A 102,239-nucleotide genomic window follows, 5' to 3' on the forward strand; every position below is an offset into this window, starting at 1 on the left:
GTTATGGACTTTGCATCCCAAGGAGGACCCTTGTATGTTCTACATATAATACAGGAAGGATTGTTACATCAGGACTGCAATTTGAAACTGTTGCTTGTTGGCATAGGTTTCTTCACGTTCCTGTTCACTGCTGCAGTAGATGCAAGTCCCACAGGTCTTAGCCATAGGAGGAAACAGAAAGCGTTTTTAGAAAGTATAGTACTTGAGGGAAAATAAAAAATGCTGGCAAGTACCATCTGATATTGCACAGTACAAGGAAACTGATGAAAAGAACAATGTCATCTTGCAAGGTTTCTGAACAAGTTGTTTGAAATTCTGAGAAATCGTATATATATGTTTGTAACACTGAATTTCTACCAAATGTCTCATTTGAATAAAAATGAGTGCAAGTGTGTAAGCCTATGTGACTGCAGTCTAAAAATTAAGGTACTTTACATTTACCAGTCATGATAATTTTAATCAAGCCTGCTGCAATTTCACTGAAATGAATAGTTATATCAGAGACTGATTTCACCCACAGATTTGAATCTCAGCCATACTGACTCTTCTGTATTATTAGTAATACTCAAGCAAAGGAAGAATCCTTGATTCCCTTCCCCATGCTGCAGTACAGCAGCTCAAATGTGAGATATGTAAACTGTGGGCCTGCTTTCTTTTTACAAGGTCCTCTTGATGCCCAGGTGAGTTAGGTACCTGCATGTGGAAGGGAGCCTATAAAAAAGATAGGAGAGGGACTTTTTACAAGAGCATGTAGTCACAGGACAACAAGGAATGGCTTCAAACTGAAAGAGAGTAGATTTAGGTTAGATAATACAGAAAAACAGTCCTTACTATATAAGAGTAGTGAGGCACTGGAACAAGTTGCCCAGAGAAGTTGTGGGTGCCCCATCCATGGAAGTGTTGAATGACAAGTTGCATGGAGTACTGAATAACGTGGTCTAGTGAAATGTGTCCCTGCCCATACCAGGGGGGTTTGAACTACACTATCTTTAATACCCCTTTCAGTGATATCTTATAGATTTGATTCCCAGTCCTTTAGAAAAAAATTTAGCCTTCCAGTGTAATATGAAATGAGTACACAGGATGCAAACAGTGGATAAAAAAAAATCCACTATTCACTCTTATTCACAAGCTGCTATAGACAACATCTTTTTATTATCACTGTTTACTTTTGGATTGCTATTCTACTTCTGCATGGATTTCACAATAGTAGTTCATAACAAATACTATTTATTTTCAGAATGTATCAGAAACAAAGAGTTGCTTCAGTATTTTTTGTGAACTTGTTTTTTTTAAAACTTGTCCAACTCTTCCAGGTGAAATAACATTTTAAGTAAATAGGTCTGGTGCTTATTTGCATGGGAAGGTTTGGCTCCACAGCTTTGCATGGATAAATTTCACATATCTCTCCAGGTTTTGTCACAACAAAGAGATTGCTTGAAGATACAAAACCTCAGACTATTCCTTTCGCATTTGAACAAAACAGCAACCATGTAAGCAGGTGTGTGCGTTCCTCTGCTTGTAGGTACCTCTTGGACAATACATTCTACTAGATAACATCTACAATTTGGTAACTACTGGGCTGGAATAAAATGCTAATAAGCAGTAAGATTAGCAGAAGAATACAAAAAGTGTAGCAGGACTAAACTGAGTCAATAATCCCATAAGCATTCCTATCCAAAAACTGTTAGTAAGAACAGTAAGGTCCAGTAGATGAGTAGTAAGAGGAAAAACAGGTAGCTGAAGAAAATGTTAGTGTAGATAACTACATTACTGCCACAGCCTAGCAACAAACATGTATGCATTAAAGTAGGTTTACTGTAAGAACATAAAGAATTTTTCAGTCATGGGAATCATGAAATTATCTTTTACTGACTAAAAAAAATTATTCTCTAGGATGCATATTAACATAACATTTTGGTTTTATTATTTTTAAAGCAATTATATACACTTCAGCTTGCATAAATTATTTGATATATAGGAGATCAACTAGGTTAGTAGCAAGTCTAGCTGCTGCTCCCAGCCAATGTTTTTCACTTTTGGAAGACATTAAACAGCCCCTCTCTTCACCAGGACATGCCTAACCCTGGGAAGCCCTGCAGGCTCCCAGAGACCAGAGCCCTCAGCAGTTGATAAAGCAAACCTATAATTCTGATAAGGCACAGCATGAGATTCCTTTTACAAGCCCCTGAGCAATGAGTGATAGATCTGATGACATACTGCCACACTTGTTCCTCAATAATAAAAGGCTATTTGGTCTGGGGAAAACCTGACTCTTCACTGGAAACAACACCGTTGATGACAGCAGCTGGCAAACTTGGTGATGACTTGGGTACACAACAAAGAAAACACCCCACTGTTCCCAAAAACACAGCACAGGCCAGAACTTCAACCACTCCCTGCATTCAGGATAAGCAACTTTTAGCTTCTCTCACCCTGCTACTACCACAGGCACTTCAGACATGGCTCTGAGACCTCAGGGACTTTATGTTCCTCTTTAACCATACACCAGACCCTCTGCTTCATCCAGACAAGGGGACAGGTGTCAACTGCCTCTCCCCAGGCTGCTGACAGCTCTTGATTGCTATTTCACTGACTAGGGCAGTTCAAGTTTCTAAAGCAAGAGTTTTCAAGTGTTCTACATCCAGAGCTGAGGCCAGCATGGTGAAAACAGTGTTGGGAGCAGCTCCCACAGCAGTGGCTTACACACAGTTGCCACTTCCTTTGGAAACCTGGCCCCAATTATAAATGCTAAGCTTTCCTGGAAACCTGGCCCTTAGAGCCTGTGTCTGTTTCCACTGCAATCAGAAGTGACTGAATCAGTTCTGATTGATTTAATGGGGGCAGGCACAGAGACTTAATTAGAAAATTAGTAACTGCAAGGAAAGGAGAGAATGCACAACAGCCTGCCAGATCTCTGGAAGGAAGCAAGCAAAGGAACCAGTTGTTGACCAAGATTTTAGCCTCTCACCAAAAAGAACAAAAAAAAAAAAAAAAGGATAATAAAAGAGATTGGCAAAATGGCCTCAAAGCTGTTTTAAACATTTTGTGTAATATATAATTGCTTTTCAGCTCTACTTTTAGATCTGTCCCCTGGGAAGAAAATATGAAACACACTGAAATGCACAGCCCTTAAGAGTAATCAGCATTTTCAACTTTCCTTTGTGCTGGAAGTAATTAAAACTTTGCTTAAAACTCCTTGCTATTTGACAGATACAAAGACAGATCAAGTCTAAGGTGTGTTTTTCATGTTAGTCCAGCTGAGTGCCAGAGAGGTATTTTTCACCAACTCTTGTGTTTTAAGAAAATTGAGCTTCTCAACTCATTACTCCATGAAAAATCCTGATGTCTGGAGGCTCACAGCCACAACACTCCAGAATTTTTATGTGCTTGGAGGATTACCTGCAGTCATGGAGGGTTTGCATAGCAGGCCTAGGGGCTATTTGTACACTGGTAAATGCACGCACCAGAATGCAGGACCACCAGTGCCAAGCCAAGCTGTGCAGTGTTAACCCTGGTGCACTTTCATCTGAGGTGTTTGAGAACAAATTACCCTTTGAGCAAACTATTCCCCTGATGATATTTGAGCTTGTTTTGGACAGAATTATCTGCTTAGTATCTACTGTGACCTGGGCATCAACAATCATTTGCCTATGGGCAGTAAGAGGATCAGGGCCTGGGAATATGCAGTGGAGTATTTGATAGCATAGACATAGGGGAATAATTAACTTGGATATGTTTTATCAGGGATAAACACTGAGTTGTGTTCATTAGCTTGGATGAAGCCATTTTGTTCTGTGCTCAATTAAGGGAAATATTGGGAGCTCAAGAGACTCTGGCTCTTACACTTTGAGCAATATATAACACAAATATACCAGTTGCTGGCTGTGACAGGGATCTGAGATATAGGATGCCAGTCCATGAGAAGAATTCTTTGTCTAAAGAAATCCCTCATGTTTAGAGCAGTGTCCTGTTGGAGTAAATTGCTAAGCTACTACCAGTCAAGAAGGAAAACAGAAGCTATAACTTTTCAAATCTTCAAAGCTCTAGAATAGGTTCTAATTCAGCTAACAAGATGTATCAGCCTAGAATTCAGTACAGAAGGCAAGACATGTGGCAAAACTTTTGAAGTGGGCAGGAATTGTGCCATTAAGAATACCGAGATGCAGGCCCTTCATTAGCAGCACCCAGCTCTTGGCAAAAGTACATCTTGCCTTTCTCCAGCACAACCCTTCATCACCGTGATGGCTGGGTTAGCAGAGAGCACTTACACAATTTCCACAGCCTCCTGCCTCTGGAACAACAGTGCAGAAGCAAAACACCACAAGGGATGAAATGAGGCAACAGAAACATCTAGATGGTGTTAGGGCAGCATGCAACAGCTTGCTTTTGATGTGAAGGTTGGACTCTATGATCTTGGAGGTCTTTTCCAACCTTAATGATTGATTCTATGAAGCTGCTCAGACAGAGTGCTGTGACAGTTCATTTCTAGGTGCAAGCTTAGCCCCTCAGGACAGAAAAAGCAAATATTTCTGAGCAGAAATGTCTCAGCTGAATGTGCTCAGGAACTGGTGCATTCTGGCAAGGGCATAATTTCTGGGCATCTACAAAATCTCCTTAAAATGCCATTTATTAGAAGCATACAACTAGCATCACAGTAGGGGTGTTTAAGCATTTATATAATATTCTCTGAGAAAATTGTGTGTGTACCAGGATGACACTGATAGCCAACATAACATTCAAACATCTTCTGTAATCTCAATATGAGTAATATGCTGTAATTGCCCATTACTGCTTAACCCCCAAAATATTATGAGCAGCTCCCATTCTCTGCCTGCCATAATCTCTTTTTGTGTCTGACTCATGGACAGCTTGTGCCAGGCATACTCACATTGGTTAGCACCTCAGGGCTGCATCATTCAGCATCATGCTGATTACAGTCCAAATGGTTCAGCCCGTGAGGAATTCTGTGTACTGCATGCACCCCATTTACTTTCAGAGGTTGGCAGACTGTAGGGATGAACTTCCCAATTTATGAGAACACAGACTGAAACTACAAACAAAAAACATCTGATCCATCATCCCGTTTTGCTTGTACTAAGCCACAGTTCTTAAGAAATAAATAGGGTAAACACAGAAATGACAAGGGAATAAAGTACAGTGTCTTACCACATTTACATTTTTTAAGAGTCTTTCAACTGTTTTAAGAACAAGCATTTTTGGATTTCATGGAAAGGTACATGTATCTGGATGGCCTCGGCAAGTGAAAGTGTGTCTCTTTGCCCTCTAGAAACTGTTACTTCACGTGTAATGTACAGTACAAGCTGACGGGACTGAGTTCAAAAGTTGTAGCTTCATGGTGGGAACTGCCTTTTGTATGAGCCTAATACTCACATATCGTGCTGAGAAAGTGGAAGACTTTAGTACAAAGCCTTTGCCAGAGCAAAGAGATTTAGAAAAAGAAGCATCAGGCTATAATACAGGATCAAAAAAGAGAGAATATTCCCATTTCTCCACTAACTGTGCTATTGAAATCAGGTAACTTAAGCTCTTGAAAACTTAAGAGAGGGATCCCAAACCAGCTTCTCTGTGGCCCTGCATATTCCCATAAAATACACTAATTTATCCAACTTGCACACTGAACTTTCCAAGCACATAGACCTTTTGTGCAATTAAAAGTATAATTATACCTATAATGACAATTTCCTTATGGCTAATATAGGCTGGCCAGATGTGCAACTCCAAGTGATTCTCTTGGGCTTCATAGGTCCACAGAGCATAAAACTGAAAACATCTTGAATTTTACTCCCATTACTGCAACAGTCACTCTGGTGCCCTTTCCTTACTGGAATATTTCACTCCATCAGTAGGAGCTAGGTATTTAATAGATTTGTTACAGAAAATGCTACTTCATGTGGTGGGACATAATTTTTTATGTTTCTCTGGGAGCATCACTTTGACAGTTTTCCACGGCAGAGGATGCAGGAACTGCTCCCTGTTCCCAAAGCGCAACATCCCATCTGCAATCCCGGCTGAGCTGGCAACAGCGTCTGCCCCAGGCTGGAGCCCTGGGAAATTCTCCATCCTTCATCCGCCGCCACCACCTTCGCCAGGCACAGCCGTCTGCAGCGAGGTAGGGGCCGGCTACAGCTGTATTCCACGGCTAATTGAGAAAGGGAGGAAACAGAAGGGATAAGGATACCCAGCCCACGAAGCGCTGCTAAGGAGGAAGGTGACAGCACCTGTGGCGCCCATGCTCACACTCGCTGCGCTGCCTCGCATCCTCCCCCTGGCGCGGCCGGGCCGTGCCCCCCCTCAGCCCTTACCTAACACAGCCGGCCCGGCCGGGCGCCTTATGTAAGGGCAGGGGCGGGGCCGGCAGCAGCGCCATGTCCTGGTACCGCAACACCGTGTGGTTCGTGAAGGGGCTGCGGGAGTACACGAGGTACGGGAGGCGGCGTGGGGAGAGCGCAACGCCCGGGCTGGGGCGTTCCTGCTTACCCGCGGTGAGGCCGTGTTCCTTTGGGATTTTTATGGACGGCTGCCCGCCCCCGCCAAGGCGGACTGATCCAGCCCCGCTCGGTGAGGCTGCCCGGCCCTGCCCGCCCCGTCCTGGGGCTCGGGCCCCGCCGCCCTTCCCCAGGGGTCCGGGCCAGGCCGGGGCTGGGCTGGGTGGTTTGGGGCGGCCAAACGCCACCCCGAGTTGTCGCTTTCATTGCAGACCACTGGAACAGAGTGCCTAGGGAAATGGTGCAGACGCCATCCCTGGGAGCACAAAAGAAAAAAAAAAATGCTTTTGAAAAAATCATCTGGATACCGCACTTGACATGGCTGAACGTGGTGGTTGGACTTGATGATGTTAAAAGACCTTTTTACCAACCTTAATGATTCTATGACACATTGCTGATCGCTGTGTCACTGGTATTCGTGGCCTGTCCCATGGGTACAGAGAGCAAACAAGGCGATTACTGGATGCTGAGCTGTGAGAGGGAAGTGCTTTTCAACCCACACGTGTGTTTGTTTTGGAAGGGCTCTCTTCTAGCTTCTCACAGGTGTCTTTTGATTTGTTCAGAGGTGGTTACGAGTCTGCTTCCAAGCACTTCAACCCAGCTGATGTGGAGGTGGATGTGGCTGGAAGATCCTTCCTGGTCACTGGTGCAAACAGTGGCATTGGCAAGGCCACGGCCAAGGAGATAGCGAGAAGAGGTGAGCAGGGCTGCCGTGGAGCTCCCAGGAGGCTTACAGAGAAGATGGAAGGACGTGGGTTTGGCCTTCCAGCACTTACACACAAACACAGATCCCTGTGATGCAGGGTCATTTCACGGGGGCTCTTAGTGTGGGTTAGAGGTTTAAGTACAATCAGTGCAGTGAAAACTGGGATGAGGAAGCCAAATTAGCAGAGAATCTGCAAATTGTTTTTCAATTGCATGTTTATCAAAACTATCTGTGTTATAGTGGCATCTAAGGAAGCTGGTGACAATCATTGTCTGTTTAAGGCTAATTTGGTACAAGTAGCAGCCTGGCTGAATTTGAGTTGAATAATCTGCAAATGTATTATACGATGAAAGAAAACAGTTGTCTTTACAGAAACGAGAGAAATGGGAGAGCATAAAAAAAAGCAATGTTGCTGTTCTTGATCTTAATGATAATACCCTGGAGTTTGTCTCAGCCCTTTGACGGATTTAATGTAATTAATTTTTTATGTTGCTCTTTGTATGCAAGGGCGTGGTATGAACTGGGCCTAGCTGCTGCTGAAGGATAAACCTAATCCCTTACGGAGTTGACAAAATAATTCCTGTTGTGCAAGAGTGACAAGAGTTTTGGCACGTAGAATGAGGGGAGGAGCTTGTGGGCCCTTTTGTGTGCTTAGGTTTCATAACTATCTTATGAAGGAAAGCGGCGACTCAGTTAAATGACACTAATTCAAAAGTGTTAGCATCAAAGAGTCTTTGGGTTAAAGATCTACATCAGTGCCAGCATGTTGCTTATTTCAGGTTCCCACTACTGCTGTTGTACATAACCACTTGAACTAAGTATTGCTTTGTCAGGTGACTGTTTTGCTCACAAATGGCTATCTGTACCAGGTTTTGCAAGCTGGAAAGCTGGCTGATCTGTATGGGATTTGGTCACCATGTTTAGCAGAACAACCTTGGGCTCAGACTGCATGTCTGATATGTGGTATGGGCATTGCTATTGCTATGAAGTTAAAATTATTTCCTGGTCCCATCCTCAAATGTTTCACTTTGAAACTCAGTGTCAGCTGTTGGGGTTCAGGCTTCTAGTTGAATCTCTTCAAGTACGCTACAACAAAAAAATAAGGAATTCCAACTCAGCAGAAGAATAATCAACCTGTGTTGGCTTTACCTTCAAGCACTCAGCTGTTTCTAATTAATGATGATCTTGCTGACAATTTCTGTAGTCTGATTTCAGCTTTTCTCTGAATTGGTGTCTTATGGATCTGGGCTTTCCTCTGTATCTTGTGAACTGCACTTCTAGCTTGATACAAGCTACTTTTACTTGGACTACTACTTGGACTTTTCTCATGTTTCAAGTTCAAATAGTTTCAATCTTTACCAAAGAAAATACATTTAAATTCCTCTCCTGGTGTATTGCTCACGCCTAAACTTCCCCCTGTCCGGGTGCTCAGTGGAAAAACCTCTCTTGTAGACAAAAGGTTTCATTATCAGACCCCAGACTGGGTTGTGCAGTGTCTGACTGTATCATCCCAAGGTAGACTTGGTGTTTTGCATTTGGGTTCTGGGCACTGAAAGTGTGACCCAGCACAGTTGTTTCTATTATGGATTAATTATGTTTCTCTTAATTCCTTGAGCTTTCTCGAGGTGGACTGCTAGCAATCCCTAAAACACCTTTAAAAACAGGCAAAGGTAAAGAGTGTAGGTATTCCTATGACTGAAATGAACATATGACTTGTAACAATCAGAGAATATGAACCAAAAAAAAAAAAAAAAGAAGAATCGCCTAGCTGTACTTTAGTTTTGTGTTTGAAGGCTTTCTTTAGTATGGCTAAGTGGTGAGGTTGTGTTAAGTATCCAGGTCTCTGAGAAGAGCCTTGGCTTGTGTCTTCCTTTCATACAAAAGTTGGTTGTAAGAGACCTCTAGAGATCACCTTGTCCAGCATCTCACTTGAAGCAGGACTGTTGGCAGCAGTAGATCAAACCAGTCATTGCTGTGTCTCACTGCTTGATACCCACAAGGATGCAAATTGTGCATTCTCTTGAGGCAGCCAGGTCTATTGAGAAGAAAGCCACTGAAAATTATTTTTCTGTTAAAAAGTAATTCAGATAACCTAAGCCTCCCAAGCTTCAGTTGAGGCCACAGTCCTTTTCATATCTCCCACTGCTGAGAGTTCTGATATCTGGCACTTTTGTTTCCTTTTCAGAGAGCAATTCTAATCACTTGTGTTGTTCAAGCCCTTTACTGAACTTAAGGCATGTATCAGAAAGACCATCTATGATACAGATGCCTTAGCTTAATTTCCTGTTTAGCGCTGGTATTTTACCCATTAAACATGATGTACATAGTTGACAGAAATTATTTGAGCACAGTGCTAAGAGTGCAATAGCCTTTTCCATATGTGTAGCCTTGTGTGATGACCCTGCCTGCCTTCACAGGAACCAGAGCCAAGCAGAAATATTCCAGATTTTTTTCTTATATCCAGTATCTCACCTAATTAAAATGCTGATGTCTCCCCCAAATGCAGTAATTCATTATCATATGCTTTTCTTGTTGCAATCCACCAGGTGGCACGGTTCATCTGGTTTGCCGAAATAAAGAACGGGCTGAAGTTGCCAAAGAGGAAATAGTGACAGAAACGGGCAATCAGGTGAGTTGGTTTTCAGTCTTCTGTTTACTCTCAGAAAGGTTGTTAGTACTGAAGACCCCAGATGCCTTGAGGTATTCTTGCAACATCTTGCTGTTGTGTTTTTTAATAGTATTTTCATACAGATGTGGAAACATCTAGCAGTCTATAATTCAAATTATTTGGAGTGATTAGCTTCAAACCATTTGAATCACCTAACTTCATTAGGTGATCTCTTCTATGATTAGTAACATCAGCAGCAGCAAGCTGTTTTATTTAATGTTTGTTGTTGATCTGCTTTTTGATGTCCTACTTACTATTCCTGTCTATGTGGCTGAAGCTTTTAAAAGTTAATGCATTGCAACACTCTTGCAACAACATTTGAGTCCTCAGCATTGGAGCTGAAGGTTTTATGTGCCTGAATAACATGGTCTTGATTTGCTAAGGTTGGTTGCGCTGTGAAGTCCTGTGTGTGATCCTAATTCTGTACTCTACCTGCCTTTTCATCTCCTTTTCTTATAATGTCTCTTCCTTCCCTCTTCTTTCCTGACAGTACACCCCTGTATCTGCCACTGTTGCTTTTGTTAATTGTTTAGGAGGGTGTGCTTATGGAGAAGTTCACTAGCCATTATCTTTCTATCTTGGTGCCCTGGTTTTGGCTGGGATGGAGTTAATTTCCTTTCTAGCCATTCCACTGGTGCTATGCTTTGGATTTATGACCAAACCAGTGTTGAAAACCCACATTTTAGTTATTGCTGAACAGTGCTCACGCAGTATCAAAACCTATTCTCATTCTCACACTGTCCCACCAAGAGAGCAGGCTGAGATGCACAAGAAGATGGGAGGGGACGCGCTGGGACAGCTGACTGCAGCTGACCAAAGGGACACCCCAGACCATATGACACCTTGCTCAGCAGTAAAAGCTGGGAGGAAGAAGGAGCAAAAGGAGGCATTCACAGATATGATACTTGGCTTTCCAAATCGCTGTTGCATAGGATGAAGTCCTGCTTTCCTGGGAATTGCTAGATGCCTGCCTGACAATGGGAAATAGTGAATTAATTCCTTGTTTTACTATGTTTGCACATGCAGTTCTACTTCACTTAATAATGTCTTTATCTCAGCCCATAAGTTTTGCCTGTTTTGTCCTTGTGATTGTCTTCCCCATTCCCACTGGGAATGGAGTGAGTAAGTAGGGTTGTATAGGGCTGAACTACTGACCAGGGTTAACTCACAGCATTTGGATGGAGACCTGTCGTCATCTTAAATAATGACTTGTCTCTTGTACACAGTATTTTGATTCCAGTAATAGATTTTAAGCTGGATCAGAAATTCTGAAGACTTTTTTATGGTTAGAGATGTCATCCTTACTAAATTTCTGCTCTTTGATTTCAGCTCCCTAGTGTGGACACAACCAGCATTCCTGTTCAGTTCTTTAATGGAGGTGAATTAGATCAGTCTTTATGTAGAAATACTTTCCAGCTGTCTATAGCTGTCCAATCCCATAGCTATAGTAAGGCTGGTGATTATCTGTGTTACCTCCTCTGACTGCAGTCAGGCTTCCTGGGAAGAGAAGTGAGTTTGACCTCTGAAGGTTCCTTCATGTTCTGCTTTCTGTCACCTGGTAAAAAAAACTTGAGGCAAATAATAATTCTTCCTCTGAAGGCAGCATAATTACTGCATTCCCACTTTTTGCTAGGCTGTGGATCCATAATTTCTTTTGTCATGAAAGAGTGTGAGGGCACTGCAGAACTTTTTTGTGACCCTGGGGACAGGGCACTTGTGCAGAGAGCAGCTCTCAGTGAAGTGTTAGATGAGCTGTACAAGAGGCCCTGTGGGACACGTGACTGCACTGGGAAGAGCATTTTAATAAGGAGTCCACAAGAACATCCTTCTTTATAAGTGCTCATTCAGAAGCAATCCAGAGAGATAATAAAATGCTTTGTCTGCAACTTGACAAGCTGTATCCAGACTGAACTTGCTCTTCCTGATAATTTAGATGGAGATCCTGTTATAATATATACCAAAGGCTTTTTCCATCTTCCATAATACATACTGGAGTGCAGTGCTGAAATGGAGTTATTTGACAGTCACCTGCCCCTAGATCTGGGTACTGGAAAGTTCTCCTAATCTGTTACAATAGATCAAGTCACGGAGATGAGGTTTGCTTTGACAATGGCTTTGCTACCATTGAGAACTTTTATAGGGAACAGGCCTGCATATCCCTTTCCTGCATCAATGTGACAATCTTCAGCAGATAAGGGTAGATTTAGATCTTTTTCAGTCTCTGAAATCCCTTGTAATGCTTATCTGCCCAAAAAAAAAACTTTACCTCTTCTGTACCAGTAGATAATGATATTGGTTTTAGAAGTAGAAAGTTTTAAAAAGGAATCCGTCTTGAACCAGTAGAGCAGTGTCAAGTTTTTGGTCAGAAATGATTTGCAAAATGGATACATTTGGAAGGGACAATAGTGGGTCATCTGGTCCAATCTCCTTGATTAAGCATGGTCATCCTAGAGCACATCATTTCAATGAGAAAATTCTCACCCAAACTCAACTAAGGAGCTGAAATCAAATGGCTAGAGAGAAAGTCATGCGCTTTTTATCTTCAGGGAAGCAAAATTACAGGCAGGGAATAGTGCCATATCGTTTCTTCAGCTTCTTCACTTTTCTCATTTGCTTGTATAATGAGTATTTAAAGAAACAACTTGGAAAAAGAGGAGGCCCTTTAATGATTATTTGTTGTTTTGCAGGAGAACACATCCTCTGCATAATTATTTTAAAACTGTCTTTTCATGGCATACGTCATAAGACTATCTGTGGTGTGTCTTTGAGAGTAAGTGCTATCTAGGAGAAGAGTAGGAGTTGATGTGCCTTTGTACGCTGGTAAATGCCACTCTTCTTGTACTATGTAGAACACAAATCTGCAAGAAGCAAAAGAGCTGTCTGTACTAACAGCAAAAAGTTTTTGATGTACTGGAAGGAGGAATTATTTCTAGCTTTAGTGGTTTAGAAAGTTATAACTTTGTTCTATGTCAAGCCTTTTTTTTTTTCTTTCTTTCTTTCTTCTTTCTATTGCATCCACATTGCTGGCCATGGTATTGAAAAACATTGCAAGATTGTTGTGATATGGAGTGACTGACAAGGGTTTAGCAGTTAGTGCAGCACTTAGCGTGCAAGGGGATGCAGAAAGCACCCAGCACTCTGAGACAGCTGAGTGGTGCAGTGATGTTCCTCAAAGCATCCTTTACCACCCTGTGATAAAGCAGCTGTGCCTGGCACATGGGACACTAGCCTAGACAGAGCTCCAGAGGGATAATGTGGCATGTGTTGGATTGCAGGGAGTGACTGGTACTTTTCCCTGAGCTTAGGGCAGCACATGGTGGTGGCTTCATCTGTTGGGTTCTGCTGTGCTCAGGGTGCTGCGCTGCCAGGTGATGCAACAGCAGGAGGTGAGCAGGCTGCAGAACCATAGGGAGTAGAAACAGGTGATTGACAGGGTCTCTACAGGGCATAGGAGAGCACATTGGATGGAAGTAGGGACAGCTGGAAGATGCATTTGAATAAGTGGCAGATAGAGACTTCTAGGATGGGGAGGAATGGAAGCTTGTGAATGCTGGCAACAGAAGGCAGCTCCTTCTCTGTCTGCAGATGTGGATTTATAGGATAGGTATAGTGCCATGGTAACAGATGAGGGGAGAGCAAGCTCTGTCAGGGGAGGTGTTGGAGACAGATGATCCTAAACAGTGGTTGACAGTGGGAGGAAGTTGTGGGTGATGATGGCTGAAGGCTCCTTCCTGTGGGGGATGGAGGCACCCATCTGCAGTCTTGGCTTGATGACTTGAGAGGTTTGTTACTTGCTGGGGACTGAGATGTAAGGTATTGCAGAGAGTCTGCTGAGGCTGATCTGGACCTTTGCCTAATACCTCTTGTTGCCTAACCACATGGGCACATTGTGAGGGGTGACCTGGAGTTCTTCAAGAGTGTTTACAGAGGGTCAAGGGCATGGAAGCCCTAGCAGTGGTCTCCCAGATCCATACAATGAAAGGGAAGGGCTTGGTTAGGAGCATATATGCCCTGGTGGTCAGCACTGGAATGTTCAGCTGGTGTCACTTTGGACTTAGACTTTATGGCCTCTTGGACCCTCTCTGTTAAATGCTGTTTGCTGAGCAGCAATGACAATTTGGAGCAAGAGTGTCTTTGCCAATAGGCTTGCTAAGCCTAGTGAGGAAGCTTTGAAATGATTTCGTTGGTTTGTAGTGAACAAAACCAGAAGAGTAGTAGAGTCATGGGAGCAGTGAGTATGTGTCTAGGGGAACAGCAAAATGGAGGAAGCTCTCACAGTTTTCAAGGAAAAGCAGCATGTCTGGGAGCCCATTTCAGATGCCTGTTCATGAGTACACATAGCATAGGAAACACAGGAATCCATGCATGACTGCAGGGCTGTGATCTCACTGGGATTAGACAGAAATAGTTGGTATGACTGGAGTGCTGGAGTGAATGTATTCCCTAGCTTGTTGTATACTGGTTTTGGCTGGAGCAGGGTTAATTTTCTTCACAGTGGCTGCTATGGGGCTGTGTTTTGAATTTGTTCTGAACACAAGGTTGATAATACAGAGATGCTTTTGCAATTCCTGAACAGGGCTTACATAGACCCAAGGTCTTTTCTACTTTTTGTACTGACACACTGGAGAAGAATTTGGGGTTGCATAGGAGGTTATGAAGAGACAGCCAGGACAGTCTGACTAACTGACCAAAGGGATATTTCAGACTACATGATGTCACACGCAGTGTATTAACCTGGGGGAAAGAAAAAAGAATGGGAAGAGGTTTGGGATGGTGGCTTCCCAAGTAATTATTATGTGTGATGGAGCCTTACTCTCCTGGAGATGGCTGAACACCTGCCTGCCCATGGGAGGCAGTCAATTAATTCTTTGTAAAAAGCCTAAAAGCACCTGGTATTCCCAGGCAGTTTCCCATCTTAGTACTAACCAGGCCCACCCCTGATGAGTTTCTGAGATCAGACAAGATTGGGTGTTCTCAGAGTGGTATGCTCATAGGCTTGGGGGTTTTTTGCTTTTGTTTGTCCTTTTGTTTTCCCTGTTAATCTGTCTTTATCTCAACCCACGAGTTCTCTGTCTTTTACCTCTTCCTGATTCCTTTGGTGAGATGACTCTGTGGACAAGAGGGGGCAGTGCTCTCCTTAACTTTGACAAGGTCTTTTACATGGTTTGCCATGATATCCTTGTAGCCATTTTGAAGAGATGTGGCTTGAACTGGTAGATGAAAAGGTGGGTGAAAAACTGTCCAGAAGATGTGGCTTCAAAAGTAACAATCAACAGAACAGAGCTATCTGTTAATGATTTTTAGTGGCATCCCACATGAATCAATACAGGGGCAAAACCTGATGAATTTTTTTTTTTAAGAGCATAGGTGACAGAATGAATGGCAGTCTTTGCCTATCTGCCTGGAGAGCAGATGGCAGTGACAGGTTGTCCCTCTGAGTAGTGTCCTGGGGCAAGGGAGGCCAACCATATCCCAGGCTGTACGAACATGAGTCTAACCAGCAATCTGAGGGAAGTGCATCTTCCTCCCTATAAACCTTTTGTGAAACCACGGCAGGAGTCCTCTGCCTGGCTTTGGACTCCCCAGGCTGAGGAAGTCATCAGTGTCCTGGAGTGAGTCCAGCAGAGGGTGACTAGGGAGATGGGACATGTGATGTACGAAGTGACTCTGAGAAGGCTGATTTTGCTCAGTGTTGAGAAGGCTGTATTCTACAGCCATATGATGGGAGTGTGTAGGGAAGGCACTTACCGTGCTTCTCTTGGGGGTTTACAATGGGAAGACAAGAGGCGGCTGACACAGATTGGAACAGGAACAAAATTCTGAGCAGACATGAGGAAAAATGTTTATACTGTGAGGCTGATTAAATACTGGAGGCTTAGAGCAGGGGGCTCAGACAGACTGGTGAATCTTCACATTTGCCAAGCAGCCTCCAGAGGTCTCTTCCAACCTAGATTATTATCTGATGCTGTGACCTTGTACGTTTCCTTGGAAAGGTCATCCAAAGAGCTGCTAAATTGTTTAAACTGAATTTTTGCAAGCTTTGCAATATTTTTCTAGTTTTCTGCTATGCCTGACTGTCACATATTTATCTAAGTAGGACTCTCTCTTAATAACTTTGGCATTAAAAATCTGTCTCAGAAGCAGCTGAATCAATGACTAAACATGTTTTAAGGACTGGAGTTGAATTTTGCAGTTGTGCATGTTAACCTGTATTAGTTGCGTTCTGGAGACAGGTTTTTTTATTTTCACATTGCTTAAATACCTTTTTACCTAGACAGACCTAAACAGGCTTTTCCTGTTGATTGTGACTTAGTTTCTTTTCCTTTAGAATATCTTCTTGCATATTGTGGACATCTCTAATCCCAAGGAAATATGGAAGTTTGCTGAAAAATTCCAGAATGAACATAAATTAAATGTGTTGGTAAGTTTGCGTACTTTAATCATGTGTGTCTGTCTTGGGAGTGTGTAGCCTATGAATTTGTCTGACAGGTCATGTAGACTTGACAGTTTGACCCACAATTCTCTCCTTAATTTTCTCCAAATGTTTTTTTCAGGAGTCTCCATGATTTGCTTGCTCTTGTCCCTTCTCAGTTAACAGAGATGTGCTACAAAAAAAGAAAAGCAGTTAATTTTATAGCTGCATCTTTGGACACACCATACATTTTCTCTTTGACCTCTTGAAGCTAGACCTTTTGAAAGATTAAACTTTTGCAAAAACTCCAAAGGCTAAAACAGAGCCAGGAAGAGAGGAAACAGTTAATCATCATGGTTGGCAAGGAGCTCAGTGTGGTTTCCCCTTTATTTAGCAGTGAAAATTTTCTTGGGGTCTGTACTACTCCAGCTGAGGCACCTGGAGCAGCTCTTTGGTGCTTACTAGATGAGGAACATCTGATAAAAATGGGGAAGTAACTTTCGAGGAGTGGCAGTGAACACACAGGAAGGTGTGTAGGGGATCTTTTTTTGAGGAGGGAAAGAAAAGCCTGAGCTCCTTCTGGAAGGTAAGGCAGAGAGAAATGTGTCAGAGACTATGCTAGCTGCACACAGCTTTGCAGTCATGTTTTGGTGAACAGATAAAAGCTAGAGTGTGTAGCTTTGTTTTGCAGTGTCAGAAAACAGAAAATTAACATGAACTGCTCATATGTGTGGATTTCCTTGGGTATATTTGTGTAGATTGATTTTGTTTAAAGGAGCTGTTTTACAGGTCAACAACGCGGGATGTATGGTGAATAACAGAGAGTTAACTGAAGATGGACTTGAAAAAAACTTTGCAACAAACACTTTGGGTGAGTACTGAAGATTTAGTTCTGGAACATAGTTATTTTGCTTACAGAAGTGTGTTTTCATGGCTGAGTTCATAAGGCATGTATTCCTGCTTGAAGAGTGATCATAGCATTGCCATGCCAGGGAAGGAAAAGAAAAAATATTGCTGCTTGTTTGGAGTGTCATTTTTAAATTTCTCAATTTTTCATTTGTTCTGATATCAGCGTCCTTATTTATCATAGCAGAAATGGAAAATTGCAGGTTGATTCTGAAATTTGCTAGGGAACTTTGTTCTGAGCATTGCTAATGATGCTCTTTGTGATAATTGTGTTTCTGGGATTTGGATGGAGCTTGGAGCACATTCAGATGTTTAAAGAGACATTTAGATGTTTGAGTGGGCTTGCAGAGCCTTGTTCTATGTGACAGAGGTGCTGTGGAGGAAGCCTGTGCCATATGTGGTGCCCTGGATGCTCTCGAACAGATGCAATCTCTAGTGAAGGGATTGAGCAGTAATGGGCAAGTCTTGGGTGCTCCACGTGAAAGGGCATTGTGTGTGAACTGTGTGGCAGTGGTGTAAGAGGGACAAATGATAGGAAGCAAGTTGAGGGAAAGTGAAGATGTGGAAAGGCAGGGAAAATGGTGAGCCAAGTGGAAGGTTTCCCCACAGAAGTTGTGGAAAAGAGGTGAGCAAACAGCCAGCCAGCAGAGAGAAGAGCTGTCTGACACTGCTGATACCTGTAAGGCTGAAAGCTGCACCTCTTGCAGAGAGACACATGGTGCTTGCATCAACCCCACAGTCCTGACGCTCTTCCCCATCTGGCTCCATGCAGCGTAGGTGTATTTCTCAAGAGACTGTCTTTAATATAGTCAAAAGTGACGCGTTAAGGAAGAACGGTGGTGCTTTGTTTTTGTGTTTTCCTCCTGTTCATCAGTATCTGGAATGAGGAAGGGGAAACCTAGTCTATAAAGATAAGGCATTTATAGAACTAGTATAACCTGGGAACCATTGTTGGTTTTTATTCTTAGCCTTTTTCCTGTGTTGGTTCCTTAAATCCTATTTATGTTTGAAAACTAACATTTTAGTATAATTGCTTGTGCTTCACTGTTATTGTGCATACAGCTCATGTTTTCTGCAAGTCTGAATACTTTAAACTGACAATTAAATCAAGTATAAAGGCACAAATTATTTTGCTTCGGACTAATGTTCTGTTAACATTCTCCTGTTTCTCATGGTCAAAAAATTCAAAGAGTTTTATTTTGCCATCAAATTTCCCTTGGCTGCGCAAGAACTTCTACCTTGAGGGATCTATTCACCTTAAATTAGTTTTTATCCTCTTGTGGTCTTTCTGACAAAACCCAGCAATGTGCAAAACAGTTCTTGCAGAGAGAAGAAGAGTGAAACAAACACAACAATGTGGATGCAAAAGCATGTTTTGGTTTAGCTTTAGACATTAAGGATATTAAGTGCTGAGGAACCGTACTAGTGCATCCCTTGAATTATATTTTATTGCACAAGTAGAAGCAGCAAATTCTGCTTTTCCAGCTGTAAATCAGCCTTACTAGAGGTATACAGCAGCACAGAGGAAGCTGAATTATGGTTTAGCAAATAGGAAAATGCCTGTATTTTCTTTATCTATTACTTATAGATCTCCTTTATTCATTCGTGTATCACTTGCTGCATGATTGTATAAGGAGTTTAAGGAGGTAAATCATCCTCTGTTGTCCAGCTTCAGAGTTCAGACAAGGACTGGGTTGTTTGCTTAGACTGCTTCTCTCTAGACAAAAATAAGGATTGAATTTTGAATCTTGTAGAAGAGAATGGGACTTGGTTGAGCTGGAAGAAGCTGGCAGTGCAAGAGGAAGCTTCTGTGCTTGCAGGCCAGACACACATGAAGGACCAAGGCTACAAACCACAGGTTTTTTCTTGAAAGTCAGGGATAGGGCAATAAATCATAACATCACAGTAGGAGAAAGCTGTGTGGAGAAACACCTATCAGAGTAGATGCTGTGTTATATCCCAAAGTACTAGGTGCCTTTGGGTGTGTTTTACTTGGGAGAATTTATTTCTGTTTCAGTAACTATAAGTGGTTATAGGGTCCCAGAGAAAAACCTGGCTGAATTAGATATGGCTGGTATATAGGTTGGCTGTAAACTCACATGTGGTCTGAAAGAACAAAGTAAATTCCTCTCTCTGCCCCGGTAATGCTAAAGCCTGAAGGGTGACATGGGCTCAAGGCCCTTGTTTGGGAAATGTGCAGTTGTCCCTCACTTGACTAAAAAGATAGAATAATATCAATATCTTTTGCAGATCTTTACATGTAGGGTGTTCCTTCCATGTTTCTTTCACTTTTTTTTCCATACGCTGGATCTGTGGTCTAGTAAAGGAGTGTGTAGGTTGTAACTATCTAAAATGCAAGACTGAAATATAACATCCTTCAAATGCACGACACAGTTTTTGAATTCTGTATCTGATATCTGATTAACATTTCTATAAGCCGTAAAGTTGCTCATTTAGGTGTCTGAAATGCTGTGGAGCTTTTAAATCTGGTCTAGGAATGTTTTCCTCTTGACTGATCTGTTAGTCCATTTTTGAGCATATTGGATGTCAGTGTTCAGTTCTAATTGATGTTCTGACTCGTGAAACATACTTTATATCCTGATCTTTTCTTGGACATGCATAGGACAAAAATGACTGCATAAGTCCTCTTGTGTGAATACATACAAAAATAACAGTGGTTAGGATAGAAAGTAAAATTCCCTTAATGCAAAACACAGCTGACTGGCTAATTGAGGATGGTAACTGAAACAAGAGGTGCATCGTCCTCTTTGCTGCTGTCAGAATATACAGATGGCAGGAAAATGTAAAATGCAGGTTGATAAGTTAAGGCTTTGTATGGTTTGTTTAATATTCAAGTTCAAACTGTAAAGTGCGTTGAGCAGGTGGTGGCAGCTGCATCTGTGCTGGTGCCTGTAGCACCCTTAAAATGAGTCTGAGGCACAAGTACTGCATGGCTCATTGTGGTTCTGTTGTTGCTGTCATATGAAACACCTTGCCTTTTTTTCCCTGCCAAAGGCTCAAGAATTGTTGTCTGATTGCTGGAGCTCAGTGAATGTAGAGAGAAGAATGGAACACTTAGACTGTAATGTGGGAGCAATGGCCAGGCATGAATGTGGAATAGCACTTTGCTGATTGAAACACACTGTCAAATAAACCAAACTGAGTGACTTGCCTTCGGACCTGCCAATCCTGATGGGCAGATATTTTTCTGTGTCCTCTAGTTTGTGTGATGTTGCCTTTATATTTCTTCTTGTGAGCTGACCAAGTACTCGGGGCTGTATTCAGGAGCTGGGCAGCAACAAGCAGTCATTTCTTCTGATGCATCTTACAGACTTCTGAGCCAAACCTTTTTTAAAATTTAATTTTATTTTGCTTGTTTTAGTATAGACTAAACTAAAAGCAAAGACTATTAAAGCTGGTAGTATTCAGTCATTTTGGGAAAAAGCTTCAGTACTGATGAGCCAGTGAAGGCAAAAGCATGTTCTTATTGAAGCACTAGACATTTAGATGAAACAATCCTTTTTCCTCTGTTTTATCACCTGCCCCACTTTGCTTTTACTCAACGTATCTTGCTGCTTGACATGGAAAAATGGCATATATATTACTTTTTTATTGCTACTTACCAGCCAAGGGGATGTTAAAACATGGAGAGATAAATAATGCTCCCAGTATGCATCTTTTCCTCAATCTAATGTGCTCTTATGTTTTAATAATACATAGACATACACTTCCACTCTATGCAAGAAGGGTTAGAGCCAGAGCAAGTAAGATATTTATCTGTCAGAGTAACACTGTAGCCCGTCCGTGGCAAACTGCCTAACCTGGGTGGATGTTTATCAGTCTCTTCCCTACACATGAACTGTATCTAACTGGTGTTTCACAGAAGCCAGTGCAGCCTGGTATTCTGAATTACTTGGAAGTCAAACAACTTGAATATCAGCTGTCAGTCTGCCCTAAGTTCAGTGCCTGATCTTTGGCAAGACAACCTCATGTGTGACAAGGAGGCTGTGGTTCCAATTTTCTTTCTAAAGAGCTTTGAGACTTACAGATCAGAGGTGGTATGTGAAAGGATAACGTTGAATATAATTGCACATGCAGTAACTGTACTGAAGCCTGGTTCCCAGGAGACAGAGGGATCCTTATTGAGATGGGTTTTGTCATTTGAGGGAAATGTAAACCTTTGTGTTTCATGTTCATTAACTTTTCCCATACACTCTCAGTTATTCCTAGTGCAGTGGAATTGGCCCTCAGAGGTGGCACACTAAAATCTTCATTCCTGATCTCTTACTCAGGAAAAGAGACTTAGGGATGTCTATTACTGGGTACTGTATAAACTGCGGGTTTGAAAAGATAATCCAGCCAATGAAGAATTTCACTTTGTTGGGTGGTTTTGTTTGCTGGTTTCTGTGGTTTATTTTTACTTGGACTCAAGAAAAGCAAGCCAGTTTAACTGATTTCTACCAGATGAATGAACTATTGAAATATGTACAATAAAAGTTACGTTTTAAAAGTGATGGGTTTTTTTTTTTTTTTTTTTTTTTTTTTTTTTTTTTTTTGTTTAGGTTTTTTTGCTCCCACTTTTTCCACAGTTGAAATAACACTGTTCCTAATAGTACTGCAGAGCTCAGGCAGATGAAAAACTTCACTGAGTATGGTGCTGGCTGCCTGCCCTTACCCCAGTATTACCAGGGCAAAAACCTCACCGGCAGTGTGCCACTAATTGCCAGATAGAATATCAAGCAAAAAACACTCTAGAATTCACCAAGACACTTGGGTCCACAGTAATTGTATCATCAATTAATTTAATGTTATAAGCAGGCAGTAGGTTTACAATGTTACTTCTGCTGTAACCATAATTTTCTTCAAAATTGATTTATAAAGTACAGATTTTAGGGTCACGTTGAATCTTAAAGCAAATCAGAGTATGTGTTTGTGTACTTTTATGTGATACCCTGTTAATTTTCAGTCTGAAATATGGGAATCCTAAGGAGTCTCCCAGATTCTGGCAGACTGATCTGTACCACCAGCAGTTTGGAAATCTGTGTGCATGCTGTTTGTTTGTATTTTCTGTTAGGGCTATCCTGTGTTTTGATTACTTTCATGTTTTAGTACAGCAAGACTTGCATTTTTCTGTGAGAAAGACCAGTGCCTAATACACTGGAGACTGCTGTCCCATGCACTAGGATATTTAATTTTGTTCATGTCATGAGACCCACAGTGGAATAACTGTTGCAAGAACATGCAGAGCTGCATACATGCATGCGTGCATGAGTCCTGTCAGCTTCTGCATCTTGTCATGAGAAAGGTAGCATAACTTTTTTTAGGAGTTGATGAGGCAGGCTGATTTTTGTAGTTTTTGGGCCTTTTTTTAAAAAAATCAACCTACTATATGAATCAAGTGTTTATCTCCATAACAGTGCCTCATTTTCTACACATACATCATTACTATTTCACTTTGTGATTGTGAAACCATTGAATTAGTGCTTATCCAGGTTGACAGTGGAGTTCACTGTATGGAGTCAAAAATTTGGGTTTACTTGACTAAATTGAGAAGATCTCAGACCAGGTGGAGCAATTACCAGACAGGCCACAAGGGAATGCAAGGTGATTCAATATTTTTTGTGGGTTTTGTTTTTATATTTTTCAAGTAAACATGAAACTTAAATATTGATGTGCATGAGCAAAGTATGTTCTCATTAAATGCCATGCTCATTACATTTACTGGAATGACCATGTTTAGTGCATAGATTGGCAACCCACCCTGTCTACTTTACCATATGATAAAGTTGTTTTATGGTGTGTAGTTTCCTATTATGGGAGATCAGCTTCAAGTCATGAAGCCTACATAAGTTTTTCCAAAGAAAGTTACTGTTAAGAGACTGTTTATGTTTAAAATAAATTGTACATCTATTCCAGGAGCCTTTTTAACTAGAGAAAACATGGGTAGCCAGTTCTGTGTCAAACCTCATAACACAGAACAGGGCTGTAGCTTGTCCAGTAGGTTTTGCAAGTCAATGCTTCACCTTGGCAGAGTTCAGTGAGGGCAAGATGAAATCCTTTATATGGGTGTGATAGACTGGGCTCACCTTCTTCTGCATTCCTGCTGCTTCCGAGCAAACTCCCAAATTCATCTTGCTGCACTCCTTTGGGTCACAGCAAATGCTTTTCATCAGAGGGAAATGTTGTATACCATTTATTTCACTGACTTTTTTTTCCCCAGTTACAGCACTGGGTGACAAGCTTTCAGACCATGTGGATAATGTACCTTCCAGTGATAGGAAATGGTGATGCACAAATCAGGTCCCTGTCACCCAATCCTAAATGCAAATAGTATCAGCTGTATGTTCAGCATACAATAATTACTGCTTTCAGTGCAAGGCACAGCAATGTTGAGCACTGCCTTTCCTTTCATGTACTTTTGTGTTAAACCATTATAAAAAAACAAAACAATCAATCAATCCGTATGGTTTGAACATGGTGATAGTTAAGCATTAACCACATTTGGTATGCTTTACCTTTTTAAACTAAGCTCTGTGGAAGGAAGTTTCTCCTTTAACAGACAAAAATTTTTTTGCATCTAGTAAATGTGTTAGAATGTTCAGTGCTCATTTTAGAAAGGCTAATATCCAGTACATTGGTATTAAGTATTGGCAAAAGGAGATACAGTTTGGATGTTGCCTTGATTTCCTTATGTAGGGTCAGATATGTATGTAGTTTCTTCTACTGAATTAGTCTTGGTTTTCCTTGCAAAGTTTGTTTTTAACAAGAAAAATATCTTTTTTTCTTTTTTTTCTTTTTTTTTTTGTAAGGACACTGGCAGGGAAATGCCTTCATTTGCTGCTCCCCTTTTCATTCAGAAATTAATTTCTGTGTTGGTGCATGCTGGGATACAGCTGTGCTGGACAAAATACCTGCCATGAGGTGCACGGCTGAGCCAGGCCCTGCAGTGACCATACTGAGCATTCTCGCAGAGCTGTTTGAATGCCACCATCAAACTAGGGGACAGCTTTTTCACTGATAAAAATGGGGAGGTTTCAGTAGATGATGATGTATTCTAAGCAGCAATAAACCTTGTTAAAAAAGTATATATGTTCTGCTATTACTGCTCTGAATTTCTTTTTCAGGCTGTTTTGCCTGACAAACCAGCCCAGGCAAATAAGAATGTATAATATCCAAGTTTTTTTTGTCAAAGGAGCGAGGAGTTTGTGTTCAAACACTTAAAATGGGGACAGTAGTTGGTGAAATATTTAGCAGTGGGAGAAATTAAATGCTGCAACCTTAATGCCTGATGCACAGTGTATGTGTGTGTTTTCAGATACTGTTGCTTACCATTGGAAGCTGTAATCAAAACTGCTCTGTTTGTGCCCTGTCTCAAAGCAAATGAGCAAGTGGTTTTGTGGGGCAAAAAGATGGAATGCTCTGGCTCTGTGGGATTTACTGAATTCTTAATAAGCTTGAGGAAGAGAGGAGATGTGGGCTTTGCAGTTAGTTTGTGTTTCTAAATAAGCACATAAATTTCTGACAAGCTGTAGTAGCTCGAAGCAGGATTTTTGGCGTTGAACATTTCTCTTACTCGGCTAGAAAACAAAACAAAACTCGGTTGTTAATGAGGCAACATTAGTGCATTTATCTTTGCAGCTTTTTAGAATTAACAAATCAACATGAAGCCCTTGAAAAGTGTAAATTAATCTGCAGGACAGTAAAATGGAGCAGCGTCAGAGCAGCTCTGCCTTTAGGAGATGCAGCTTATTTAACCAAGACATAATGTTACTTTTTTTGAAGAATCCACAGCCAAACAACATTAAAACCAGGCTTTCAGCTTGTACTGAAGTGATTCCTTTTTAATTTTTTTTCCCTCATCGCGGCAGCCTCCCCTGGCAGTCAGCGGGAGTTCTTGTACCGATGATGTCATTGCTCAGTCTCCCCACCACTACCAGGGGACACGACCGGGCTCTCGTTATTCGCTGGCAGCTGCCTTTGGTCACATTTTCTGCTGAAGACCGGCTGCATTTACTCATCTGCGGTGCATTTGCTTTGTTTGATCTGCCAGGGTTTTAAATACACTGTGCGTGTATGGACATACCTCTGATTATATGGAGAAAGTGAAGGCTGCTGTGACTGACAGGGGAACTGAACAGTTTGTTCACCAAGCATGTAACATGTTTGATTTTGGTACCATATTTATAAGCATGCTGTATTTTAACTGGGTGATCTCATTGTCTGTGTGGAAGAGAGGTTAAAAAAACATGCTGAAATCTTCATGCCTAGTGAAAAACATGGCCTTGGTAGCTCAAGGAAAAAAAATGTGTTTATCACTGATAGAATAATTGAATTAGAGCCATTTGTAAAGACATAAGAGGAAAGTAGATGCAGAAACACTAGACTAAGTGGGGCTAGATTAACTTTTAATTAAATGGAATTTTTAAAAAATACATTTAAAAAAAAATCTCAGAAAAGATAAAACAAAAAAATATATCTGTAGTGCACTCAGTTGCGAGAAACATCACTAGGTGTGTCTGTGTGTCTGAATCAAATAACTGACTGTTGAACAGTGTTTGTAGTAACAAACTTTGCTGGTCATGGTAATGGAATATATTTGTGTGGTATGTAAAAATCCTTGCTAAATGAACATGATTAAAAACAGGGAAGGACACAATCAAGTTTCTCCAAGTAATCTTAGCTCAGCCTTGGGCAGGCAATATTAATATTTTTTCCCCCAAGGATTCCTTATCTTCCATAATGGTCATGCTAGGGATTTAAGGGGTGGGTTTTGTGTGCAACACAGAAGTCAATGTACTCTGAGTGACTTCATAGTGAGAAGGGAATTATGGACAAGTCTTAAGTGCATAGGCAGTGCCCTAAGAACTTTAAGCGTGAAGCGCAATTCCCTTTTCTTGTTCATGACCCGACTTAGATCTGTGTGTATATGCCAAACTTGCAGGGGAAATGCATTCCCCATTTCTTCACTGGCATCACCTACCCCTGCCCAAGGAATTCCATACCTGAGCCATTTTGCCCTCAGATTCTCATGGATGAATGTAGTGAGTGAGCTGTTCTCTCTATAGGTAAAACAAACATGAAAATCTGTAGAATAGTATGTGCCTTTTGCTTAGTATATGGCAACATGAACACTACAAGTTGAATTAACACACTGGAGGTGAAGCAGCAACAAAAAGTCATTGTCAAATTCAGATTGGATTTCACAGATAAAGAGACTTTGGGTTTTGGGTTCTTAAGGAGGGTGGAGAGAAGAAAGCTTTTTTTTAAAAGGAAAAGTTAATGTTGGTGCCTGTCTTTCTTCTAGGTACATACATCATGACAACTGCCCTGGTGCCCCTCCTGGAAAAAGCAGCTGATGCCAGAGTGGTGAGTCTGTGATGCTGTTTAAAAGGGGTGTTTTACTATTTTTACCTTCTGGCTTGTGACAGCAGTTCTCTGACTGTGTTAGCAATGCAGGATTACTAATAATACTGTAAGGATCTCTAAAATCCTCTTGGATTTTGCTAACAACAACCTCCTTCTCTAAGGCAAAGCTCCTGCCTGCTGCTCTCAAACCTTCATTGGAAATCAGAGTAAAACACTTCGTTTGGGAACTTACCCTCATGGATTCCCTAGGGCAAGTTAGCTCCTGCAGCAGAGTGCAAAATTGTACAACAGGAATATAGGTTTAAGAACTTTACAGATCTTGGTGTAAAATAAGACAGCAGGTACATTTTTAAAAATTAAATTTCCCAAGTTTTGTATGGTTTCTAATTAGTTTCAGTAAATGTTAAACATACAAACTGCAAATAGTGCTATTCTGCTATTTTCTTTCTCCCCATTACTTTTCAAAAGGAAGAAGTACAAAATTCCTGAAATGAATCAACATTGCTTTGAATGAAAGTTTCTTAAAAAACATACGTATCTTCCACCTCATCTCCAGGTATGCTCTACTCATGAGCAGAAGCATAATGCAAAGGGTATACAGAGGAGTCCTGCTCCACAGGGACTTCCAACTATTGCCTGAAGACTACATTGCATGCATGAGTGCATCTGTGTTTTGTTTTTCATTCATTTGTTTTTCATTCATTTGTTTTTCATTCATTTGTTTTTCATTCATTTCATTACAGATAACTGTCTCTTCTGGGGGCATGCTAGTTCAAAAATTAAACATATCTGACTTGCAGTCAGGAAATGGGCCATTTGATGGAACTATGGTGTATGCACAGAACAAGGTACAGTCCATGGGATTGAAAACAAAGCCCAGCCCTTCTTTGCTAGGTACCTCGTACCATCTGCTTTGCAAAAAACTTGTTGGTCACTGTTGTATTTCCATTGTATCCAACCCATGTGCAGATGCACAGGCAATAATCTTCAGGAGTATGATGGCATGCCCTTAGTAGTGCATACATCTTACATGGAGAAAAGCATGGCTAGACTTTCATTTGATATGAGAGAAGTCCCAAGGGGGAACACTGTCTTTCGCTGATGAACCCTGTCTGCCTGCTTAGTTCTTGCCCACAGTCTGCAGCAAGTAGACGTGGTCAATAAAAGCAGTGCAGCTGCTTTAAATCTGTGGCCAGGGTATAGATGGCAATGACTGTGGAAGTCTCTTATGAAACTATCCAATAAATCCAGTCAGGATGAGCAAGGGAATATTTCTGCTGTGCATAAATGCTCTGGTATTTATGGCACATTTGATGTAGTTTATCTCCCTGGGAACTAATTTGATGGACAAGCTGTTGAACTTGGTGCTAGTGTGGCTCTTACTGCTCTATCCTAGAGACAGCAAGTTGTCCTGACAGAACAGTGGGCAAAGGCTCACAGAAACATCCATTTCTCCGTGATGCACCCCGGCTGGGCAGACACTCCAGGTAACCTCTGCTTCACACTCTTGACAGTAATTTTTTCTTTTCAGGATTAGTCTAAAAGCAGAGAGAAATGAAACTTCTAGTATATTTTTCCAACAGGTGCAGTAATTTATATTCTCCAAACTGGTGCTTGAAGTAGTTTTATATCTCCTTGGTGGCTCTATTCTGCATGGTGTCTGCTAGCTGTGTATATCTAGAGAATAATAATGGGTAGTGAATGCTTCCAGCCCTGCACAATTGCACAAAAGAGACACAGTTCTTTAAGGTAACCTTTAAGTTACATTTGTAGTGGAACTATTAAACACACAGATGGAGCTTCTGCCTCTGTGAGTACCAGTATGCAGACACTGGGAAATCTGCAAGGGCATGTGGGAACATGCACCACTGTGCAAGCCCCTCTGCTCTTTCTCTAAACATTTACTGCTGTTGAGAAGCACTTTGGCCATTCAGCCCTTTGAGCTGCAGCTGTTCTTCAGTGACTGTGCCTGAGGTGGGCCAGCATCAGTCATGCACTATGCATGTTGCATTCCCCAATGTTTCCAGCCCCCAGTGCCCAAGCTTGGGATGCAGAATAGCAGTTACATCTCTAGGTCTTTTATAAGGATGCAGTTTTCAAAATTTGCTTCTGACAACAGAAGCATTTACCCTGTCTACCTTATGCTTGAAAATAGTCCTTTCCAACTAAATATCCCAGTATTTCTTTCTCTTTAAAATACATTTATTTATGCATTATGGATTTCAAACTTAATGAACCATAAAGTTATTCTGCCTTAAAGTTCAAACACTCCCTAACCCCCAAAAATAAACACCTGCAGTGGATGGGTCCACAGTCATCATCTCTTGGACAAAATAAAATGAAGCCAGAGTTTAGACAGGAAGTAAGCAGTTTTTAAGTACAGTGCTGTGGCTGGTTTCCTAAAACTGGTGAGAAAATAAGAGCTAAAAATCCCATTAGAATACTGTTTTTTGGAATTTGTGTTTCTCCGGTGTTTGCTGTCTTTACAGTTTAGAATGGAGCTGGCAGAGGAACCTCTTACAGATCCTGTTGTCAGTTTAGTCCCTGTAATTTGACCCAAACAAACTAGTGGTGGATTATCTGGCAGCTTAATGCTATTCTCCCACAAGCCATCCTACTCCCAGATATGGGGAAATACTAATTTTCTTCCATAAGCTCCAGAGATGCCTCCTCTCCTTACACATAAAATGGCAATTTGAAGCCGTTTTTTTGTTTGGTTTTTTTGTTGTTGTTGTTGTTTTTGTTTTTTTAATCAAAAAGCCTTGCATGGCAGGCCACCATTCTGTTATCTTTTCCAGCTGTGAGATCATCCATGCCTGATTTCTATGAGAGGATGAAGAACTCGCTGCGCACAGAGGCCCAAGGAGCTGACACCGTCCTGTGGTTGGCGGTGTCAGCTGAAGCAACAAAGCTGCCCAGTGGCTTGTTCTTCCAAGGTAAGAAGCAGTGCACAGTGCACAGACTGGAGATCTCCAGCCTGCCTGAGCTTAGGATCTCTGTCTGGCCTGGAAGGGGATGAAGGCTGCACCAGGCAGCTTGTGCGAAGGATAAAGCATTCCTCAAAGTTGTTTCAAGTCTAAATGTTTGAGTGAACATCATGTTATATTGTTATAGTCCTGCTTTTGTCCTATAAAGTAGCTGATAGAGACTTCAAAGCATTTCTTTATGGAGGATTGGGGATTTTTGTAATGAAAATGGCTGCATGTAGGACTGTGCCAAGGGAAGGTGAATCACAGCAGTCAAGCAGCATCTTTTATGATGCTAGGAAAGGAGCATCTTTCTCACAGAGCACTGGGAGTTGGCTCTGCTTTGACAGGTTCTTCCTACTGTTCCATGCTAGCTAAAATTGCCAATTCCCCCTTTTTCTAACACCAGGCAGAGACGAGCACAGTGACATTTTTGGCACTGTGATCTTAGGGAATGGAAAAGTAGGGCAGAGCCTTTCTCTTCTCCCAGGCAAATGACAGGCATCTTTGGAGGAGCAGCTGGAAGTAGGAATGCTTAATGGTGATGCAGGTCAGTCCAGAATGAGAAAGCTCAGGGTAATTTCTTACAGAAGCTCAGTGCGTCTGTTGGATGTGGCACTCAAATCCTGATTCACTGAATTTCTGTGTGGAGAATGTAGGAAGCTCAGACTTCCGCACTTGGGTTGACTTTGTCCTTTCTGTCCCACAGTCACACAGGATTGGCTGACAGATACTTAAATGGACATTTTTCATGTCAGCATGTGGAAACCCCACATCCCAGCTGGTCAGCCTTCTTTGTAGAACCAGGCTTTGCCTTTCTTTTACTCCAGTCACTTTCTTCTGGTCCTAATGCTTCTGCTCAGTTGTTCTTTCTGTTTCTTTCATAATTCCACCAGGCTCTTCCCTTTGGCCTTTGTACACCCTCAGCTTTGGTAAACAGGGAGCATGCCCTGGCTCTTTAGCTAAAGCTACTGGCTTTTGAGAGCTTTGGTCCTGGCATGGCTGCTTTTAAAGCTGGAAGAGAAGTTCTGAGTCTCTCTTGTGCTTATCAGATAGTGGTGAGGTCAGTTATTTCTTGCTCCTACAGCCTTTTGGAAACCCCAGCTTAACATGGGAACTCTTCAGGCCCTTTCGGTGAAGGGTTTGGGTGGGGTGTGGAAGCACTTTGCTGTAAGCCAAATGCTTCTGGACCTAGGCAGCCATTTTCCATATCAGGCACAGTTACACAGTTTCCCTCCATTTTCTGCATTCTGTTTTACTGTTTCCTCTGAGAACAAACCAAAGCCAGCTTGTTTTTTTTTTTCTGAGAAAAAATAATGGGAAGTGAGAACACAACTAGTTCTACCAGAATTCTCTGCATCTGCTAAAGTACATAAAAATTGTTTAACAGAGACCTGCATTCCAATGACTAGAAGCATCTTCTCTGTGATGCTGAACTTGGCTTTCATACCTAGTTCCCAAACTTTAGCACAGGCTACTGGAAGCACAATGACTAGGTGGGGAGCTGTTCATAATCAGTGATGGAGACGGGAATGTTCTCTGCATGTTTCTCTCTCCTCAGTTCTCCGTAAGCAGAAGTTATGTGGTGTGTGCAGTCAGGTAAACATTTGCTCTTAAGAGAGCAAATATCTCTGCTCTTCTGGGAAGCCCCGTGACAGCCTCATAGGTTTTCAGGGAAATCTGCTGCCAAGGGTTGCAACAGCTTGTTCTTTTTGTCTCAGCTGGCTGCTGCAGAAGCTGGGCTCGCTACACAGACTTAACAGTGCTGCACCAGTGCTCTGACTGTTGTTCCACAGACACCTGACAGCATTGTCACAAGGTTCCTGGGCTCTAGATACCATGTTTTTGGAGGGGAAAATCCCTTGGAGTGGGTGGTGGTAACAGCTGTATTTGCAGAGTGAGTGACAAGCATGAGATTTGGAAAATCAAGCAAAGCATCAAACTGAACAAACTTGGTTGGATATGTCTCACTTATGGTGATTGAGCAATAAGCTGAAGTTCCTTTGCATTTAGAATTTAACCATTGTTTCTAAGGATGAAAGCAAGCATTTTAAGATAGAAAATAATCCTAACTATAAAGTCTCAGCTGGGGATTTGTACAGTACTAGAAATGTTATCCAGGAAGGAAGGAAAAATGTTGTTTCAAGTGCAAAAGCATCCTCTGCCTGCAGCAAGAAACTCCAGCTATTGCTCTTTGCCTGCAGGTGTTGCACTAGTGACAGGCATAACCCCTCAAGGAAACCTTCCTTTTCCTAAACTGTCCCCAGCTGCAAATGGGGATGTGCTCCACACTTCCGATCATGTTGTGCTATAGAAAAAGTCACTCTAGCCCCAAAATACAAATTGAATTGGTTTAATTTTTTTGGTTTAGAAGATATGCTCAACTAGCATTATTTACAGGTATCTAGAAGGTTAAGTTTCCTGGCTTCCTGAGGTATATTTGGGCAGTAGAGAGTCCATCAGAAAAAACTCCTTTCTGCTATAAGAGAGTTAAATGTACCCATAAGTGTTGTTTATTTTCTTCTTCTTTTCTTCCAGACAGGCAACCAGTCCCTACACACTTACCCCTAGCATACACTCACAGTCCACCAGAGGATGAAGAGAAACTAATGGAGGTGCTGGAAGAATACTCCCAGAAGTTTAAATCCATTTCTCCAGGAATGTAGTGTCTCTGCTGATACAGTGTCACTGTAAATCTTGTAATTGCACAGTAACCTGCTGTTGAGGGGAAGTAGGATTCCACAGGCCTGTTAAAAACGAATTAGATTCAGGTGTTCGCATTATGAGGCAGTAGAGTGGCACCTGTATAATTTTTTCTGCTGCCAAGTCTCTCCCACTGTGAATGTGCAGCTTCTGCCTCAAGACACACTAAGGTTGTGCTCTTTGGATAGAACGAGAAATTGAAAGGCATTAAAATAAACCCTATTAAAGTTTGTAAAGTTACCTAGAATAATTTAAAACACTCAACATAGAGAAATGCAGAGGAGTGTACTTTAAGTAGTGTTTGTGAAGGACTTCAGGAAAGAAGTGGGGGTGTTTTAAACAACTTTTAACTGCTGTATTTGACAGGCTGGTGGTTTCCTTCACTGCATGAGGGTGACTGGGCTCAAACATATAACTGGGAATGCAGAAACTCTTGCAGAGCCTGCTTAGTTTAAAGGGAAGGATTCCTCACAGCCTTCTATAAATTAGTGCCGGTATGCAGAAGTGATCTGTTTCCTCATGTTTAAACAGCAAGAATTTAGGAACACTGCCAAATGCCTTCTGTATTACTTTATGGAGCCAGGGCTAAATATTATCCCATTTATGTCAAAATACCATGAAGTAGGAGGTTTCAACACAACACACCCAGACATGGCTGGATCCAGCAGAGAAATGGCTGCATGACTGTAAGCACAAAAAGAAACAACATGCTAAGCTGTACCTGCTTGCCATTTCTGTGAGAGATTAAAGGCAATTGTTCTATCATTATGAAGGGATTAAGAGGGAAAAAGAACACTGGTGGGGCACAGGTTTTAGAGGAGAATCCTCTTCTGATGAGAGACTTGTGTTTTGTCTGGATCTGTTTACTTCAGACACAGAGGACAGGATTCATCTTATCTGATCTGTGCACATTTGAATTACTTGCTGAGTTTCTCATTGTAAACTGGTAAAGGGAAAACCAGGCTTTTTCTCAGGGATCAACTGGATCTAGTTTAAGAAACACCACCTACAGTGCTGCATCTTTCTAATAGTGCTGAAGACAAGCAGCTCAGACTAAGATATTCTGGTCGGACTCATTTTGTCTTAATTATTTCAGATTTACTGCATAGCCAAGACTATTATTAACAAAGGTAACACCTTTTCTCTTGAACTGTGTTTATTAACCAACTGCCTCCAGAACCCAGCAAAATTGCTGCACTGTTTCACATGCGGCTCACACCAGTGTGGTAGGACCAAGGACCTAAACACAAATATAACACATGTGTTCTTGAGTCTCTGCAGTGAGTGGCAGCTAAAGACTGCTGGTGGACAGAGGAGAGCTCTTCATGTCTGGTTTACGTAATTTAATTTCCTCCTGGCTGACAGGACTTCCTCATTATTCAAAGATCTCCTATTAAGTATCAGTTTAAGGGAAAAAATGCTTTTTTCAGCCTACTGTCAATCTCCATAAAGACTTTACTGTCAGAGAGGCCCTAAGAAAAATTTTCCCATGATAAACAGTGCTGAGACAAGTCAGGCTGTCACAGCTCTTCCTGAAGAGGCTGGGTCAGCATTCAAACTATTGCCTCATTTATAAACTTAACTCCTCCTTGCACTACAGTGAAAGAAAACAACAGCAAGGCTTGTACAGAGGTTTATTTCCTGCAAATCTGGTACTAACATTTTCTATGCTTTCAACTGTTATATACAGTTACCTGAAACTAGATAAGGGCTGGAAGCATATATAGTAACTACATTTCTTAACCCAATAGCTGCAAGGCTAATAAAAATATTTGCATATTTACGTCGGTGTGCTTCTCAGCTATGCAGTACAGAAGAAAAATTTAATGACTGGTATTTAAATAGTTCATAAAAGTAAGAACTGTGCACTGTATATGTATGTATTTAACACAGTTTAGTACATATTCTGCACTAGTGTATTTGAATAGCCTGTATTTTCTATTTTGTGTCACGGTTTAAAAATGAAGTCAAAGTTAACAAAACTGCTTTAATCGAAGTTTGGTCACAGTGTCAAAGAGCAATATGCTATGGTTTAAGAGCACTTTTGATTTAAAAGGAACAAAACCACAGGAACAGCAACTGGAAGCAAAGTCCAGAGTGTCACACACTTTGGTATTATGTTCCTGCTGATGCTTCATTTCAGCCCAATTCCACAAGAGCAAACATGGCATGTGGCTGCGAGCCAGTGAGAGGATTTGTGTTAATGCAATCCAGAAAGACTTGCACCTTCACGTAAGTGAATGCATTCACAGACTCACAGATTATGCTGAGGCAGAAGGGACCCACAAGGATCATGGAGTCCAACTCCTGGCCCTGCACAGGACACCCCAGGACTTCCACCACGTGCCTGAGAACAATGTCCAAATGCTTCTTGAACTCTCTCAGGCTTGGTGCTGTGACCACCTTCCTGGGGAGCCCAGGGCTCAACCACTCTGAGTGAAGAACCTTTTTCTAATATCCAACCTAAACCTCCCCTGACAGCCTCAGGCCATTGCTTTGGGTCCTGTCACTGGTCACCTGAGTAAAGAAATCAGTGTCTGCTGCCTGCCCTCCCCCCCACAAGGAAGTTGTAAACTGTGATTAGGTCTCCCCTCAGTCTTCTATTCCACTTCTAAAACTTTATGAGCAAAATAAAAATAGCATTCAGTGACAGATGACCAGAAAATTAAGGTGGCACAGGTCCTTGCTAAGCAGTGCACACTGGGAGTTTGAGAGCACACCTGGTTCATGGGAGTAGAATGACAAACACAGCAGCTGTTCTTTTCTTTTGCTGTGCATGTGCAGCCCAACTCTTTTGTTGCAGTTTTGAGGCTTTTATGACTGACCTCACTCTGACGGCATCACATTTTTTCTTCGTTTCATGAAGTCACCTAATTGGGAAGTTTTTGCTCTCAGAGATCTTGCACAGGAATGTAGGACCACAGAGCACATGTGGAGTTGGTCATTTCCCTACATCCTAATGGAAAGATAGCCCATCATTAGTGCAGCAGGGCTGACTGCCCCTGTGATGCAGGGGCCACTGCAACTTCTCTTTTTGTCCTGGATGAAAATTTTTAGGAGGTCAATGTAACAGGTATCAAAACAATTTTTTAAACTGCATTTTGTCATAAGTTTAATTTCTGCACCCTCTTTATTGTTAAAAAAAACTGAACCCAATAAACTAAATCGACCTGCTATTGATTAAAGGTGTAAAAAATTGGTTTTTGTTTGCCTTTGAATGAAGGCACTCCCATACATGCCTCACAATTTTGGAGTAAGTGGCAAATACCAGTTGTTGGCATTTGCAGTAACACATGCTCCAGCTTCTGTGTTCCACTCAGTGGGAACAAGGTTTGAGCAGAGCCACCCCTTCCTGTTAAACAAGGCTCAGTTGGGATGTTGAACATGCACTTCCTGGGCTCAGAGGGAGTTCTGTTATATCCTTCATTATAAGTCATATCCTTCCTGATAAGTCAGTCCTGCAGACCTCAATGCAAATAAATTTATTTGGTGGGGCAGCCATTTCAGTTGTCAGTACAAGCACTAATTTGTATTTTTGTAATGATAGCCTTTTTAAAAGCCATGGCACTTGGAGCAGTTTATTAAGCAGTGCTGAACTTGGTGAGTGGAGAGTGCACATGGAGGTATTCGTTCAGGGAACAGCCTGATGGCACAGTGAAGAATGGCAGCTATGAAGCAGTTTAATCTGTGAGATCCTCTGTATGTTACTCTCTCACCCTCCCGGCAAAAATAAAGCACTCCATCTCATGACACTGGATCATACTTACCTAAAACTAGTGCTGGTCAACACCCACCCACTGTCATTTTAAACAGGCAGTTTCCACTCTGGCAGCACAAAGCGTCACATGCTCCCTAGCTCAGCTCACAGTATTTCCCTGTTTGTCTTAGGCTTCCATCTCTTGTAATGAGCAGCTGATTACAGCAGATAATTTTGAAATGCAACTTAGATGACTCAAAAACTCTATTCTTGCAGTCACCCAAAAAAGTATTGATCTAGACAATGAATGAGAGAAGCTTTTGAAAAGGCATCGAATCTGATAGGGAGCAAAGTGCAACAAAAACACCTCTGGGACTAAAAGTGATCAAATCCAAGAATTTCAGTTTGTGAAGTAGGTCAGTATTTATGTTCCTCTCTCTAGAGGGAGCCATCAGATAAAAGAAAAATTATGTATTTCTCTGAAGGAAGTTTGTTCTCTCTCAAAACTAATGCTAATGCTCAGCTTTACAAAGGGACACAGTGTCAGCCTGGCCAAAGGTCTTCAGCAGGACAAGTTTCTATCCTGCTGCCAGGAGAAACAACTCAAACCTTTGCTGTACTGGCATTGCCAGTGCCATTCCACAGATAAAAATATTGTCCAAACAGAGGAAAAGTGGTAAAACCTGCACCTGTGCAAACTTCAGGGAGAGAGGTCCCAGGAAGTGCTGTTTTCTTTGATGGTTAAAAATCTTAAGCATCTTCCTTTTACTTTCCAGTTCAGAATCCATAATCCACAGGGAGCCTTGGAGTGATGCACAAAATAGTGCAATTCCTCCACTGCTCGTCCACTGCCAGGCACTCAGGGCAAGAATTTGTCCTGGCAAAGGACACGTCCATACAACAGCTGTCAGTTTTATGACAATTCACAGAACAGGTAGGTGAATGGGTCCAGTGAAAACTCAATAAACCAAATTCCTCATTACACACATAGAGAAGGAAAAGGAATAGCCAAAAGCTGACAGAAATTAATTTAGTGGGGTTAAGATACTACAATTTATTCAGCTACATCAGAAACACTTATTTACATAATGGAACAGTACCTGAAAATGTTACAATGTAATTAGTAGAAAAGGTGATCAAATTGCTGAGCAGCATTCCTGCGAAACACTGACCTGAACAGAAGCAGTAAGATCTTTTTTTCATATAAAATCCCTCTAATCAAAAAGACAGCAAAGCCCACAAGATAGTGGTCAGTATGACAAACTTAACTTACTAAGTCAGAAACAAAGTTCATCCTTTGGAAAGCTACATCACAGCTAAAACTGGGGCTAATGACAAAGATGTAGCAAGGAAGTTTGTGTACTTGTTTATTTTTGAAAATTTCTTAATTACTTGGCCATGGCAACCCCACAAAATTTTCTTGGAACAGGAGAAAAATAGGGGTGGTAGCAGTGGGTCTTTCACATCTGAAGGAAGCCCTGACCTGTTACAACATCTAAGTATAAAGGTGATAAACCCTTCAACAAGTTCAGATTATTTATTGCCTAAAGAACAAATAATTGGAGAGAGGCAAAACTATCTTCATAAGGCCTGACACCTCTTGTGTACCATCTCAGTAGTGATGTGTCTCTTCCCCATCCTTTTAATGTTGAAGTGCTTATGCATTTAATACAGTTCTGAAAAAAAACTACTTGAGGTAGATAAATATTATTTGGCAATTGAACCAAAGAACAAGAAATGGAAGCCGAATCTTCATAGACTGGAAAAACTCTGTGTTCCTTGTGGCTTCTGGATCTGGACCATGGCTGCTGGCTGGCTTACAGTACTGGGATGGGGGGGATGGTTTGGCTTTATACAGTTCTGATGAATATTCATTTCTATACTGTAGGTGCTTTTTGTTTTGTGTTTGGTTTTTTAGATTTTGTTTGTATGCTGATACCATTTTCTTGGTATCCCTTCTTTGCACAGACTTTGACAGGACTGTAATCTCTTGTTTTCATTTTGGTTTGAGTTCAATGTCCCTACTTGGCAGCAGTTTCAATTGAACTCAGTCTCTTTCTCTTCTGAGCAGTACAGTGTGTCCTGCAGCAAGCAAAATTTCAGAGATGGCTAAAGACTGGTCACAAGGGAAAACCACCAAACTGGGAAAATGCAATGAGAAGTCACATTTGATCACAGGAAGTTCATCTCAAATCCCAGAACTTCAGGACTACATTTATCCTTCTGAGGAGCAAAGATTTCCTGCCAACATTCACAAGATACAATTTTGAAGAGAAAAACCTCTCTTCAATATTACATAAAAGGCCATCACAGAAGGGACTCAGCACATCAGTGCACTCTGAAAATGGATCAGGTTTGTAGTTACTGTTGCACACTATTGCCACACATAGGAAAAAAGTCTTCTAGGTCCTAACTGAAAACATCCCATGTGCTCAATGTGGTCTCCTGGAAAGGAAGTGGCCTCCTGGAAAGGAAGTGGCCTATAAAATCACACATTGTAGCCCTATTTCCTATGTGCTACAAAACAGAACTTCGGTTGCTGCTACACAGATCCTATTTGGGACAGCAAGGACAGACATAGGTAATGTTTGCCAATTTGTTAGAAACTAATTTAGTAGTAGTTTAGATTTAAGGAAAGATACTTATTTTTCTCTTTCTCTAAGCAACAGAGTAGAAACAGGCATTAAATGGATTGTGAATCACAGAATGGCTGAGGTGGGAAAGAACCATCAAAGGTTATCTGGTCCTGATCAAGCAGGGTCATCTACAGGTAGTTGCCCAGGGTCATGTCCAGTTGGGTTTTGAATATCTCCAAGGATGGAGAACCCATTAACTACCTGCCTGGCCAGTCTGTGTCCATGCTCAGTCACCCTCCTAGCAAAAACTGTTTCCTGATATTCAGAGAAAATCTGTATTTCAGTTTGTGCCCATTACCTGTGGTTCCGTCACTGGACACCAGTGCATTCTCTCTGCACCCTTCCTTCAGCCATTTATACACACTGATGAGATCCCTCTGAGCCTTCTTTAATCTCAGATGAACAGTCTCAGTTCTCCCAGATATGTTTCAGTATCTTTCACAATCTCAGTGGCCCTTTGCTGTTCTCCATGCAGTAGTAGTTTCCTTTCTCTCTAGTACTCAGAAGCACAGAACCAGACACAGGAAAAAAAAAGTCTAATATTCCTTTCTAACAATTATTTCTTCAGCAGGCATAAGGCAAAATTTTTTCCCTCTACAACTGTTTTGGATTATCCTTTTTGCACATCCAGCCATCCACCTTCTTATCAGCAACCAACCCCACTCAGAGGGAACACATCCCTCCCTTTCCCAGGACTCGAGATACTCATGCCACCCTCTCAGGCAAAGTGCAGTAACCACTACTGAGAGCCCACATGCTGACATTCAAGTAATGGCCTCAGGTTCAGGAGGACAGAGGAGAGAGGTCACCTGGGCTTGGCTGCAAAAAGCAGCTGCAGACAAGGGTGCTCACAGCTGAGCACACCTAGGCCACTGTTCAGGATCATCCTCTGTCAGACTGGCTGACTTGTAGCCCTATCACTACCATTTCAACATCTAACCATGGTGTTAAGTCTGCTGGTTGATGGGAGGACCATCAATGCTACATTGCAAGCAGATGCCTATATTCTTTTCCTGTCACTTAAATATTTTCAGCCTATAAAGACTGAAATTGATGCTCAGGTTGCCCCACCTGGGACACAAGTGACCCTAGCAAGCTGCTCAGGCACTGTGTATGTGACCAGTGCCTGCCCTATCACCTGCCTAAGCCCTACAGACACTGCTCATTTTAAAGCTGAGAATAGCAGGCAGATGCTCTGGAGAACACTGCCTCTTCCCACAAGGAAGCACCAGCTAAAGGAGAAATGAAAATCATCTTTTCTGATGTGCAGAGCAGAGGGAAGCCAGCAATGTTTGTTTGCCTCTTGTCACAGCACGAGGTATCACTAAAAACTACTGCCCTTCAGTACCCCCAGGGAAAAGGGGCTTGGCTTCATTTGAGTGTGTGTGTAAGTATGTGGCACTGCAGTTTAAAACTGTATCAAAACACACCCTCCTCCCATCCTCCAAAAATGCAATTCAAAAAGTAGCTCAAATTTGTTAGTCAGCAAGTAAAATGGAAAAAAAAGGACCAGGCAACAGAGATTCCTTTTCATATGGATCTGGAAGACAGAAGAAACAGATTACTACTCTAAAACAGCAGAAGAGGAAGGCAGTCATTTTAACTCTCCCATTGTCAAATCCTTCCTGTGTCATGTAGAAAATAAAAGAATTGTTAAGCTAGATACATCTATTTTCCCTTCATATCTCTACATTACAGCTCTTGAGGGCATTGCAAAGGGACAAATTTTCCTTCCTGCCTCAACTTCACTTGCAGTTTATATAATTTTCTAAGCACACAGCAGTTCGTCCTGAGACCGCAAGATAAGGAGATGTTAAGCTTAAATCCAGATAAACCCTGCAGGTCATTAAGTGAGAAAGAACAGCGAGGAAAATTCTGCAAAACTGTTCTGCATATCCCACATCCACACAAAAGCAAATTGAAACCATGACTCCTTGGAAGACAAGGGGGGAGTGGCCACGAGTTTATTGTAGAACAGTCCAAACAAGTCACTCTCCAATGTAGTCTCCTTTGGAATCAGTTCTTCACCTTTGTTTGCACATTACATGCTCAGGAGTAGGCGGTGACCCAGGGGCAGATCCTCAGCTTTCCAGCTCCACCACTCCATCAGTGTGAGCACAATTCATGCTGGAGTCCCAGCCTTGGTGCCACTTCTGTCTCCTCAGGAACCGAGCTCTAAACAGCAATTTAAATTCACTTCACTGCACCCTGTCACCATGAGATGCACTCCCTGCACAGCACAAGTCAGGTCTTTGGCCAAAGGCCTGGAGCCCAAGGGAACATGGAACACCATAGGCCAGCAAAGCTTTGTACATATTCTCCAGCTGGAATGAAATATGGCAGGCCACTTGTTCATCTTGCATAGCTTTGACAGCCAAGAACACTTCAGTCATCAGAAAACAAGGTGTTGAAAAGCATTCCAAGAGGAAAACAAGCATCTACTTTCCAGGAGAGAAGGTGGGAGGACCGACAACTTTCAAGCTGGAAAAATAATAGCAATGTGTGAATAATGTTTGAAAATAGGCTTTCAAATATGCTGTCTAGAGAGGAACCAACAACAGGCTGTACAACCAGGAAACCAAAGGTGGTGTTACTTCTCAGAACATGACTGCAAAATGCTTCATCACAGGTTACAGGAGGTTTTAGAAAGAGAATTTTCCTTGAAAATACATTGCAGTCCTGTGGTGTGCAGGCAGAAGTCCACTCACACTTTACTGCAGCAGCTCACTGGACAGAATTAAAGCCATGGATTGAGTTACCCTTCTTTTTTCCCCTCAAAAGTGAATTGCTGCTGGGCAAACAAAGCTTTATTTACTTTTGGCATTCTCTCTCAAGAGAGAACACAAGGCTTCTCCAGGTAGCAATGTGCTCTGTAGTGGCAAATGTCATGGACTCCCCACTACAGAGGGAAGAAGGTTGAGTCCAAAACAGGACAACACTGAGTACCACCAATGTGCCAATGTGCTGAAACAGGAGATGCAGGAAAGCCTTTGGTCTGGTCTGCAGTTTATTCTGTACACCAGTTTCTTTGAAGTACATGAGTAATACCAAGCTAAAAAGTAACGTGGATTGATGGAATGGAGAGTTGGCTCTTCAGAGAAGGTCCCTTTGGAAAAAAGGGCTTTTTTAGTTTAGTCACCTTGACAATGTCATTCTAAAAAGGTAGTTTTGGTCAATCCAGGTTTTTAAATACTGTTTATTTTTAAGAGAAACTGTAAAGTATGATGACAGGACAATGGGCATCATTCAGCAATATCACTTTTGAGTCTATAGATGAAATTAATAAAAACCATCAGCATTTTAAAAAATAAATATGATTAACCATATGGAAAACAGGAAAAACAAAATTAATCTTCAACAACACAGGTATAAATGCTGAAATGTTGCTGTGCAAGGTAGAGGTAGAGGTAGCGATAAACCAGACTTTTCAGATCTAGACCAGTTTTAGATCTGCCCCCCTCCATGCACACACTCCCAAAAGTTCCTATTGCAAATAATTTCATTTGAATCAGACCGTCAGCATCATCAAACTCAAATAAGTCTGTGTGCTCCTTGTAATTCTCTGAGCTGGAAAACTGTTTCAGTTTTCTGTAGAAATCAGTTGCTGAATAACCTGACCCCTGGTTCTGTGACTTGTGCAGCAGACGAAGAGGCAGGAAGATTATACAGACCAATGAATACTCTCTGGATGATGCCCACTAGGACAAGTAGATGGTAGAGCCCTTTTAGGAATTGGAATAGTCCATCAGCTCCTCGGTGATGCACCCAGAACCTGTGCCTGGATTTCCTCCTCTGGAGGGAGCATGGCCAGCAGAAATATCCCAAACCAACAGGTACTGGCTGCTGGGAGAGCTGGTTGCCTTACACAGTCTGTTGACACCACAAACTCACAGAGGAAGACACAACCCAAGAACCCTCTGTACAAAGCAGCAAGTATCTTGACAAAGTGAAATATAAAAACTAAAAATTGCACTGCACACAGGTTTTTCCAAACAAACTCAAGACAACCAAAGTCAGATCGTACAAACCGTTAGTTAAAAAAATACCTTCTTGTATATTTTGAGAAGAAGTGGAAAGAGTCTTCGTGCAAATATTCAGCCTGGATCAAGCAGAGGACATAAAGTTGTTGTAAACACATATTAGTTCCTTTCTCATCTGCTGTATGCACCCAGTGTTATCTATCTTCTGCAGTATAATTAGGGTTAGGAAATCAGTTTCTTCTGTAAATATCACCTTTCAAGTTCCACTGATGTAACATCAAGACACTACTGGTGTCATATCCCACAACTGTTAAATACAATAAAATAAAACAACATAATGAATAATGGTAAAAGACAATCAAATACAGTAAAAATACAATTTTTAAATAATTTATACCTGTTTTCATTAGTTAAGAGGAGCTACATGGTTAGAGGTGGATGCGACAAATCTGAAGAAGTTTAATTTTCCAGCACTTATTGTCATAGTGGTGGAGGTTGATGAAATGATATTCTGTATGCCACCAGCTTTCACCTGTATAAGACAGGTTCACAGCTGGCCTTAAAAGAAACCAAAAAAACTCCCACTATATTACTAACTTAAATTATCAGAACAGTCGTAACACATTGTGAGAGTTTTGGTTATTTAAATTACTCAAGCCGTTATAATTCAGTCATTATTTTAGCTATTTCTTTATTTAGCTACACTGAGATCTGGCATGTTGAAAACCAGTTGGTCTTCCTCAAGGGAGAGCTACAGTGAGCACTTGCCCCAGCCCCTTCAGGCAATAACTTCATAGACCAATACCTCCTTGGTCCTTATTGGGCAGAAATCCTAATCCAAATCCCAAGCAAGAAGTTTCTGGGTGGAAGAAGGTTGGTATGACATCCTGCAGCCACATGGGAGAGGGAAGGGAAATGAAGCACAGAGCTAGAACACATTCCTGGCTCTTACCTTAATAACCTTGTCTGTCCCCGAGGTCAGCAGCCATCCCCTGGTGGCATCGAAGTGTACATGAACAATATTGTGCTTGCTGTCATGGAAAGTAGCTGTAGGTGCCCTCCTGAAGTAAGAAATCCAAAAATCAGCAAGAATTGTAACTTCAGGATTTCCCCCCCAGAATGTTCCCTATTGAGTAAAAAAGTATTTGAGCCATTAATTCAGCAACCACTCCGCAAACTGCACTTTGAGACCTTTCTGGCATGAAAGGAACAGGAGTGGGGGGCTCTGTATCCCTCCTGGTTTCATCTCCTTATCCTACTGAGAAAGCCTAGGGATCACCATGCCAGGCTGCTCCCTCCTGGAGCCTTGCATGCACCCAGGCCCTTCCAGATGCAGGAGTCTTCCCCCACTGCAGTGCAAGCCAGCTCAGCATCCACACTTACTCCTCATCTGTTATGGACTCGTGGCAGCTGTCGCAGACCCTCACTTCAAACTCGAACCCCATCAGCGGGATGGAGGAGCGCTTGGAGCTGCATTTCCCACACACGGCTTTCCCGCACTTCCGGCAGTGATGCTGCAGGAGACAACGTGCAGGAAGACATCTCAGGCCACAAACCCAGACCAGGTCACTGCTCTGGTCCACTGGCTCTACCACCTCACTCCAGCAAGACACGACGCAGTTCAGCTCTGCCCCAGATGCTTATTTCTCAAGTTCCATGAGCACATGCAGCACTTAAAGTCTGCCATCTGCAGCCTTCTGCTGCTAGGAAAGAAAACACAGCAGCATGCTTCCAGCAGACCAGTAAGCCTTTCCCAATACAGCCTGAGTAGTTACAGATGTGTATCCAATCTCATTGAAAACAACTTTGGATCCAACACAATCTGCAAAAATCAGCTGTGAATTTCTTTCTGTAACTTATTTGACTAACAATGAACCAAGTCCCACGTGGCTTAAGTCATGGAAGGCGCCAAATCTACTCAACCCAACCTATTATATGCATTTGCTATTGGGATTGATTGGAAAAAGAAGTGTGTTCCTTTCAACCACAAAATCAAGCCACAGAGGGGAACCCAGTGTCCAACCCTTCAGCACTTAGTGGAAGAACGAAGTGCAAATTCTCAAAGCTTTAGAGGGAAAAAGGTTACCAGAATCCATTATGAGAGAAAAGCCTAATGGCACCATGGTAACACACCAAAGGGCACATACAAACCTGCCTGAGGCCTATTTTCTTACTGTCCCACATTTGCTTGAAGTTCCAGAAGAAAGGCTGGTCACATTTTTGACAGGAGTCACTATCCAGCCACTCCGGGGTCTGCAACACACACACATAAACACAAAGTGGAAGTGAGCAACAAGCAGAAAAATGTCTAATGGAGCCTAGAGGCAGGACAAGAAAGATGTGTTGTGATGTGGCAATATGGCCAGCTAAGCTTGATTTAATATCTCCATTTTCACAAGATGCCATTTTGACTGTTGTTGATGATGACAAGATGATATTTGTTCCCTGGGATGTCTTTTTTGGCTTAGTTTTGAGCTTCAAAGGACATGGGAGGAACAGTTCTCACAGAAATCACACAGAGTTTGATAATAAGACCATAGAAACAACCCAATTCTGAAATTAAACATATAAAAATATTTTTCTTCTGTCCTGTCTGGACAGCATTTACCATCTTCTATTGCCTCTGGTGGGAGTGTGGGTTAACTAGTATTTCCAATAGCCAAGCAACTTATCTGAATGGAAAAGGGAAGTTAAGGGAAATGCTGATGTGGTTGAGGTTTTTCACATTCTTTCTTTCTTTAACACTCTAAGAGGAGTTCCTGCTGGTTCCTGCAAGGTGCCCTTGCTACAAATCACACACAGGGATAAGAAGGATGTGATTCACCCGAACAAGCCTAAGACCCAAACCAAACCCAAGCTCTTTTCCCTCATCAACCCATGAGATTACATAAACACTAAATATTGTTTAATGATTCGTGAAGAAGTGCCATTAGCAAATTGTGGTTTTCTTGTCAGAGCCACTAGTTTGTCGCATGCTGCAAATCAAAATGGCAAGAAACACAGCTGAGATTAAGAACTAAAAACAATAGAAAAGCCAGGCAAAGTAAGTTAAAGGCAGAGGGAGACCCTCAGCTCCCAGGACTGCTTTGACCCCCAGCAATAAAGCAATCACCCGTCTCATATTCTTTTGCCAGTTATTCTGAAGGCAGTTCATTCTGCTGGGGAAAATCCTTGTCTTTTCTACCAACAACAGTCTTTCTTTTTAATGCCTATAGATTTACATCTCTGTGCATAACTTTCTATCTCTCGGGCATTTGAACACTATAGATGATGACAACATTTTGTTTGTGGCAAGTAACCACTTTGTAGTCAAACAAAGACTGCTTATAGCACCTTTCAAATGTCTTCTTACAGCTTTTTAAAAATTGAGTTGAAAATAAAGAATCAAGGGCTAAAATGGCTTAAGTGATTCTAACACAATCTCAGTGATGTGGGAAAGTCTGATTGCAATAAAATGAGTACTGAGCATGTATCACATGGAGAAAATCCTTAAATAAGGGCAAAGAAACAAAAGTCAAAATCCAAAAGAAAGTGATCTAGGGCCCAAACCCAAGGTTTGATACTAAAGTCTCAAGGATTCATGTTTTGGGGATCATTTAGCACCAGGAACATCCTGTTGTGCTGCTGATAACAAGAACAAGCCCACACAGCCATAGTCTGGGAAAGCTGTGCACCATTAGCACCTACTGCTTGGCCTTTATTTAGCTAATAATATTTCTCCTCTATTTTTTAAACCAGCCTTTTCACAGTGTTCCTGCCTATTTGATGACAAGCCAATCTTAACCCTTACTGTAGCCTTTTGAAAGCAGCAAATAAATAAAGGTTTTAATTTCTGAATGTTTGAGTTGCAGCAAAAAGGAAACATCTGTTGGGAACGAGGAAACTGTTCTGCTTTCGTTTCAGTTTAGGAGCTGATGACATACTTGGCCCCTGGATTAGCAATTAAAGAGAGTCAACTGGAATGCTAATTCCCAATAAAAAGGGAGCTCAGTTTCTGCTCTGCCTACTTCAGGAGTTTTTTAAAATCCAGTTTTCCACTTAGCACTTCTCTTTCCTCAAGGGAGACACATTCAATCCATGCAGGCCACAACTCTTGAGAACCAGAAAAGCTGGTGAAAGCCCATGCTGCCAACAGCCTTCCTCTGACCCACCCCCTGCAGGAAGAGGGCACAGGTTTGCTGTGACTCATGGCACCAGGATTTGCCAAGCTCCTGAGCAGGGCTGGTGCCTGACTCAGCCAGCACAGAGCTCACTCCCCACTCTCTGAGTCAGGACTCAGAAGTTGCCAAGTGGGGGCTGCTCCCACAGTGCCAAAGACCTGGCGAGCATTTTTGCACCACGCTCACATTCATTGGCAACAAAGCACAAAGGCAATTCAGAATGCATGGGTGAAATCTTACTGTCTGGATTACCAAAGCCATTACCAAAGCCATCATTTAACCCACTTCTATGTGGTAACACCAGAAGGAAGCAAGACCAAGCAGCAGGTGAGATTGAAGCCTTAGTTAAATGGCTTCTTATCAAAGAAAGAAAATGCTGGCTTGTGTTTTTCCAGAGATGATCAAGAGCCTTCTTGTTTTATTTTTTTAAAACAAAAATAAATCAATCAGTCCATCCATTTACATCTGAACTGATATATCTCATGACGTACTGAAAAACACAGCAGAGCATCTCAATACCCTCCTTAAAGAATATCTTTCAGAGCAGTAATGTAATGAGCAAGAGCCAATTAGCAGCCTATTTAATACAAATTTTCTGACAGGCGATTTCCCCTGTACCATATTATCAAAGGCACAGCATAATGGCTGTATAACAACTGGAACACATCCAGAAACATTTTTAAAGCTTGGAATGATCTTGTTTAGGTTGAAAGCTGCACATTTTAGAAAGGCCCCCCTCTTCCCACGACTGCTTCAGACCAAACTGACAAGAACTAAGCATCCACCTCCTGCCTCTCAACATCCATGTTCCAGACGACGATTCCCCCGTCTGCACCACAGGAGATGAGCTGCCGAGTGTGGTGAGCATAGGAGAGAGACTGAACTTTATCACTGAAAAAGAAAGAAGACAGTTAGCAATCAACCACCTATGGCTACTGCACAAGTGAGCACAGAATATCAATAAAGCAGTACAAACCATTTGTTTGTTTGCCCATATGTTTCCCTCCACCACTCACTGCACATGGCATCCATCAGATGCAAATCAGTCTTTGCAGTCAGACTGGGACCAGAATGAGAGTGTTGCTCATCTGGGCAGCATCCACAAAAGCAAAGACCTGTTCTGATAACTGTTTTTGCTGCTCTTGGGATAGGAGATCCCAGCTGCACTGGGAAGCCTAAACAGGGTTGCAGCATCTGAAGGCACATCTGGATGCATAAACACAGCCCTGGTAAGATACCTTCTTGGCAGAATGTCAGTAACAACTTTATTTTGTAAATCTCTGCAACATCTAGAAATGAATTACTGAGAAAATACTGAAGATTTTCTTTTGACACTAACAAGTAGAAGAGTTTCAAAAATAATGTAGGAATCACTAAATTGTTCCTAAGCCTTCTCACAGTAAGGTGGAAAATTTAGGTGCTTCTGTTTCTTCTTTTAATGAAAAAACAATATGGGAGGAACAATTCAGCTTAACTCCCCAAAGATGAGCTCAGTCTTTCATAAAAGAAAGAAATCCAGGCCCCATCTTAGGCTATTTACAACCTGGGAAACAAAGACTGCACAACACCTTTATGGAAAAAACAAGGTTGTGAAGACAGGAACTGAACATACTGTGACTGGAAATCATCCATAACATCTGATTTCCTTTGCTACCACCACTGATCTTGTCAGCAAAAAGGACTTGCATGCTAACACATTCATTTCTGCCTGTGGCTGAACCTGAAGAGGGGAATGCATTGATGGGAGAGTTTGGGACAATACTGCCACCCTTCACAGTGCCTGCCTGCTGACACCAGAGGCACCATCAGGATGTGTAGGACGCTGTGTTGTACAGTTCCAGCTGACAGCCATCACACAGATTAAGGTCCAGAGGCTAACTTCATATTAGAACTAATTTCCACAGCAATAAATCAAGCAATGATGCATTAGCAAGCACCAGTAGTAGGGTATGAGGGTGATCTGGTAATTTCAGCAAGAGCTCTGCAGTGCTCTGAAATCCCAGAGGCATTCAAATCACTCAGCAGAGTGCATCAGCACTCAAAAGAAACGCATGAATATGTAAGAAACTGTTAGCTCAAAACCACCACAAGATTTTTGTTTCTCCAGACCTGAGCCTGGAGCAAGTCCCAATATATGCAAGCAAGTCCCACATACATATGCAGTCCCAATACTCTGACACCAACTTGTTGCATTGCCATGTTAAAAGGTAAGGAAGGAGTCACTGCCACTAGAGCCATTCTGATGCATAATCAATGCCCAGCCGGGCTTACCCATCTTCAAAGATGTTTTCAAAGACATCTATGGCTATGCAAATGTACTTGCAAAGATGATGCCTCTTTGCACTGAGATGTGAAGGCTGCTATACTGTTAAAGCACATCACTTAGAATTCAGGCTGCAGGTGAAAGAGCATGGAGGAAAAAGGGATTAATTGTCCAAGCCCGATGCTCCCTCTAGGGGAAGGAAAAACCTTGACAGAAAAACCCCAGCATTTCCCTGCAGCTGTTCTCATTTGGGTAGCTTCCCTTTTCTAACAAATGCACAGGATCTGGCATAACACGTTCAGGACTACAGATGTTGTGCTTTCCTTCACCACCCTCTGCAGACTCTTAAAACAGCCTGTGGGCCCAACACTGCAAAACGTACTATAAGCAAATTATTCCTGTTGTATACAGACCACAGGGAGTCACACACACAAGCCTGAGGCTTGTGAAGACTGCAACCTTTGGGCTGTTTGTTTCCAGATGTAGCTTCTGCATTTAGCTTTTCTACTATAAAAGCAGGAGGAAGAGCTTTGAACATACTTATGTCCTTGCAGCTCAATGGCTGTTCCTTTTCTTCCTCCAATATCCCACATTATAATGGAATGATCAGAACTGCCTGAGAATAAAACTCGCTGTATTGGGTCCCAGCAGAGAGCAGTGACACCACCTGCAATAGGAGTACATACAACAGTCATTTATTACAGAAAGTGGAAGATTGGAAGGTAGCTAAATACAAAGATACAACAAAAAATACTGAGTGATTAAAATGCAGATCTCTTTGGCAAAGACTATGCAACCATGTGCCTTCCAGTGGAAAAATAACAGTCTAGAAAAACTACTGAAACCCCATCCTGCTCTTCTGTGGGCACAGGGCTTCACTGCTGTTTGCATGGGTGAATCCACTGAGCAGTAAAGTGTGGAAGAAAAATGGTCACAGTGGGAGCTACACAACTTTCCATCTCCATAATCTTCAGAAGATTAAAAAAGAAGCAAGTGTGGAATACTATGGGCATCTTCTCAGTATCCTAGCACAAAGACTGAACTATATTGTGCTATCTTGAGCTATTAGCACTTAGTTAGAGAGGAGGGATATGAAGAAAAAATGCTGAGGAATGACAGGATTTCTTCTGCTAGATGACAGGACCATATCTAGGGTTGCTCTTTTCAAAGGGTGATGGGGCACAAGTGTCAGCAGTGAAACAAGCATTTAGTGCCTCCAAGCTGTGCCCATTCCACTTGGGATGAAGTGTCTACCAGTACAGATCTTGCCTTTAGCAGTATCCTTTCTCCCTCCCAGAACTACCACAACTTGTTCAAGTCTCACTCTGTTTTGATTAGCAGCTACTGATTGTGGCATTTTCTGCCACAGATGTGTTCTGCTCAGAGCTCTGATCACTCTTCTTTTTACCAATAAAACTTCCCTGAACTGCTGGGAAAGTTTAAGAGCTATGCCCCTTCCATGCTAAGCACTGACACAAGCCAACCCAGTGTATCACAGGACAGTAAACCATCATGATGCTGAGCACAGATGAAGACCCCCCCTGAGCACCGTTCTGGGTCTCCTCCTGAGGCCTTACCTGTGTGTCCCTTAAATGTGGTAACAAGGCTGCAGGACTCTTGCTCTAGTTTGAGGATGGTCACTTGCCCAGAATGGTCACCAACAAACACATGCCGGGTTTCCACATCAAATCTGAAGGATAGATGCTGAGGAAAACATATTATTTACACAAGCTTTACATTCTTTTAATGACTCGCTAATTCTTTTGACATGAGTATACTGCAATCTTGTGAACAGTGCTCCAGTCTCAAGGAGGTATTCAGAACGTACTTTAAGGCACCTGTTCATGTTAATAATGCTCATACCTGTTTATACTAACAGTGCAGTATCCCTGGGTGAGAAAAAAATGAGACAATTCCAGGACACAATTTGTGGTTTTGTTATGAAACACCATTAAGTAGCCCTTCACATCAACATAAGAGCTGTCTCCTCAGGCTTTGTAACTTATGTGCTAGAGTTGGATGGTATCCACTCACTCCCTTCCCAAAACTATACAAAATACAAAGGAGTATTGATTTTAACCACACAGGACACTGCAGAGCAAAAAAACCCCAAACCTGTTCCTGGTTATGTCCAATATTTTTGCAGTATTTGCCAGTGATTCTCCCTTCCACTGCTTCCATCGCCCTCCACCATAACAATCAAATGACCCAAATTAAATTGTCCTCCAAAAGTTTTTATCAGTTAAAATTGGCTGTTCTCTAGAGAGATTTAGGGAGCACAGGGCAAATATTTGCATTGTGTTTTCAAAAATATTTATCAATTAATTAAAAAGTAAGTTCAGTCTTTCTGCCATTTAGATTGGCTGAATTATCAGCTAATATAAAGCATGTCCATCTTGAAGTAATAATTTTGAGTATCACTTCTCATGAACTAGCAGAGCACACATCATCTATACCACATATACTCTTGGGCAATAAGACGTCTGTTTATGCTAATCCCTGTTTTCAACCTAAGAGCTCATACTTTTCCATTTCCCTTTTTATTTTCAATACAGCTGAATTAATATTTCTTTTATTGTCAGGCAGCTGGGGCAGGCCTATGTGAATAAGCCACCTGAGTGCCATTTCTGGAGTCATTTACTCCTCAGTTAACTCAAATTCCCAATATATAGTGAGCAGTTCCAGAGTGAAGGACAAGTGCTCATTATTTTATATTAAAGTAATTTAATTTTTACCATGCATACACACAGGCACTCTGACCTGATCACCAACCTACTTTTGCTACCATTAATTCTCTGAAGAAAGCATGCACTGCATGCTTAAATGAAGGCCCTATCCGTATTTATTACAATAGCAGACCACAATAGGTTGCAGATTGCTCATTGTGGAGCTCAAAAATGGTTAGACCTAAATATGCCACAACACATTAAGGAGACAAAGCAAGGAGAACTGACAGTTTTTAAAATCTGCTTTAAATAACAGTTTCTCTCACAAAGCACTGAATCCATACAGGGCACAAAATTTGGAGGACAACAAGACAAATAAGGGCTGTTTGAGTGCCAAAGAGCAGAAACAGAACGGAGAGCTCAGCAAAGGATACTGGAGGCCGCAGGCGCCTGCGCTGGTGCGGTACCCCCCCAGCCGCTGGCCACTCTCCGAACAGTGCCATGTGAAGTGCTTGTCTTGTCCAGTGCTCAACACCCACTCCATCTCCAGGACAAACAAAATCATGATGACCCTGCTTTGATGAGCTGAAAGTTAAGCAGACAGACAGATCATCACATTGCAGAGAAGAACATGGGGGCAGAAAACCATTGCAAATACCAACTGCACCCAACGCCCCCACTCACCCTACAGAAGCAGCTGGTGTTTAATAATCCTGTTGACATCAGCTTCCATGGAAGCTTGTAAGGTCCCTGCTCTGCATGTTCAGCATTTGCATGAGAAAGAGAGGAAGCAAGACATAATTCCTTCCATGCCTGTTGCAGTCATTTATCTTCTACAGCAGCATGAATTTTCCCTCCATCATTGTATCATCACTAACAAAGCTGCCACTGTGGAATGGACTTGGGGGTTCCATTTAAACCTCCTTTGAGCTACTTTTTGAGAGCAGTGAAAATACCTACACTGCTGCTCCTCTTGCTGTGAAGTTTTGGTGAAGGATCTGTGCTGTGGTACCCCAGCAGAACGATGAGCTACAGCACAGGCCCAATGCTGAACCAAAGGGGAAATTTCAGCCTTAAAAATTTACTGGAATAAAATTTATACCAAAGAAAATATCACAGCTGTGCTAGATGAATAAAACAGCTGAAGGAATAAATTTCTACTGCTACCAAAATAAAGCCATCAAAAGGTTTTCATTAAAACAAGGGAACACATGATTGTTTTTTGCATGAATGACCAGTGGGCTTGGTCATGAAGTGCTGACTGAACTGAGATGCTAACAAAACAAGTGGCTGGAAAGACATACAGAACTATTCCCAGCTGTAACTTAATGGTGAATGCTACATTCCTCAATCTACAAGCCCTACTGGTTTATTACTGTTCTAAGATGCAGCAACATGTGTTGCACAAAACAGACTGCTTGTATTTGTTTGTGTAAAAGCTGACACAAAAAGAGATTGAACATATTTAGAAGCTTAAAAACTAGCCTCAAGCCTCCTGAAATGCAGAGAATCTCCTCAAAACATTACAGGAAGATTGCTGTCTGCCCTATACAGATATGCAACATATATGAGAGCTGTGTTCAAACCCCACAAGGGAGAACTGCCTGTAGGAAAGAAATGGAGGCTCCCAAGAGCCAATACCAGCTTTGATCCACGCTGCTTTTTCACACTGAGATTCCCTAAGCAGGAAATTCAATAGATGTATTGACACAACTTCCCGTAACAGTGACTGGCAGCTAAACCAAAGTGTCAGGCATGAACTGTGCCCAGTTGCTTTCACCCTGCCCATTAGAAGAGCTCAGATTTTGGCTGTCATTTCCACACACTTTTACATTCCAGATAAGAGGATGGGGATCATCCAGGAGTCACGTGAAGGCTTTCAAATAGATCCCATCTTCTCTCTACCCTTGTTTTCTCTGGGAAGAAATTCAGTAACCCCCTATGTGGCTCATGCTTATCTTTACCCATCTGTTGGTCTCTCTAGGAACACCTGCACCAGCAGCCAGTGGAGTGCTGCACTTAGAGAGGAACACAACTGGTGCCACAAGCACCTCATGGGCTCACAAACATGTTCCAGTAGCTTATGTGAACCATCAGTGCCACAGACACACCCATGCATTTCCACCGGATGTGCAAAGCTGGCTGAGATCAGACTGCTCAAGACACGTCCAGGAATGTTTTCTCAGCATGTGGCAAATGCTACTGCTAGTGACAACTTCTTATGATTTGAATTGGTTTTAAGAATAGCTGGCACCACCCAACTCTCCTAAATCTCCTTCCACCTCCTAAAACTTCTAAAAGACGGGGCTTGTAGCTTTTGGTAGTACTGCCTGTGGATACTGAGGCAGCTCTTTCTGGCAAGTAAGGAGTAGACATTAAAAAATGGTACTTGCCAAGAGGTGGATGGGGTGTACATGACAGCTTTGCTTATCCTCCCTCCCCAAAAAGAGCTTTCCATTCAGCACTCTGTTGTCCACCTGCACATATTAGCTGGTGCTACCACACACACGCTGATGGCAGATAGATCTGAAACAAGTAAAAGTGCACAGTGTAGATAATCTAAGTAAAGGAGCAAAGAGAAGACAAATGCAAATAGAAAGTCACTTGCCATTAAGAGGGAATTTGACTCATGTAAGGCTTAAAGAAGCAAAATATCATAAGACTGGAAGCTGACAGAATAGCAAGGAAGGGGTCTGGGCCCTAGGATTAACACAGGTTCAGCATCTTGAAGCACCAAACAAAAAGCTGGTCCATCTATTGAAGATTCGATCATCATTTGTAATGCAGAAAAAAATGTTGAGCAAACAATTCCAAAGCTACTCATTTGCAACAGCAGGATGGAGACAGGGGGATGGAGTGTGAATGTGGTCACAGCACTGGAAGACTCCCAACAGGCACCAGGCAAGAGCAGATCTGTGTAAGCCAGAATGAGAAGAGAGCCATTTGTGGGGAAAGATCATTATGTACAGAAGGGAGAGAAGCAGCAGAGAAGGGAAGGGGACAGGTCCATGTGCAGCTGGGTGGGAGGGAGCAGGGTGGCTGCTCTCCTCTATGAGAAAGTAGCAGTGAGCACTATGCAAAGAGCAGGTTGGAGAGAGGATGGAAAGGCTAAGCCCAAAGAAAAGAAGGTGCACAGCAAGATGTCAGCAAAGGAAATGGAGGGTCAGTGCTGTGCATAAAGGCAAAAGTCTGAGAAGCATGGCCAGCACACAGACACATAGTGCTGGGCAAGAAACTATTCTGAGGGGTTACAACAATAAAAAGTATCAGCAAATGCCAAAACAGAGGTGGAAATTGCCAGGAAGAAAAAAAAGCTTAGCATGAGCAAGAAAAGCACATAAGAAGAGGCTGTGCTTAGCAGAAAGCAGTAGGGGTATGACAGGAGCTGGCCTGAAAGCAGAGGACCAGGGGGACACCCTTGAAACAGGCAGGCTGTACAAAGCATGGGCAGAAGCAGGTCTACAAATCTGGCTAGGCAGAAAAAAGTGTTTGACAAACAAACAAATAAGTAAATGAAACAATCAGGAGCTGTTATCCAGAGGGAGCACTGTGAGATGATCCAGTTGCAAGAAGAAGGGTAGAGAAGGCCACGAAGAAAAGGAAGTAGCAACAGCCATATGGACCAGCCTGTAAAGGGCTGGAGTGGGGCTGGAAGCCAAGGCTGCTGAGGGAAGGGGAAGGTTTCTTGAGGGAATGTGGGAGAAGTTGCCCAGGGGAAGAACAGAAGTTGTCTACACCTTCAGCTGGTGCTATGACTGAAGAAGAGGGGATGACGATATGGGAGACAGACACACAATGAAAAAAAAAAAAATTTCCCAGAGTGTGCCAAATGGCACTGATCAAATGCTCGCACTACTCGTCCTTATGCAAGGGAATGAGTCAGTGCCTGCAGGAGGCCAACACCACAAGACCTACCCTGGAGTCCTGACTAATCCTGTGTCACAACCCCCATCTCTGCATTCAGATCCCTTTCAAAAAATAAGATTTCACAACTCCAGACACATCATTGCAGCAAAACCTGCTGCATGTCCAGAGCATGTCCAGCCACGTACACTGCCAAGGTCAGGCTCCATAAGCCACCTCTGGCTGCACACCCCTACCAAGACCAAAGCACAGCCTATCCACGTGCTGGCATTCTCTATCACCAAAAGATCATTTGACCAATGTATTCATGGCCTTTCAAGACACAATAAATGTTATTTAATCACTACAGCAGCCTCAGCTATTTATAATACCTTGTTGTGGGAGATGATCAATAGCACATCAGTCACTGGGCAAGAGCACTGCTGACTATTTACAAAGCTAGCAAACAGAAAAACAGCCAGCATGATTCAGCTAAAGCCACTTAGTAGGCTAAACAAAATTATTTACTCCCCTAAAATATTTTTAAGAACATAAAGGTCTTACTTAAAAACTTTCAGCAAAACTTTTTAAAAGTAAGACTTTTAACAAATGAAGCACTAGAAGACCACCACACCAAACAAAACCACATGTTCCTTTTTAATATTAATTTCTCCTTGCCCAGGGTTTTACCACGATGCTTATGCCAACCCCAGAATTTAGTATGGCAACTTGAAGAAGGTGCACTGCAGGAACAGGACTGCGGTGGGAGTCCTACTGGACCACGTTAGGAAGGCCCATCTCTTTTGGACCTTGATGTACCTACTACAGTGCTCCTCCCTGCATATTCTCCCAGACAGCATGGTAAAAATGTGGCTCTTTCCTCCTTGCTATGTTCTAGCTGGACTTTGGACCTAGTGAGGCCACTGGTAAACCCAGATCCAGTATTCTGCTTGGAAGCAAATGTAGCAAGAGGAGCAGGAAAGTGCCTAACACTGTGTGGACCAGTGGAACTACAGGACCCTGTGACTGACAGCAGCCCACAGAGCACCTCACCTTTGCAATGTTTCCCCAGCACTCCAGACCTCACGCATGGGTCCAGACAAGCCCAGGGACCAGGCAGAGGGGGTGCTACACTCCTTCACCAACACCTGGTGTGAAGAGTGGAAAACTCAGGAGCATGTCGTTTTGAAGGAAGGTGGTGGGAGGCACTGTGCTGTGAAGCAGCAAGCAGCCCCAGCTCCTTAGTGACCTGAAAACTGGGGAATCTCTTTGGGGTTTTTTGATTTTTCCTGCCTTGCATTGTCAGAAAACTGTTCATTGCAGTGAGAGACTGGCACAAGTTGTCCAGAGAAGCTGTGGATGTCCCATTTCTGGAAGTGTTCAAGGCCAGATTGGATGGGGCTTTGAGAACCTGATCTAGTGGAAGGTGTCCCTGCCAGTGGCAGAGGGGTTGGAACTTACTGATCTTTATGGTCCCTTCCAACCCAAACCAATCGATGATCCTATGAAAAACCTTCCCATGGTGAGACAGGTAAGCTAGGAAGAAGGTGACTCTTGTTAGGAGCATGGCCAGCTGCACCACCACTCCATTGATGTTAGTGGACACTCACGAGAATCCTTTGCTCACCAACATATGAGGAATCTGAGCTCTTGGGTTTCCCACCAGGACAACCCATGGAGGCTCTCCATGACATATTCCTATCCAAAGGCCTTCTCTAATGTTTGCAACACATCTGGCACATTGCAGAAAACCACAAGAACAGCTTCCATTTTCCTTATTTTCTCTTCTTTTTTAATTTTATATGAGTTCTTTCCCAGACCTTCAGTGGGCTGTCACAGCCAACTGGCTTTTCTTAAATACTGCCAAGAAATCCATTCCCCTCTTCCAAAATTTTCAGTGTTTTCTCTGAAGAACTCATCAGGAAAGTTGTTCTCATGCATATGTTGTTCTGCATATACAGAAGAAAAGACCTCAGCTCACCCTCTTTAGTGCCACAACATTTAAATATAAAACTCAGCTGCATTAAACTTTGGTGACTGCAGAGCAGTCACAAATAACACCTGTACCATCAGACTGCAGCAATCTTATTTTATATTATTATCACTGGATATTTTTCTTCAGTTTTTACTAGCTAAGAAAAAATGCAGGCATTCTAACTTAATTTTACAACACACCAGACATTCATGAAACACTCATGTTAGCCATGCTCTGCAAAAATCAAGATTCTCTTCATACCCTAAAATTTAAATGTTACAAAGTGATACCCAGAGCCTCCATTTAGATATTTAAATTATCCTCTCAATCTTTCAAGGTATAAAACTCAAAGTATATGAATAAGAACATATTTTAAAATGTATGTGAGAAACGTCAAGCTAACATGTCAATGGATTCTATACAGAAACATAATGCTTAGTATATAACACATTGATACCATGTAATATCATACCACCTCTTAGTTAACAGCAAAAAAATACATAAGAATAAATTGCCACATGTATTTGCTACTTTTAGATGAATACCTGTCCAAAACAGTCCTTTAGAGGTTTGAAAAGCATAAATACCTAGGTTTCTGAAAACATCACATTAGTGAACACCAGACTCTAATTGGAAAAGGTATGGACTGGCATTTCTTGACCTTGTACTACGAGAGGTACTCACTGATAATCTTGTGGTTATTGGAACAGACGGTTAGTGAAATACAACCAGACTAACCCCAAAAGCTTCAGTCTTAAAAGATGGGTTAGTTTCCTAAGTTGTTCAAGTAGATACACTGGATTACTGAAGACTGAAAATTAAAACTCCTATTCCCCAAACGTGGATGGTTTGCTGCCTACTGTGATACTCCAAAGGAACATTTAAAAGGAAAAACAGAACATGAAAGAGCTCTTTTAAAAAATCTCGTAATCTCAGAACAAAGTACATTATAGACCTATTGATAAAACCAGCACTTACACTAGTGAAAAGAAATCTGTAATTGTAAGGGAAACTTTCCCATTCATATTCCTTAAGAAAACATTAACAAAAATTAATGACAATACAAACCAATTAACATAGATTGTGGTCCTTACCCTGGTAACTTTTCACTAGCGTCATCTTGTTGTAATCTTCTGATAAAATAAACTCCTGAGGGAGAGAAAGAAAAAACAAAAGAAACAAGGCTTAGAGATGTAAAGTTTTTCAGACTATTTATATTTGAATATTTTACCTAGGTAAGCTCTCCCTTCTTCACAACCACAGCCCTATCTATACTTAGAATAATTTTGAGTACCTAAAACCCTAAATTATTTAACTTTTTTAAGCTGCCTAAGACAATATTATCAATGCTTCTGAATGGAATGAATAAAAGAGGAGCCATTAAAAAATAAGTCAAAAAAGCTGACAGAAATGACTGCCTGTGAGCTGTGGTGCCACAAAAGGAACCTGAGACCTAGGTGCACAGCTATTGTGTGCCCACATGTGCATTTGGGTATGCATGTGTACCCCTGTGTGTGCATACACTAACTACATTCCAACTTGAACACTCAGGAAACACAATATAAATATGTAAGAGACCCTCCAAATTGCTCAGTCCAGACTAGGTGCCAACAATATGTGATGGGAATGGAATGCACTTCAGGTTTCTGTTAAAAAGCCTCTCAAGGCTTCAGACAAACAGAAACCCAAACTTTCCCGTGTCCAGGCAAGAGCACACCTATAGGGATGGCCTCTGTTGTCTTGGTGCCACTGTGCAACTTCCAATTTGGCTTTTGCATGGGGAAGTGTTGAGCATGGCAGCTGAGAGTCTGCATGGCAGCCTTGGCTCCTGGGAAAGTCCCAGGTTGGTTAAACTCACTGACCACCCAGGTGTTCCTGCAGGAGAGTTACTCAAAACTGGGGAAATGGAATGGCCACAACCAAACTCCTGCAACATCTCTCTGGAGGAAACACCTAAGCAAAGGGTAGGCTTTGTGGCAGCACAGCATGAATTAAGCTTTCAGAAAGCTGTCAGGTATCTAAGTACATACATCACATACTCAGAGAAACAAAGTAAAAAATGAAGGTATGTAAACCACATCATTTTAATAATTTATAGCAAACTGTACAAAAGCTCCTTGTGCTGATCTGCCTGGAGGACAGAAAGTAAAACCTAACTCATTTAACCTGGAATAGAACGGAAAACTAAAATAAACATTACAAACACAAGATAAGTGAATTTGATAAACATATAATTGTGAAATGTTCTTGTGTACATGCCAAAAGTACAGAAGACTGGACTTCAGAAGCCTACCAACTATGTTTAAGGCAAACCAAATGTTTAATGCAAAAGAGCAAAAGACATTCTAACCTCCAACAAACCAGTATTTCCCCCCTAAACCACAATTTAAAAAGAAGTCACTCTGCATTTTCGGTTCGGTCACTGCAAGCAATCTGCCTGGCCTTCAGCACCAGAATTACTCAAACACATCACATCTTGTGCTTGGCACCAAGGTGGAGAGTACTCATCTGTGGAACATCTACAGACCCCAGCTTCCAGAAAAACAACTGGGAGTGATTTGAGGCAGCTATCTATTCTACTCTATGTTCCTATTCATAAATTTGTTATAAATATGTTCTCTTAAATTGCTCTACTTCATCTTCCTTTCCTTAATCTGCTCCAGCTCCCAGAAGGTTTCCCTGGCAGCTGAGGACTACAGTGGGGAGTATTACTTAAACAGCATAACAAATAAATTAAGTCAGCTGGATTTCTATACCAGGGTCACCTTAGCTCTACAAAGCACAGACAGTTTAAAATCTGCTATAACTTTTCAGCTACTAACAAGGAAACTTATTTTAGTTAACCACGACCTGAAGAATACTACATCACCACGTGAAATGCTTCACTACAAAGCCTATTTGAAGCAGGACCCTTTGCTAGAATGCTAACTTTCTGATGTTGTTACCTGAAGAGAAATTGCTCTAATTGCTGCAGCAACTGATGGGGAGATATGTCTGCCTTTCCCACCAGCTTGGCTGTCCTTGTCTCTGATTGCAGTGGCACAGAGATGCTGGCGACTTCAGGTGGGATGTACAGAGTGAATTGCATTCTCACTTTCATTTGCAATTTTCTCTTAACAAATTTGATGTGGCCATTTGGTTTTGTGCTCCAAAGAGCCCCACAGTTTCAGTGGAAGACTGAAAGGCTTTTGAATATCTCCATTATAATACAATAAATCAAACAAGTGTGGTTTGTAGGGTGTATCCAAGTATTTACTACCATTGTCTTCTTTAATATAAACCACAGCTATGTCCTATCAATACGCTGCTCCATCCAAAATAAAAACAAATACATTACAAGATAAACACAGTTTCAGTGAACCTAAATACTGGATATAATTCATTTTTTCCTGAAGACTTCTTGCATATAATTTTCCTCTTTGAAACGCATTTGTGATGCATTTTCTAATCTTTCTGCAGGTCTCCCTGCTCCCCTTTACACTCCCTTGTGCTTTTCCATTGCACTTACTGCCCTCTCCCTCTTTCAGGCTGAATGCATTAGTTGTGTCACTAGACAGGTATTTTAGCACAGGGCACCTTGCTCAAGAAATTCATGCCCTATTGCACATACAGTGTGTCATTTGCACTACAAAAACACCGACTACAGCGCTCCAACATTGTACCAGCAGAAGCTGTTTTTTTTTATCCTTGCCTACGTAGATGTTTTGCTCCTTCAGAGCTGCTGACATTCAGTTCTCATTAGGCAGCTTCTGGCTCTTCTTAATGAGCTGGAAAAGCTGGGGTCACCTACACAGCTCAGTCACTGCTTGTTAACAGAACAGAGAGAGACTTCTGAGTCCTGTGTAAGCCCTCTTGCACAGGAGGGGTTGGGACACATCAGAACACTCAAGGATGAACGCCCTCCTTGCAGGGATTAAAAACTACTTTTCTGGCAAGATCACTCCTTATCCTTCAGAGATGGTTTTGGAGCTACTTTACTACCTTTTGTCATACTTAAAACGTTAATGCTCAGTCTTGCCTGTTTCAGGTAAGCTTATTATTACAACAGCGACTTGATACCATGAAAATCTTTCACAAATTCTAGAAGACTGTCAAAATCTAGGTGTCCACTGATGTACAAAGACTCACAACTATTCCTTTGTGTAACACACCTCCCTCACACTGAAACACATATACCCATCACAAACTTCTCTTGAGCAAGACTTGTGTAAAACCTCCTCCTAGAAATAGTATCAGCATCTTGCTTAAATAATTCAGAGTCCTTGGCCATGGGGCTGGGTGACATGGTCCAGGAATTAAGGAAGATCCATGCCTTCCCAGAGCTTCAGGTATATGCCAACTGATGTACCACAAAGTGGAGAACTCACCTTAAGCAACTGAATCCATTTCTGAGTTAATAATCTTTATAAAATAGTTGTGTGTTAACCATGTACAGGCTAGTTCCCATCCCGGGGAATTTACAGTCTGCTCTTTGATAGATTATGCCATTTTGACAGCACACTACGAATCTCCTTATAGGCTTGACTTTATCCTGTTAACATAAGTGACTGACTGCACTCTCCGGTCTTCCAGAGAACAACAAACCTGCTTCAGCAATGGAAGAGAATGAAAACTCTTAAATCTTCTATATCTGTTGAGAGAAAAACCAAACCTCTATAAATAATGACAACATTTTCACTTTATTTAATATATAATTTAATTTCATTTCTTGAGGTAAAAAATAGTGAATTCCCCACAACGGCAGAGGGGAAGGCTGTACATCAGCAGCTACAGCCTGACTCAGTCTCAGGTATTCAAAGTACTGTTAATGGTCAAATTTGTAGACAGCTGCAAGATCAGATGAGGTGGAAGATGAATTTATTTTAATAAGTACCAACCCCAAGGAAGAATTCTGAAGGGATTATTCTGGTGCTCTGTTGTCCTTGTGGTTTTACTCAAAGTGTGTAACAAATTCATATAGACTTAGGCATGGTCAGCAAAAAAAAGATAAATTTAAGTCATCTTCAGCTACCTAAAAACTAAAATCTTAATTTCAATCTCCCCAGAAATGAAGAGAGAAATTTATGCCATTTCTTAAGAGTTTCTAGAAAATGTAACATGGGTGCATTCAAAGACAATTCATGTCTCCTTTACTGGCTGCAGAACCTAATGCTTAACTTTATCTAAGAAATGAGTTTTCATATAGATGACAAGTCTCATCTTGGCAGTGAAGTCTCCTGTTCATTGCAAGTGGAAGACCTTTCATCTGTTTCTTGTGGTATCTTAAGAGCCTTGCAGCAATTAGAATATGTTTTTTTTTCCACTTCTGAGCAAGGAGTTTATGTCCAGGATAAAGTCTTTTGGCTTCCAAAAGGGATTTCAAGCAGTCCCTAAGATGTCGTTTCTTCTCAAAAAAAAAAAAAAAAAGGTTTGCAAAGAGTAAAAGAAGTAAATTGCAGAAAGTTTGGTTGTTTTACATTAGGTGCCACCACTCTTCAAGCAAGATGCTAGACAATCTTTACTCAAGATAATGGTGTGCTGTGCTGCACAAATGTTTGTGCAGCCCTCATGCCGAGAAGTGACAAAATATTAAAAACAATCTCTTCCCTCTGTAGAAGCAGAATGTGCTGCCTTGTTTCACACAAGAGGTGTGTGAACACATACAAGCTCAGCTCAGGTGGCTTTGCTGGAACTTCTTTCTGTGCCAGTATTGTTGCTGCCTGTCCTCAAAATGAAGCGTATGCGTTCCTGAGGTGGCACACTTAGAACCAAAATCCATACAGCTTACAAAAATTTCACATAGAATACAAAAAAGCAGTTCTGCTTTCTTATCTCCATTTAGACCTGAAAGTAATTCCTTGCAGTGTAAAAAAAAAAAAAAAAAAAAATCATTTGAGATTATACATCACTCTCATGAACTATCAGCTCACAGCTCTTACCAGGAATCCTTTCTTTCTACCCAAAGTGAAGGTGAAGAATAATGGTCAGGGTTTTATTGGTATGGCTGGATGGTTTTTTATTTGTGTACTTTTTTTTGGCCCTGCACCCAGCATACACAAGTGTGCTGGGCATTACAGAAATGCTAATGTGAAGCAGCTGACTACTTCCCAAATATTTAAGCTGCTCAAGCAAATTGCCTGTACTTTCCCTTTGAAGAAATTAAAATAAGGGTACTAAGGTCACCTTGCTGCAGTAAGTTGTGTTATTTTGTGGTCAGTGTGCCCTGTTTATTTATTTCTGTGCTAAACTAATCATCATAGCTGGGCCCAGGAAAGAAAATTGATCCTTTCCTCTGGAGGGTGGTTGGAATCCATGTTCAAGTACCTGGGGGTGCTCTCTACACCCCAGTATTGCTGGGATTTGACAATGGGGCTCCCCTTGCTCTTACATTCCCACCTTCACCACTTCTTGCAGCACATTACAATTGTGACTTCTCTTACAACTAAGTCTTAGGTTTGCTGGAGATGAAAACATTTCATCCTTTTTACAAATTTGTGGAGTGCATTTTCCCCTAGCACACAAGGGCCTGCAGCTACAGAGGACTAAATCAAGCAAGATAGACTAGCACTTCCCTCTTCCTATATACTTGTATCCAGATGACTGGGAAAAGAAAAACCCAGCTTAGCAACAAGTAGAATCTGCCTTAGACGTGGCAGTATAAACCTATAAATATCCAAAGTCACATGTAGGTTTATCACCTGCATACCTCTTTTACCTTTTTTAGCTTCAGAATGGAAAATATTTGACCCCATTTACTCTGAAGCATCCTCTGACTCTTCAAAATAAAATGCCCCTAAGACAAAGGACACATCTCCCATCATGCCAAAGTATTTAAATACCTTATTTACAGTTGCCTTGACTTTCCCCAAAGGCTTGGTGAAAACAAAAGTGCCTAGTAGGACTGGTAAATTTCAGCTATTTCAGAGTGGGAAGGAGAGAATTTCAGAGGTGCAGAGAATTCTCTGGAATCTATCCCATCTCCTAGATACAAAAGGAAAAATGTCCTGCAGGCACACACACAGAAAAATCTCTGCTACTAGGCATTAATAGCTTTATAGGTCAAAACCTTCACATCTTTGATGGAGCTTATGTGCAACAGCTAAAAGGGTCACGTTCCCTTTCCCAAACACCATACTGGCTTTAGTGAAGACAGCTGCCCTTACATCAGCCTGAAAAACACTCATTCAGTTATAAGGCACATAAGCAGAGATAACAACAGAAAAATTGGAAGTGATGGTAAACTGATCTTGAACTGGAAGAAGAATCTATTGATGAGGTATAGGTGAAATAATACCTCTGACCCATGATTCTTCCACTCTTCCAAGTGATCCCACAAGAAAAATCCAATTAATAAGGCCAACTGCTACCCTCTATCATAGATCTAACAGACACACTCCTCTTTTAATATCCTGCTTCCTTTCCACACATCTCAGATGTTAATGAATCAAATCTCTCAGCAACCTCACTGCCAATTAGAAGCAACTCCTCTGAAGGGAGAGGAAAACAAAATCTGAACTCTGAAGTTTGGAAAAGCAGATGGATAGACACAGAGCAAAAATCTATCTTTTGCCTCTAAGGAGATAATTTTTCCTCCACTTAATTGCTGCTTTCAGAAAACTTTGGTATCATGTAATTAACAAGTCACTTAAATTTAATAAAACAACAGCTTTTTTTCTGTGTTATTTTTAAGAGATAAGCAAATTAAGACAATTTGTTAAATTGCCTAATAAATACTGTAAACCTCACTCAATCTCTTTTTGGTAGCTGGAATAAAAATTTTAATAATCTAACATCTTCTGCACTACAGATTTATTTCCAGTGTCATTAAAAAGTCCTTCTGCCAAACACTAGCAAAAGTATTCTCACAACATCACACACACACTTCTCAGAAAGGAAGCATTTCAACTAGAAATCTTTGGATGTACTTACTGAGATTGTACCATTGTCTAGACCTATGGACAGCCTTCTGGTTTCCGGGTTAAAAGACATGCATGAACATGGAGCTGAAAAAAATGAACATGTTGATGAAGTTAACAAAACTGTGATTCTCATTTTCTTGAAGTTCTGGAAAGCCTAAAATTAGCTAGCATGCTTTATGATGCTGTGCAGCATTTTTGAGCTTACCAATAGACAAGCATTAAAATAAAAGTGTTCTTGCAATTCATTAGCTCTATCCTATTAGGACATGGAAAAATTGCTATTTCTTGCTCCTGTTCCTTCATTTTTTTTTCTTACTAGTTATCTGTAAACAAGCCTTTCATATAAGAGCAATGGTGCTGCTTTGATATGAAGCACTTGACATTTCACTGTAAGTCAGAGATTACTTAGCTGAATAATTTAGTTTTTTACATTTGCCTGAACTGTGTTGACAATAAAACAAAACATTACATTACATCAGAGGCTTGCATCCTATACCTGCACTAAGAAAATTCCCCAGTAGGAATCAACACATGAGCTAATATTTAGGACTGAGTTCAACTGTACCCTACTCCAATTCCATCACAGACAGCACTATGGTCAAAATAAAAGTTTGTATCTAAAACTAGACATTGCTTGATTACATTGGTATTATTCTAACAAATATCAGAATTTTTCCCAAAATTGCACACAAGATGGTCACAGTCTCCTCCCTCAAGAATGTGGCAGAGTTTGTATCAAGGGTAAAACCAGATTTCTTTGCAACAATTCAAGAGCTGTGCTTGGTTTAATTGAAAAATTGTGAAGTTACATTCAGTTACATTCAGAAAGCAGGAATTGCTTTTACTACCCAACACAACAGCATGCAGCTGGGAATCCTGCTGTCCCAGTAGAAACCTTCAGGAACTATTTTTCAGGAGCAATTGCCAACTGCAGCTAGGATAACAGTAAGAGTGCTTTATAAACCATATTCTTATGATAAATATAGACTACAGTCAGATGCAGTTTTTGTTCTGCTTCCCCCCTCCCCCCCCCCCCCCCCTTGGTTTCTACTCATTGTTGTGATTGCTTGCACGTTTGTGTTACTAACAAGCTTGGAGTCCTCTCTTTTGCAGTACTGTAATTCAGTATCTTCTCAATTTGTGTAATGTCTCTCTTATGACTAAACAGCCCATAGCTTAGCAAATCTTCCTTGATAGTTTAATAGGCAGCAAAACTATATAAAGAGGAAGAATCAATGTTGACTGTTTAAAATAAAACTTGTTCCACCTTCAGTATTGACTCCCTCTTGAAATGTTTCCTGAAGGACAAGTTACCATAAACAGAAAGCCCATCAGATCTACATCCAGGCAGGCACCTCAGTTTATTTCTTTCCTGGAAGGGTTGACTGAATTGAGTCAATGAAAAGGCTTCAGTTCAAGGAAACAGAAAGGAAACAATTAAATCAGGCCTAGTAACAGTGACAAAATTGCTCCTTCCTGTACCTCTCCCTTAGAAAAGGAAAACTAGAATGGTACCTTCCAAAGGTGGTGCATTACTATTATACTGAGGTTTCTATGCCTGTAGCAGAATAAGAGTTGTAGAAAAAAAAAGGACAGAAAACTCTCCAATTCTAACCATAATAAACACCAAATAAGTTTAAAGGCACTTAATGCCAGAACAGGCATATTACACTGCAGCTTTTAAAGGCTGGACACTGTGCATACACTCAAAGAGCTACCAGTATCTCTGAAGGCAATGAGCAGCTCACAGAGAAGTCATCTCAGATAAATTAATTATTTGAAGTATACTTTTCCCAAACATTTCAGAAGCAAATAATGCAAGCAATTGCTTGACACGATCTGATTACAAAAGAAGTAACTTCTGAATTCCAGACCTATGTGTTCACATTCATAGCAGTGTAAAGGCACTTACTTTGCTATAATCATTTTCCCAAGGGAACTCTTTAGCAACGTGTGCACTTGGAAAGATCATTATGTCAGCACTAAAATTATGGCCATACCAGCTACATTGATGTAGTCAGTCCTGCTATTTGCAATAAGACTGCAGCAGCTTCCTCTGGTAAAATTAAGACAACATTCAGCTACTTATGCACTTAGGCACATTAAAAGAGGGGAAGAAAAAAAAAAAGAAAAAATATAACAAAATCCTGAAACCTTAAGTTTCTGAGGTATTTAAGACCCTTTAAAAACATATCCAAGAAAAATAACAGCATGCTGAAGACTCTATACTTTAGTACCTAGCTATGATTTGGATTTCAGACTGAAAAAAAGATTGATCTGAATTACTATGGAGGACAAGCAGGACATTCCTGATGCAGAAGTCTGGCTGCAGTCTTTGTCTTAAATATAGGGCAAATAGCCACTGATTTTTGCCTTTAGAAAATGAAATATGGAGGAAAATCACAATTACATATTTCATACTCTCAAAAGTGTGTCACCTTTATTAGAGGCTGAATCAGAATCAGAAGAGAAATACAGACTTTGTCCCTCCAGTTTCTGGGATCCCCTTCTGAAGTGCCTAAACATGACACAGTTTAAGACCAAAGGAGCACGTTTTGCATTGCAGTTTTTTTTACTCTCCTGTTCAAAGCAAAATGTTAGTTATGAAAACCTTCATAAGACAAGCAGTGTATTATCTTGCCTCAAAGACTGGATACTCCATTGTTCCCCAGTACAATAAATCCTTTACTCCATTCCACATCTGTTGTAGGGATTTTTTTGGTTGCATTTGGGTCTTTTTGTGTGTTTTAGTTCTGTTGTTTTTTTAATTGGAAAAGTATACTTGACTCTTGAGTGCAATTTCTTTACCTTTAATAAATTTGTGTCTGTGAAGTTGTTTTTTTAATCCTGTGCCCAAATCCTGTGCCTGTAATCAAGAGTACACATCTAACCAGGGTTACATGTTCACAGAGGTCTGTTGTTAATCAGCTGTTGAGACAATGCTGGTGTGAAGGAAATGGGTTAGCAAGGTTTCAGATACAGCTCTTTTCTTTCTCATGGGCTAGAGATGATGATCAAAAATATGGCCACTGTGTTGCCCAGAATTTTTTGACCATAGAATCACCCACAGGCAAGACATAAAACTTTCCCAGTTAGGAGAAATCCTTCCTCTAAACTCAGAAGAGATCTATAGCCTTGACCCTGTTTTACCATTAGGTTTTAAATGACTTTCACATTCAGAACGCGCTGATGACCCTGTTTGGGTGCAGAACTTGACCAAAGCACACCACTGAGCCAACCCAACTCCTCATCCTTCTCACTTCCCAGAGGACCTAGTCTTCAAACTCAGTTATTAAGGCTATCTGAGATCAAATAATAAAATAGATTGGGTCACATATCATCATCGTCAGTCACAAGTCATGTTAATGGGAGTATCTATAGGTAGGACTGCCACCCACAGCTTGCTAAACAGCGCAAAGGCACCATTGGGCCTACTACAATTTTACACAGAGAAACTTTCAGCAGTCATTGTTCTTTAAACAACAGAATCCAGTATGAACCTAAAACAGATCAAAAATGTGATCAACACAGAAACAGATAAAAACATACTTTTCAGTCAGGTGCAGACTTGTACAGGTTCTGGCTCAGAACCCTTTCTATGATTTCCAAGCTTAGAGGCATAACTGATTGTTATTGCTTCAGTTGTTAATTATACTTGATGATTCTTGAAATTGTTGAATAACACAATATCATTTCAGTATCTCATGCCTCCAAAGCTTATCACCCTTTGAAATGAAGGAGCACTATCAAGTGTTCAAACTTATGATGGAGCTTTGCAACAGTCCCCCTGCAGTGGAACTGGATCTACTCCATCATTTCCACTGAAGCTGTTATTACTGGAAATAACACAGCTTTGCTAAGACCAGAGGATAACCTAATGAGATTCAAAAATGCAAATGTATGCAAAAATACCACATGGAAAAAAAAGAAGTATCAATGCCAAATAGCTAGAAAGGCCATTTCATAACAGTCTGGCTTGGAAAAGCAAGCCTCTTAGGACAGGTCAGAGGAACTCAGGCCACTGCTAGTGATCATGAAAGAGCTTCACAGACTGCCATGTCATTAGCTAGTTCCCAATACCTTCTTGGGCAAAATCTTGAGCAGAAAGTAGCTTTGAGGATTGACACATTCTTACGAACTAGTCCATCACCAAAGGAAGATAAGGGGTCCTCCACTCTACCAAATTGTTTTATTAAAGCAGGCCATTACCATGGCTGCCCTAGAGTCCCCAATTGATGTTTCTGTACTAAAACTTACACCTATTAAATATTTTGGTTATCATGGAGACAGATGTCTCTTCCAAATCTACCTATCTTAGCTTAAAATAATCCTTTCTCCAGACAGTATGAGTACCTCCATGAGACCTGATATATGCTCCCCAATCTGGATTTAAGGTCAGCTTTACAAGCCTTCCAAAGACAGGCTAACCCAGCACATCTGATTGAAGCTGACTAAAGAGCATTAGCATATGCCTGCCTCTGATGACCTACAAAATTATATTCCTGCACTCAACACAAGGGTTACATCAAACAGCAAGGGCTGTAATTTCTTCAATTCTCACTTGGAAAAACGGACATTGATCTGTACTTGCTCAAAGCATGAACACTCTTTGGGAGAGAAGACATAATGGAGAGATCCATCAGGGAAATTTGGTTTTCCACATTTAATTGCAGAGGTAAAATGATTCTGCTTCTAAACTGGAAGAGCTGCCTCCCTGTCTAGTATCCTCTCTATCATATTAGCTGCCATGGAATATTAAGTTCTTACCAAATAAAATAATTTACCATTGCACTCTAATGGACTGAGCACACACGTAGGAAGGACAGAGTGATTAATACCGGGGACTTACAAAGCTTATGGACTCCATCAGGGGCAGAATGCAAGACTACATTTTGAGTTCCCACATTTTAAAACCTATGTTTGCATCAAATGCTCATCACTTGCTAACATGTCTGTATCCTTTTACTGCTGTAATCTCTGACGCCTCTCAGAAGCATTAGCATGTAACTTTGTAAAGGTTCACCGGTACCAAGAGGATTATTGAAGAATAACATTTGATACAGAGACGTGAGCTTGCGAACGGTCAATAAGCATGATGCTTCATCAAAATCACTTTGCAAATCCACAGTAGATATTGAACATCTCCTTATACTTACATGGCATTGCATGGTATATGCTGGGCCAGTACTGCCCACTGTCTCTCTTCAGCCAGACACGAACTGTCCTATAAAAGAAAAAACACAACATACATGTGAGGAAGAATTAAAATAATCATGACTGAATGAAAGCAAAGTGATCATGATGAATGTACAAGATGTTCTTCAAAATTAAATTATTTTGTGAGAGGGAAAATAAACCTGTGAACTCCTACAGCAGCCTGATACATCAGCCTCAGATTAACCCCTGTAAGGTGATAAGAGTAGACCACTCCTTGGTTCCATGTAGTATTCAACATCTTGGCTGAACATATCTCAACAGTATTTGGAAACTGCTATGGGTTTTAGTTCTTTGCCTTTACAAAGACTTGAACATAACTGTTCATTCAACATTTCACATGACAATTTGGGACACCACAGGTAGCCCAGTAGAACATTCCTATATCAGCGCTTCCAGTCTCTGCAGGAACCTTCCCCCTGCTCTCAGGGAAGGCCTTGACCCATCTGCTGTCTGTTCTGCTTCAGGAAAACCTCTAAGAAAAAGGAGATTCTAAAATTTTCAGCTTATTACTAATATTATGACCATTTGTGCCAAAAATCACCTCTTCAGCTTCAGGACCTTTCCCTCTCTTCTGTGCACACAGAATGCTGTCAGACGAAGCCACTGAGCCAAGAAGTGACAGACAGAAGAAGCCAAACATTTATTCTTCCCAGAAGAGGATGACCAATGTGACAAGCAGCCTTGCAGGTCTCTTCTGCCTCATCAGTTTGGAGCTGCTGTCTTTGAATAGAGGCACTTAGAACCACACAGTGTGCCCTACAAACACATCAGCAGTTTCCTCTTAAATAGAAGATCTTCCCAAAGTATCTCAGGATTACTTTTGCTTTCTCATAATCATATTTTACTGTCAGATCCCTGTTACTCAATCCATGCCCAGACATTTGAGACATTTGTTGCTTGTTTCCACAGCAGAGAACCTGGACTGATGCACCATCTGGGTCATTAAGTATTTATTATTTCAGCCCTTATTTGCTTGTTTTGGTCCAGTCTCTGAAGCCTTCTTGTAACTGAAGTGCTCTCTTAACTTCAGTTAAACAGTTAATTTTGTCAAAACATGTCTAGTAACCCTGTCAACAGTTAAAGCAGCATTAACCTCTTGCTTGTTCCTGCATAGCCCACTGCCACCTCACAGCCACCTGTTACCTCCCTTACTGTTCTGCTAATCCTTATATCTAATGCTAACTAGAAAACTCTCTATATAATACTATATTCATGCTTTATTGATTTACACTGAATTTATTAAGCTTCTCTAGAAAACACAGTTGTCCAAGACAGCACCATGTTAGTACAGCACAATAGATTTTGACCCCTCACCCACTTTTTAGTCTTTTACATCAAAATTACTATGCAATAGCAGATGCAGGAGGGACCTAAAAAACTATTGTTTCCATAACTTGCACTTGATACTATTAAGGAAAAAGAAACAAGCAATAATAGCTCTTTCCAGTACATGAAGCACGGAAATGCAGCTTATGGAAAAGACGGTATATGAATTTCTACTGTTACCTCATTTTATTCAAAAAGAAGATTGCAACCCTCTTCAATCAGTACAAGTTCAGAGCAATATCACAATATAAGAAATACAAGAAATATATAATAATAGAATACAAATTGATCTAAGGCATTACATATGCAAATATAGTCTGATTTGAGATGCCATGCATAATAAAGCAATTCAAGAACTAGTAATCTTTCCTTCAAACTTCAAGCCGAAGGCTGCACCACCTTGTCTTCTGGTATTGCATATATCCAAAATCAGGTTTCTGCTCATTTAAGCCTGCATTCAAACTCCTTTTACAGCAAATAATTCTGAGACCTTGTATATTTGGCCACTACACAAACTGAATCATTGTAGAAATATCTCAAGCACACACGTTCACAGGTATGTTGCTCTAAAAACTAACACTTTGCTGGGTCAACAAATCCCAAGGTTAGAAAGTTCTCACAAATTACTCAAAACATGTAACATTCATTATAATTATATCCTAAGTCTAATGGCCTTTTTGTGTTGAACACAGCAGCAGCTTTAAAATAAAGCTGCCAAAACTTTGTGTAAGGCACAATTTACCAACCAATAACAACAATGACATATCTTTGACCATGAGAGGGACAGACAAATCCTTCTGTAATTTCTCTTTGTATCTCACCATAGCTGTTGACCAGAAGTATTAGAAGCACATCAACCACTCTGTTTCCCAAATGTGTTTGTCCTTGACAAGTGAGGTTATTGTGGCAATGAATGAGTGCGCACAAAAAAATAATGGGATGAATCACAGCGAGCTGAAATAACTGAGTATGAAAGTACCCTGAGGAAATGCACCTGTGAGAGACTTGTCTTTCTTGACCATCCCAATCTATGTATTTGAGTGCTATCTGTTCCAAAAGCCCCAATCTTCAACAACATTGCCTTTTCCTCTCCACTCAGAGGGTTTGGCAAATAATAAATCCAGCACAACATCTTAGAAATAATTCAGCTTGCTAGGAAAGGACTGTGTAGAAAAACAGATCTTTCAAAAGCTGCAGGAAATAAAAATGAATCTTATGTGCAAAAAATGGCAATAATTTGAATGTTTTGGGTTGGTTTTGTCATTATACCCACTGCAGAATTACTAATCAATTTGACAATTACATCAGTTTTAAGACTTTTTGATGAATGATAATGAAGCAAAATATATTTTCTAGTTAACCTTAAAACAAACAAAGAAAAAAGCTGCTGGAGGTGGTGTTAAGAGTGAAACTATTTTTTACTAATATAGGCCTCTTCTATAGCTATACAGCATGCTCATTTTTAGTGTAGTCAAACATATTTCTATTCAAGGACTAAATCATGTGACTAAATGAGAAACAAAGCATTCTAAGAATAAAATCACTATAAGAAGAGGTCTCTAACTGTAAGATGTGTGAAAAGGAACATAACCAGCAAGTCAGTTCATGCAATTCTTTAGAGAAATAAGTATCTCCTGAGTAAATTATTTGAAATAAAAGAAAATAAAAGATCTTGTAAACAATTTATTTTAAAATTAAAGATGAGTACTATGCATGTCTTTAAAGCAAACATTTGAAATTTAGAATAACAATTATAATGGAATTCTAATATCTATGTATAAGCTCATGTAAAAGCATGAAAATTATTCCTTATGTCAGGAAATGATGACTGAGAATTTTCTTAAGTTCACTGAAATAGATAAAACATTTTATTGAAAGAAGGAAGACTAACTTTGATTCAGCAACCTTTTCTAGGTAACACTTTCTCAAAGTACATTTGGGCCAAAGAATAAACCGTACCAACTACTCAGTTTGGGAAAAGCCGAACATTCTTGCAAAAGCACATCCTTTTTCAGCTGAAGTTCCACACATTTCTGTACACTTCTTTACAGATTACTACCCATTAGATGTGAAACCCAGAGCTTTTGCAGCTTCTAAAGAATGTAAAGAAAAAAAACCCAAGTATTAATGAAAATAAGCTTTTTTAGCGGATATCCAGCATGAGGAGTACTTGCTGCTTGCATGGCTACTGGACTTAAACAGCACCCACCCAGGTCAGGATTCATTCTTCAGCTACTCTTGAGTGATTCAGTCGGCATCACCATGGAAATGAGTTGTCCCTTCATTTTGTTGCCAGCGAATTGACTTGGAAAGATTTTTAGAAGCTGTCAAATCAATAGATATTCTTCTAGTCTTTTCATAACAGAGATGATTAATTTTTAAATGAGACAGGCTATACCAAAATAATTCTGCCATACAAAACACAGGCTATGTCTTCATCTATTTAGGGGATGTGGAAATTGACTATTTTAAGAGAAAAATTGCTTCTCTCTGTTATGATGAAGAGAATGTGTCACAGGTCCAAGTGGCTGTGGATGTACCAGTAAGTCTCAAGCACACTGCCAGGCTGTGCAGGTGTGCAGGAGGCGGGCTTCACTTGAGAACCCACTGCTCATGGAGGTGACCATGTCAACAGCAGCACGTCCAGCTCAGAGCATGGCAGCTCTGTGTGTCACCATCTACAGAAACGTATTCAGTCCCTGGAATCTCATTTAGGACAAAAACAATTTGCTCATACAAACCCAACTTTGTGCATCTAGGCTGCAGTGCATTTTTTCAGCCCAGATGTTCTCAGCATCTAGGGTGAAAATCTGCACAATGCTGCCAGGTTGGATGTGGAATTCTCTACTCTATCCCTGCTCTGGCCTGAGCAGTCACCTCACTGCTGGACAACTCAGTGTTGCTTGTAGTGTCGGAGTTGAGTTTCTGTGAATGACTCATAGCAGGGCTCCTGTCCTTTCTCCTTTGTGCCTTGCATGAAATTAAGGCAAAAGACAAACACTGGTGTTGCATACAGTACAGACATACTGATGGGTCAAAAGCACTGGCCCAAGATGTTTGCATGTTGCAATACTGGGAAATCTGTGGTAGGGAGATCCATTACCTCAAGAAACAATATTCCTATAACACTCCGCCTCTCCAGAACAGCCACAAACCCCCCAGTTCTAGTTTCACAGTCTGAGTGAGGAAATCTAATACATATGTTTCCCCTAATGGAAACCCCTTCCTTTCCTGTTCATTTTTTTCCTTCCTTCCTCCTGTCTTTTTAGAAGTTTCTCTTTGCTGAGATGCACTTGTGTAACATTTGCACTTCTGTAACATTAGCACCTTCATGCCTCAGACATACACCAGAGTATAACAGAGCAGAGGTAACCCTCAACACATACAATTCACTACGTTAATTAACGGGTATTCTTGGGATTCAGGAAATTGCTTTAAATGGCATTTTAATGCATTCCTTGTTGTTTGCATCTTGGAGACCATAATACTGCAGGATTATTTCATTTCTTGTCTTGCTCAGTGACCAAAACTGGTAAGCAGCAAATGAAATGTGAAATTATTTTTAAGTTTTCATTTTATTATTTTATAGTTTCATTCTTATTTGTAATGAGGACACAAATTACAGAGGTACAGAAACTTTCATCTGTCACTTTCTAAAGTCATGAGGCTTATTCAGAGACCCTTTGCACATTAATGCTCCTTGGGAAAGGGGAATATGTTAACAGTGCAAATGACCTGGTTTAAAACAAACATTTCCTACTGTCCGCTGTTCTAACTACAGAACTGATTTAACACAGTTTCAGAACAGTTTTGAAAAGGGAAAAGGAATACACTAAACTATTCTGGAAAGTCCTTTAAAACACTCCTCCAGCTATTCATTGACAGAAGAAACAAAAAGATATTAGGATAAATTATATAAGCATCAGTGCAATCTGTGAGGTTTCAGGCATACCTAATGGAGTAATAGCACAGATTCTTACCATCAATACACCGAAGACTTCTTTAGTGTTGAAATGAAACTTCACCTATCCCTAAACATCCAGTAACAGACAATTCAGAAGTATTCAAAAGACATGTTTTTCTAGAAACTAAATATCTGCATTTGTGACAGCAAAGGCTCTACCTGCTGTCATTAAACAAATGTGACAACAGTAGCCTTTGAAGTCCAAGTGTACCACTGATGGCTTGACTGTCATTAGCAGTGGCATACTGTCATTAGAAGTAGGATAACTTAGTAGGAAGATTATTTAGCAACTGTATTAAACTGAATTATACAGTACTATAAATCCCCCAACGTCTCCAGAGACTTTTGCAGGCAAGAGATAGGAAGAGAATCTGACTTCCACTACTTAGTGACATGGAACCCCACTGTGAATAAAGGATCTTTCACGTTCAGCAGCAGCTCATGAACCACTGCCAGTGTACTGGAACCAGTGATGATGAGTTTCATTTCTCCAATAAATTTTGAAAGAAAGTATATGAAAGCAAAAATCAAAACCAGAACTAGTTTCTGGGCCAGCTTGTGTTTCAGAGAAAACAAATAGAAATGTAATAGCAGAGTGTCAAAGCCTTGGGCAACAAGAGGACTTCATCTCACAGTCCTTATCCTATGTCCTCCTGAATGAAAAGCAAAAGAAAATCAAGACAAAACCTCAGTACTTCCACACCAGCCCCACCAAATCCAACACCAAAGGCCTAGGGAAGTGCATGACTGTCTCTCACTCAGACTCACCCATACCAATTCCCACAAAGCCTATCACACACCTGTGATGGAGGGTTCTGCATATACCCTGAAATGCTGGGGCACATTCCAGGCGCTACCTTGCTTCCCCCCAGTTTTGTTGAACAAATATGTGATTTAAGCTGAACTAGTTAAAGATTAACTCACTGGACCTTTTCTGGGACTGAGGCCATGTTCAGCCATACATCCACAATATAAGAAGGATGTAAAGCTATTTAGAGAGCATGCAATGGAGGGCCACAAGGATGGTCAAGGGTCTAGAGAAGAAGCCGTGAGAGGAGAGGCTGCGGTCACTTGGCTTGTTCAGCCTGGAAAAGACTGAGGGGAGATCATAATGGTGTCTACGGGTTCTTGTTGAGGGGAAATGGAAGGGCAGGTACTGATCTCTCAGGTAGCCAGCAACAGAATCTGAGGGAATGACATGAAGCTGAGTGAGGGGAAGTTTAGTTTGGATATTAGGATATGTTGGATATTCCAGTTCTTCACTGGAACAGGCTCCCCAGGGAATTGGTCACAGCACCGAGCCCACTGAAGTTTAAAAATAATTTGGACAAAGCTCTTGGGCATGTTGTATGATTCTTGGAGCGTCCTGTGCAGTTCCAGGAGTTGGACTTGATGATCCTTGTGGGTCCCTTCCAAGCCAGGATACCCTAGGTTGGATACCAGGATATGGATTCTATGGCCACTGTAGATCTGGATATTACAAAAGGGCAGGGAAAGGTTTCGTTTCTGAAATAAAGTGCAAGAACTGCAAGTTCAGGAAAGGGGAAAAATGTGTGGGGATAAGATTAAAGAGTTCTGAAGGACTTTATTTCAGGGCTGTTTTAGAGAGGTTCTCTCTTAGCAGTGATTGCATAAAGGCATTTCTAAAATATATAACAGCCTCATTGTAACCTTTGTCTGTAACTCATCATAGAGCTTCCTATAAAATGAAAGTATTTTGAATAATGATAGCATTCCCTACTCTATATCACTCAAACCCTGCAACAAAGCCATAGGAGCAGTAAGATATAACTTCAAGATTAACCCAGGCCAGCTCCCAACAGCCAGCTCCTTTGACATCCTGCTGTTGTATCCAAAATGCTGCTGCCATTGTCACCAATCCAGAAACGCTTATATACAAAGCTCAGAAACAACAGAGAAACAGATCATGGCAAGGGAGGTGAACCAAGAAAGGACTTCACACAGTCCTGGATGTGAACAGAACAGGGAGCACACCAAAACCCATGTGGAGGCAGCTGGATCTCATAGTGGTAGCTCAGGCACCAGCTATGAGGAAGGAAGGAGTCTCATGAGCACTTGAACATTCAAGGGCACTGTCAATCCCACCCAGTGATGTTAAAATAAACATTGCACAAAACAGTGCCAAGCAGGCAGATGGACTGAAAGGCAGGATTTTTTTTCATACCAAGAGTACTAAGCAGTCAACCCATGCTTAATAAGATGTTTCCCTATTTAATTCATGCTGCTGTAACTAAATGCAGATGCACATTGCATAACAGGGAAAACATCAATGTTTTGGTAGGTTATATGCAGCTAGAGGATTGCATGGGATTCTCAGGGTGTTATAATCATCAGCTGTACTTAGACCTCAGAGAAAGTGACACCATTTTATTTAACAGTTTTGGCATTTTGGGTACTTCATGGGAAGTGACTAAAGAAACAAAGATTCATAGGAGACAACATCAGGATAAATGTTTTTTTAAAAAATTACTTTAAAAAAGATAGTCACATGGCAGCTTTACTACTCAGCTGTTAAACCGTTTCCACACATTTTTCAGTTTTCTGGACAATGAGCAATGCAGTTCAGTGATTTTTCCAGATACCCGAGTACACACGCCTGAGAGTAGTGCAAGCTCTGCTCTTCAGGCATGGGGCAAAAAAACCAGATTCTAACCAGCTTCCACTTCAGAAACTTTGGTCAAGCAGAGACCCAAAAAATGAAGCTTAAGTTACAACCACAGAAAAATACTCTGTCACACTGAGGTTACTAGAACAAAGTTCAGAGCCAAGCTGCCTCAGGTCTTCAGCAGCTTCACAAAATCAGTTCTCATCATGTGTCATAAGAAGCAGTGTAGTGACTATACCACATTCCAGCTGTAGGGAAGCTAAATTTTTCTGCAAATACAGGTAAATGCAGGGCTGTAGTTCCCAGTGAGCATGAACCTACAGCTTTGGAAAGAATTCAACAAGTGTTACATCACATTGGGACTTCTTTCAAGCAAAGTTTCAAAATTGCCTCCCTCATTAAAAACTGTGCACCAGTCTTCCTTACAGATCCTTAGGGTAACAAAATGATCTTCATCTTCCTCTTCCCCAGAGACCTCCTTCACCCATACCCCACCAAATGATCTCCCTTCCAGAACAGAAGCAGCTTTGGAGCTGCCTGCACTGATCCATTCCTGTTTGCATTCAGGAAGCATAAGCACACAACCTTTTGAAGGTAATTGCATTGGATGATTTAATTATTGCAATCCAATTACTTTCACCTCCTTCCCACATTCAAATGTTTCAGTAATGGAAGTTATTAGAAAGATCCTCATTAGATTAAAATACAGACCTGCTATGCAATAAGTGACTCAGTGGAACCATGCTAAAAATACCCAGTGGATCCAGAATTTGCAAGAAAGAAACTCTCCTACACTCTTCTAAATTGCCCATATAGCAAAGGTGAAGAACTAGAACCCACCAGGTCACTGTCCCGCTTCCAGTTGCCTGTCGGAACATCTGTCCAGCAAAACGCACTTTTTTTCCCCTCCAAAACTCCTGTTGGCTATCAACTTGGTGATAATTTTTAAGTTATGCATGCTTCATTCTGCATAAAAATGAATGCATTATTCAACTGATAAAAAAGTGGATCTGTGAAGTGAAAACTGAACATACTAATTTTCAATATACATACTACCAGTATGGCATTTTCTAATGAATTACAGTCATATAAAGGTTAATTTACAGGGAAAGATTGATATTTGATCCCAAGCACTAAATTAAGTCATACCCTAAGACCTCAACTTATTTTTCATATAAATGTTTGGTTAACTATCCAGTGCAACATCTTGTAAATTATGCCTTTACTGCACAGGAAGGAAGCCACATTTCCACATGTATAGGATGATGCCCTCCCTCAGCATTTTAATTTCTGGACCTACGTTATCTGCATCAATCACCGCAAGAGACTAAATTAAATCATTAACTACTCCACTGCTTCTTGCAAGATATCTGACACATTAAACAGAGTATAACCATTCATTGAAGAGATTTCAGAATCCTGGTGTAAGGAAAAGAGGCTACCAGATGCAAACATGGAAGACCATGCACAAGCTCTAAAAGTGTTATTTTGTCTTGACAGTCTATTTACCATATTCAGTCAGAAAGCACTCAACATTTAACTCATGTAAGTTAAGTTGTAATGGAAATCCCATGTTTCTTGGATTTTGGGAAAGCATCATATCCCAGTGCAAATAAACCCTTTTTGAAACACGCAGCTATTAAGTCTCAACATCCACAGATTTCCCATAAAGTCATTAACTCCCAATGTACACACTTATTTTTGTTACTATATGAACTATCACTTCAATTGATTGTTTCTCTGATTTTGTTCATTGTGAAAAAAACAGAACCCAAACCAAAACAACTGTGCTCAGTTTTGCAGGATAGCATTAATTTTCTTCACAGTAGTTGGCATGGGATTGTGATTTGATTTGTGCTGAAAACAGTGCTAATAATACTGAGACATTTTTGTTAATGCTGAGCAGGGCTTACACTGAGCCAAGGCCTTTTCTGCCTTTCATCCCAACCCATCAGCAAGTGGGCTGGGAGTCAACAAGATGGGAGGGGACATGGTCGGGACAGCTGACCCCAACTTACAAAAGAGATATTCTATATTATATGGTCTCATGCTCAGCATTTAGAGCTGGGGAAGGAAGTGGGGAATATTTGGAGTGATGACATTTTGTCCTTCCAAGTAATGGCTACCTATGATGGAGCCCTACCTTTCTGGAGACAGCTGAACACCGGCCTGCTGATGGAAAGTAGTGACTGAATTCCTTGTTCATCTTTGCTTGTGTGCCTATGTTTTGCTTTTATTAAACTGCCTATTAGACTGTCTTTATCTCTAGCCATGAGTTTTCTCACTTTTACTCTCCCAATTCTCTCCTCCATTTCACCATAGGGGGACTGAGTGAGCAGTTGTCTGGTGCCTAGCTGCTGCCTGAAGGTAAACCATGACAAAAATCCAAACCAAAACCCAACCCCCACACCCATACTGTACAGTTAAATTCCTTAGCCAATAAATAGGACAATGGTTTGTCACATGCGTCTGAAGATGCTGAAAGTTTATTGAAACATCCTCTGTAAGAAGAGATGGGCTTCTGGTTTTTAAATAGTGCTGAACAATTAAAGCACTGTTTCTGCAGAGACAGCAAGCATATCTACTTGGAATGTGTTGTGTGCTGTGTTCTACACCAAGGTGTCTTTGCAAATGCTCTCCTTGAGGCATCAAGGACCTTCTGCAGAGGAATTTCCAGTTCCTCCAGCTGAACTTGAACAATGATTCATGGGTGATAAAATGTTCCTTCAGCTTTTCTGCTCATTGCTGTTTTCCTTTCTGGGCACCCAGACTCAGATATTTTCACTGTCCTCACACAAACAAAACTCCTACAGGCTTTGCTCTTCTAGAGGAAGTAAGAAGCCATTCTGCTGCTCTGACCCAGCAGGACAACTTTGGCTGGGGAGTCTCAGTACTCTGGAAAGGAAACCAGCAAGGTCAACAGAATTTGCACCAGCAAAAAATGATGAAGAAAGCAGGACAAAGCTATGCAAACCAAACCCTGTCCTGAAAGGTTTGTACAATAGCTGCAAAGCAACTGTAGCCCTGAAGTGCTTTACCAAGGGCTCTCAGATTTCTTCTTATCATGCATACTGCAGTGTGTTGTGAGGTGCCAGCAAACCCCAGCAAAGCCCATACTTCTGAGTCTGTAATTTAGAGGTGATCTGGCATTTCAAGGGCTTAAAGCCAGTCGCTTTGTCACCTCTCCGTTCCATGGGGGGGTGCATGGGGAGATGGAAATCAACAGGGTTAAACAGAAACCATCTTCAAACCTGTACTGAGAGACTGACTATTCCATCCTAAACTTCGGGTTTTATTATTTAAAAAAATCTCTCTCACACATGCACGGTCTCTTTACATCCAGCTACTTCTTTCATATGGTCTAGTTGCAGCTTTTCCTTTCTTCAGTATACAACTTCATACTGTATCAATTTTATTCTATCATGTTTAAAATAGTACATTTCAATTTTTGAACACCAAATTTCAATGAACATCCTCTTGCTCTCCTCCTACAAGACCAGAAGTTCTGTTGTCTCTGTTAGTTGCTATGTATACTTGCATAGTTTCTTACATGCCTCCTCTTTAAGGTAATCAATCTTTCCAGTCTCTTGGAAAAGCTGTTCTTGTGTTCTGTTCCCCTTACCTGCTTTCCTGTCCTTCTAATGAGACAATATCCTGTCTGAACTGTCATCTTCTATACTAAATGCAGCAAACCAGACACAGACAAACATGCTAAATTATAAGAACATTATTATTCTTTTCCTTATGCATTTTCTTCCCATATGTACTCTAGCAGTGTTTATTTGCAGCAGCTGTACCTGGGTTTTGATCATGCTGACAGTATTTAGAAACTTACAGACTATGGATGAAAGAGAAAAAATATATTTATCAATATTAGATTTTTCTCTTCAATACACTGCTATCCACTTAGTAAGTTCTGCACTTCACATCTCTCCAGACCCAATCAGATTATCTGCTAATTTGGGTTAGACAACTAGTCCAGACTGTTAGGGAAGGGAACAGAGGATTCATCAGCCACAGCTATCAGGGACAATCCCAGAGCCACATGCTTCTGGCAAGAGAGGTAGAAAGAAAATTATAAAGGAGAGCAATAGGCAGAGACTATCAAATACCAAGAAAAACCTTGACCCTTAGCATCAAACTTTCTCCTTGTCAAAACAGGATAAGAAAGCCATGTCTATTGCAGCAGCATAGGGAAGACACAAGACCATCTCTCCTCAGGTACAAAAAAAAATACATTCTTTAAATATGTGAAATGGTACAATGTATTACAGTAAAGTCTTGTAAAGATGCCTGGTGGAGCAGTGTCCTGACAGGAGACCATTGCTTAGGTGACTGACCAAACCAATAAAGCAACTTCAGTTCAATTAGCTGGTCACTGTCTCACAGGTAGCTTCCTCTTTGCTATAAGGATCAAATTCTGGTTCATGGCAAGAGCCTCAAATATTATAGAAACCTCTTTGCTGGCACCTTATTTCTACCTTATTTTACTGGCATTTTTCTTTAGAAGGTTACAAGAAGAGTCCTTTGCAATTCCTGTCCAGATGCTGTCTCAGCTTGCATCCTCCAGGTTTTTACTGTTGCTGTTCATAGGGGAAATATCAGTATTATCTTGGAAGAAACAGATTTGAGGTTGTGAGATAAAATCATCTCTAAAGACCTGCTTCTCTGCTCAGTAGCCTCCCACTTTTAAATCTTATTTCAAGCTAATACAAAACACAACATCCTCAGGTTCAAAAGTAGTAAGTACTTACTAGGTTATGCTACTGGACATGGTAATTACAATAAAGGTGTCAGTATTTATATATTTACAGGAATCAGGGATTCAAGACAGAATAATTTCAAAGCAAGGCTTTTCAAAGTCATTGCTGATTTAAATAGTGGGCAACTCTACGTGATCACTGGAAAAACCTAACTAACTTCCCCATCCTGAATAAATACAAAGTTCCTTACCAGAGAACTACAGACCACCTACTTCCAACACCCCTGCCATGGGCAGGGACACTTTCCACTACATCAGGTTGCTCAGGGTCCCATCCAATCTGGTCTAGAACACTTTCAGGAATGGGGCATTTGCATCTATGGATGTTGCCCTGCAGTGGAAGCTTACTAGTTAGCATGGGCATGGGCAGTGCAAAGAAAGGTGTCTGAAGTAATGACTTGGCCTGTTCAAGGACCATTGGAAGCAGAGAATGGTAACAGATTGAAGAAGACCAGATCTGTTTATGACCTTGGCAGAGGACACCAGATTTTAGATGGCAATACAAGATAAAAGACAGCTAGAGACCAACCACTGGGCTAGTAAATCCTTGTGCTATTAGGTAAAGCATAAAATCAGCTCACAGCATCTGCTGGGGAAAAGGATGAGCTGAGATGAGGTAAAGGCAGTAAATAAGAAATGGGTCCTTTTTGACCCTGCAACCTTGCAGGCTCAGCACTGTCTGAAAAACTAAATCATGTTTGTAATTCTGGCTCAACTTTTTTGTGGGTCAGACAGGATTGCTTCTTACATAGAGGACAGGGAAGGGAGGAACAGCTTTCCTAACAGACAGTTAAATGACTATGCAAAGAGACAACATGTCCAGTTACCTTAAGCCACAAGATACATGTCCCACAGACTAAAACCCACTCTGTTGGTTTCAAAATCCATGCATGTTCTGCTGTGTCAAGCAGTTCCTCCCCCCATTCTCCTGTCCTGGTATCTGAGACATGCTCAAAACACCCAGGTGGAATCACCTGACACCCCAGTAAGTCTCTTCCACGTGTCATATCTAATAGAAGTAAATTGTGTCTTCTTATCAGGCACACATGGTGAGCTTTGGAGGGATGTGTGCGATTTGTGAGCAGTCATCAAGAAATGCAAATTATTAACAATCTTCAGCAGGTTAAGCAGTTTACTTAACTGAGAGATGTCCCAACTAGTGAGCATCAGAGGGAGGCAGTGCACATGGAGGCCAGTTTTTAGAATCCATTTTTATTCCAGTTGGAGGGGAGGAGGCAGAAAGTATTAGACAGAGCTGTTCTGTGGACAGGATCTGGCCCCTAAAACAGATCAGATGGACAGTTTGCTCTAAATAACCAACAGACAGGAACAGCAAGTTTACAACAAAGACTGAGAGCAGTTACAACCTTGAACACTGCAGTGAACAAATGGGTTGCCTTGGAAGTACACACAAATTCATTGTGTATACTGCACAGTAGAAATAAATACAAACTAACAAAGGCTGTTAGAAATGCACAACCATATCACTCCAAAAATCCATCTTTGCCCCCTGGCACTGCACCTTTAAAATATTTGCTTCACACTCTTTAAGTCTGAAACATCAAGATTCATCTTTGTTTTTCCTACTCACTTTTTCTCAGAGCATTTAATGGTTCTGTTTGATCCATTTCTGGAAGGAAAATATTTCTGTAGAAGGAAACAAAGTTTTATGGTATGGCAACTACATGCTAATTAAAAAGCCAGTGAATGTTGAGGATCTATGTCCTACCTTTCCTAGTGGTCAACCATTAACTCTATTTAGAACATCGGAACTGAAGAAGACAGTCCAGTAGCCTACTTCCAAGCCATGCACTTAGAGACATTTTTCTGTACTGCCATCAGCTCTCCTGCACTGTCTTTTCCTCTGGCACCCTTCAATTTTATACACATTTCAACCACGCTATTTCTCTCCCCAGAGTTTTGCCTCCAGCATCTGGTTCAACAAGAGCTGACAGTGATTTACAAGTCCTGCTAGACTTAGGCTTTTAAAATTACTAATGCTATTGGCAAGAATTTAAGCTTCAGATGTGTATGTGTTTGTGGGAAAGGTTCAGATACTCCCTTTGCATCCCTGTTTTTCTCTTTTCAGGAACACCCATTAACCAGCAGGTACAAGGCTACCAAGGTCACCTCTCCCTTGCAGTAGCAAGCCTTCAGCATTTGCACCCCCACAAACAACTGCAGAGGTAGCCAGGTTCCTCCTCAAGCAGCTGATGCTCCCTTTCTCACCAAGTCAGCTTTGAAGCAGCAAGGCAAAGGCAAATATTGCCATTCCCCCCACTCACTGCAAATGAAAGAGACTCTTCCCATTTGATTTCCATTCCTCTACTGCTTGTCGTATCCCATCCCACTCCCTCATATGCCTGGGAGGCATCACACATACAGTGTCTCTCAATTACTCATAACAATTCAATGCATTTTAATAATATTTAAACAGGTTTTTAAAACCTAGTAATAAACTGGGAATTACTGTGAACTGCTGCTGGACCACAGAAGCATAGAGGAGGTACTTCAGGTTTTCAGAAGGCAACACTTTCCAGATAAAACCAGCTAAACACACTAAATGCCTTTTCACATCACCAATGCGCAAAGTGGTTTTTACCTACTTCTGGTGTCAACAATTTTCCTGATCCAAGCTGCCCCATTTCACTTTCATATCAGCTGACTTGGATATTGATATTTAACAGCATTAGCAAGGATGTGCAGCTGCTCCAAGTTCATTCAGGAAGGAGACAGCCTGCCTTTTTTGAATTCCAAATTGATAAAGAGAAGGGTCACTGAGAGAAATAATAAACAGGAAGGTGAGGAAATGAGAAAATCAGTTGAGAGGCGTTAGAGATAGAACACAAATGGGAAGAGCAGCAGTAGGGAACACGATATAAAGTACAAACACTACAAAGCCTGCAGTAAGGACGGCAGCAAACAACTGGTTCAGCAGCACTCAGGCAAGGAAACTGAAAGGGCAGTGTTTTGGTAATAACAGGTCTATCCAAATGGAAGTACCAGGCTGAAGACAAACCCTTTGAACCCCAAGACTCTCCCACCACCCCAATTACTGTGGTATCAGGGCAGCTTTGTGCATGTCGATTGTCTCTCGCCAGAAGAAAGGGGAGAAGTCCAGCTCCACATGGTGCATTTATGAAGCAGCCTGGTGACATACAAATACGAAGTTCTTGCTCTTATTTGGGACACAAAATCCATTAGGCTCTATTTGCTTTTAACAGACAGGAATTGGTTTTTGCATTTAAGACAAACAAAGGTTCATTACCTATCACTGTGAAATAAGCATAGAGAAAAAAAACACAAGAGTTAGAAAAAGGAAGTTATGACCATTGCAGGCTATCTGAATTCAATGTCAAGTGTATTTTTCCCCAACTGCATACTGCAAAACGTGTACATATTTTAAGGAAGAGAAAAAGCTCCACTTCTGTTATCTTCCTCTGCAGTGTTCATGGAAAGTTTCAAGTCTCAGCTCTGGCTCTTAAATTCCTACTCTCTTTTCTTCCCCAACTTGGTCAAGTTATTACTGGGTCTCAAGAACGAAATATTTTTCTGTTCAAAGCAGCTTAGCTTTTGAATAAACAAACACACAGCACCAAACTTTGTCCTGTTTAGGAAATATTTACGAAAATTACTATTAGTGAAAGATAAAAATCATGTGTTTGAGATGCTTCTAAATCAGTCCTGGACACACAGAGAAAACAGCACCACAATCCAGTTCCACAAGAGAACTTAAGGCATTGATACCAAACACCAAGAGGTCTAAGGTAAGAGGACAGGTGTGGGAGTTCTGTTACTACTATAGAGGTAGGTAATGAAAAATGGGATTCTCATGAAACACCACAGTGCAAGCCAATCCACAAGCTTATCAAAGATTACATTTTTTACATATATATTTTTAATTACATTTTTTCATAGCAGTTAAATTTTTTCACAGCATCAAGACTGAATATGCACTGACTGAACAAGAAGTAAACTTCTCTGCAAGGCAGGATGGATGATCACACATTGATCTCATTCTTTCTCTCTACAGGGAAGTCTTCCCATTTCAACTTTCAGCTTTAGCAAATGATTTTTCCTATTTTTTTCAGATAATACACAATCATATCACGTTGCCAAATAGCAACACCAGTGTCACTCTGATTTGATTTCAGAAAAGAGTATCAATTTTGTCTCACAGGAAGGAGAGGGCTAAGTTAGATATCTTGTTCTGCTTATTTTTGTTACTTCTACATAATTGATAGCTATTTGAAATTTAATTGTATTGGACTCAAAATACGCTTCTCTCCCAGTCTATGGTTAAAATTGCCATTTCTACAAGATTTTATGCAATGAAGGCCAAGCAGAATTTCTGTGTGTGTCCAAAGTAAGACAGTGCAATGCTGTGGTACAGTAAAAGCAGCAGAGTTTGTAGAAAAATAAAACAAAGATTATTGTACTACTCTTACACCCCAGGTATTCCAGACATACATGATTTAAAGGGAATTTTGTTGCTTTCTTGATCCTCTGATGCCTTAAAAAGCATTCATAATCTTGTAACAACTCAGGGCTGGTTTAAAATACCCTGACATCATTTCTTCACTATCAAAGGACCTGTACCAGAGCATTTCAGACCAACAATCTTGAGAACAGTTAAAGTAATATTAAAAATTAAACAAGAAACTTTTCACAGAAAACACAAAAGTCTCCTACAACAAGACACTCCACACAAGAAAAAAAACTAGAATATATAAAGTCCTTCACAACCCCAGAGGGAATAACATACTGTGGAGGACAAGGCAAGTCCAACAACCCTTGCCACTGGAAAGCCCGGCTCCAAGATACAAAACCCAGTTTAGCAACTTGGGCCAAGCCCAGAAAGAGAGAGAGAACACAACTGCCACAGGGAAGCACCATGGCAAAGAGTGTCAGAACAATGATGCTACGTCCAACACGTATTTTCTGATTCTGTTGCTGCCCCATCCCAATTACTGTGGCAGTGACAGCCAAGGGAAATCGATCATCCTTGTGCAGCTGTACATGTCCTCACTCCTCCAGTAATCCAAGTATCACCTGTCCTTTTGAAATGCTCAACTGATCTCACTCACAAGGTCAGCAGCAAAACTCTCAAGTGACATTGGTGCAGGATGAAACCAGCCATGAAAATTTTGGTGTTTATTTGCATATTGAAGCAAAAGCAAACTATTTCTTCCTAATAGGAGACACACCACTGTCCCCAAAACAGTGGGTAAAGGAGAAGAAAAAAGAGAAGGACTGAAATTCTGTGTGAATCATCCACCAGACACTCAAATGAAAACAGCTTGTACAAGACCGGTAAGATTATAGAAGAGTCTCTCCACAAGATTTTGTCCTAACAACACCTTTAACTTCTGTTAAACTATCAGTGTCAAGTAAACTGGACAAGGCAGAAAGACCTATGTGATAGTTACAGAAGAAGCATCTCTAGCTATAATGTACTTTCTATTGAAAATGGCTTTGAAGACTGATTTAATTATTGTGCCTGAAGTTCCCTTGCTTTTCTCAGGTAGAGGAGCCCACAAGCTACTGAGGCAGACTATAGCTGCCTCAGGCAGAAACTCTTCATCATTTCTTTGTGCCATCACCAGTTTTACTAGGAAATGGAAGTTTCTTATTTTCTAGCTTCCTTGAAGTATTAGTACAACCTACAAAACATATTAGTTTTCTATAATCACTTGGCAGCAATACCAAATGCATGGGCAGAAAACTGCTTGGGGTAAACTCTGCGACCACTGTACATCCACCTTATTTAAAGTATTTTAAGAATTGAAAGGAGCAAAAATGTCATTTTTATGATTTTTTGAAGATGTAATGCTTAGGAAAAACTTCACAGCAGAGGGTCTCTAGACTGCCTTGATCTTCTTCAAGCTATGCTCTACATTTGGATGTCCCTGATGAATTCTCTCTTCAGTACCTAACATCCAACTGTGTTTCAGATGCAGATGATTGGTGACTTGTATTTCCAAGCTGGTCATTACTACAGCTTAGCACTGTTCCATGGCTTCAAAAATACAGGACCAAAGCTTACACATGGCCTGAAACACTGAAGGGACTGCCACACTTATTAGAGCAAACCTGGGTACTTTTACTGGCAGGCACAGTGCAGCTGCAATGACACCAAGCCCACTGGAAGGATGCCACCCCGGAATGGTGTAAGCAGGGAAGGAGCTGACATATAAGGAAGCATTCATGTCCCAGCTCCCAGACCTACAGGACAAGCAATGCTCTGCACAAACTGGCCAAAGATACATCTCTGGGTGTCAGAAACAAAGGCTCATGGAGAAAACATACCTAGACAGCTACTGAGGAATACAAGGAGATGTATTCACACCAGTTACAGGTCCAATGCTTGTGCCTCCCATGGTGCAGGAAATGAGCACAGACATCTGACTGGAGAACTTGGCCACAGAGGCCATGAATGTGACTTCAGTGCTCCAGCTGGGTTCCAGCCCTGGCTGCAGCCCTGTGGGTCACTGGCCAGTGTCACACACAGGAATTTGGCAAGTGCACGTACTTCTGCTCAGCACAGGGGCCCTGGAAGACCTTTCCTCCTCTGGACATCCGGTTGAAATTTTCTTATGAATCTCAAACTACTTCGGTCTCAAATTCAGGTTTTTTAAACTTGCTGTTACAGATCTCCAACCACCAGAAATGTTTACAGGCATGACAGTTTCAAGGGTTGTGTCTTGTTTAAACCAGAGGCTTAGTTAGTTTGGTTTTTGTTTGTTTTTTTTTTTTTTTTTAAATCACAGAACCAATTTCCTGTAGGCAATCCTTGCACCAGGAGGAACAGCCACATGAGCTGGGTGCTCCAGAAATGTGAAACACACCTACATTAATAAGTGACACAGGCCTGAGACGAGCCTCTGGCAGTGAGGCCACCTGGCAGGAAAACCAGCAGCTGCATCCAAGCTACGTACTGGGAATGGTCCCTGGTTCCAAACCCTGTATTGTGGGCACTGTCTGATACTGTGCAAATTGGCTTATGACAAGAACAGTGCCTGATATCAACAGCCAGACACCACAGGCAGCCAGATCCCCATGCTTGAAATATACACTTGCACTACTTAATTTATTAGAAATACAGTCACTATAGCTACTGGCCATGGGTTCAGCTGCCCATTTCCCCCCCACTGGTTCATGAAGCCATTAAAAAAAGGAAACAGTATTGATCCCTGTATGCACCATCTTGCACAGTACTGGGCTTGTCCAAAAGAACAGGAAAGTGAGAACAACAAGGGGTTTGCTGCTTACCCTCAAAACAGCTTTTCTTTCTTGTTACACTGTACAACATAATAATAACTCAAGAAGGTCCATATTTTCCCTCCTTCATTTTTATTAGCCTGAGGTCCGTATAATGGCATTGGTCAATAATTAAATGAACACCATTTTTTGGCTTGAAGTCATCATACACAGCAATAAAGGGAAATGAAACTCAAAACAAAAAAATGACCACTGCCAGGATAATGCTTCAGAATATCACAACAACCAGCTTGCAAATTAGGAGCTTGCCCTCAAACACAGGCAATATCATTTATTTCTGGAAAAATACCACTGAGTCTGAGATGTCAATACGTGCACACATACCACTTTCTGAAACCACTGTTTGCACTTTTTAATCCTCATGCTAAACACGAACACAGATCACTAAGCAATTACCCATGTCATTTGCTTCTCCTGTCTCCAAAATTTTTATCAAAGCGGTTGTTTAGCTACTTCTCCCATATCATTTTGTATACAAAACACTTGCCTGCACATTTAAAACAGGTTTTGTGCTTAACAGCTGTGTGACAGTTACACCTGTTTCTAAAAGAATTTGACTCTAAAACCCATGTAAAAATGTCTGCTTGTGTCAAAAAGGGCATGCGAACACAGATTCAGTCTTGGAGCACAGGAATGACCATGGGAAACAATGACTGAGGCAGACAGAGATGTTGGTTAGGTTTAGCCATACTTCCCGATGGTGACCTCGGTAATTGCAATCCTTGGGCCATCCATTCAGATGTGTTCACACCTCATAAAAACCAGACAACAGTGTACATGCCCGCTTCCTTGAAGAAGAGGTCTTAGGTCATCAGGTTTTTAGAAGAATAAATATAAGGTGTTATCAAAAGCGTGCTGTGGATGAAACTAGCTGGGGACGACGACTTCTTGGCTTGGTTTCTTGGTCACAAAAACTTGTTAAGGAAATCCTCACCAGGCTTCTCTCTCATCTGCTAAAGAATGAAGAAAGGAGGGAAAGAAGGAGCAAAAGCATCTGAGATCACAGAGGAGCTTCCAAAATTCAGATTAAAGTCATGCATTTTTCAGCCACCACAGCATGTATTTTTTGTAAACAATCAGTACATTCATAGCTCCCTTTCCCTACTGCTTTCTCTGGTATATATATAATACAGGTTAGCGACAGTATTTGTGGAAAACCTTATTGCTGGAAACCAAGGGACCGTGACCAACAGCATTCACAGCATTTCTTGCTTAACAAAAAACCCCTTACCCTTACTTTTCATCTTCCACTCCAAAATCAACACTTTGGAACCTGAATTAGTTGTACAAGCTACTGAGGGATTTCCTCCCTTCCCCCTAGTCTTGTGCTCCCCAACCATATTAGCAACCATACAGAATGTGGAAAGGGGAAGATGAAATGCCAAACAACAGAGGTCTCAAATATTCCCCCAGAGCAAAGCCTGCAGCTGGGCAGCAGGTAGAAATCCTGCCTGCAGAACAGCTGAGAGATCTCTGCAATAGCCCATCCCAACACAGCTCCTCATCTACTGGTGCTTCACAGCTCAGACTGCCATGGTACTCCAAGCACCACAGCAAGCTCTGAAAGCTTATGTGCTTTGGCCTTTTGGCTACCAATAAATTTGGCAACAACAGGGATCAGAGCGTGAAGCTGTAAGTTCAGTGTTTGTATGGGTCTGTCCCTGCTGGAAACCTGGCAAGGATCATTTATCAGTTGATATTTTCAAAGCATGATGATGGATTTATTTATTCCCACTCATTTACTGGCAGTTACAGAAGTTACCAAGAAGAAATTAGTTTATGAAGTCTGATTCACTTCCTGAAAGGAAGAGACTGAATTCTTCTTTGGAAATAGATTAGTGCCTATACATTGTGTAACCAACCACTGTATGTAATAATCTGTGCCAAGTGTATAGTGGTCTACCACCCATTGCAGCTAATAACCATACTCGAGCTGCTTTCCCTGCTTGCCCCTGCCTGAGGGAATCCAGCACAGGTCCATTCTTAGCTGCCAATGTCAGAGCATGCAGTCTCAAAAACTTCAGATGTAACAGAACTTCGAAAACTTCAGTTAATATCAGACAGCACTAAAAGTCTCAGCTGCTAAGGCAGCACATACAGCAGCTTGGGCAAGGCTTTCATAGACCCAAAAGCCTCTTTTGGGGCTGAATTATAGTTGTTCTGACTGAATGGGACAGAGGTCTCAGTGGAACAGAATAAAACACATCACTCGACTGCCGCAAAAAGTATTAACTTAATTTTAGTAATTAAATAGCATTAGGGGACAATAAAGTCAGAGGTGTCAATTTTGATTTAACAGATAGATTCTCTTTATCCTCTGCCCTCACCACAATGAACATTGAGACTGCTTTAGTCCTCTTTTCCCCATGTTAGTACTACCACACTGCCCTACTTAGATCTCTAGTTTTTATCAGTATTTACTTCTGCCTATGCTAAAGTAAATTGTTCCCATGGCAGATTAAAAGCACAGAGAACATTTACCTCTAGAAGACAAACACAGCCAAGACCCTTTCACCTCCCATTAAGCTCCTGGCCAGGAGAAAGCAGTCTATTCTGAGGCCTGATCAAGGACTCCTGTGCCACAGGAGTTTGAAGCAATGGGACCAACATGACAAGAACAGGCACAAGGGCTGCATGCCTGATGTTGGAGAACAGCACAGCCACGACCTTTCTGGCTGGACTTCCAATAACTGCAAAAGGCAATCATCCTTTGACAACTGCTTATTGTTGATGGAGCTGCTGAAAGAGCAAGTGAAGTCAAGTCATAATTCCTAAATCCAGACATGACATGTGAAGAGGACCTCCACTGCCATCAAAATGCTGCAGCTGCCTTTAGCCAGCCCTGCATGCAGCAAAAGGTAGGCTGGACAACAGGCTATGCCCTTGCCATCAAAGCTGAAAGCATCTCCTTGGAAATCCTACTTTCATTCTATCCAACAGAATGCACATGGTGCTGCAAAACATGAAGCCTTTGAAATGTCATTTTGAACTGCTCATTGGATGACTCCACAGCCCACATTTGCTCTAGCAAAACACAGAGCTGAGAGGAGGGGCCAAGTTTCTCTGTGTCTGATGGGGAAAAGGAATGGGGTATGGGAATGAGAAGATACAGCTTAATAACACTTAGGATCAAGAAGAAAACTATAAAGTAAGGATAATCTGGCACATAAGCAAAATGAGTGCAAACTTCTAGGCCACAAAGTATTCCACAGAGCAGATGCACCTCTTGTTTAAGAATACAATTAAAGCTTTATTTGCTATTCTAAGTGCACTTGAAGCCTGAGGTAAATTTACCACATTTGCACTCACTGCTGGAAGTGCAAATCCTCATTATCTGTCACGTTCTGAACATGAGCAAGGATCTTCTCTCAATATCCCTTCCAGACAAAGCACTGTACTTATTCTATCACCTGAACCCAGATAATTCAACCTGATGGCAAAATAGGCCACTTCACATTAGGACAGCCTTTACTTGGATTTCTCTCCACAGGACTCAACTTCTAAGGAAAACATGATTACAGACCTGTAAAGGTCAAAAGCATTACTTTCTGGGGCTGTTCGATCACTACTGTTATTGCAAAAACCAGCTAAGTACATTGATCTTTCACATCCCAGTAGGAGGGAATGGTACAGGACCTGGAGAATAAAAGACAACATTAGCCAAAACTTTGCAGTAAACTTGGCAGCAGAACAGCAGTGCTTTCTACCCAGAACTGTGTTTTGGCATCGCCTTCTATTCAGTGCTCAAAACCTTAAGAGTTCCCTGAAAAACTTAATTTAAGTGGTGAATACACATGATGTGACAAGCAAAGCCCATATGTTCAAAGTCTGGCCAAGGTTAGTTACACAACATTTTTTCCTGCAGCCTGACTAAGATAAAAATTGAAACACCACATTTTTTAGCCCAGCCTCCACAACTGCTCTCCCTTTCATGAGGATGAAGGCAGTATGTTGTCCAATCAAATTCTGGCACAGTCTAATTTGTAAAATTTATTATTTGTTTTCTGATAGCCCAATATAAATTTTGGCTATTATTTATGTGCAGTTTCAAGCCATCAGGCATGCAGACTGTGACATATGAAGAACCCCAAGAGACACATATGGCTTTGTGGTTATGCAAAGGTCCCTTCCTGGAGGGTTACCTGGTAAACTTGCCCTCTCCTGCTGCTTCTTTCACAAAACTGTCCCTTTCCTTCTCCAGGCTTGCTCCAGCCGCTCACCCAAACTGCTTGCAAGGGTACCTCCAATTCCTGTGTGGATGTTCGTTTTACAGTTTTCCTATTTACATAATTTCTTTACCTCATAAAAGTATAAATAAGGAAGCTTCATTTTCTCTTTCCTAAAATGCCCCATGCAGGAGAAAGCTCTGTTGAACAGGATGTGCCCTGCTGTATTGTGGCTATTCTCAATACTCCATGGCTGCTGCTCCTATTCCCTCCCATGGTGCCACATCCCATCCTGCTACATCCAGCAGTCCACGGCTGCAACCATCATTCCTCACTGTATGCAGAAGGGAAACTGCTGTGGTTTTCCTTGCTTCTGGTCTCGCAAAAGACTGCATTATGGACGACTGCAATTCTTATCAAATCCCTGGGAAAATACATGCAGATACCAGAAGTCTTATACAAACCCACTCATATTTGGGCAGCGTGTGATGAAGCGAAAAGAGCAAAGCAGTGTTTTATGTGAATAATCTTACAGTGCCTGAGAGGTTACAGTGCACAGAATACAGTGATGCATAGAAGACACTTGTACAAAAGCCAGTTGCTCCCCCTAAGGCATTGCTCATCATTTAAGAAGCTTTTAGAGCTCCTGACCACAGAAGCACCAACACAGTGCCTGCATTATGACCTCCTACTCTCCTTTCCATTAATCTCTGAGCTGCCAAGTATTTTCTGACTTCTCTCAGGGCTGTTACAAACACCATTTTACAAAATTTGTGCCACTTTTGAGCAATTCTCTTCCATGTAGTATCACACAGCTAAAAGATGTTGCCAGGAAACCTATGCACAGATCAGTGTTGGCAGATACCATGCAGGCACCAGCACAGCTGGAGAGAGGGAAAGAAAACAGTCTGTTTCAGTAAACAAAACACTATAAAGTAGCTCAAACAAGCTACTGACATATTTCTATTGTGCTACAATGGTCACATGTTATTTGAGACATTCAGTCTGCTAAGTGACCCACAATGAAAGGTCAGCCTTATTTAAATAGCTCAGTAGCTTCAAAACTGTTGCAATTCCTTTAGTTTAAGGTATTGCAGCCATTTTGTGTTGCAGCATCACTGCCTCTAGACATCTTTATCCTGAGAAGAAAAACCAGCAAGTTTCCTGCAACAGTGCATTTTTAGTTATATGCCATCTCTGTACTGCATGGACTCCATAACTGGCATTTGTTTTTCTTCCAGGGTCCACAGGCCACACACAGAGGTGGCATTGTGCAGTCCCCTCTTGGCGAGAAGCACCGTTCAGCTGCAGAACTGGAGAGACTGCAAGGGAAGGTCACCAAGCCTGACAGACATGAGACACACTGATGAGAGATCCAGTCTCTGTGTAAGCAGATGCTAGGGAAATTAAGATGAGATCAGAGAAGACATGCAGAAAAATAAGAACTAGTTAATATGGGAAGCAGATGCATCACCCCAAATCTTGCTGTAACTCAAGAACACTGTTCAGCAACAGGCAGAAAAAGAGGCTACCAGGAGGCAAACAGAAGGTGTATTAAGTAGCTCTTATTCCAAATAAAGTTTGTAAGATAAGATATATGCACCCACATCTTTTATAGAAGGAATAATCTCTAAAACAGAGAGGGGAGTAAAAGCCATTGCACCTCTAACTCGATAGGCTCAAGCACCTAAGGTTCCACCCTATTATGCTGCCCAACTGTGCTGCTGAAGCTGGGTCTGTACAACTTGTGGCCCAAGTCACATCAGAGCACGTTTTTGCAGCTGTTGTCTTGCAGTTAACATGAACTTAATGCAACTGCAGGAGTTTCCTCAATCTCTGCATTGACCTCCATGACCTAGCAGTTTCAGGATAGCTCAAATCAGAGAGATGAGACTAAATGCTGGTGCTTTAAATCTTTGACACAGAGGAGAGCATCATAAGGCAAGGGATCCACAAGCTTGGACAAACTTCAACAAGTGGCATAAAGTGGCACAGAGAGTTAAAAAAGCTCAACATTGCAAGGTCTCCCACAAGTTGCTAAGTGGAGTTTATCACTCCCAACAAGCACTCAGCAAGATGTTTTAAGCACTAGTTTTAGATTTTGGCATCTCAGCAGGATACATGTTAGTCAAATCAGGAACAACTGCTTTTCAACTCTGCAACAATGTCTGATTCCAAGTGATTTTGGATCTTCTGTCTTCTCTCTTAAGCCTCCTGCAAGCATCCACTTCTTCCTCACAAACAGCCAGCACTAACCTCCACCCTAACCTTTATTCCAAACACACACTCATCAAATTACAACATATCCAAACAATTTAGTTCAGAAAAAAAAAAAGTCAACCAAATTGCATCTACAGCACTAGGTCTCTTCGATTCCTATGAACAGTTTTATAGGTGACTGATGTTTTAATCAAAATTTAAAGGACCTCCAGCAGAAACAAGTCCTTTTATACTTGTGAAGAGCATCCACACCTTCTGCACTGCTTGAGCTACTGCTCATGCTGCAATCACCTGGGTGTGAAACCTACAGGCTTAAATTAAGACTGATAAACATACACAGACAGCATCAAAATCAGTTTTCACAGCACCTGCACTTCTGCTGCCAACCAAGAGCCACACACAACGCAGAGCAGACATCAGTGATGTAACCCTGTGCTTAGGCAAGAATTACAGACCTGTACTGCGACCACACTGCTGGGCAAAGCAATCACTTGCTACCACTCAGCCACAGGAGAAAGGAAACAGTTTACCGAGGGTCTGCAGTTCCTTGTACCCTGCCTGAAAGCAGCACTGTGTGAAGAATCCCACCTTTCCACTAGAGCTTTTCCATAGGCATGAACTGTGACATTGGATGCTCAGTGTTCTGGATCTGGACAGGAAAGCCACAAGGAGAAAGAATGTTTTTTATATACTTAAGAGTGTAAAAATCACAGTTCATGTTAGAAGTCATGTCAGCACAAAGCCACAGACAACTCCCACACTTCTTGTCACATAAGCATATTCCCATTCCCAGTCCACTGTTAGTTTAGCAAAGAGATTTTCATTTACACAAGATGCACATTAAGTTGTGGTGCCCCCTAAAAAACCTGCTAGCACACCCAGAACACAAGCCTTGGGCAACAGCTGAAGTGCACATCTGTATTTAAAACCCTCAAACTGTAAACCAAACCTAGCAATACAAGTTCTGCACAGTTTTCTCTATATGAAATGAAGACACTAGTAAGATAAGCTGTCTGGACTCACTGTTTATACAGTGATCCATATGAAGAAACTGAGAAATCTGAATTAAAAAAGAACTTAAGATAATACAAGGTAATGGAGAAGACAAAGGTCTCTACTCCCTTCATACAAAGAAAATTAAATTAAATAAAAGAAGCTATGGGATAAAGGAATAAGTATTTTTCTCCTGGGTCTTGTCACCTTCTAAGAGACTAGAAGGTGCCCATTTTTTAAAATAAAAGGATTTTGACAATTTTCAGTTGACTGTGGAAACTTTTACTTCTTGTGAGTACTTCAAAGAGAACAGTTCTTGACTGCAATAGCTACATTTAGAATATCTGCAGCATGGAAGTGAGCACAGAACTGCCACCCACAAGAGGGCACAGACCAGAGTTCAGACCAGGAAAGCTGTTCACACCAGCCTCTGTGAAAGTTTTCCTCACTTACAATCCAACTGGTGGTAAAAAGAGGGCTATTGGCAAAGTGCAGGTTTACCAGGATGACACCCAGCCCCTCCTGCCAGTGAGCTGACACTTGATCAGCACATCAGAGGCCCAGCTAAGTCAGCACTCACAGCACCAGCAGGCTCTTCAGAAACACACAGGTGTGCCAGCACCCAGCAGAACTGCATGCACTGAAAGCTGGGTGAGTCAGTGCACTTGTCCCAGTGTATCCCATGCTCAGGTAAGATTAATGACACTAAATCTTCTCTGGAGCATGGAGTTAGATATGTCTGAACTTGACATGCCAGTGACCTACTTTTCAGACGTGCCCAACATCCACATCTCCCTCTGAAGGCAATAAAAGACAATTTTGAAATGATAGCACATGCTTTTAATACTGAGGAAGCTGACGGCAACTTAGGATCAGCTGTGCACATTAGAAAAATCCCACTCTAGCTTCACAAGAGCATGCAATGCTATGGATCACTCAAGACTCTACATGTTTGGCTATACATGTCTGTTGATTCCATGTGTTTGGTGGCAGGGAAAGAGCATGGATAAAAGCTAGTAACTTCCTAGAGTCATCCTGCATTAGATTTATACATTCCTGGATATCAAATTTTGACAGTACTTCAACTCTCGCCTGTCTAGACAGGTGCATGCTTTTCCTTAGAAGAAAAAAACAAAATATCTTATCCCTCCAGTGTATACCAGCTGTACTGTTGATACAGGCTCAGCCTATTTTGTCCAGATACAGAATCAAAAAACCCACTAACATTAGGACACAATGAACATCACTCAATTACCATGAGTGACCAGGATTCAGAAGAGAAAATCTGTATGCATCATCTGTAGAAATGACACACACTAAAAAGGAACTCCAGCCTTGTTGGGTATACAAAGTTCTGAGAATTTAGGTAAATACGTAAACCCATTCCTCCCCCCTCCCCCCCCCTTCCCCCCCCCCCCCCCCGCTTTGTCTTTCTTTATGAGGAATAACCACACTCTCTATTATTTCATAGTTTTCATTTTATTTCTTAAAATATATGCATGTATGTGCTAAACATGCAGGGCTATATAATCCATGACTATGTCTTCAAGCTACAGCTAGAACCACTTTTGTGTCTTTTAAAACCAGGTTACACCACTGGTGTCATACAAAATTGAGACCAGAGACCAAGCTAGCTCCTGCTTTTAAAGATTTAAGTGTTTAGAGCCACATCACACAGCAAAGGAAACCTTTTCAGCTTTAAAGTGGTACCTAGGTGTTGCATATGCGAAGACTACCAGCAACTTCAGTAATTATGTGTTCAGCCATTCACCAGCAAAACAACTCCTCCTTCACCTACAGATGTCCCAGCCTGAAGCAAATGCTGGAGATGGTAAGTCATTCCAGCTGAAGTTCTCTGCAGAGGTTTCAGAACATTTTTCTCATACAAGTAGTGCATATCAAACTGGGAAATGTAGACAAAATTCACTCATCTGGTTAACAAGTAAAGGGACAGATAACATCTCCATATCCACCCTTTAGAGTTTCCAGGAAGCTCTAAAAGCCCTCCACATTCCAAGGCCATTAAACAACCATGTCAACACAGGCAGGAGAAGGCAGGTCCAGACAGGAAAAAGTGCCATAAGGATCTGATCATAACACACAGGTATTGAAAGTCTGGCAATTATGCTTTCACCCCAGGTAGGCTAAAACCTGCAGGTTAGACTCCCAACCTCCTATTCCTTCCAAGTCAGTTTTAGACTCTTAACCTTTCAGTTACAATAAAAATGCTAATGCCAGCAGAAAATGAAAGACCAACCCATCAACCAACATCTTCATGCCTAAAGAAATAAAAGGCAGGATCATAGTTTGTAGCATGTCAAGGATGCTGCAAACAAGCCCTGCAAGAGGCACATTACCTGGCTAATTCCTTTCAACAGAAAATAGCCTGGGAACCTCCAGACTTTCCTAGTGTGAAACTCCCGGCTCCTTATTGCCTGCTTGTTTCTTGAAGCTGAAATCTCAGCTACTAGTGGAAATAAAGACGTCTCATCAATCTCTTTCCCTACACAGAAATATCAGCCTGGAGCATCAACCTGTTATCAACGACTAAAGCAACTTATTTTCGCTAAGGTGAGGGAAGATCCGAGATTGAGAGAGACATCTTTATGAGAAGAAATAAATTTCAGTAATACTTTCTTACAGGTAAAAACAATTGGCTATGCCTAACAAGTACAATGAACCAAAACAAGCTCAAGCTTTATTCAATGTCACATTAAATAAATAAAAAATGCGAAGACAATAAAATCGTGAGCACCTAATGCAAAACTCTACTTAAAGTTCCTTTGACAGTATACTTGTTTTAAGTAGCTCAACTCCTCTTGCTACCACGCATATGAGAGTTCACTCATCTTTCATCTTAAGTGAACTTAAATGATCTTAAATTTGCACGTATTTGATGGCTGAAAACTAAGTCACAGCGAGGACAAAGGCGAAAGAAAATACTGTTGGTTTTTCAGAAAGTTTGCAGAGACATAAAAGCAGACAACAGGCATACACGAGAAACAGTCCATACAAATACCCGTGTGTATCAAAACATATTGACATGCTGGTCAACAACACGTGTCTTTCAATCTTAGGATACAGGTTACACAGTACTGTTGCAATGAAATGCTGCTTAAAATAACTATTTATTGACACTGCAAGAAAAATAAGCACTTATTTTGAAATAAAATATTTTCAGTATACAATTTTGAAGCTCCAGCTGCAGACTGAATCAGGTTTGAGTTCTTTCAGAAGAGACAGAGTTGCCTCTGGGCAGCCTCAGTCCCCGAGAAGCCCTGCTAAAGGGCCTGAAAGCATTCTCCTTCTTGGCAGCTTTTCAACACGGGATTTAACTCCAAGATCTTATAACTGTTTCATGGTATTTTTAAACAATTACCAAGAAACGTTTGGGGAGAGGAAACAAGAACCAAAACTACTGGTTCAGCCAATGCCACCACAATCTTTAGGCAAGGTCAAAGATCTCCACAGACTCCCCTGGTGATGAAGGGGATCTCAAATCCCATTTTACCCACGCTAAGATCAGTCTCTCAAGTCCCGCAAGTTTCAGCGGTGCCCCAGCCCGGTCACTGTCCTGACACACACAGCGGTGGAGGAGGAGGACAAGGAGGAGGAGTGGGACACTACGCTGGAGCCCGCTGCTCCAGGCTCCTTCCCCTCCAGGACGTGATGTATGTGCCCAAAGCAACGTCCCCATGCTGGACCACCACCACCACCACGAGCGCTTGCCCGGGCTGCGGGTGGCGGAGTCTGCATTCGCACAGGGATGCTGGTGGTCTGCCTCCACCATCCCTCTCCGGCGGGACCCACCACCTCCCGCCGGTGCCGCCGGCGATCGGGGACCAGCAGCCAGGACCCCGCGCCGCGGGCCCAGCACTGCCTCCATCACCGGCAGCAGCGGCGCGGGGCGGCAGACCACCGCCGCGGCCCCGCTGAACACCCGCTCTACGGTACCTGTCTTCGGAGATGCTGATGACCCCGTCCTCCTTGGGCACTATCGCTGCCATGTTCACCACCTCCTGCGAGCCCTCCACTTTGTTGAGCAGGAGGGGCTTGCGAGTCAGCGCCTTGGGCTGGGGCTCCGCCGCCATGGGGCCGGCGGGCACTGCCGCTGCCGCCGGAGGAGGCTACGGCCGGCGGAGGGAGGGAGAGAGGGAGGGAGGCGGCCCGCACTGCCGAGGCGGAGGAGGGACTTGCCAGAGCCGGGCGCTCCCTGGGAAGCAGGAACAGCGCGGCGGCGGCAGCACCGCCCCCGAGCGGGCAGGGCCGGGCCGGGCCGGGCGGGGCGCGGTGCTCGGAGGGGCGGGAAATGGCGGCCGCCCGCCGCCAT

At 41.5% G+C, this 102,239-nt stretch overlaps 2 protein-coding genes and 1 pseudogene across 5 annotated transcripts; 1 reads left to right on the plus strand and 2 right to left on the minus strand.

Moving 5' to 3' along the window:
• The first annotated feature begins 6,389 nt into the window (after positions 1-6,389).
• On the plus strand, positions 6,390-35,363 carry DHRS12 (dehydrogenase/reductase 12). Of its 4 annotated transcripts, XM_062487664.1 has the most exons (11): positions 6,390-6,445; positions 7,073-7,206; positions 9,762-9,844; positions 16,212-16,304; positions 17,085-17,166; positions 26,506-26,567; positions 27,311-27,420; positions 27,636-27,639; positions 27,964-28,054; positions 29,366-29,503; positions 32,072-35,363. In XM_062487664.1, exons 1-11 carry the CDS (start codon positions 6,390-6,392, stop codon positions 32,197-32,199), a joined length of 981 nt encoding a protein of 326 aa, XP_062343648.1. In that variant the 3' UTR covers positions 32,200-35,363. The 4 variants fall into 4 exon arrangements, 3 of the variants coding, with proteins under 3 accessions (XP_062343648.1, XP_062343647.1, XP_062343649.1); XR_009932964.1 differs by lacking the exon at positions 27,636-27,639 and having other exon boundaries at positions 27,311-27,415; positions 29,341-29,503; positions 32,072-32,167; XM_062487663.1 differs by lacking the exon at positions 27,636-27,639 and having other exon boundaries at positions 27,311-27,415.
• LOC134041462 (5S ribosomal RNA) lies at positions 14,760-14,879 on the minus strand (annotated as a pseudogene).
• Positions 35,364-42,826: 7,463 nt separating the features above from the next.
• Positions 42,827-102,000, minus strand: WDFY2 (WD repeat and FYVE domain containing 2). The gene is made up of 12 exons (XM_062514740.1): positions 101,864-102,000; positions 70,511-70,578; positions 65,365-65,438; positions 58,551-58,605; positions 52,073-52,223; positions 50,550-50,662; positions 49,513-49,639; positions 47,495-47,600; positions 44,701-44,802; positions 43,933-44,063; positions 43,502-43,610; positions 42,827-42,856 (listed from the first exon to the last, which is right to left on the minus strand). Exons 1-12 carry the CDS (start codon positions 101,998-102,000, stop codon positions 42,827-42,829), a joined length of 1,203 nt encoding a protein of 400 aa, XP_062370724.1.
• Positions 102,001-102,239: the final 239 nt, after the last annotated feature.

The sequence above is a fragment of the Cinclus cinclus genome, chromosome 2 (assembly GCF_963662255.1).
Source record: "Cinclus cinclus chromosome 2, bCinCin1.1, whole genome shotgun sequence".
Taxonomy (NCBI): domain Eukaryota; kingdom Metazoa; phylum Chordata; class Aves; order Passeriformes; family Cinclidae; genus Cinclus; species Cinclus cinclus.

What these genes read in the sequence shown, in the direction of transcription:
- DHRS12 (XM_062487664.1), top strand. Translation starts at nt 6,390, where the DNA reads ATGTCCTGGTACCGCAACACCGTGTGGTTCGTGAAGGGGCTGCGGGAG. An exon ending in CAAGGAGATAGCGAGAAGAG is followed by an intron (nt 7,207 to 9,761) that starts GTGAGCAGGGCT and finishes GCAATCCACCAG; the next exon opens with GTGGCACGGTTCATCTGGTT. An exon ending in CAGTGGCTTGTTCTTCCAAG is followed by an intron (nt 29,504 to 32,071) that starts GTAAGAAGCAGT and finishes CTTTTCTTCCAG; the next exon opens with ACAGGCAACCAGTCCCTACA.
- WDFY2 (XM_062514740.1), bottom strand. Translation starts at nt 102,000, where the DNA reads ATGGCGGCGGAGCCCCAGCCCAAGGCGCTGACTCGCAAGCCCCTCCTG. An exon ending in TAGACAATGGTACAATCTCA is followed by an intron (nt 58,606 to 65,364) that starts GTAAGTACATCC and finishes TCTCTCCCTCAG; the next exon opens with GAGTTTATTTTATCAGAAGA. An exon ending in CACATTTAAGGGACACACAG is followed by an intron (nt 49,640 to 50,549) that starts GTAAGGCCTCAG and finishes CTCCTATTGCAG; the next exon opens with GTGGTGTCACTGCTCTCTGC.